The sequence below is a fragment of the Haliotis rubra genome, unplaced genomic scaffold, assembly GCF_003918875.1.
Source record: "Haliotis rubra isolate DU_JTF1 unplaced genomic scaffold, ASM391887v1 Scf1048, whole genome shotgun sequence".
NCBI classification, from domain to species: Eukaryota; Metazoa; Mollusca; class Gastropoda; order Lepetellida; family Haliotidae; genus Haliotis; species Haliotis rubra.
Window position 1 is genome coordinate 84,521 of NW_025764946.1, and position 129,547 is coordinate 214,067.

The 129,547-nt window shown below is 40.7% G+C and overlaps 5 protein-coding genes across 8 annotated transcripts; 3 read left to right on the forward strand and 2 right to left on the reverse strand.

Annotated features, from left to right (window-relative positions):
* The first annotated feature begins 8,165 nt into the window (after window positions 1-8,165).
* Window positions 8,166-38,108, forward strand: LOC124275424 (WD repeat and FYVE domain-containing protein 2-like). The gene is made up of 12 exons (XM_046710994.1): window positions 8,166-8,328; window positions 13,837-13,904; window positions 14,805-14,878; window positions 16,332-16,386; window positions 18,933-19,083; window positions 20,600-20,712; window positions 29,312-29,438; window positions 30,114-30,219; window positions 30,683-30,784; window positions 32,774-32,904; window positions 33,610-33,718; window positions 35,495-38,108. The coding sequence occupies exons 1-12, from the start codon at window positions 8,177-8,179 to the stop codon at window positions 35,519-35,521; spliced, it is 1,215 nt and encodes a 404-aa protein (XP_046566950.1). The 5' UTR covers window positions 8,166-8,176; the 3' UTR covers window positions 35,522-38,108.
* Window positions 38,109-44,594: 6,486 nt separating this feature from the next.
* Window positions 44,595-66,086, reverse strand: LOC124275432 (dehydrogenase/reductase SDR family member 12-like). The gene is given in 11 exon segments (XM_046711004.1): window positions 44,595-45,474; window positions 45,845-45,905; window positions 45,908-45,984; window positions 46,989-47,187; window positions 59,144-59,205; window positions 60,633-60,714; window positions 60,998-61,093; window positions 62,836-62,918; window positions 63,954-64,087; window positions 65,351-65,453; window positions 66,051-66,086. Coding segments are annotated over 10 exon segments (969 nt in total). The 5' UTR covers window positions 65,407-65,453; window positions 66,051-66,086; the 3' UTR covers window positions 44,595-45,355.
* Window positions 66,087-66,302: 216 nt separating this feature from the next.
* On the forward strand, window positions 66,303-86,248 carry LOC124275444 (AP-1 complex subunit sigma-2). 3 transcript variants are annotated; one of them, XM_046711026.1, is made up of 6 exons: window positions 66,303-66,416; window positions 68,184-68,362; window positions 69,901-70,009; window positions 70,458-70,595; window positions 72,257-72,313; window positions 83,512-86,248. In XM_046711026.1, the coding sequence occupies exons 1-5, from the start codon at window positions 66,414-66,416 to the stop codon at window positions 72,299-72,301; spliced, it is 474 nt and encodes a 157-aa protein (XP_046566982.1). In that variant the 5' UTR covers window positions 66,303-66,413; the 3' UTR covers window positions 72,302-72,313; window positions 83,512-86,248. The 3 variants fall into 3 exon arrangements, with proteins under 3 accessions (XP_046566982.1, XP_046566968.1, XP_046566976.1); XM_046711012.1 differs by lacking the exon at window positions 72,257-72,313; XM_046711020.1 differs by lacking the exons at window positions 72,257-72,313; window positions 83,512-86,248 and adding an exon at window positions 78,595-79,506.
* A 769-nt stretch (window positions 86,249-87,017) lies between these two features.
* Window positions 87,018-100,829, reverse strand: LOC124275463 (U2 small nuclear ribonucleoprotein auxiliary factor 35 kDa subunit-related protein 1-like). The gene is given in 11 exon segments (XM_046711040.1): window positions 87,018-89,058; window positions 89,810-89,919; window positions 90,728-90,890; window positions 91,459-91,565; window positions 92,115-92,212; window positions 93,452-93,490; window positions 95,586-95,681; window positions 96,305-96,337; window positions 96,339-96,472; window positions 98,953-99,038; window positions 100,725-100,829. Coding segments are annotated over 11 exon segments (1,833 nt in total). The 5' UTR covers window positions 100,784-100,829; the 3' UTR covers window positions 87,018-88,150.
* A 32-nt stretch (window positions 100,830-100,861) lies between these two features.
* LOC124275472 (motile sperm domain-containing protein 1-like) lies at window positions 100,862-118,588 on the forward strand. 2 transcript variants are annotated; one of them, XM_046711049.1, is made up of 7 exons: window positions 100,862-100,973; window positions 104,781-104,972; window positions 106,313-106,388; window positions 108,280-108,374; window positions 110,105-110,242; window positions 110,473-110,631; window positions 118,352-118,588. In XM_046711049.1, exons 2-7 carry the CDS (start codon window positions 104,825-104,827, stop codon window positions 118,381-118,383), a joined length of 648 nt encoding a protein of 215 aa, XP_046567005.1. In that variant the 5' UTR covers window positions 100,862-100,973; window positions 104,781-104,824; the 3' UTR covers window positions 118,384-118,588. The 2 variants fall into 2 exon arrangements, with proteins under 2 accessions (XP_046567005.1, XP_046567012.1); XM_046711056.1 differs by having other exon boundaries at window positions 100,969-101,068.
* The last annotated feature ends 10,959 nt before the right edge of the window (window positions 118,589-129,547 follow it).

Below are 129,547 nucleotides of genomic sequence, written 5' to 3' on the forward strand. Positions count from 1 at the left end.
CAGGTTCTGAATCTCTGGGGTCATTTATAGGGCTCCTTTTCAATTTAAACGGGCTTGTTGGTTACTATCAAAATTATATATATATTCAGAGACTAAGCATTAGTCTAAGCTGTGTGAACACTCGAGTCGGCAAACTCATACCACTCATAAGATAATTGAATAATAATCACAGACCACTAAGGTGAACCTGAAGGTGACACACACACCTGGGCCGGACTCCCCAAGGAGGGTGGGGTTCAACAATCGATTAGGTCACACAAAGGTCACACCTATGTTACGTCATAAAAAGAAAGTGGCGGATATTCTGTTCAACACACACACCCCCCCCCCTTACAACAGCTTTAAATATTTTATTCAAAATGAAAAAAATAGAGCTATTATATTTTCGTCATATACCTCTGATTTTCCGACACAGTATGTTTATCTTCTAATTGGAAGTGTGTGCATTGTGCACGCAAGGGTCGCTTCCAATGAATGAAAGCAGTCAGAAAGAATAAAGATGCCTTATATATCTACAAACACTAAAAGTTGTATGCTTCTCTCGAGGGTAATACGGTCTGATGTACGCCTCTTTTTAAGCAGTGTCACCCAAGCCCGTAGGCGAGGGATGACACTGCTACAAAAAGGCGTACATCAGACCGTATTATCCGAGGGAGAAGCATACAACGTATTTATCTTACCGCCATGGTAAATGTAAAAAACATCATATTATTTTATGTTAAGATCGCGACCGACTATATGACGTGTAAACAAAATGGCGTCTGTCTCTCGACTGGATTTTTAAACTCAGTGAAACATATTCTGACAAGCTTGAAACTGCTATAAAAATGGTTAATTATGTTTAAGTTGAGTGTGCAAACCACTCAATGTATAAAATAGCTTAAATAAAGCAGTGAAAGTCGGTAAAATAAATCTGTACAAAGTGAACACAAAAACAGCTGATCGAACGGTTTTCGAACTCCGGGCGCGGCATGCGTCATATTATGACGTCATACGATTGTTAGTGCTTCAGCTTCTCGGCGGCGAGCTTGACGGTTACCGTGGCAGCGGGTAATATATTTTCCTCTTCTCTGAGAGGCATTTTAGAAGTTGTATAGATGAAGGAAAACCAAGTTCTATGGACATTCAACTTCTTTATTGCAATGAGTGTTCACTGCAATAAAGACGTTGAATATCCATAGAACTTGGTCATATTTTTTCCAGTTGTCACCCTCCTGGGAGGCGTGACACAGAAACTTGTTAAAGCGTCATTGACCAATGAAATGAAAGTATTTTACATGAAGGTAAGATATTTCTTGTCATTTTTCCCGTATTGCCTACTGTTGACTTTTGGTCAGGTTCACTTTAGTAAAGGTAGAATAGGTCAGCACATTAACCTTACTTCCTGATCACTGGACCGTATTATGTCGTTTTAACGTGTAGGCAGAATGGGACTGTATAGGCAGAATGGGAAGATGGTGTGGGTGTGTTTGATCATTGAGACTCGTGAAAATGAAGTGTGCACCCCCCTTTTTCGTGTGTGCCCACCCCCACCACCACACACACACACACACACACACACACACACACACACACACACACACACACACACACACACGCACACCTTCTCAAAAAGCCCCTGCCTTGATGGCAGTTTTTAGCGTTACAAGCCCATGTGGTGCGTGATATGTTTAGAATTTTATTGGACTTCAAATTAAGGGTTGAAGAGGAAGGACATATATGTCCCTCTCGCATCCAGGGGATTAAAATCGAGACCAGCATGTACAATATAGGAAATGATTCACGAAATGGGCTTCACGAATTGTACCCATGTGGGGATTCGAACCCAGGCCTTGCAGTGACAAGATGAATGCTTTAACCACGAGGCTACCTCATCGCCTGCTGTAACCATAGGACATTATGTTCGAGTTTTGGAAACAGTTGCCATAACGTACATTACAACACCGCTGGCATTACATTTGTATTGGTTTAGGTTTGAAACTTAAAATAACGAAAACAGTTTTCCCTTCTGTCGAAAAAAGAATAGAAATATGCAACTTTGCAGGTAAACACGTTTAACAGACACGACAATTTAAGTTTAACACTGCACACGAAGGCAAGGGCGAATACAGCATTTTCAGAGAGGGGGGGTCTGGATCCGCCTATGGAAGGAACAATATAAGAATATGAAATTGATACTATTTTCCTTGATACATCTAGAAGGTTCAGGCTCATAACGCCGACCTTTCGACCAAACTGCACGGTTGAGTGGAAACAAAATATCGGCGTCCTGAGACTAGTTTCATTTTGCCAATTAATAAAGGATTACGATGACAATGAAGGATCAACGAGTTGGCAGAAGAGATTAATCCGGATTATGCGGATGAGAGCACACCTAATGAGAAGACGACAACAGTTTATATTTTTATCAGTTTATTTCCATACTTGAAGCACTCATCAACAGACGCACTTGACAGATTTTAACGGTTTTTTTTTTACAATGATTCACACAAGTAAATACGTGATATTTTTAACAAATACATCGCATATCCGATGCGTATTCATGATACATATAGCACACATTTTGTTCACAGAGATTGATCCACAGATTTTAACCCAAATGCAACAGGTGGAGTGCTGAATCAGCAAACTGTCTCACGGACAGTGTCCCTTGTCTGAGCTGGTGACGGATGTCATCCAGTCGTGGCTCCAAGTCCCTGTATTTCTTCTTCTTGGACGGACGCTTCTGGCCAGCAGCGTACTGGACCAGCTTGTTGTTGTTGGTTCTTGGCCCATCTGAGTTGTGGTGGTTCCACTGCGTTCCACTGAGATATGTTCACCTAGTGCGACGAGTTCACCGTATTATAACATCTAGAGTAGATTATCGGCAACCCTAATTACGCCTAATCAGAACCTAACCTTCAAAGGAAACCGCAGGTCGGCGTCCTGAGACTAATGGAAAATCGAAAGGTCGGCGTCCTGAGACGACACCATCTAGAAGTGTTTTTCATAAAACAGTGCGTAAACAAAAGGCTATAAAAACATCTGACTGTGATGGCCTAACTATATATACTTCTTCAGTCAGATGGATAAACAATGTCTTATAGTAATTGGTTTTATTCTTCAATAAAGAAGTACACGATAATGATGCATTGTGGAACTATGTTGAAAGTATTGAGACGTTGTTGTCATCTAACAGAAAAGTCTAAAAGAAAGTCTTGAAGGTGGTTTAAGCAATTACTGATGTCTTCAGTGATAACAACATGTGAAGATAAAATCTCACAAGCACAATTTAAGGCGAGCTATAAGTAAAATGCATTCAATAACAGAAAGGCAGTTACTGCTGGTTAATGGTTCCAGCCACCAGCTGAGAATGTGGGATACTGCCTAAACAGCTTTACCGCAGGATATGGTTACAGGACTTAAAGGAAACAGTGGTTGGCGGCTGTGATGATATGGGTGATCTTGAGATCAGGGGTCATTGCTTTTAGTTGGCTTCCACATTGATACAATTGTTGGGGCAAAGATAATGCTCCCCGAGTTAGTGGAAACTGCGACACAGGGAAATCGTAGCCGCAAACTATGCCACAATCCCCTGTTTAAAGATAACCGGATTCTTGACTCGGGGACAGACATATTCTCAATATATTCTTAACTGCCATACACTGTGTTTCTAATTTAACTGGTTCTCGCTCTCATGTTTACAGAGCCCCGAGTGTTTTACATTTACGCCAGAACAAGCTAAAGTTTATTTTCGCCATACCTATTTAATTAGGCTGATTATATTTATGGTTGTATAGTAACATGAATGCACCAGCATACTCTGTCACCTTGTCACAAAACAGTAAACAATAATTGATTATTTATTTTTTTATAACTGTCCAAACATTTGAGTGCTGTTTCTCGAAATGTGCCTGTGTGGTTATAAGTGGTTCTGGCTCTAACCCCTCGACTTGTCTCCCTTCATAACGGAAGCTGACCACTTGTCAGCATACATTCAACATCACATTGAAAATTATCCATGCCATGTACTCATGATTCGTTCTGACCTTTAAACAGCGGAAAGCTGACCGTATGTGACACTACACCACGCTGAAAATTATCACCAACCATGTACACATGAATACAGTCTGACCAAAAAATTACAATAAAACAATTTCTGGTCAGCTTGAACCGGCTAACCGAGCACAGGAAGTCACACACAGGAAGCTAAACACATCAACCCTCCCAGGTCCGCACCATCTGTCACCTACTGGAACATATTTGTACACGCATAAGCATAATTGATACAAATGACAGCATTAAATACTTAAAAATGGTGGTCAGTTTTAATGACTGGATGGAGGTGCTTTTAACAAACATAACACCTTACACTATTTCATCCAGTCACGGCTGTCAAATGTCTCTTCAATTACGGCTCAGCGAGCAAGCGATTGTGCTATGCAGAATAGCATAGTGTTATGTATTAGTGCCTATAGACAGCACCCAATTCACGCATATACGGCCCACATGAATTTTAACAGCTACAACCGTTTATTGTTGACAGAAATGTAAAATACTTGTTCCTTGTGTGACAGCGTATATTAAACTTTGATTTAACAAAATGCGCTCTGATATTTTGACCTAAGAAATCGCAGCTAATTCCCCCTCATAGTGTGATATTAATTCTACGTTGAACACGTATGCTTAGTCTGTCTCACAGTCCCTGAACCACATTATTTTCCCTACTGCCACATGCCCTCTCTGCAGTGCTAAAGCCCTAAATAAAGCAAGTCTAGATTTCCTCAGGTTCTGAATCTCTGGGGTCGTTAGGGCTCCTTTTCAATTTAAACGGGCTTGTTGGTTACTATCAAAATGATATATATATTCAGAGACTAAGCATTAGTCTAAGCTGTGTGAACACTCGAGTCGGCAAACTCATACCACTCATAAGATAATTGAATAATAATCACAGACCACTAAGGTGAACCTGAAGGTGACACACACACCTGGGCCGGACTCCCCAAGGAGGGTGGGGTTCAACAATCGATTAGGTCACACAAAGGTCACACCTATGGTACGTCATAAAAAGAAAATGGCGGATATTCTGTTCAACCCCCCCCCTTACAACAGCTTTAAATATTTTATTCAAAATGAAAAAAATAGAGCTATTATATTTTCGTCATATACCTCTGATTTTCCAACACAGTATGTTTATCTTCTAATTGGAAGTGTGTGCATTGTGCACGCAAGGGTCGCTTCCAATGAATGAAATGCAGTCAGAAAGAATAAAGATGCCTTATATCTACAAACACTAAAAGTTGTATGCTTCTCTCGAGGGTAATACGGTCTGATGTACGCCTCTTTTTAAGCAGTGTCACCCAAGCCCGTAGGCGAGGGATGACACTGCTACAAAAAGGCGTACATCAGACCGTATTATCCGAGGGAGAAGCATACAACGTATTTATCTTACCGCCATGGTAAATGTAAAAAACATCATATTATTTTATGTTAAGATCGCGACCGACTATATGACGTGTAAACAAAATGGCGTCTGTCTCTCGACTGGATTTTTAAACTCAGTGAAACATATTCTGACAAGCTTGAAACTGCTATAAAAATGGTTAATTATGTTTAAGTTGAGTGTGCAAACCACTCAATGTATAAAATAGCTTAAATAAAGCAGTGAAAGTCGGTAAAGTAAATCTGTACAAAGTGAACACAAAAAACAGCTGATCGAACGGTTTTCGAACTCCGGGCGCGGCATGCGTCATATTATGACGTCATACGATTGTTAGCGCTTCAGCTTCTCGGCGGAGAGCTTGACGGTTACCGTGGCAGCGGGTAATATATTTTCCACTTCTCTGAGAGGCATTTTAGAAGTTGTATAGATGAAGGAAAACCAAGTTCTATGGACATTCAACTTCTTTATTGCAATGAGTGTTCACTGCAATAAAGACGTTGAACATCCATAGAACTTGGTCATATTTTTTCCAGTTGTCACCCTCCTGGGAGGCGTGACACAGAAACTTGTTAAAGCGTCATTGACCAATGAAATGAAAGTATTTTACATGAAGGTAAGATATTTCTTGTCATTTTTCCCGTATTGCCTACTGTTGACTTTTGGTCAGGTTCACTTTAGTAAAGGTAGAATAGGTCAGCACATTAACCTTACTTCCTGATCACTGGACCGTATTATGTCGTTTTAACGTGTAGGCAGAATGGGACTGTATAGGCAGAATGGGAAGATGGTGTGGGTGTGTTTGATCATTGAGACTCGTGAAAATGAAGTGTGCACCCCCATTTTTCGTGTGTGCGCATCACCCCATCCCACCCCCAAACACACACACACACACACACGCACACGCACACCTTCTCAAAAAGCCCCTGCCTTGATGGCAGTTTTTAGCGTTACAAGCCCATGTGGTGCGTGATATGTTTAGAATTTTATTGGACTTCAAATTAAGGGTTGAAGAGGAAGGACATATATGTCCCTCTCGCATCCAGGGGATTAAAATCGAGACCAGCATGTACAATATAGGAAATGATTCACGAAATGGGCTTCACGAATTGTACCCATGTGGGGATTCGAACCCAGGCCTTGCAGTGACAAGATGAATGCTTTAACCACGAGGCTACCTCATCGCCTGCTGTAACCATAGGACATTATGTTCGAGTTTTGGAAACAGTTGCCATAACGTACATTACAACACCGCTGGCATTACATTTGTATTGGTTTAGCTTTGAAACTTAAAATAACGAAAACAGTTTTCTCTTCTGTCGAAAAAAGAATAGAAATATGCAACTTTGGAGGTAAACACGTTTAACAGACACGACAATTTAAGTTTAACACTGCACACGAAGGCAAGGGCGAATACAGCATTTTCAGAGAGGGGGTCTGGATCCGCCTATGGAAGGAACAATATAAGAATATGAAATTGATACTATTTTCCTTGATACATCTAGAAGGTTCAGGCTCATAACGCCGACCTTTCGACCAAACTGCACGGTTGAGTGGAAACAAAATATCGGCGTCCTGAGACTAGTTTCATTTTGCCAGTTAATAAAGGATTACGATGACAATGAAGGATCAACGAGTTGGCAGAAGAGATTAAATAAATATGCGGATGAGAGCACACCTAATGAGAAGACGACAACAGTTTATATTTTTATCAGTTTATTTCCATACTTGAAGCACTCATCAACAGACGCACTTGACAGATTTTAACGGGTTTTTTTACAATGATTCACACAAGTAAATACGAGATATTTTTAACAAATACATCGCATATCCGATGCGTATTCATGATACATATGGCACACATTTTGTTCACAGAGATTGATCCACAGATTTTAACCCAAATGCAACAGGTGGAGTGCTGAATCAGCAAACTGTCTCACGGACAGTGTCCCTTGTCTGAGCTGGTGACGGATGTCATCCAGTCGTGGCTCCAAGTCCCTGTATTTCTTCTTCTGGGACGGACGCTTCTGGCCAGCAGCGTACTGGACCAGCTTGTTGTTGCTGGTTCTTGGCCAATCTGAGTTGTGGTGGTTCCACTGCGTTCCACTGAGATATGTTCACCTAGTGCGACGAGTTCACCGTATTATAACATCTAGAGTAGATTATCCGCAACCCTAATTACGCCTAATCAGAACCTAACCTTCAAAGGAAACCGCAGGTCGGCGTCCTAAGACTAGTGGAAAATCGAAAGGTCGGCGTCCTGAGACGACACCATCTAGAAGTGTTTTTCATAAAACTGACTGACTGACTGACTGAGTTTAGTTTGACGCCGCTTTTAGCAATATTCCAGCAATATCACGGCGGGGGACACCAGAAATGGGCTTCACACATTGTGCCCATGTGGGGAACCGAACCCGGGTCTTCGGCGTGACGAGCCAACGCTTTAACCACTAGGCTACCCCACCGCCCCTTTTCATAAAACAGTGCGTAAACAAAAGGCTATAAAAACATCTGACTGTGATGGCCTAACTATATATACTTCTTCAGTCAGATGGATAAACGATAAATATAACATCAGGAGAAAAGGCAATAGACGAATTACTTTTGTGCTATCCATTTATCGATATCCATATAATAACGTATTTTTTTTCTTTTGTTTCAAAATTAAATGCCTCTTTTGATTTTAGCGCGAGTTCGTACCCAGCGTTCTCGCACGCGACTGCAGTCCTGCAAACAAGATCACGTGACAAAAACAAAATGGCGGCTGAAATCAAGCCAGCCGCTGGAAAACCAGTTGGAAATGTCAGAAAACCAATGCTTATAAACAAACTGGAAGGATGCAGCGACAGTGTCAACATGGCAGTGCTTATCCCTCGGGAAGATGGTGTCATAAGTGTCAGTGACGACAAGTGAGTATGGTCAAATGACTGCCAAATCATCACCCCGTATGATATCAGAAACGCCTCCTTCCTGGCAGAATGCATTGTTTACGTTCTCTGTGTGATAAATTAAGAATATACCGAGAGAGATTTGTAAATCCAACACAGTAGAAAGGGGTATGAGCAAGTTAGGGGGTGTTTGATGTTGAAAATAAGAATAACTCCTCAAGATAATCGTATGAAATGGGTCATGTTATAAAATACGATGTGACGATGACATCGTCATGAGAGTGGTGTGTCATGATCATCTGACGTTCACGGTCTTTATGTATACAAAGGCTTGACGGCTGAGTAGCTGATGTCATACACTAGACGGGCTACACGTACATCTTACACCATGTCACTAATGTTTACATTTATTTTCATCACACCACTAAACAAAAGCATATGTGTATGATTGGATGAGTGAGGAACTTTGCCTCAACTTTAGTTCATTTTCTTTTCATTATCAGCCTACCATGCCTGTGGACATGGTAACCTTCTTGGTGTATGGTGTATGATTGTGGAGGGCAATCCCAATAAACATCCCTGTGCAGTGTACAGTACAGTACAATAAACTTTGTCTGGTATTACTGAACAGCTAATTACTATATCATGCCAGGAAGCATGTTCACATGTAAGCATGTATTTATGCCATCTGGAACATTTGTTAACAATGAATATTATATGGTGACAACTTGCGCATTTGTTGTCTAGGTCCAACTACTTTGTTTGGCAGTTCCAAATTCTCTTGACAGACGTATGCCTCCAGACAGTATGAAATATTCTTTGCAATTACAACATTAACTCAATTTTTCATGACATTTGTAAAATTATGGCTCATCCAATAATGGTCATTATTGTGATTGTCATGGACAGTCAGTATCAGGAACTTAAATCAACGGTTACAATTATCAACACAATCAAGTCCCTTTTCTCAAACTGAATTTGTCAAAGGAATATTTATGAGCCGGTATTGAAATGTATTAAGGAATGCCAATATGATGAAAATCTTTTTTTTTGTTCTAAAAAACATGTTTGTTCAGGTTTGAAATATTTGGAGTAAGGCTAAGATAACCATGATAATTATTACCATGGCAACAGAAACAGACTAAAGTGGTTTATGAAGACTGGGATCTGTGTCAATATGTCATTATACAATATAGTAGCCACTAACCCAAAGTGTAAGTCTAGTCAAAGTCTGTCCTGGGTAGCTGAGCTAATAATAGCAAATGTTAACTCTATAATCTACTGATCTTAAGAGCCTTGTTTGTGTCCGTAGACTTATCAGGTTTTGGTACAGACTTTGTAGTACTAGATCTATGTACTACAAACATATATGTATGAGCGAAAGGTTACGAATATTTTTGATTTGCAGAGCTAGATAACATTTTGGGTCATTGAGTTATGTACTCGCTTGTGGTCATCTCAATTGAGTATCCTAATTTTCCTTTGAGTAACCAAATAAATTGTACCCACCTCACTCAAACCCAATGGGGTATTTTGTCATTTTCCTTTACTTGCAAAAAATAATAATGTTTAAATGTTAGTGTTTGTTATTTATAGTTAAACTGTAATATGAGAAACGATGAGAGGTGAGGTGAAGTTGGGTTTATCGTCGTGCTTGAGAATATTTTGCTCATATGAAGATGTGCATGCGTGTGTATATGTATGTGCGGCTGCTTGTACTAGCCCAGACTGAAGCTGGTTTTATAGTGCTAGCCAACTGAGATACCATGCCGCAGTGAAGCATGAATACCCCACTCAGACACAGTATACTGACTCCGAGCCGACCAGTCCTTGTTGTACCCATTAATGCCGAGCGCCAGACAGGGACCAACAAGTACCATATTTTAACGTCTTTTGGTATGATGCGGTCAGGGATCGAACCCGCGACTTTCCGCTCTCCCGGATGGACGCTCTAACCACTACACCACGGAAAGACTGCAAGATCATGTCCTGAAACAGAACCTCTCAGTATACCTCAGTTATATCTATCCAAGCTAAGATTGTAAGATGTTACATTTTTGAGTGTAGGCATGTAAGATCACATTTATTGAGTTTTTACAGAAATTCAAGTGTACTTGTACGCAATAGACTCAATAGGAATTGAGTTTTCACATAAATATTTGTGTAATTTATGCAGATACGCAGCTTATCTGTACCTCTGGATTTGTTCAAGATAATCTGTTACTATTTGAGAATACTCTAAGAATTGTTACAGTAGCATTAACAGTACTTTTCCAATCTTTGTATCCTATTTACATCTGTGTAGCTTCATGGCGTACTTTAATACCTATTGTTTATGTAGCTGTCTTGGTTACATCCGGTACCCCTTTATCCACATGCAGGGACATAGCTACCATTATGAAAAAAAGCCCGGGCTTACACACGAGTTTTGCTAAAAGGTTGGGCAAGCCCTCAATACTATTTAAATATATAGTTTTCAAACCTATTGGGCTAACATGACAAAAATGGCTTGCTACGCGCCTGACATGTGCATTACAGAGCTGACAAGGTCCTAAGCAGAGAATGTTTGTCATTAGAGGCAATTTGTATGGGTACAGGGTGGTTGCAGAGTATGACCTGTGTTCCGATCCACAAAGTGACTGCTACCTCAATCTTACGTAACACTAGTTAGAATTGATCTTGAGCAACCCATGCTTGTGGTCAGGCTCACTGACTTGGTTGACATGTATGTCAGCGTAGGTCAATGCACATGCTGTTGATCACTGGATTGTTTGGTCCTGACTCGATTATTTACAGACCTTCGCCATATAGCTGGAATACTGCTGAGTGCGGCATTAAACTATACTCACTCTATAGTCCATGACAGACTTACGAATGGCCTTGTGCTACGAATGCTTTGTGGATTGGAACGCTGGTCATCTTACTCCCAGGATCGTTGTTTCATGCTATCAATCACTTGTTTGCCTAGCATACGCTCAGTTATACCCTGACTACCTTGAAATGAACACGAAGTGTAAACTGTAAAGCATCTTTCACTCAACCCACTGATGAACAGAATGTGAAAAATAAAAAGTAATATCTTTTCGCAAACTGAAATCCACAACTCCCCAAGTATTTTGCATGTTAAACATATGGTATCTGGTTCAAAATTTGTCATCTATTAACATTGCATAAATACTCACAAAGCCTTCACACAGGATTGTTTCCAAATGGCTCGAGAAGAGCTTTCTTTTTCCTTTTTTGAAATGTTTATTTTTGTCAGAATTGTTTTGCATATTAATCATCAGTGTTGATGATTTAAATGGCTCCTTCCTATGAGATGGCTGGTGGGATTGTCATGTGTTAGCTTCTAACAGGATGTTCAACAGCTGTTACTGATCATGTGACTCTGCAGTGCTGTAAATGGAATGTTTTGCAAAGACTGCAGTATTGCGATATTGGAACATTTAAAAACATGTAAAATGTCAGTTGTAAACATTTCACATTTAAATCTATGGCCCATACCATGCATACTCTTGAGTTTAAAGACAGATCATTTTCCTGCTTTGCCGATTTGTTGTAAGTTTGTTCGTAAGACTGCCAGTGCCAGGCAGATAGAATATTTAAGAAAACTTATGCTGAATAACCATTTGTTAAGCATACAGGACATCTGTACTACACTCTGTCAATGAATTCTTGTAATTCTTGTACACAAAGTAAGTGGTAAATTTCCATTTTCTGTGGTGGCTGAGTGGGTTAGATCACTGACTTTGAGTGCCACTGATTAGGAGCCTGATAAGTGTGAGTTTATATGCCAGATGGGACTCAACCAAAAAAGTACATGAGCTTTAATCAGAAAGAGTAATCCCTAATCATTCTGGGGTGGTGGGTTAGCCTAGTGGTTAAAGCGTTCGCTTGTGACGCAGAGGACCCGGGTTCAATTCCCCACAGGTGTGAAGCCAATTTCTGGGGTTCCCCTGCCGTGATATTGCTGGACAATTGCTAAAAGAGGCGTAAAACCAAATTCACTCACTCAGTCGCTCACCCTAATCATTCTAATAAAACATACAAATCATACAACCAGCACACACCCATCACTTGACAGTGACATGTCAATTAGCACACACCCATCACTTGACAGTGGCATTTCAACTAGGTCACACACATCACTTGACAGTGACATTTCAACTAGCTCACACCCATCACTTGACAGTGACATGTTAACCAGCACACACCCATCACTTGACAGTGACGTGTCAATTAGCACACACCCATCACTTGACAGTGACATTTCAACTAGGTCACACCCATCACTTGACACTGACATGTCAATTAGCACACACCCATCACTTGACACTAACATTTCAACTAGGTCACACCCATCACTTGACAGTGACATGTCAATTAGCACACACCCATCACTTGACACTGACATTTCAATTAGCACACACCCATCACTTGACACTGACATGTCAATTAACACACACCCATCACTTGACACTGACATGTCGATTAGCACATACCCATCACTTGACAGAGAAGTGTCATCCAGCACATACCCATCACTTGACAGTGACATGTCAATTAGCACACACCCATCACTTGACAGTGACGTGTTAATTAGCATACACCCATCACTTGACAGTGATGTGTCAATTAGCAAACACCCATCACTTGACAGTGATGTGTCAATTAGCAAACACCCATCACTTGACAGTGACATGTCAACTAACACACACCCATCTCTTGATAGTGACATGTCAATTAGCACACACCCATCACTTGACAGTGACATGTCGATTAGCACACACCCATCACTTGGCAGTGACATGTCAACTAGCACACACCCATCAATGACATGTCAACTAGCACACACCCATCACTTGACAGTGACATCCTCAGTAGATTTTACTCTTAAATATGGGCTTTTAATCAGTAGCTAAGATTGCCGAAACAAATTATATTTGGGTCTTTGAATGGCATTTGGAAGTGATACACATGATAAAGACGAGAATTTTATGGATGTCAACTTCTTTGTTATGAGGAACAGGTTTCAGAGTACATACATGTACTTACTCCTTCATCAGATGTCAACTTCGATATTATGAGGGGCGGTGGGGTAGCCTAGTGGTTAAAGCTTTCGCTCGTCATGCCAAAGAACCAGGTTCGATTCCCCACATGTGTACAATGTGTGAACCCCATTTCTTGTGTCCCCCACCGTGATATTGCTGGAATATTGCTAAAATCGGTGTAAAACTAAAGTTACTCTATATATGAAGAACACACTGGTTTGGAGTATATACTTATTCCTTCAGCAGGTGAATGAAGGAGTAAGCATATAATCCAAAACATTGTGTTCCTCATGATAAAGAAGCTAACATCCATAAAATTCTCTTCCCAAATTATTTTTGTTCCAAACATGTGGCAGATGTCACAGACTGCAATTATGAAATTCCCACTCCCCTTTTTTGCAGTATATGTCATGTTGTATTTTGAATATTACATATTTCAATATGTCTGTCCTGTCATTGTGTGATAATGTTGTTTCAGGACGCTGAGGGTATGGCTCCGTCGAGACACAGGACAGTACTGGCCCAGCATCTGTCATTCCATGCCATGTAAGTAATAATCCATGCCACTTATATTTTACACACAGTGTTGCTTCATATTTAATACTTTATTGAATTAACTATTGGGGATCTGGGTTAGAATTGCAGGGAAAGTGACCTTTCACCAGTGAGTGGACAATAATTAGTGGTCCTGTCTGTACTTCACTGGCCCAAAATAACATTCATAGATTTACTTAACTGTCAATACAAAATTCACTGGCCACCAGGACCACTGCAAAATTATCATTTAGTGGTCCTGATGAATTTTTACTAGCCAGGGACCACAGGACCAGCATAAATTTCGCACACTGAATTGGTCTCCTGCACCCTATGCTGGGCATAAGAGACGGCAGGGATAGAAATGCATGGTGCCATCGGGCACCGGACTGATCATTTTGGTGTGTCTGTGTGAAAATAAGCATGCCCATACCTTTGGATGATCCTTTTTAAACATTGCAACAATTATGTCACTTCTATTTATTGTTAATAAATCAGTAGAGATTTATTAACACTCGACAGCTGGATTTCCTAAACATTATGATGACTGCAAGAATAGATCAGCTTCATTTGTTCCCGGACCCATAAACTAACGGTGAAACTATGTTATTCAAAATAGGATTTCCTGTCTTGCGCACTGACAAATGAATTATTTGAATTGGTCAATATATCACATTTTCCTTTATATGAATCAAGGTGAAGTATTATTTGTATCATGTTATTTGAGCAATGCACTGGGAAAATATTTCATCTGTGTCATATCAATGTTTTCAATGCCATGGCACGCAGATAGACACTATTTCCATCACAGGTGTACCATGTATGGTGTATATTCTGATTGTTTCAAGGGAATATATTGTGACTGCTACTTGTTGTCTATGCATGTTGTCTGACACTGTATATTTCCTTTAGCTGAGGCGGCCTCCTTGGACTACAATGCTGAAACCAAGAAGATCTTCATAGGCCTTGATAATGGAACTATATCTGTAAGTAGTGATAGCCTATCTGTGTTCTGTCGGAGCAGCAGCAATGCTGAGACAAATTCTCGCAATAACCTTTTGATTGACACTGCTAAGATGCCTAGCGGTTAGAACAATCGAAAAAAACATACATTGTCGGACAATAAAGGTAAAGTTTTTTGATGACGTAACAATTAAATGACGTTATCCTGTCACTGCGCCATTCTAGTGTGCCCCCTCGTAATCGAACCATTTTACACTACGTCACAATGTAAGCGACGTCACGATGCATGTCAGTTGTCATCGTCTCGTACGGCCTCCTACAGTAAACTTCTCCATTGCATCCCTTTTCTTGGTTTGCAGTTGCTTCACGCAGCTAACATCACTGGTGGAAACATTACGTTTATGTTTTACGACGGTTAAAATGTGTCAATTCGACTCACCAGTTTTCAGCAACACGGTAACGTTTGCAATGTTTACATTCCCACAATGCAATCCTGGAATGTCGCTTGACTACTCAGCTTCATCTGGATGTACTGATCTAAACTTACGTTGGTAGTAGAAATGCGACGTTCATATTGCCCCATATGGTTTACGTTAATGACAGATGTAATTAAAACAATTCAGAGAAGATAATTATTCCGAACGTAAACCGTCATCAAACTGATATCATTTGTTTTTTTCTGGTAACGTTCGTCTTAACGTAGGGGGGCAGACACATCAGTAGAACAGCGCGCCAGTTAGCCCTGTGCGAGGATTCTTAATTTAGGTCACTGACACCGTTGTTTGTTTTCTGCCTTAAATTAATCGTAATTATCCTTAGAAAGTATTAAATTTGGCATCTTAGAAAAGAAAGCGTCCTCGTACATTAACTTTAATAGTTCAGGGCGAAAGTGTGTTTTATTACACTATATATGGTGGTAGAGCGAACTGTATTTCTTAATTAATATTCACTCTCAGGAATATAGGCACTTCATGCTGATGGATTTGTCTCGTGTATATATGGGATTTAGTGACTGTCTCAAGATATTAATATCATTCATGTGGCTGTTTCAATTACTGAACGTAAATATCATGACTTTCTCCGACTAATTTGTAGGAAGATGTAATTTTCATTGGCCAAAAGTGACAAATGTTCCAATCACATTTGAGATGTCACAGTTTTTTAAAGATTCTTTCAAATCTCCTTAAAATGACTCATATCATAGAATTGCCATGTGCAAGATATCTTAGCGAAAGTGATGGTTATCAAACTGAATCAAGTTTTTATGCAATCATGTATTACAATAAGCACCACAATTTATTGCGTGCATATCTTTCATCTGTGATTGGTTTTGAATCTGATCGAAGATGTAATTTACGGGTAATGCACATCAAGTAAGCAATATAGACAATTTCTCGCACATATAATTTAAGTTTAGATACAGATTATGGCTTGATTATCTGCTGAAAAACATTGTTCAGTTTGTTTATTTTGCAGGAATTTTCTATAACAGAAGACTTCAACAGATTGGCACACATTAGAGACTATATAGGTAACTCATCTTCTTGTTCTTGTAGCCCATGCTTGTCGTAAGAGGCGACTAACGGGATCGGGTGGTCAGGCTCACTGACACATGTTATCGTATCCCAATTGTGTAGATCAATGCTCATGTTGTTGATCATTGGATTGTCTGGTCCAGACTCGATTATTTACAGACCGCCACCATATAGCTGGAGCATTGCTGAATGCGGCATTAAACAACAAATAAACATATTTTAGAAGTCGGGAATCAAAATTATGACTATCGTGGACATGGCAGTACCTTTCATTAGGTCTTTGGTATGTCGATAACAGACAATCAGTGCATACGACCTCGCTGTCTGGTGTTTCAATCATCCATTTTATTGTAATTTATATGCAAACATGTGAAAAAACGTTGTGTTGGATCAGCAATTGTATTTTATAGACAGTGATAGGCTTTAATATTTTTTCAAAACATATTGCATTTTTCCTCACATTCAATGATGGAAATAAATTGATCAACTGTGACAGATATCATATTTCACATCCATTGAGCTACATTCACAATACCAGCTTGTATCTCACCATTGATTCATTTCATACCAACATGAACCTGTCTGATGTGAACTACAAATGATAATAATAGTATAATCATTTTTGTTGTGAAAATTGAGATAATGGCTGGTTGATGGTTGTGGGTGTGCTGTAGGGGGGAGGTGAGATAGGTATGTCACACACAAGGAACCATTGTTGAGGTAGGGGGGGCGGTGGGGTAGCCTAGTGGTTAAAGCGTTGGCTCGTCACGCCGAAGACCCGGGTTCGATTCCCCACATGGGCACAATGTGTTAAGCCCATTTCTGGTGTCCCCCGCCTTGATATTGCTGGAATATTGCTAAAAGCGGCGTAAAACTAAACTCAGTCAGTCAGTCAGTTGAGGTAGGGTGTACCCATGCAGCATGACAGTATGGTATGTGGTATGTGACAGTATGGCAGGGTTGGTATGTGGGTAGTGAAGCCCATTTCTGGTGTTCCCCCGCCTTGATATTGCTGGAATATTGCTAAAAATCGCGTAAAACCATAGTCAGTCAGTCAGTATTGGCATATTGTAATGTGATACGTCACAATATTTAACATGTGTTCTCATATCTGTAGACCCGTGAAAGCCCGGGGGTTAAAATTGGTCTTCAGCAACCCATGCTTGTCGTAAAAGGCGACTAACGGGATCGGGTGGTCAGGCTCGCTGACTTGGTTGACACATGTCATTGTATCCCAGTTGCGTAGATTGATGCTCATGCTGTTGGTCACTGGATTGTCTGGTCCAAACATTATTATTAAAATATTATTATTTAACGGCCACTGTGACACAGCTGGAATATTGCGTGGCGCCAAACAACCAACCAACCAACTAAATTTCTTATCTGTAGTTTGTCATGATCTTGAATAACAGTGGATCCTTGCTTTAGATTTTCCCCTTACGTTTTTAGTCAAATTCAAAATCATCCACCATTTTTTTTTTCATGTTTATGTTATCATGACACAGATATTGTAAGATATAGGGAGCATTGGGGTAGCCTAGTGGTTAAAGTGTTCACTTGTCACACTGAAGACCTGGGTTCGATTCCCCACATTGGTAGAATGTATGAAGCCCATTTCTGGTTTCCCCTGCTGGATGTTGGTAAAAGAGGCGTTAACCTCACTCATACTGGACATGAAAACTGTGACATTTTCACTCATGGCTATACCACCCTGAAAATATCACGTTTTTCACATTACTTGAAGTTGAACAAATACATCTCCTCATGCTTGTATATATGCTTCTCTATCCTCATTCTGTTTATCACTTGCTTGATAACAGTGTTAGAACGGTGTGATGAGTAAACACTTTAACCACGGTGGGCGAGCTGGCTAAGGCGCCAGGCTAGTGATCCAGTGAGCATGAGGTGCCGGGATCGAGCCCACCTGTGCCCGGGTGTAAAAACCTTGGAGTCAACTTTGTGTGCAGATTCTTTCAGTGTTGTCACAACCCCTAGTGTACAGTACACAACCCTGTGCACTTAAAAGAACCCACGAATCCATTGGTATATGACCAGATGGTGGCCACATGAATACGTGCAAACACCTAGTTGCGGGCACAGCAACGTGCAGTGAACTTGGACAAAGTACTGTGACTATGTGTCGCAGTCCACCCAGCTGTGAATCGGTACCTCGTTAGGATGAGAAAGCCACAATAACTCGGTGCGCCTAGTGGCTGCAAGAATTGCGTACTGCCCAGGGAGTTGAGACTTATAATACATTGTGCCTTTGATATTGACATCCAATGATCGAGGGAAAACAATACCAGCGCCTTGAGCATGCACTAGTTGCCTGGATATGTGCGCTATATAAATATCCTACAATAACAATAACAATAACCACTAGGCTACCCCACCGCCCCTATTCTGGTGATATATTCTGATATTAAATAGAAAGAAATGATGTTTAGGTTGGTCTCTAATGTCAGGGATGTCGCGGACATTGTATCTACGTGTCTATGACATCACACGCAAGCTGACAAGCTTGATATCCTCCATGTTTCAGCTCACCAGGGCCGCGTCACAAGTGTCAAGTTCTCCCTGGGCTGTGAGTGGGTGTTGAGCTGTGGGAAGGACAAGTACTTCATGTGGCACTGCAGCGAGACCGGCCGCAGACTTGGCGGGTACCAGGCCGGGGCGTGGTGTCTATGTCTAGAGTATCCTTCACGAGAACTGTGAAGATCGCGGTTAGAATTGATCTTCAGCAACCCATGCTTGTTGTAAAATACAATGCATAGCTGAAATATAGCGGTTAAACAACAAGACAGGTGTGATACTTTATGGATAGCCAAATTCTTTATTATATTATGATGCGACGTTTTGGTACAGCACAGAACCGACTTATATACATGTAACGGTATAAGAATCTATACCGAAACATCACATCATAATATAATAAACAAGTTGTGAACCATAAAGTAACGAATCTATCTTATTATGCATCAACTTCTAAAATGCCAGTAAAACATATCGGATGTTAAACAACAAACAAATATCACATGTGGTACAAACAGAGGCTGAGGAAGCTTGCCTTGATATATCAATAGTTATACTCTAACTGAAACATTCACGAGTCCAGGGACTGTTTCACATTCACAAGAACATTTCTATTGACTTAATGATGGTATGGCTTATGCTTGACTTTACCTAAACATGGCCTGTGATCCAATTTTTTTGTTAAACAGGGGATGGAAGGGTAGCCTAGTGGTTAAAGTAGTCACCTGCTGAAGATTTGGGCTTGAAACTCTCATGGTTACAATGTGTGAGGCATGTTTCTGTGGTACCTCTCTATTGTTCTACATATTGCAATATGTTGGAGATAGTATTTGACTCTAATTGCACAATCAGATCCTATTTTGATTCATAATTAAGTAACAGTTATGCAGGGTGGTTAGTTTCTGCCATTTTGTTACCATGGATACAGGGGAGATATCAGCATGCATTTTCAAATGTTTGTCAATGGATTTCTGTGCAGACTTTAGGCTAAACAATGCAAATAACTATAAAACATGATATTTTAAACCTAATAAAATGGAACACAGAAAAAATAATGTAATACAGTGAAACCTGTCTAAACCGGCACCCCACGGGACCGAAATAAAAAGCCGGTTTAGACAGGGTGCCGGACTAGACAGTGTCAATCATTTTCCAACATGGCTGCCATTTACACTTGTCACTCTCTCAATCTAGCGTCCTGAGAGGAGAGCGAGGAGTGTAATGGATTAAGGGACCTTGATTGGACTGCTCATACCCATGCCAGCTTTAAGCGTTTGATTCACCGCACAATCACTACTTCCTGATTATCTAGCGTGCCAAGATTATTAATTAGTGTATTTGACTATGGGTCCGTGGTTGGACTGCTCATACCCATGCCAGGTTAGACAGTGTTAATTACACTTAAAATTACTTTTTTGGGACCGGAAAGTCGTGCTGGAATACGGAATAGACAGGTGCCGGATTAGACAATGTTTTAATGATCATAATATCTTGTAAAATGGCGGGACTAAAATATTATGCCGGTTTTCACAGTGTGCCGGATTAGACAGGTGCCGGTGTTGGCAGGTTTCACTGTATGTGTTGTTATGAAAAACGTTATTGCAGCCTGCCTACTCTTAATCAGCTAACAACTCGAAGTAGACTTTATTACATAGAAGTACCTTAACTCTGGGCTAGATTTGACGAACAGTCCAAATATGCTTTTGTGGGCGACTACTCAGGTCAGATCTCAGTGCTGAAGATAGGACAGAGCAGCTTCCAGCTCATTGTCACACTCAAGGGACACTCAGGTCAGTATGGGTTGATGTAATTGTACTCAATGTAATTATCATCCATGTTGGATTACCATACAAATAACATATTATCTCCGTGGTTGTCCGATTGAGACTTTGAGGTCAGTGTCGATGCATGATAATATATACCTGCCACCATATAGCTGGAATATTTGCTGAGTGTGGCGTAAAACTAAACTAAACTCACTCACTCACTGATAATATATACTGAACTCCAATAGAAATGTGAATATTACAAATGTTTGCAATTAGCTGAAACAAGACATAAATCAGGGCTACGTGGTGTGTTCAATACTCAGATGGTCATTCTTGTCAGTTGTGTGTTCCGATGATTCCATGTTGGTTGCTGATGGAGCCCTACTCAATACTGGAATGTCATTTCCCATGATTATTAAGTGACATTTCCAAATGGTGCAATCTAATGATGTCTGATTGACATTATCAGGGCTCCAGATAACTTTTGGGGGTGTGAGTGTACTTACACATCATATTGCAAGCGGAGGTGTACTGAGAATTTTGAAGGAGTACTGACATGTTTTTGTGTGAGCGAGTTGGTGATGTGGTTTGTCTGGACGATTCATCGATCACTATTTCCAACCATGTATCTGTATTTGAAGTCACGTGAGAAATAACTGACCGACCGTGTGATGCGCGAAAAGTCAGGTCCGACTGGATATAAATAGGAACAGTGTAGTTTTTAGCCAATCGAAAAATAGTGACGCATATCGTTGCATGGCAACGCAAGTGATTCCTACTGTCGGGGTTTCCTCATGTGTCAAATCGTGTTTTGCAAAAGAAACTTGACAAGTATTTATCTGAAATAGATTTCCATTTGCACGATACGCACGGAAATTAAATGTTAGACGTACAAAGGTATTTATGAGCGTACACGATACGCTTGAAATCTTATATTATGTCGTACTTAATTGATTTTGAGGCGTACATTACGCCTGTACGCCCCTGTATCACAAAACACCTCTGGTTATGAATAAAGACCATTTGTGTGTTCACTTTAAGGACTCACATTGTTTGTTTGAATGTTTTCATCAGCAAACATCAATCTCTTTATTCACCACTGTATCGCAGTTTTACGTGATTCACGTTTCTTTTGGAACTGAGTATAGAAACTATGGTGAAACCGATATGGGGGGGGATTAGTATTGAATAAAATATTAGTTATGATTGTTACTGATCATATTGAATCGTTTTTGGAACTGGTCCCTAAATCACTTTGATGGCGGAGTGTGTTGGAGTCTTTTCCTGACATGCAGTTTGACGTCACTTTATCAGTTTTACGTGATTCCCTTTTCTCTTGTACTTCCTCCATGGTGTAGTGGTTAGAGCGTCCGCCCGGGAGAGCGGAAGGTCGCGGGTTCGATCCCCGACCGCGTCATACCAAAAGACGTTAAAATATGCTACTTGTTGGTCCCTGCCTGGCCCTCAGCATTAATGGGTACAACAAGTACTGGTCGGCTCGGAGTCAGTATAATGTGTCTGAGTGGGGTGTTCATGCTTCACTGCGGCATGGTATCTCAGTGGGCTTGCACTATAAAACCAGCTTAAGTCTGGGCTAGTACAAGCAGCCGCACATACACATACACACGCATGCACGTCGTCATATGAGCGAAATATTCTCAAGCACGACGTTAAACCCAATTTCACCTCGCCTCACCTTTTCTCTTGTAACTGAGTATAGAAACCATGGTCAAACCATTATGAGGTGATCAGTATTAAAAATAATATGAGTTTGAGGGTTGACTGATAATATTGACTCCTGTTTGCTGCTGACAAATTGGGACGTTGGGGTAGCCTGGTGGGTAAAGCTTTAACTTGTCACACCAAAGACCCGGGGTTCTATCGCTGAAAACGGTGTAAAACCATACTCACTCATTCCTGACAGGGTAAGGGACCAGTTCAAAATTCTTTTTCAGAAGAAGTCCTCCTTGGGGTACATATAAGCATTAAAATGTCCATTTTATATCCTACGACAGTTGTAACTAAATTTTTAATATAATATTTACAAAATAAAAAACACGTTTTGTCTTGTGAGACCACCCCTACAGGGCCCCACCGGACCAACACAGCCAAGAGCAGGTAACTCTCGCCGTCTACCTCGTACCTCACTTTTCATGCTGTCGTTCTGTTGAATAGACGTGCGTGGTGTTCGTTTCGAGTTTGCTCTCCTACCGATACGATGAGTGTAAAAGAGTCTCAATCTGTATGTATGGTTCCTTTCTCTACGCACGGGCGTTAGATGGACGTCATATGTGGATATTTTCATTCATCTTTTGTTGTAACTTTGCCGTGGGTTCTCTGTTTTCCAGCCATGTGGCAGGCAAAATGGCGGACCGTGCGATCGTGGTTTCCTTGCTATATGTTCTTGGTAACTTGTAGTAGGGAGTTCATATGTTATGTTTGCATATTATATGGTAGGCTTGCCTAAATTCTCTTTCTTTTCAGCGAATTTGTGGTAAGTCGTTGTTGGGTAGTTTTGATAGTGTTCGTTTCGTATCACTCAACTTTACTCTATGTAAACGCAGGGGTGGCTAGCCTTTTTCTGCTTTGCATTGTATGTTGTAGCATTTATATATCGCCCGTGCGGGTTATTCTTGCTATTACTTGTGTTTATGTGTTTGCTGCTTCACAGTTCCTGCTAGTAACACTGGCGTGGTTCTGTTTGTTGCAGTTTAAGCCCTGTGCGTTGTGCCGTGCACACTACCGCCACAGGATGGTTATAAAGTGTGCCTCCGGTGTTTAGCCGAGGACGCTCACGACGATCAAGGATGCTAATAATAAACGCCCTTGTGTCAATATTCCTGTTACATTATGTTGTATTATGATAATATTTCATACGTTTACACACAACCACGGCTCATAGGCCGAGGTTGTGGTTATTTGTCTGAGTTTCTATGCCTCACGCGCATTCTTTCCGACACGCAGATTTTATGTTTTTTCACTAATCTGCTTCAGGCGGGGGATGATATATTAGGTTTCTAAGGAAATCCCTTTATCGTTCCCGCGCAAACAATGTTGCTAAATTAAATATGACTCAATTTGCTTCACTATTGCAGCAACATATTCTTCAACATAATGTCAAGTCGATGATTGATAGCGCGATGTCCGGGCTCGTCAGGAGCTCGGCTCGCAAAGTGTTGATCTCGAAGGTAAGTTAACCAGGTGTCGTCTGTGGTGAAATCCCCGATTGACACGGTGCTGTCTGGGTTCCGCAAGGAGCTCAGCACGCCTGTCATCGGGGGTGGATCGGACGCATCTGGGGGGGGTTGGCTGCGGCCTGTGCTGTGGCTCGGAGAACGCGCCTCCTCCCAGGCAGCTTGATCCTGGCTTCGGCTCAGGTGAGTGTGCCATCGGCACCTTGTGGCGACCTAGCTTCGGGCTCAGGTTCGTCACGGGCGCCTGGCGCCGGCGATGCAGGTTTCACCCTGTCTTCGCCTGGTGCCCTGACCAGCTCGGGGACACCTCGGCACCTTGTGGCGACCTGGCTTCGGGCTCAGGTTCGTCACGGGCGCCTGGCGCCGGCGATGCAGGTTTCACCCTGTCTTCGCCTGGTGCCCTGACTGGCGGTCGCCTAGGCGCCGACCAGCTCGGGGACACCTCGGCGCCAAGTGGTCAGTTGGGGTTGCCCGGGAAACCTGTATATCGGCAGGTTCCTCTCGGCGCCCCGGTCTGGGTTCCACTGAGCTGCCGATCACCTCGGCGCTCCTAGGTCTACCTGTGTCCACCAGGGGAAACCTGCATTGCCAGGCTACTCCCTTGTGTCTCGGGACTGCAGATCGGACTAGCACCGACCTGGGCTTCAGCCCCGGTACGGAGCAGATGCCCGGCGCTGTTAGCTCAGGTCTCGGCCTGATGTCTATCGATGCCCTGGCCAAGAGGCCGTTGAGTGTGATGAGCTGCCGATCACCTCGACGCGCCGAGGTCTACCCATGTACACCAGGGGAGCCCTGCATTGTCAGGCTACTCCCATGTCTTTTGGGATCGGGGTTCGAACTCGAACCGCCGACCCGAGCACTTACGTATATATATATACACACATACATGTGTATGTATATACATACATGTGTATGTATGGGTATTTATATAGCGCTATAGGCTATGTTTGACTTTATGCTTAGTGCGCTTTTGGAGAGTACTTTGGGAAACCTGATTTATCAGGCTACTCCTACGTATCTCGGGATCGGGGTTCGGTCTAGAACAGCTGAGCTTCGGCTCTGCGGATTCTCTGAACCCCGTGGGTAGCGCCGACCCAGGCTTCGGCACTGGTAGGGCGCAGATTCCCGGCTCCGGTAGTTCAGGTATCGGCTCCGGTAGTTCAGGTCTCGGCCTGATGTCTATCGACGTATTGACCTAGATGCCATCGAGTGTGCCGGGTGTGACGGTCACCTCGCCGCTCAGAGGTCTGTCTGAGTGCTTGTGAAACCTTGATTGTCAGGCTTCTCACATGTGCCTCGGAATCGGGGTTCAGGCTCGTACAGTGGACAAATCGATTTGAGCTTCGGCTCATTTCGCTACTTTGAACTTACCACTAAGTAGGTTCGTCCCTGAGGGCAAGTGCGAGATAGAATCGCGCCTATGTTGCCTCAGGTGTTGTCCATGTCGAATACCCGAACCGTTGGAGTTTGCCTCCCGGAGGAAAGCCTGCTTCCAGCACGGCATCCGGGACAAGGCCTCACACTCTCCCTTAAGTCTGCCGTTCTTTCCCCTTCACAGCTCAACGCTGTATGCTCCACTCGGCGCATCTCTCAGCCCTGCTGAGGGAGCTGGTGGAAAGGGGAGAGAGCGCCGGTGGAATTTTTTCGTCGGCGACTCTGGGCGGCATCTGACGGGGGCAACTCTCATCTGGCTAGGGACTGCATGGTAGCTGTGCCAGCCAAATGATGAGTGCGGTTATGGGCCTATACGCCCGGGACCGTTTCGAGGAATACGGAAGTCTGTTGAGCTTCTCGTGAATTCCTCAGGTGCCCAGGCATCGGCAAACGTTAAGTTGCCGACTGCTGGGGTTACTATATTCTGCCGCAAACACCGGTCGGAGCGACACACTCCAGTGTCGGCTTCCCGGGAGACGGCGACAATACTCCGTGCCGAGATCCAGTCTTTGCTGGGCTAGGCAACCAGTGTGGTGGTTTCCAATGGTCAGGAATATGTGGGGTTTGACTCCATTTATTTCATCGTTGCCATTACTTAACGGAATGTTCAGACCCATTCTCATCTGAGAGCTGAACAAGTTTATAGAGGTACTGTCCTTCAAGATGGAGACACCGCTCGGTGATCTCATCTGCCGAGACAGGGGATTGGCGCGACGTCAATCGACCTTGAGGTCATTACCTCCTTGTTCCATTGCACCCTGATTTCAAGATTTACCTTCGGTTTCTTGTTTGACGGGGCGTGCTACCAGTTTCGTGTGCTCTCCTTAGGCTACATTACGGTGCCAAGGGTGTTCACCAAATTGAGGTTTATTACAGCTCAGATAGCCAGATCGCAGTGCGGTGTTGTCACCCGTTACATAGGCGACTGACTCATCGTGGTTTCAGATAACTGTTGAGTCTGGGGACCTCACGATCAGTGTTGGTCACTCTTACGAAACTGGGCGGAATTGTCAACCTCACGCAGTCAGATGGACAGACGTCAGGCGTCTCTCCGAGGGTCCCCACCCCTGGAGACACCGTCGCTCTCAGTCCAGCCAGATACATCCCTACCGGGTTAGGGGCGATGTTCTGGGTGACCTGCAGCCTTGAGAGGCGAAGTCACAACCTGCACATCAATGTGCTGGAATTGACAGCAGTCAGGTTGGTGTTCGATCCCGCGCCGGGATTGAATTACCTCTTCGGCCAGACATTCTCCCTCTGCACGGGGCGCCACACCCGAATCCTCGGATTCACTGGGTGGCTTGGCCTCTGTCGGGTATAACCCACGGAATTCCTGCAACCGTTGCAGACACAATTCTGGCTGGGATTCGACACCCATTCAGTGTGTTGAAAGGTGGGGCGCGCTGGTGTGCAGATAGTTGGATTTCATAATCCCTATTCTGCGGATTTAGTCCGGATATTGGAGTTACTATAACCTCGTTTTGGTTGAGAGCCTTATGACCTCCACCATTGCCGGGTACTCCATGGCTATTTCCACGTTTCACACCTCGTTCGATGGTGCTCTGCCTAGGCAGCATCCTCTAGTACATCGCGTCGTAGCTGGCATGAACAGGGTTCGACCACCTCGTCGGCGACCCAGCCCACCTTAAAATTACCACTTATTCACAATTGGCTGTCTGGCCCTAATTTTTCAAGTATATCGTCTCTCTCACTTCACTTGTTGACGTTGAAGACGACTTTACTTGTTGTGGTGAACTCTGGTAGAAGGGTCGGGTACATCCATGCGATTCCCACTGACCCAACACTGACAGTATTTTATACTGATCATGTCCGTATTCCACTCCCGGATACCTACCACTCTCAGTGCGATATTGCTTTCCACGTGACTGCTCATATCGCACTTCTACCCCTTACCCAGCCTTCCGCACCGGGGACCAATCTTTCGATTGCTCACCCGTGCCTGTCACGAACTAACGAACAACAGGGATCCGTACGGGTACCCATGTGTGCTGTTTGGTGGCGGGAAGACTGGGGAGTCTGCTAGCAAGCGCACTTTATCTCGTAGGCTTGTTTCCGTAATTGTATGGTTACAATGATACGGTTTACCTCCCCCCCGAGGGGTTGAAGGCAGACTGGGTAGGGCAGATGCCGCTTTGTTGGCAATACACAGCGGCACTGCTCAAGCAAGAGATCGGTTCTGTCGCTCTTTGGAGCCAGCAGAACGCCTTCAGTCGCCATTACCAACTTGACACGCATTCTAAGGATCGTGCTCGGTTCGGTCTTTCGGTTCTCTCCAGTGGAGAGTGACCTGCCACTCTGACCAAGTTAGTAACTGGTCATTGGTATCGGTTCTGTGTTCAATGTCGATATATTTCGTATCACTACATCGTATTAGCCTTACCATCCTTTGTTTGGGTCGGGTTTGGGTGTACATACGTCCCTTACGTCCCCTTCAAGAGGGCGGGGTCCGTTTTGAACGCTTTAACCAGTCATATGCTATTAACCCGTCTTGCGACGGAATTGGGTACGAACCCCCCACGGGGCACTGTTTGGTATGCCTCTCTTCGAGCCGCATGTCATGTGACCAGGTTAGTGTAATGGTGAGCCAACACATGGTCGGCTACGCTTTTCGCTATTCAGGTGATTTTTTGTACCCTTACAGTTTTTCCCTCTTCCCGAGCATTCGGTATTTGGGAGTCTGTGTTAATCGGCTTTGTGGGATGGTGGCCTACACTTACCCTCCTCGCCGAGAGTGTTTGGTGGGGTGTTTTCACTGCATACAATGCATGGTGTTTGTACTCGTTCGATTTCCTCAGAAAGTTTTAGCGAGGCTAATAATTTCTCTGGGTTTTATCGAGGTCCCGGCAAGCCCTCTTCCAAACAAAGGTGCATTCGAGCATTAGTTTGCAGTACTTATTAGCTCGACTCCTGGGTTATTGGCTTTGTAGCGTTTAAATTTTTTAAGCTTTCCCTACCCTTATACCTCTTGCCACGCTTGTCTGGCCGGGGCTATATTAGGGTTGGGAGTTGTTTCGGCATGTCCCCATACATTCCTTGCATTGTAATGGTTGGGGGCGGGGTTTTATGTCATTGATATTGAGCCAATTGACATATAAGCTTGGGCTCTCTAGTTCCGCCCGTCTGATTGACATCAGCGGTCAGGTGGCTCGGTGTTTTCTATTTCGTGATCGGGTTGTAGATTTCACTCCACCACGGGTTTAGTTGTTGCCAGACAGAATGCCACTCCGCCTCAAATATCTTTGGGAGTCTGTCATATGCTTATATGTACCCCAAGGAGGACTTCTTCTGAAAAGAATTATACAAACCTGTAGAGGTTATGAATTCTTTGAAGAAAGTCCTCCTTGGGTACGGCCACCCGCCTCCCCTCATTCTGTCTGACACGTTCAGCATGAAAAGTGAGGTACGAGGTAGACGGCGAGAGTTACCTGCTCTTGGCTGTGTTGGTCCGGTGGGGCCCTGTAGGGGTGGTCTCACAAGACAAAACGAGTTTTTTGTTTTGTAAATATTTTATTAAAAATATAGTTACAACTGTCGTAGGATTTAAAATAGACATTTTAATGCTTATATGTACCCCAAGGAGGACTTTCTTCAAAGAATTCATAACCTCTACAGGTTTGTATAAGTTTTAATGTCATATAAAAACCTTGATTCCCTTAGGTTAGGATGGTCAGATTTAGTGACTTGGTTGATATTGTGGGAGTATACAATGTTGGCTTGGTTTGTTGCCAATAACTGGTGTATCTGGGCCAGACTTACTGTCATACAGCTGGAATATTGCTGACTGCAGTGTTAAACAACAAACAGAAAGTTGAGAATAAGAATGAGATACTTTCCATGAGGTCTTAGAAAGATTAACTGATTACATGGTTGTGAAAACTCAGTCCAGGATGACAGTAATGTCAATGAATTGTCTAGGTTCAACCTAAAATATATGACTTGAAGGTAAATTTACTCAGAGAGTTTGTTTATAGGAAGTATACGCTCTATGGCCTGGGACGTCCAGCGCAGTCTGCTGTTTACCGGGAGCTTCGACCAGTCCATCATCGTGTGGGACATCGGGGGGAAGAAAGGCACAGCATTTGAACTGCAAGGACATCAGTGAGTATATCTCAGTTTGTGGAGAATGCTTGTGTGAGGTGGGCTTAATGTATGCAGTCATGTAGCAATGTGGTGAGGGTGCCCCACTCCGGATCCTGAAACCAAGGTCGTCTTAGCAACACATTAACACTTCAACCTCTGGTAGACACATTGAGCAACATTGGTCATAACCTTTTCCTCTCTGTTAGCAATATTCCAGCCATTTCATAGCAGGGACACCTGAAATGGGCTTCACATATTGTACTTATGTGGGGAATCAAACTCATATTTTAGTCAAAATGAGTGCAGGCTTTAACCACTTGGTTTTGGTCCTACCCCACATTTAATCACAGTTTCCACTATAAACGTGGCATAGAATCCTCAAATAGCTCGACTCAAAGCAATATTCCAGCTATATGGCGGCGGTCTGTAAATAATCGAGTCTGGACCAGACAATCCAGTGATCAACAGCATGAGCATCGATCTGCGCAATGGGGAACCGATGACATGTGTCAACCAAGTCAGCGAGCCTGACCACCAGGGATCTGGTCCAGACTCGATTATTTACAGACCGCCGCCATATAGCTGGAATATTGCTGAGTGCGGCGTAAAACTAAACTCACTCACTCACTCGACTCAAAGCATTTCCTCATGTGACATATTGTTTTCATGGACTTATGTGCTGTATAATTCCAGCGACAAGGTACAAGGCTTGTCTTATGCTATGGGGTCAAAGCAGTTGGTATCAGGATCAGACGACGGTCTGCTTGGGATATGGCAGATGGATGTAGAGAGACTGGAGGTAAACCATTGCTTGTTCTTCACAGGTATCAGAACTACATAAGTATCAGATCTACAGGTTAGCATTACAGGGTTGATCCTTAGGCAATAGCTGTGTTTCTCCAGACAATACAAATCATCCCATCTTGCTTTGTAAACTTTCATAACAGTAGCAGTCCTTCATCCACTGTCTGTGTAATCATCAGTCACTACACATTGTACACAAGGCAGTTCTATATCATTCTGTGTTCCAGCTGAAGTCTCTGGTCTTTGAGCAGCAAAATATTAACATGCAAGCTGGTTTAAATATGAAATTGCATTTGGCAGTTTTAGGTTGCATCAGGGCAACTTCTAAATGCTTAATTAGAGCCCTGCATTTCTTTTTAAGATGGATTAGTTTCTGTAAAAGGATCAGTTGCTTTCAAAAATAATCCATGTACATGTGGTCACCGTATATTAAGATATATATCTTATACACTTCACAGACTCCAGAATGGAAGGAGAGTGATGTGTGTCAGAAATGTGGTGCTCCATTCTTCTGGAATGTCCGCAAGATGTGGGAAGAGAAGATGATAGGAAACAGACAGGTCAGTGTTATTCATTTATAGAAATATGAAAGAGGTTGCATTATCAGTGATTATAACATAGGAAACAGACAGGTCAGTGTTATTCATAAATAATGTGAAATAGAAAAGAGTTGCATTATCAGTGATTATAACATAGGAAACAGACAGGTCAGTGTTATCAGTTAAAGTGAAATAGGAAAGAGGCTGCATTATCAGTGATTATAACATACGAAACAGACAGGTCAGTGTTATCAGTTAATAGGAAATAGGAAAGAGGCTGCATTATCAGTGATTATAACATAGGAAACAGACAGGTCAAAGTTATCATATAGTGAAATAGAAAGAGGTTGCATTATCAGTGATTATAACATAGAAAGAGACAGGTCAGTGTTATCAGTTAATAGGAAATATGAAAGAGGTTGCATTATCAGTGATTATAACATAGGAAACAGACAGGTCAGTGTTATCATATAGTGAAATAGGAAAGACGTTGCATTATCAGTGATTATAACATAGAAACAGGCAGGTCAGTGTTATCAGTTAATAGGAAAGAGGTTGCATTATCTTCAAGGGCCCTTTATTTGACCACTGCATGGTTAGGCAAGGATCCTAACAATATTTCAGAGAATTAGCTGAAAATGCCTTCTAACTTAACCGATGTTGATGTATAGTATGACCAGAAATTATTGAGAATTTTAGGAATATGTTTAATTGGATTTCTAGTATAAACAACCTTGACCAGCTATTAAGTGCTTGGTTTCATTCAAGAGAGACAACTCCGTTAATCCTTTTTCATTAGTTTGTGAAGAGTTATCCCCCCTTTGTTTACTTGCTAGCAGACAACATTTTCAGTGACCCTCAGTATGGATGATTTAGAGAAGAGGAAGTTGATTTTAGAGTATTATAACAAGGACATCAGCTCAGCTAAAGTGATTTCAAGTAGAACAGGCATCCCTTTGTCCACTGTTTATCGTGTTTTGAAAAATATTGCAAATGGATATGGCATTGAGCACCAGGCAGGCGCAGGTAGGCCCAGAAAATTGACTGTCGGTGACAAGAGGCGGCTTGGTATTCTTGTTTCTAAAAAACAAACGAAGGAGTTTAGAAAACTTAAGGCTGGATATGATTGATAGAGGAACTGTGGCTGTCTGTAAGGAGACAATTAGAACTGAGCTGCATGCAATGGGTTGGCAGAAAAGTCGAGGAATTCCATCACCGATCATGAAACCTGAACAAAAAGGAGCGAAGGTTGAACTGGTGCTTACAGCATAGAAATTTTAACTGGGACAATGTGATTTTCTCAGATGAAAGTTCTGTGTGGCTGTTTCCTAATACACTGAAATTCTGGACCAAACAAACTGAAAAAAACTTTGTATCAGCGCCCAAAGTACAGTCCGAAATTTAACGTGTGGGGTGGCATATCTGTGTTAGGGGCAACACCCCTCTGTGTATTTGAAGGGAATGTGAACAGTGAGCGGTACACAGATATTCTCGAGGGACATTTACTTCCATCTGCTCACATGTTCTATGGAAAGTTTTGGATTTTCCAGCAGGACAACGACCCAAAACATCGTTCAAAGCATTCACAGGCCTTGTTTCGGACCCAAAATATGACATTATTAGATTTGCCAAACTATAGCCCTGACCTAAATCCAATAGAAAATGTTTGGGGACTTATGAAGGAAAGTGTCAATAAGACAAATCTGACAAATATTGCTGAAATGAAAGAAGAGGGGATCTGATATTGGGACAGCATGGACCACAACTTTCTAACTTCTTTGATCAGTAGTATGCCCACGCCGCATTGAAGCCTGCATTGCTGCCCATGGTGACTTGACAAAATACTAACTGTTCACCTGTCTTTGAATCTGGAGTTATGTTCTGCTAATATTCACATTTAATACGTAAGTAATGAGTGAAAAAAAATTAAAAATTACAATCTTAATTTCTCAATAATTTCTGGTTGTACTGTATTTCCTAACTGGTATATGTTTGTGTCACTTGTTTCAGCATCACTGTAGGAAGTGTGGCAAGGCAATGTGTGCCAAGTGCAGCAACTCTAAGTCTACTATCCCTCCCATGGGATACGAGTATGAAGTCAGGGTTTGTGACGAGTGTCTACCAACCATTACAGATGAAGAGTGAGTTATCACTTTGTTTGCCTCCGAGAAATAAGCATCTATACGTTATAATCTGGATTTACTTCTTGAAACTTTCTCCAAGGCCTGAAGAAACTGTAAATATACCTGGGGCGGTGGAGTAGCCTAGTGGTTAAAGCGTTGGCTCGTCACGCCGAAGACCCGGGTTCGAATCCCCAGATGGGTACAATGTGTGAAGCCCATTTCTGGTGTCCCCTGCCATGATGTTGCTAGAATATTGCTAAAAGCGGCGTAAAACCAAACTCAGTCAGTCAGTAAATGTACCTTTTAAGCTGTTAATTCTGTTTTCAAGGTCCATGTCTTAAGACACTGTGTGTCGGTTTTATCCTTGAATGGAACTATATTTTTTATAGTAATCCTTTTTATTTCACAGCATGTAGGATAAGTACAGTGGAAATGGCAAGTTTATCGGTAGAAATGAGCAGTCTATCTAGTATCACATATGGTTCACTGTGAATTACAGACATGAGAAGTTTCCATGGATTTCCGGGATTTTTTTTTCATTTTGAAGTTTTTGAGATAGATGTAAATCTGCAATAAAAGACCTCCAAGATACCTGGCTAAATTTTCAGTGTGTTTTGTGCGTTGCCGTTCTCATGTCTGATATTATTGTATTTTTCCAACTTGACTGTTTAACTGCTGTATTGCTGTAGCCATAATTGTACTGACTGCCTTTTTGGCCCCTAGTCGAGCGCCTCTGGCAACATTCCATGACACCAAGCACAGCATCATGTACATGCACCTAGACGAGACGAGGAAACGGCTACTGACTGTAGGTAAAGACAGGGTCATGAAGGTGTGTGGATTACAGCAGAGCTGTCAAATTGTTATTTATGTTGTTGAGATGATGATCCGTTACATTGCATGATTTTGCATGAATCATCAAGGGCTAAATACCTGCCACCGTGACAGTTTAGGGACCGTTCATAATTTATGTCTAGGGGGTGATGATGATTTTTTAGGTTTTTTTTTTGGGGGTGGGTGGGCAGAGGGGGTCACCCGTTTGTTCTGGGGAGGTAGGGGTTATCAATTTTGTACACATGTACTTGTACATAATAATATTTAAATATTCTGCTTAATAATTATGGGAGTGGGCGGTCATTGTTTTTGTACATGACTTGGGGGGGGGGGCGAATTCACATTGTACATGCTTCTCTATAAATATCATCATCTCCCCCTCTAGCCTATTCTCTTTCCATAGAGGTTACTTGTCATATCTTCCTACGAACCTCTGTTCTAATACGGCCATATTTCCTGGTTCTCGTATAATCCCCTAGAGGCAAAAAATCGCAACACGAATTATCTCCCTTCTTTCTATCCAATCAGAACACGTGTTACATCGACTTAGATCCAACTTGACTAACATAAGCAAATATGGGACCACAAATATCCCTCCTCTGCCGGGGACTTTGGTTGATGTGACACACAAGACATTTAATGGCTAGCTTGCCCGTTGTCAACGAGGGCGATGGAGATGCCATTGATGAGCCATAACATGACCGAGTTCTGTCTAGAAGAAACGTTTGTGCATCTCACAGGGGAATAGGTTCTAGTTTTCCCGAAGCATACGGAAATTATCGAGGCCTTTCGAATGATCACTTTTGAAACAACGTCGCTGATTGCACAACTAAATCTGATTGCAACCAATCACGAATCCTGAACACTCGCACCATGAAAGGGCCGTATTAGAACAGAGGTTCGTGGGAAGGTATGACAAGTAACCTCTGTGGGAAGAGAATGCCTCTAGCCATAAATTATGAACGGTCCCTTACATTTGGCGGGGATTTTAAACTTGAATGTGTTGACACACCACACAGTATACTGCCTAGCCAATCAAATTGTAGCACTATAAGAGAGGTAACTCTATCAACTGCATTGATGATATTGATTATGCAATAGTATCACTTCTGGTGCAATGGATGAAAATATTTACATTTTAATTGTAATTTGTGTTTGTTTTGATGGAAGTTATTAAAGAAAACATAGGTAAAAGTAGATTATTGTCACTCAACGAGAAACTGTGATAGATGTTTGTATCAGGGTGTAAACAGTTGTGATGCATTGTTGTTTTGTCCCACTATGGGAACAAGTTCCAGAAGGAATTGTTTGGAAGGAGGGGTATCCAAACTAACAGGGTTTCTCTGTATTCCATCATTTGGGTCAGCACTATGTGCTCTACTGTATTGGCCAGCTGTGATCAGGGGTGGAAATAACCCATTGCCCGATGTCCGAGTCCAGTGTTTTTTTTCTGTCGGGCAAGCAAATTTGTATATCACACTGTACTGGTGTCCAGTTGACTTTCCAATGTTAATTATGTTGTTTATTTTTAAAAAACAGACGGTATAGTGGAAAAATTATCAGGGCTAGTGATTTTACATGTGCCACTGTACCGGAGTACACTAACAATTTTAAAGTTGTTTCCACCCCTGGTGATATTGCTGGAATATTGCTACAAGCGGCATAACACCCCACTCACTCACGCACTCTTGTATTATGCTTCAAACTAGGCTACCCCACTGCCCCGTTCAGTTTCTGAAGACACTTTTAAAATCTAACGACATTTTATTTCCAGGTGTGGGATCTAAGCAGTGTTCTCTAGCAGTGTTCTCCAGCCCTGGATGCACAGAAGTCCTAGAAGTCATCAAGTAATGTATTCATCCTGACAGTCTGTCTGTCCATCATAGCTGCTGCTTCAGCCTTGTCTGCTCAGTAGCAGGTGCTTGTTTCATGGCCTGGGCACCTCCAGCGCTATTGTAGTTTACCTTGTGGTCACAGGACGCCTGGATCTGTTTATATTGTACAGCTAAACACAATGTTTTTCCAGTAAATGGACCTTGATCTTGCCCTTTCTAAATGGAACAAAAATATTGACTCTTTTCTTTTTAAACATGTAAACAGGAAAATGATTCCATTTATTCTATGCGCCCTCCCCTCTCCAGATTGTATTTACTATTTATATGTACATGATATAGTGTGTCATATCTTGAGTGACTGTGTAGAGAATCCTCCTGTATAATGTATGGCAGTCTGTGACCCTGGCTACAGCTGATGCTTGTGGTCTGAGTAGTGATTCAGATGAAGTCATGTCTTTAAGTTTGAGATTTTCGAGATGACAATTTTTGGCCTGCTGTGTTGAGTGTAAATATGCACCCCTGTCTCAATGCAGTTTTAGTATGTCTATTTGGGGTGTTCGGTCTCGGGATGCTGATCCAATGTCTATGACAGTATTCTGGATGTTGTCATGTTCAGTGAATCTGTTTGTGAAGTTGTCCGATGGTTCATTCCCATAATGAATTTCTTGTCTCAACTTCATACAACCTTACTGGCTATAATTGTGCAATGATCAAAAGTTCCATTAGGAAATGACAGTGTTGAATCAAAGCTGTTCATTTTTCCTTCACCAGTTACGAAACAACACCCCAAAATGTAGAAACACATGTGACCTCTTCAATTGAATTGTGGGACAGATATCGCTCTTGAAAGCGTAATCTTGCAGTTCAATGTAAACTTCCTTGATAAATGAAACCAGATGGTAAACAGAATATGGAGAGAAAGATCAACTTAACAGGAAGTTCATGTGATAAATATTGATCAAATATAAGATATAATTCATGTGATGTGCAGTTTGCCAGTCTGAATGACATGTTTTGTAATTTAACAGTAGTGATTTCTTTTTCTGTAAAATTTGTTCATTTCAGAGACAAGATGTTAGTCTAATTGAAATTGTAAGAGTTGATCAGTCAAGATTGTATATTTATCAAGAGGGGTTGACTCTGGTAGTCAGATCGTCTCAAGATGAAACATGCTGCACATAAGGGATGCAAGAAAGTTTTTATATGACGTAGTTGATGTGATATGAGACTATTTCCCTGAAACACATTCGAGACATGATAATGACATTTCGTCTCATTATAGAAATACTCAAAATACTTAGTGATACTGTATTTTGTGTGTTCTGATAGTCCCAGTCTGATCAGTTATCATATTAATGTTGCCTATACTTCCTTATTTAGAATTACAAAGGGAGATAACTAGTGACACTGGATGTTATTGAATAGCTTGTTGGGTGATCATGAAATGACGTTCACCTTATTTTATTGCAATTATTAGATATGTATGGGGATGTATAGAGCTGTTTTCAGAAAGGCTCAGATAGTTTCAAAGAATTTTCCTCTAGGCATACGATCAACTTGTGTTTTTTGTTTGTTGAGGCTTAAAAAACACACTCAAGTCACAGTACGTTACACATCGTGATAAAATCTTACTTGTGTGATGAAATACTCAATACAAAACACAATTCTGAGTACAATTGTATAAATATCATATGTAAAGTGTTAACAAAGGGTGTATTTTTTCATCATTTCAAATGTTTGATGTGTTTTAAAGCCACAAGAAAGATTGAATAAAGGTATACAAACACAGCTAAAATATTCATCACCAGCTGTTTGTAAAACTATTTGACGCATTGGTTCAGAGATGATTTGAGTCATGTAATGCGTTGGATCAGTGCATTGTTTCAGCCAAACATGTCATTACAGTGTTCGTAGTTTGAAAACAGCATTGCATGGTTCCAGATACTATATTTAGCTGTTGAGTATATACTCACTTGTTTTCATTCACTTAAGGATTGAGAGTTTTCTTAGGGTATTCTATATATTTCTACACCCTTGGATTATATCCAGTGAGTGAACATAATTCTACACAAAACTGTATTTCAATAACTTCTAGTCTACATCTGTCCAGTACACATAGTTCTTCATTATTCAGGGGCGGTGGGGTAGCCTAGTGGTTAAAACATTGGCTCGTCACGCCGAAGACCCGGGTTTGAATCCCCACATGGGTACAATGTGTGAAGCCCATTTCTGGTGTTCCCCGCCGTGATGTTGCTGGAATATTGCTAAAAGCGGCGTAAAACCAAACTCAGTCAGTCTGTCTTCATTATTCACAGCATTAGAGATTATGTATATACATGTGGTTAGTCTGTATATTATTACAAAGCTTTGCGATTTTATACTTCAATAAATGTGCGAAAAAACATTAACAATCCGTAAATGTAGATATGTAATGATATACAGTGCTGAAATCTAGAAAGAAAGGCTGTGTTGGGTAAATGCACAGTCTTGTTTCACCATTGGTATTTTATTGCCTTGTGTATTTGTATGAAAGCTACTAAAATTATTGGTTTATGGTGGTCTATTGTGATTATTTTGCACAAATACAGAGCTTATCTGGAGTTCTGACAATGTGTGCATATGTGGGAGAATTACTGAATTACTGACGCTGTGTGACAATAATGTAATGACAGCAGTTTTCTGGTGATACAGGTAGCGAGTGTCTACTGAGGTGCCTTGTACATATCTGCAACCTATAGTGAGGGAGAGCGAGCGAACAATATGTGTCATGGAAATATGGATGGTGTGTCACATTGAACGACAATGGAATGGAGCTGGAATATTGTACAAATGTTTTACTCCTTCAGAGGCAATGTAAAACACTTCTGCAAACAATGCGTCATTGAAATATAATGGATGGCAAGTCACATGGAATGACAGTGCAATGTTGGTGCTGTAAGACATGTAGCAACTTTAACTCTATGTTAAACACTTCCGTGTACAGTGTACACGTGTACCCAAACTGTCTTGTACTGAAGGACCCTGTTGATCAGGACAGACACTAGCTGTTTTACTATCTAATATAGTCTTTGTAGGAGCTTCTGAGGTATCTCAAAGGAGGTTGTTTAGACTCAAGTCAATCACAGATGTCCAAACTGTATGATACATTTCCCAGTTCAGGTTATTAGTATCATTTTAATATTTATACTTTGAAAGCGACATGTATTTTATAAGATAAAATACGTCAATAATGTGTTTAATATTTTTGCAGATTGAATGCAAGGTTATATTAATTAGAATGTTGCCTTTTGAAAACTATGTAATCTTGGACCCTGTGAGGTTTTTTTTAAATTAGGCTGCCAACAGCAACTCGAAATAAAACCCTCCTAGAATTGATGTACTTTGGTCAGTTGCTAAATGGGCGACACATAGTAAGATCTAGTTCACCTTCTAAATAACTGAAGCAATTATTCCTAAAACTCTCAAATGATAATTTGAAATCTGTCTCACATACCACAATGAAATTGTGAATGGTCGTCTGGATAACATCTGACCTGGAAGTATCATGAAGGTGGATTACAGTTGGGAATTATTAATTAGATGATGTTTTAATGCTGAATTTGTTTTGCATTGCTAAATAGTCTTAGAATTATCATGAAAAAAGCGATGTACAATATTCCCTGTCATTAAATGAATGAAGATGTATCTGCATGTATATGCTTAGTGATACTAACACTATTTTAATCTTAGTTTTCCTTTTCCCAAAGCATTATTTTTTGTGTGACAAGAAATATTATTTGATTCAATATATATTTTTGACTTCTTTGAGAGGCATGTAGAAGTTGGAGCAGTAAGGAGGATAACTATCAATGAATGACCATCTCTGTAATAAAGAAGTTGTTCATCCATAGATTGTTAACTTCCCTTATATATTTTTTAAATGACATTTTTAATTTGTCTCCTGGCTTTTAGTTACAAAATTTGTTAAAACAGATGATATGATGAAGATATATTTCACGATGCATCAAAGACATTTCTGTAATTTGTAGACCTGCCAGTGTGCGGCTGGGGCCATAGGAAATGTGTTTGTGTTATATTAACTTTCACCCCTTGCTATAATATTTGATGTTAGCCTGTGGAGAACCCTTATGCAAACCCCGAGATATTATGTCTGTTGTTAATGTCCTGCATTCTGTCAGTGAAGCTTGTAATGCTCTGGTTGTTTCGACATCTGAAAACTCAAAATGTATAAATTACATTCGTGGATGAACCATCCCTCAGCTGAATCTCCATTGCTGGATCATTAAGCCATTGCTGGATCATTAAGTAACATCTTGTCTTGGTAGAACCATCTTCCTGCTTCCATGGAAACAGGATTGTATGTGCTCTGCCAGTCGTACTATTTTGAAACGTTTAGGAAATTAGTTATACATTTATTCTTGTCCACATGTTAAAACTGAATGTCTTCGTTGATAGGTTGGAAGCAAGATGTCTCAAGATTTGCTACTAAATGCAAGATTGTTTGTTTGGTTATATATAAAGACTGAACTTGAAGTTTATTGGTTGAAAGTCTGAACCCTATTGTCAAGTGTTGTCAAAGGTTATCAATGTAAAATCAAAATCAATTTCTTTCTTTGATGTAAATGTATGTACTGTTGTATATGAATGTAAGAGTGTTTCAACTATCCTGTATCCTTCACTATGCAGTAGTGAGTGCTCTAATGTCGAATATGATGAAGTGACAGTAAGTAGTGAATCTATATAAGTGATGTGGAACCCAATCAGGTCTGAATAAGACCCCAATAACTCATGCTTGCAAGAGCCTACTTGGAGTCAGTCAGTCTGGCAGGGTAGCCTTGTGGCAAAAGCATTCACACGTCATGCCAAAGACCCGGGTTCGATTCAGTACACTTTTACAATAAGTGAAGCCTATTTCTCATGTCTTCCACTGTGATATTGCGGGAATATTTGCCAAAAGTGGCAGAAACCTTACTCACTCACTCGCTGTCAGTCAGACATTGTCACTTGGTTAATAGCATGTTGTTAGTGGGGTATAGACAGTGGGGTCCCTGAGTGGTTAAAGAAATTCACTTGTCATAAGACTCGGGTTCGATTCCCCATGAGGGTACAATGTGTGAAGCCAACTTCTGGTGTTCCCCACCGTGATATTGATGGAATAATGCTAAAATCGGCATGAAACTAAACTCACTCATTCAAGGTAACCTGGCACATGATATTGCAAACTTGAGTAAAAGATCATATTTCAGACATTGATGAGGCATGCAGGGGGGTGGGGTTGGACTCAATTACTAAAAGGTCATCCTCCTATAGCGGGAGCATTGAATATTGGCGACAGTCACATTCCCTCACTAAGTTTTTATAAATCATGCAAGCTGTCGGACATGTTAACACCCCTGATAGCTTTAGAACTTTTACTGTTTTCCCCACCTTGGCAATGTAGAGGACTTAAAGCAACATCCCCTTATCCTTTCACAGTGAAGCCTACTAGTTGGGTAAGACACATTGTTGAGATGAGTACATCTTTTAAATGTATGTATATTAATTGTGCTTTGTTGACAACATATTGTTTTTCTAGGCTTGTAAATAGATTCCACTTGTGGCTGCCTATATTATGGCCTTAGATGTATAAAGTATCAGTGCTAATGTATGTGTGAATGCTACTAGCGTATTTGAGCACTTTACAGCTAAAATATTAAGATTCCTTTTCAAAGAAGGTTTACATGCTTACTCTTTATGACGGGTTTCATATTCGTATTCAAACAGCATAAAATTTGCATGAAAGCAAATAAAAGATTTTCAGGGATTAAAAAGATATTTTATGGAAACAGTTTCTTATGAATATTCACTTATGTGTATACAGCTGTGTATCTTCTGAGTACAGGGATGTCAGGTAGCCTTGTGGTTGAAGTGTTCGCTCGTCATGCTGAAGACCCAGGTTCTATTCCCCATATGGGTACAATGTGTAAAGCCCATTTCTGGTGTCACCTGCTGGAATATTGCTAAAAGCAGCGTAAAATCAAACTCACTCACTCTTCTGAGAATAGAATATCATATGCCAAGAGTTTGAGTTTCTTAACAGTTTAATGTGCGGTTAGGTTTAATGTCTTTGGTTTTTTTATTCATTTTCACCATTTACGCTGTTCTGATCATGTATATGTATTTCAGGTCATGTGCAGGTTGATATGGCAAGGGAGAGTTGCATCAATTCTCTTCTATATTTCACTCTTCTGGAAATGTTTATCTTCTAAAGTTTTTGTACTTTTTCTCTTTATGTTCAGAATGTGTTTCATTAAACTGTGTGTATATACATGTATGGTATGACTAGTGTACATTTAAATGGATTTCCATGAAGAGAATGCAGTTTGATAATATATTGTGGTAATATTTAATGCTGAATGAACAAGAGAGCTAGGTTTATAGAAATATGTGATACACCTCACTCTGTCAACATCCAATTGAGTCTTTTTTGTTTGTAGTGTACTGTCACATTTAGCAATTTTCCAGCTACATTTCGGTCTGCAAATAATCCAGTCTGGACCAGACAATCCAGTGACTAACATCATGAGCATCGAGTTATGCAATTGGGATACGATTACACATCAACCAATATAGCGAGCCTGACCACCCGATCCTGTTAGTCACTTCTTATGACAAGCATGGGTTGCTGAATATTAGTTCTAACCCTGATGTACGTACACAGGTCTCCAGATGTTTGTATTCTGTGGGGGCGGTGGGGTAGCCTAGTGGTTAAAGCGTTGGCTCGTCACGCCGAAGACCCAGGTTCGAATCCCCACATGGGAACAATTTGTGAAGCCAATTTCTGGTGTCCCCTGCCATGATGTTGCTGGAATATTGCTTAAAGCGGCGTAAAACCAAATTCAGTCAGTCAGTCAGTCAGTGTATTCTGTTTTATTACCAGTAAGCCTGTATGGCTCTGTCACCATTTATCCCCATGAAGATTCAACAACACATGGTTGTCGCAAGAGGTGATCTGGCAGACGAGCTTGCTAATTTGGTGGATGTCATTGTAATAACAATTTTGTGGTTTGATGCTCATTATGTTGATCATTGGATGGGGTTGTCGAAACCTGAACATTAACAGGCAGCAGCTTATAGCTGAAATATTGCTGAGAGTAGAATTAAACAATAAACAGAAATATCACCAGTTGGCTTAGAGTGAGTGAGTGTGTTGAATACATAGTGTAGTTAAACCTAGACTTTCTTTTACATGGGATAAGCAAGATCAGAATTTCTGTATATAAACAAAATACATATATGGTCCTTTAGGTAAAGGTGCAAAAATCTTTGGGCAACAGTTGGCTACTCTACCAATATAGACTGCTGTGATATTGTTGGAATGTTGTTAAAAGTAGTATAAAACTCAACTCACTCACCCATTCACTGACAAAGGTGAGGTGAAATTGGGTTTATCGTCGTGCTTGAGAATATTTCGCTCATATGACGACGTGCATGCGTGTGTATGTGTATGTGCGGCTGCTTGTACTAGCCCAGACTGAAGCTGGTTTTATAGTGCTAGCCCACTGAGATACCATGCCGCAGTGAAGCATCAATACCCCATGCTGACACATTATACTGACTCCAAGCCAACCAGTCCTTGTTGTACCCATTAATGCCGAGCGCCAGGCAGGGACCAACAAGTACCATATTTTAACGTCTTTGGTATGACGCGGTCGGGGATCGAAACCGCGACCTTCCGCTCTCCTGGCGGACGCTCTAACCACTACACCACGGAGGCGGTTTCACTGACAAAGAAGGCAGCTGGTAACTGTGTTCCGAGTCAAGAAACCTGGGGGTTGATGATATGAGCAACTACTGAGGTCACACATTGTAACCATTGGATGTGCATTCTAGTCAGAGAATCTTTCTGTGCTGTCTTCTACCCTTAATTTCAACAACCAATCGTAGCGCTATCACTCCACAGCCATCATTGAGACCACCTGAGCCCCATCACCTTATATGCAGTGACGTGTTCAAACTGCAATGTTAACTTCCTCCCCAAGTACTGCTCAATGATAAATTGCCACAATATGTTATCATATGTTTTGTGATATTTCTAGTAAAGTTTGATGACAGGACCAAAGACGTGAGAAATTCCTATTGATGTTGGAAAGTACTGAATGTGTGTTTTCAGTGCTCAATGTTGACTTTTACATACTGATGCTGATTAAAACTGATGTCATTCAAAATATGTCTGCTGTTGTTTGTCAGTCTCGGAGATAGTGTAGGTGTGGGTGGCAGTATGTTATAATGAGATATTATTCTCAGACAGAGATTAGCTGAGACATGTCCTAAAAAGGTACATAGTTAAACCAAGGAATTCTGTCCATCCACCATCCATCCAAAAACATTTTTGTTCAATCAATACCCCCCCGAACTGTTAAATGCTCTGTGCAGACACAATCAGTGTATTTGGCATCAAAGAAATAATGGGGCGGTGGGGTAGCCTGAGGGTTAAAGCGTTCGCTCGTCACACCGAAGACCCAAGTTCAATTCCCCACATGGGTACAATGTGTGAAGCCTATTTGTGGTGTCCCCCGACGTGATATTGCTGGATTATTGCTAAAAGCATTATAAAACTAAACTCACTCAAAGAAGTAATGAAACCCATAAATTAGGAAATTCTCCCCACATACTCATGCTGGAAAACACCTACCTCTATAAAGAGAGACATATTTTCTATGAGTTATTATCGCTTCCACTTTCACAAGGATATGCAAAACCCCAAAAGGCATATTTTGAACAAGCTCACTTGCCTGAGGTGACAAGAAACGTTCAACATGTACCTTATGCTTGGCAGGACCAAAACCCAAGAAATTCCTCAATGGCCAAGCTGCTGAACATGACCCATTCAAATACTCTCCAATCACGGCATTGCTTGACTTCTCTTGCCTTGTGAGCTGTACACAGGATCTAGCACCACTTGGTGAAAACCAAGATGCCATGTTAATGATATACAGGCACTACCAGCATGGAGGCCATCCAGCTTTTTCCACACAGACGTGAGACTGACACATGAAATGAGGACTTGTTAGTAAAGTTTTTATTCTATAAATATCAATTTTATCTGAGTGTATAACAATATATACAAAAACCAATACAAACATGAGCAACAAGGATAAATCAGGCATGTCTATGCATAAGATTACATATAACATGGGAGGTATACATACAGTGATAATGCCCTGTAAACACCACTGAGGTAATAAATGTCATAAACATCCAGAACACCAATAGTTCCCAGAGTTCTGTGTACTATTCACATGATTTCAACTACAGTTGATTCTTGTTATCTCAACTAATACATACAATACAGATGAACAGCCTACAATGTGCACAGATAAGTATATGTCATATCTATCGTGAAACTACTGAAAGAAAATATTTCAGCAAACTGACAGAACACATTAGTACATGGTAGTAAGGCCTGAAGGCACGCAACAACTGCAATATTGTTGTCTGAGTTTGAAGAAAACTTGCTGGCTTGCAGACTCTGTTGATGCATGTTGTATCCCTGAGTCGCTGTGAGGCTGACCAATATGGCCTGTGTCCTGTTTCAAAAAGTGATCAGAGCGCAAAGATCGTAACTCCCATATGTTAACATAGGCTAATGACATCAAAGGACTAAGATGTTCGTAACTCCCATACGTTAACATAGGATTACGACATCGTAGCACTGAGGTCGCTCATTGGCTTTGGACAATGACTGGATGACAAAACAGTTAACCTCTCCCACTTGATCACAAGCCTGAGTTTCAGTATATCAGTATGGGTATATGAGGTTATAATGGGGACTTGAACTGTGAGTTGAATGCTGCCAGTTTCGTCATGAGTTCCTCTTCCTCCTGGCTTGTGGACTTTGTCCAGGCTAGAGGCAGGTGCTTGGATACTACGACCCGATCTGCAGAACAGTAGAAAATACGACCATCAGCGTAGAACTAGCGTACATGCTGTCAATAAAGACCAAGTGCAAACTTTCAAATTCGATGCTTATCTATATAAATCTATAAAGCAATCCTGAATGAAGCACGCCACCAGCACATACAGGAGATCTCTATTCGCTATATAAATGTGTTGGTCTTGCTTTGTTATAGCACATTGCTTGGTCTTGTAGAACAAATAAACATGGCACCAACACTGGTGACAGAAAAAAGATTTATTTTAAGTACTGAAGTAAGTTAGACAAAGAGATTCTATTTCCTGTAATTAAAAAACACCAATTATCCAAGTTTTAGTTTTAGCTTTGTGTGTGTTCATTCAATGTGTCTCACCCTGAAAGAACTGCCCGCTGGGTTGTTTAATCGCTGCCGGTGCCAAAGCGAGCCAGATGAGAGAGTGTCCGCCCCCTCCTCTGCTGTCCTCAGTCGGTCCTTCATCTTGTTGTAGAAGTCAGGCATGGCTGATCTCACCGCTGTGGGCAACACAAAAAGTCTTACATTCACATAATCACAAAAACATGAAGGAAGGAATGAGCGACATTCCAGCAGTATCACGGTGGGGGACACCACAGAAGGGTTTCACACACTGCACCCATGTGGGGAATCAAACTCTGGCCTTTGGCATGATGAGCGAACGCTTTAACCACCAGGCCACCATATCACCCCAGCTTTAACCACATTCCTTTGGCATGATGAGCAAACGCTTTCACCATTAGGCCACCATACCGCCCCTGGCGTAAATGAATGATCTACCCACACATGTATATACACAGTACACCTATTCTTCATTTTCATATATCATGTAAATATCATAGAGTTAAATGTATAAATTCTTAATAACAACCATCTTTCTATCATTGATCTAATTTGGATGAATATCTGTGGCACCACCTGTATTACAGTATAGGACTGGGACGGGTAGGAAAACCTGGAATCGAGTACCCGCATACACCTACCCGAATCGGAATCGAGTACCTGGAAATGTTAGGAATACATAACTTCTGTCAACTTTCTGAATATTCAATCACGATTTGACAGAGATTATTATAGAAAACCTGAAATGAACTAACTTGATAAGCAATGAACACAGTTACACAATGTAAAGAACACGTCTAGTTCAAGATGTGTATGCACTCAATTTGTAGTGCTTCCGCAGTAGATTGCCATGGTACCACAGAGTCGGCATTTGGTTCTCTTGCTATCTGCATCCAGTTCAAAATGAGCCAAAACACTCAACTTAGCATGTGTCGTCCATATTGTTAGCGTTACCTACCCCTGTCATAACAGAGTTCTCTCCCTTTCCAGGTACTCGATTCCTTGAAATAGGACTCGATTCCAGCTGTACCTGACCCGAATTCAAGTACCCGAGTATCCCTCCAAACCCTATTACAGTATGTTTCTCCAGATGGTCGCAAATACTGAGGCATTTCAAATAGATTGGATGACTGATGACCTAATAAAAGTACAAGCCCCTGACCTGGTGTGTCAGCCCAGCCTGGATGCATGCAGGAGAAGTGGACGTGTGGGTGACTTTTGGCAAACTGCTCGGTCATCACAACCTGCTGTCTCTTGTTCTGGGCGTACACCATCGTGCCGTCAAACTTGGACATCTTCTCCGACTGCAGGTCCTTCTCATTCAGCTTCTGTACCAGCATGCCTCCGGATGTCACAATTATCTATGATCAAAACATACCATTTCATTATCATACAACCTTTTATTGATTGAATCCATCATGATATTAAGGTAGGGAACTCTTGTGAAGACCCATGCTGGTGTTTGGTAGCCCAACTTGTTGCCTTGGTTGAATCAGATTATTGTATCTCCCTTGTGTAGATTGATGCTCATAATGTCGGTTACTGGATTGTCTGGTCCAGACTTTCACGTGGTGGTGGTAATGGAATTGGGTTTAACATCATGCTTGAGAATATTTTGCTCATATGACGACGTGCATGCGTGTGTATGTGTATGTGCGGCTGCTTGTACTGTGGCGGCCGGGACTCACACTTCAATTAAACCTTGTCAGTCTTGTTTTCAGGAAGAGTCAAACACTTCTTTTCGATGAATAAATAGCTTTTTATTCATGGGTATAAATGTACTTCAGCACAATGCTATTTCTAATAAGTACATCCCTCTCAAGCTTAAGGTTTATGTGCATGGACCAGTGTTAGGGCAATATAAGTATGACCTTTGACTTTACTGTTATATAGATATAGTGATGGCTTAATTATCTGGGTAATCTGAATAACTTGATAGTTACTAAGATATTAATTTGCGTCTGTGTTCGAAAAGTGCAGTCTATCTATAGCATCAGCTATTATAAATTATGTAAGGACAAGGGGAACTTTTGGGCTGAATTATCTGCCCTTGGTTTGAAACTGACCTGTAGACTGCCAAAGTCAGAATGACCCAACATGGGTCTCACCGTATTATAGGGTGTGAGAAAATGGTCACATGTCAGTTCTAGACCAATCAAATTACGAGATATTACGTCCCGTTACGTCCTTATTCTTTTGAGGGATCTACTTTCACAACATGAAACCACTGAAATAAAGAGGAAGGCGAATTATCTCAGGAGGTAATCAGGTAGGAAAATGACTATTTTACCAACCAATTAATTATGTGTAATTAATTCATTAATTGCCTTCCAATATCATAAGATCAACAATTATAGTCTCTCTCTCGTCTTGCTTCGTCCTTGCTGCCTGCTGAGGGGCGTAATATCAACAAGTAGCATCGGCTGGGAATTATGATGGACAATTCAAAGAGGAAGATTACAGATGTCAGGAGGCAATTGGAGTTTATCTGACACATAAGATGTTTAAAAACATGACTCAGCCCCTTATGCAATTAGACAGTGGCACTGGAAGTCATATTTATGAAAAACACGTTCATAAATAATGATGCTGAACATCGCGTATGAATACAACAGTGAGAATCACATAGTTCCCGTTGTCAGAATTAACATCGGCTTTGAAACATGACCTGATACATCATCAGAAAAGTACAATTCTGGGTTCCTCACGTAATTCACAAGATTACATAAACTTTACAATGCAAAACACTAAGCTGAGTCAAAAGTAGCGGTAACCCGTTTGCGAAATAGACTGGCTGTCACAAAGTTAAAATGGCGGCGCCACCAAAACATGTAGCTCGGCCCTGATCACAAATTCACCAAAGAATGGATAATTAACGAGTGTCAAGGGATTATGATCAGTTTGTCGAAGGACAAGGTAAGATTAATCCATATCGGATAGTTAGTTTTCAGTAACTAGGCGGCTTAGAGCGAGGAAATGTCAAAAGTTACGGTCAATTCAAAACTCTTGAAAAGGTAAACAAGATCGTTCTGACAGGAGGCGTTGTTGACATTGACTCTTACAAAGTACAACTGTGTTCTAAACAAATAGCGTAATGTGATGGCACTAGCTTATGATGTTTTACGAATGCAATACATGTTATAATGCTCAAAAGAACATGCTACGATCTTTTGCTAGATTTCTTACCAAAACAGATTTCAAAACACTGAATTACGTGGAAAAGCGAGGTTGCCAATAATACTGTGTATATAGCTGCAAAACTAATTACGATAATTATAATAACAATTTCTGCACTGCCATAAACTATCAAAAATACAGATGGGAAATACCTAACAGATATGTCATGATGCCTAATCATTTACAAGCTTTTATAACTTATGAATTTTGCAATTAAAATGCAGGAGTATTATTTAAATCTTAAGTGATGGCCATCACAACATCCCCCTCTTCAAAGGTCAGGTCCCCTGACCTATAAATCTGCCTCAGGCGAAGACCGATCCTCTCTGCCTCAATGCAGTGAACAACTCTGTCGGTGTCGGTGGTCCTGTGGCTGGGCAGCTTGGTACATCAGGATCGTGGCTCTGGCAGTCTGACCACAGATCCTTCCTTGTGAGATGTCTTGCAAGGTGCGATAATTGTACAGCAGCTTGACTTTCTGGAGGGTGAATGGTCTTCAGCGTTTAGAGCTGTGCCAGGAAAGCGAGCATATTCCACTTGTCATGGAGGAGACTTCTGTCCATCCTTGGGATCCGTCCTTGTAGGCCTTCCTCGAGAGTCATTGCCGCTGAATTCCCACTGGAGGAGTCTCTGGTCAGGGCTGAGGGTCTCCCAGCTCCTAGGAGGCCAAGCGATGTTTCTGTTGCCGGGTGGGAGACGGATGATGTGATTCGTCCAGTCTCGTCTAGCTGGTGGCAAGAGTGGCTTGCAGCCGACAGACAGAATCTTTCTAGCTTCTCTCGCCCGTGTCTTCGTCTCTGGACCTCCTGGGAGAGCTGGGTGGTTGGTGGCCTGTACCCTCAACTCTTCTAGGAAACTTGGAAGAAACCTTCAGCGGGGGACTTGCTGGCATTCCTAGATCTTTTCTGCTGTCTCTCTGGGGGTTCGTCTCCGAGACTTTGGTGGCGTTCTCGATGCGAATGGAGAGGTCCAGTGCGTGACATTGTTGATTAGGCTTTTCTTTATACCAAGAAGCGATGCCAAAGTGGCTCTTCTTGTCTCCAACTGGCCTCCCTCCAATTGCTTGCCCTTTCCACTGGGCGAGGAGCGGGTTCAGCCCTTCCAAGAGTCCTCATCCGTCTAGTGAGATTATCGAGCGACTTAGCATCCATGATAAGCCTCTTCAGAGATGCAGGCCTCATAAACAAATCCACCTCCAGGCGCGAAGAACATGGCCGTGGCATTGCTACTCTGGAGGGTGATGTTCTTCAGCTCGAGCTGGGTTGGACGCATCACACTGGCTGCTAAGGGGATTGTATTCCATGGTTGGTGTTTCCTCCTCCTGTCCGATGCTAATGTAAGCCCTCTGTGATGATGGACAAGACATCGTCTAGAGCTTCAGATGACTCAGCAGGTACAGCCTTGATGGTGTTAGTCTTCAGGTTTTCCCAACCCTCTTCCCATTCCTCCTCAGTCTTCAGTGCACCTCCTTGGGTGGATGCCCAAAGGAGGACCATTTCCAGTGGAACATGACAGAGGTGTATTCCAAGCTGGAGCAGGCACCACCCTCTTGTAAACTGTCGGGTTAAGTGAGAACCAAGCAGCATTGCTCTCCGATGAGAAGTCGGGATCCAAGTCCAGCAGTTGAACTTTATGCTTGGCTTCACAATGTCGCTTCCACTCCGATACCCTTGCAAAGGTCTGGAAAACTGGGCATAGGATGCAGGCAACCTTTAGCTTATGATGAGGTGCAGCGGCAAAATGGTTCTTCAGTTCCTTCTTCGTTGGGAATGACTTGTCACATGCTCCAATTCCACATGCATACTTGCTTGCCATACTTGCTTGAATTAGGTAGTGTATTCTGTAACACAAATGTTTTCTTTTAGGATGTCCCATACACCCAATAAAGCAACAGCATACAATTCTGTCTTAAATGCCATCACATTCAATTACACTAAAGTTTATGTTGTAAGGTCAACTTTACAACCCTGACTCTGGTTTGCATGGATCCCTAATAAATGTTAAGCATCACAGGACACATCACAGCTTCAATCTCTCGTGGGTCACCTACATCCGTTCTGTGTACTCCATTCTCATCACGATGCCCAGATCAATTTCCACAGAAAGAACAGTAAACAACATCAAGTCAGCAGGTTCCAGGGTGATCAGGCCTAGGCTTACTGCGTACGTGATGGATCCATCGTCGTCGCTGCAGCACTTTCATCAACATGTTCTTCCTGCTTGCAGATATCTGGCTGTATGATGACACAAGTTAAGGTTCCACCCTTAGAAGATTTAAGTCCTAGTACAGCTCCTACGACTTATTAGAGCAATCCATGCAAGAAATGACTTCATCACATCAGTTCAAGATTCTTCTTCAGGACACAACTTGTTCCATCCAACTATATATTTACATGTTAATAAAACACCAACATTGTTAACAATAAAGATAAACTTCTGAACTTTTCCAAAAAAGTGTTGAGACAGATTCTCAAGGGCCAATCTACTGGTTTCTTGAAATTGACTGCTGACATCTTTTGATCCAAGAGGGAAGGTTCCTCCCTCTGTAGAGTAGCAGCCGGTCCACATGGAACACCTTGGAAGGTTGCTTGAGGGACCTTCTCACAAGGTAGGTGACATCGTCTATCCTTTTCTCTATGAGATAGGGTCCTTTCCAACTTGAAGTGAGCTTCTGGCAGACGCCACGTTTCCGGACAGGGTTGTGGAGCCATGCAGCTTGTCCCTCTTTAAGACTTCGTCCCTTGGTCTTGAGATCATAGTTCTTTTTCCTATATTCTGCTGTTTGTTTCAGGGATCTTCTGCCAGCTTCATGAGCTTGTTTCAGTTTATCTTCCAATGTTAAGAGATAACTTTCAACATCAGACTGATCGCGAAGTTCTTCTGGCCTCCCAATGACTGCTTGCATGGGTAGGACTATCTCCCTCCCAAAGACCATTTTGTTGGGTGAGCGCCCTGTGCTGGAATGCACCGAAGCTCTGTAAGCCATCATAACTTGAGGCAAGTACTCGTCCCAACGCTTTTGATCCTTCTCACAATACATTGTCAGCATCTGTGCAAGAGTTTTATTGAACCTTTCCACAGCTCCATTTGATTGTGGCCTGTAGCTAGTGGTCCTGGTCTTTTGGATCTGCAAAAAGTCGCAGATGTCTTTGAAAAGCTTAGACTCAAATGTGGAGCCTTGATCAGTGTGTATTTGCATTGGCACACCAAATCTACTAATGAAAACATCTACAAGCGCTTTAGCAACTGTGACAGCTTCTTGGTTTGGAATGGCAACAGCTTCAGCCCACTTAGTGAAACAATCACTTATGACAAGGATGAAGCGGTGTCTTGATTTTGTCAAGGGAGAGGTCCTAGGATGTCCATAGCAACTTCGCTCCATGGGCTCACCCACTATGTATTCTCCTAAAGGGCCTTAAGAGGTCCCTTGAGCTGTTCTTTGCTGTGCAACGATCACATGTCTGACAGTAATTCCCTACTTCAGCCTTGAGTCCTGGCCAGTAGAAAGAGAACTTGACTTTCTCTAGAGTTTTCTCTCTGCCTAGGTGTGCACCAGATGGAATGTCGTGATAGTACTTCAAGACATCATCTTTCAAGCTTTGGGGACAATCAACTGCAACCTGGATTCGTCATCCTCAAACCATAATGCGATATAGCACTCCAGAGTGAACATTTAGCCGATCCCAATGTCTCCAAAGAGTCTTGACTATGGATGACTTATGTGAGATTTCCTTCCACTCTGGCTTTGCTCCTGCTTCTTTGGCAGCAAGGAGAATGCCAATGTTTTCATCAGCTAACTGCTTCTGCCTGATTTCTGGGGGCGTCCATCCTTCGGAAAGTGAAATTGACGGCTCAGAAGGTCGATTCATCTGACTCCTTGTGACCGCTCGGTTGACTGCAGTAAAACTACTCACTTGCAGTCTACTGTCATCTGTGACCATTTGTCTTCCCTCTTCATCCGAAGAGTCTTCCTGTTCTTGTTCCTGTCTGAGGCAGGCTTTACAGGGGTTCCTTGACAGAGCATCAGCATTTAGATGCTTCCTACCTTGCCTGTGGATAACTGCAAGGTTGTAGCTCCCTAGTTCTTCAAGCCACCTTGCCACTTGTCCTGTTGGCTTCTTCAGGTTGCGCATCCAGCTGACAGCTGCATTATCCGTTCTGATTAAGACCTCCTGCCCATATAAGTACGAATGGAAGTGCTTAAGAGCATTCACCCGGCAAAGGAGTTCTTTCGCGAGTGACACAGTACTTTCTTTCATGACAGTTCAAGGACTTGCTCATGTAGGCAATGACCCTCTCTGCTCCATCCTGCTCTTGTGAGAGTACAGCTCCTGTTGCTTTGTCGCTTGCATCCGTGTCTAAAATGAATTTGGTTCCAGGAATGGGGTGCGACAAAATCGGGTGCTGAAGTCAGTGCTTCCTTCAAGTGTTGGAAAGCTTTCGAACACTCTTCTGTCCAGGTAAATGTTACCTTCTTTTCTACTAGTTGGTACAACGGCTTGGCTATTTGGGCAAATTTCTCCACAAATTTCCTGTAATAGGAACATAGGCCAAGGAAACTTCTTATCTGCTTGGTTGTATTTGGCACTGGCCAGTTCTGTACAGCAGCTATTTTTTTTCAGGATCTGTTTCTATGCCCTTCTCAGACACTATGTGACCTAGGAATCTCACTCGTTTCTGGAAGAAGATGCACTTTGATGGTTTCAGCTTCAAAACCGGCCTGCTGTAGTCGTTCAAAGACACGTTCCAACCTCTGCAAAGCTTGTGGCACACTCATGGCACCAACAATAATGTCGTCTATGAAGAGTAGACACTCTTCCCATTGCAGACCTCGAAGCACTTGTTCCATGAGTCTCTCAAAAAGTCGATGGTGCATTTGCCAGTCCAAATGGCATCACCGTGAAAGTGATAGAGTCCAAGTCCGGTCGTGAATGCAGTTTTCTCCTTGTCTTCATCTGCCATACCAATCTGCCAGAATCCTGAGTTTAAGTCCATCGTGCTGAACCATTTTGAATTTGCTAAGGCATCAAGGCAATCATCAGTCCTTGGTAGAGGGTATGCGTCCTTAACAGTGACATCATTCAAAGCGGCGATAATCTATACAAAGCATAGTTCCGTCTTTTTGCTCACAAGGACCACAGGAGATGCCCAGGCACTAGTTGAAGGTTCAATTACTCCCCGTTCCAGCATCTTCTGGATCTCTTCTTTTTCGATTTCCCGTTTTCCTAAGGGTTGCCTGCGTGGAGGTTGCCTAATAGGACAGGCTGTCCCAGTGTTGATGCGGTGTTCCACTTGTGAGGTTCTACCAAGGTCAGCTGATGAAGTTGCAAAGACTTGTTGGTATTTCGCAAGAAGAATTGCCAAATCTGCACTCTCATCAATGGAGAGATGCTTGGAGCTTCTTTGCCAAAGGTCCTTGAGGTGCTCAGGCAGGTGTGTAGACTGTGAATTTGAAGCATCCGCATTGGCATCGCAGTAGACCGAAGCACATCTGTCATGTACACCCTCATGAATATACAGCGACTCGGCTAATCCCAAAACCATGTTACAATGGAGCTTTACTTCATCAGGACTGAAGTTGAGGACATTTATTTTCTGGACCTCTTCAGATGTATTTATTATGCAATCAGGTATATGTAATCCTGGTGGAAGATCCCTTTTCTCCGCTATCATACCAACTGGGGCAAGTTTATTTGCTCTGGGTATCTTCATGATGATCCAGGCTCCAGAATGAGGTGGAATAACTGTGGTCTCACTCACTTCAACACGGCAGCTCATTTCAGCTTCAGATGCAATCCAACAGCTTAAGGAAGAATTCCTTGAATTTAGTTTCAGACGTTTGTAGTCGATGGCACTCACATGTTTCAAAGGAAATCTTGACCCAGTATTGCATCTGGAAAAACTTCACACACAAAGATAGGATGTGTGTATTTGTGTCCATCAAGAATAATGTCCATGACAGCATGCCCTTCAACCTTTAAACCTGCTCCATTGACTCCTGTAACTTTGATGGCCCCTTGCTGCAGAAATGGAGCGTCATCCAACTTGATCTTGTCAAAGATCCTCTTTGATAAAATTGTCATGGTTGACCCACTGTCAATAAGGACATTTGCTTCTACACCATACAGAACACCTTGAATATAGAATCCATTATCCCACCCCCCTTGAGAGTTTCCAGTCAATCCAACTCGGATACCAGTATCTTCAGGCCTTGGATTTCCTGTCTCCCCATGGCCTACTGAGTCGACAGGAAGGCATTTCCCTGCATCCTACCAGTCCCAGAATTAAATGTGGACATCTCTTCTTGGCATCTTTTGTATATCGGGCAGTCTTTCATAAAGTGTTCCCTTGATTTACAGATGAAACAAGTCCGTTGACTTTGAGGTCGATCATTTCTCTTTTCATATCTGAAGTTGTTACCCTTTTCCAACTTCTCTAACCTCGCCATGATCTTGTTCAGTACACAATCACCCTGAAGATCTTCTCTTGGCTTTGGTGTGCTTCCATGTTGCATAGCAGCAAGCTCTCCTTGATTTCTATCCCCTACTGCCCTGACTTGTCTCTTCTTTTCTCGGTGGTCACCAACTAATGCTTCAAACCTTTCAATGACTTCCACGGCTTCTGAAAGTGTCCTGCATCCTCTATCAATGCAATGAAACTTGAGCTCTGGTGAAACTGTTTTATACAGCTGATTAAGGGCAATAGCTTCCTGTGCTCTGCTATCCAAGTTTACATATGCCCTTTGGGTCATCTGTCTCAGGTCATCGGCCAGAGCTGCAACTGATTCTGCAGTCTGCCTCTGTCTGACTTCTAGTCTTGAAAGCCATAAGCTCTGTTGTCTCTCACTCCCAAACCCGGTGATTGAGATTCCTAACAAGCATATGCAGTGACCTCTTCTGATGTGGTGCCAGTCCCATGTAGAGCGTCCTGGCAACCCCTTCAGGCTGGCAGCAAGCACTAAGAGTTGCTGGTCCATGGGCCAGTCACCTAGTTCTGCACAATTCCTGAAATGGGACAGGTACTCTTCCCAGTCTGTTGTCCCATCATAGAAATCTGGTCTAATTGTGAAGGGTGCCTTCTTCTTGGTATGGCCATTGGCCTTCTTGGTGTTATATCACTTCTGTGGCGTACCCTTATGTCTCCACTGGAATTGCTTGGCTCTTCATCAATTGATTCAGCCTCTTCAATGACTTCATCAAGTATCTCCTCCTCAAAAGAGATGTCCCCTTGTCCCTCTTGTGTTGCAGTTTGCTGACATTTGTCAAAAGAAACTTCAGCGTCTGGAGATACTGTAGCCATCTTGTCACTGGTCCTTACTGTGAGTCCTTTGGTTCGTATCAAGGATGTTTAAATATATAAACATCCCACTTCTGACACCAGTTTGTGGCGGCCGGGACTCACACTTCAATTAAACCTTGTCAGTCTTGTTTTCAGGAAGAGTCAAACACTTCTTTTCATGGGTATAAATGTACTTCAGCACAATGCTATTTCTAATAAGTAGATCCCTCTCAAGCTTAAGGTTTATGTGCATGGACCAGTGTTAGGGCAATATAAGTATGACCTTTGACTTTACTGTTATATAGATATAGTGATGGCTTAATTATCTGGGTAATCTGAATAACTTGATAGTTACTAAGATATTAATTTGCGTCTGTGTTCGAAAAGTGCAGTCTATCTATAGCATCAGCTATTATAAATTATGTAAGGACAAGGGGAACTTTTGGGCTGAATTATCTGCCCTTGGTTTGAAACTGACCTGTAGACTGCCAAAGTCAGAATGACCCAACATGGGTCTCACCGTATTTATAGGTGTGAGAAAATGGTCACATGTCAGTTCTAGACCAATCAAATTACGAGATATTACGTCCCGTTACGTCCTTATTCTTTTGAGGGATCTACTTTCACAACATGAAACCACTGAAATAAAGAGGAAGGCGAATTATCTCAGGAGGTAATCAGGTAGGAAAATGACTATTTTTACCAACCAATTAATTATGTGTAATTAATTCATTAATTGCCTTCCAATATCATAAGATCAACAATTGCGATCTCTCTACGTCTTGCTACGTCCTTGCTGCCTGCTGAGGGGCGTAATATCAACAAGTAGCATCGGCTGGGAATTATGATGGACAATTCAAAGAGGAAGATTACAGATGTCAGGAGGCAATTGGAGTTTATCTGACACATAAGATGTTTAAAAACATGACTCAGCCCCTTATGCAATTAGACAGTGGCACTGGAAGTCATATTTATGAAAAACACGTTCATAAATAATGATGCTGAACATCGGCGATATGAATACAACAGTGAGAATCACATAGTTCCGTTGTCAGAATTAACATCGGCTTTGAAACATGACCTGATACATCATCAAGTACAATTCTGGGTTCCTCTCGTAATTCACAAGATTACATAAACTTTACAATGCAAAACACTAAGCTGAGTCAAAAGTAGCGGTAACCCGTTGGCGAAATAGACTGGCTGTCACAAAGTTAAAATGGCGGCGCCACCAAAACATGTAGCTCGGCCCTGATCACAAATTCACCAAAGAATGGATAATTAACGAGTGTCAAGGGATTATGATCAGTTTGTCGAAGGACAAGGTAAGATTAATCCATATCGGATAGTTAGTTTTAAGTAACTAGGCGGCTTAGAGCGAGGAAATGTCAAAAGTTACGGTCAATTCAAAACTCTTGAAAAGGTAAACAAGATCGTTCTGACAGGAGGCGTTGTTGACATTGACTCTTACAAAGTACAACTGTGTTCTAAACAAATAGCGTAATGTGATGGCACTAGCTTATGATGTTTTACTTAATGCAATACATGTTATAATGCTCAAAACATGCTACGATCTTTTTGCTAGATTTCTTACCAAAACAGATTTCAAAACACTGAATTACGTGAAAACGAGGTTGCCAATAATACTCGTATATAGCTGCAAAACTAATTACACGATAATTATAATAACAATTTCTGCACTGCCATAAACTATCAAAAATACAGATGGGAAATACCTAACAGATATGTCATGATGCCTAATCATTTACAAGCTTTTATAACTTATGAATTTTGCAATTAAAATGCAGGAGTATTATTTAAATCTTCGTGATGGCCATCACAGTACTAGCCCAGACTGAAGCTGGTTTTATAGTGCTAGCCCACTGAGATACCATGCCGCAGTGAAGCATTAATACCCCACTCAGACACATTATACTGACTCCAAGCCGACCAGTCCTTGTTGTACCCATTAATGCCGAGAGCCAGGCAGGGACCAACAAGTACCATATTTTAACGTCTTTTGGTATGACGCGGTCGGGGATCGAACCGGCGACATTCCGCACTCCGGGCGGACGCTCTAACCACTACACCTCGGAGGCGGTCCCAGACTTTCATGTATGCTAATAGTGAGTGAGATAGTTTTATGCTTTTAGCAATATTCCAGCAATATCATGGCGGGGGAGGCCAGAAATGGGCTTCATATACTGTACTCTTGGGGAATCAAACCCAGATCTGTGGGAATTCTGTGCTGAAAACAAGTAGCATGTGCTTGTGATCCTACCCCTATTGCATAAATCACTGCTCCTAATATCAATCACCAGATTGTCTGGTCCACAGGCTGTAAATAGCTGGAATAATGCCTGTAAGTCTCTCGAGGTGCAACTTGCAGTACTAAGCTTGTTCCCGGCTCCCTTTGCACGCACCATCTTATGATATGCGAGACGGGACCCAGTTTACTTCTGGTACCAGATTTCCAGCCACAGTATATTCAAGAACCAGTTCTGGTTCCAAACTGCGTGAGCGCCAAATATGACCAGACCAAGTGTACAACCATGCTTGACCGTCAAAGCTGTTGACAGTCGTAAAAGTTGGCTAATTTGGGGATGGTTAGATCAGAAATTTGTTATTCCTGCAAGGATTATCGGTTCCTTACTGTCAACTGACAACCATGAGACCATTCAAAAAGATATGAAACGGGTTTTTTTCACCGGAGCTACTAAGGTCGCAGGAAGTGCTGTGGCCTACTTCCGAACCCTAAAGTGCTGAATGAGGTGCTGAACAACAAACAACACAATATATCACAAACAAGAGTTTTCGTCTGGCTGTAGAACGACTCTAGAGATAACTGATTGATATACATACCACTCTTGGGTCTTCACTCTGTGACAGCAGAGGAATGAGAGATGCAGTAAGCAGATACGTCCCTGAAATGTACATGCCATGAATCAATAATGATAAGGCTGAGAATGGCAAAACAATGATGATGGTATAAATTATGGACGGTCCCTTAGAACAAAGTCGTATTTTCGATGTCTTTCGATAATTTTTCAATATAGACACAGTAGGACAGGGGTGGAAATAACCCATTGCCCGACGCCCGAGTCCAGTGTTTTTTTCTTTCCGGCAAGCAAATTTGTATATCACACTGTACCGGTGTCCAGTTGACTTTCCAATATTAATTATGTTGTTTATGTAAAAAATCAACAAGAAAACGGCCGGTATAGTGGAAAAATTATCAGGGCAAGTGATTTTACATGTGCCACTGTACCGGAGTACACTAGCAATTTTAAAGTTATTTCCACCCCTCAGAGCTACAGATAACTTTTTTGAGTCATTGAGTTATGTACTCGCTTGTGCTCATCCCAATTGGGTATCCTAATTTTTCTTTGAGTAACTAAATAAATTGTACTCACTTCACTCAAACTCAATTGGGTATTTTGCTATTTCCATTAACTTTAAAAATACAATAAAGTTTAAATGTTAGTGTTTGTTATTTATATTTGATCTGTAATATGAGAAACGATAAGAAAGACTACAAGTTGCCAAGTTCATGTTCTGAAATAGAATGTCTCAATATACCCCAGTTATTTTATTTATCCACCGGTACCCAAGCTAAGATTTGACATTTTTGTGTGTACGCATGTAAGATCACATTTATTGAGTATTTACTAAAACTCAGCGTACTTGTACACAAGAGTCTTAATAGGAATTGAGTTTTCACATAAATATTTGCGTAATTTACGCAGATACGCAGCTTATCTGTACCTCTGACCCCTGTAGGAGTACATCATCATGAGTGGTGTGTCATACACACGAGTGCTCAGATCTAAATCGGTGTGGTACGACAATAGCAAATGACACAAAACAAACTTGAGTTCTTCTTCAGATCTATTTCATTTTGAAACTGTTATACATATATGTAGAATGACATCTTTCATCATTAATTTGAGACACTAAATTGAGGCTAGAATGCAACAATTATGAGTCCAGCTGTAAGTCAGTTTGAGCATATCTTACATGTTAGAATAGAACAGATGCGGTCTCAGCCAATCAGAATTCGACATTCATGGGGAGGTAGGATAATTAAGAATGTTCACTGGTAATATCAATAGTGTTCAAGGGCATCAGTATTAGCTACTAATATTTAGTTTGTCATTAATGTCTTGCAACAGACCATGTACAATCGTCATGTCATGTATGTGAAGGAAACTCTTTAGTAGTCTTCATATATAAACATCAAAGCTTGCTTAAGGATAGAAAACAGCATTTATGCAACTATTTTTGTCGCACGTTTTCCTAAGGCTCCACAGACCAGTTTGCATCAAACATTTAATTTGTGATGACCACATACCAAGTGAATTTGTGGCAAAATTCTTCTCCAGTCCATCTTCTGAAACTTCTCTTGTGTTCACCATACATCCAGCATTGTTTATCTGTGACAGGAAACCAACTTTAGAATCGGCTTGCATGATAACCAAGTCAGCATGGCTAGTACACGATTGAGTCCAATATAACAACGTTCACAGAAACAGCATGTTTTCATGTTCCTTTGAAACATACATGCTTTTTATTCCTCCAAAAATATCTCCAAAAAGACAGGCAGCACATTTCAATTAGACTCAAGCACTTGTCGGACTTTAATTATCAACAAGACTATTGTCATAATGACTTAAAACATGTACAATATATGAACAAGGTAGTGTACATGATGCTCACCAAAACATTCAACTTTCCTGTATTTTTTTCAAAATCGGAGGCAAATTTTATCACTTCTCTTGGCTGTGACATGTCCAGTAAATGTAGATGAACATTCTGGAAAAAAGAAATGGTTCAAAGTTTATTGTAATTCACACAAGAGCAATCATTGGCTTGGAGTCTGAACTGACTTATTCTCTGTGATTAACACTGTAGCTTATCAATCTCATCACACCATTTACATCAGTATCCGTATGCATATCTCACTTGGGCGCAGTTCAAGCCTTCAAAATCAGTGTTATAAAAGAAAATATTGGTCTATGTTCATTGTATTTTTAACTCTTACAGTACACTATTCTGTTGACATGGTAGAACCTAACATAGCCAGACATAAAATGGATTGACATAGTGACAATGGTTTGGACTTGTAGTGTGACACTGGGAGTCTTTCCTTCACTCAAATCATCAATTAAATCCAAATTAGCCACAATAAGCAGCCTGCTCTAAATATGCATCCTCTGACCAAGTTCTCCCTACTGAGACAATCAGGTACATCATAGTCTATATTTACTTGTGTATATTATAGATTTCTTTTATATAAAGCTGCTGTCATAAAGATGAGAGAAAATTAGTCCATTCTATGAGTGAGTGAGTGAGTTTAGTTTTACGCCACACTCAGCAATATTCCAGCTATATGGCATCGATCTGTAAATAATCAAGTCTGGACCAGACAATCCAGTGATCAACATCACAAGCATCGATCAACGCAATTGGGAACTGATGACATGTCTCAACCAAGTCAGCGAGCCTGACCACCCGTTTCCTTTAGTCGCCTCTTACGTCAAGCATTGGTTACTGAAGATTAATTCTAACCCGGATCTTCACGGGTAGTTCACTCTATGTTTAAACTAACTTGTTGTTTGCGCTCAATCTCCTTCAAAATAACTCATAGTTTATGGCTTTAACAATCACTCCCCATCACCATCCACTCTGTTAATTTTGTAAGTGTGTCAGAGTGCTTATTACAGCATAGAGAGTATTGACACATGACCTCAATCTACCCAATTTTGTCAATACAGACAAATGTATATTCCAATCCAAGCTTGTCTACCCTGTGTGAATACACAACATTGATATCAGATTACAGATTACCCCAAAAATGTTACAATATGATGATTTTGTACGATAGAAATGGAAAACGTAATTGGGTCACAGATGTCAAAAATTTACTATTTTCTACTGGTTTCGGGTAATATATGGCTAGAACAGTGCATAGACTCGCATCCAAATTTTCTCATCTCCATTAAACAAAGGTTACAAGATATAGTATCTCCAGACTTGGCTTGACCAATTATCTGTATCAAATAAATGTTTCTATTACAGAATGTTTAAACAATCTATATACAATGAAACCTATCTATCATATTTTAATGTAAGGAAATATAGAATCACGCTTACAAAATTTTGTTGCTCCTCCCATGATTTGTTAATAGAAACAGGTAGATATATTGGAATAAAAAAAGATGATAGAATATGTAAAATGTGTGACTTGAATCTAATTGAAGATAAATATCATTTTCTTTGTGTTTGCCCAGCCTACCACAATTTAAGAAATAAGTATATTAAGAAATATTACTTTGAACATCACAATATTTATAGATTTATATCTCTGTTAACCTACTCTAGCAAGGAACACCTGGAAAAGTTGTCAATGTTCCTGTACCATGCCTTTCTACACAGGAGAAATGTAGTCTCTACTGCCTAATAACAATATAGTCAGTATACATGTACTATAGGCCTGTGGCCTCTTAAGTGCAAATAAAGACTATGAACTTGATTTCCTCGTTGTCAGGGTTTACCTGGTTTCCAGTCACTTCAGTTATCTCTGCCTTGGCCTCCTCCCCTCGCTTGCTGTCCCTACACACCATGTGAACAGTCCCACCTAGCACACACAGAAGGAGTGGAGATTCAGTAACAGTTCATGGAATACCTCGGTAGTAAGCAACATTACAGGGATACTCAGAGGCTTCTACTGGTCAAACATGATAGCAGAATATGAGCTGCAGGGTGTTTGGGAATTTACAACCTGTACTGTATAGTACAGGATGAAAATAGCTTCAACATTAACTGATTTATGGTGATTATCTTTGCTTATTTATCACTAAAATCTTTGAAGGGGGGGTTGGGGAATTTACAGATATCAACTGCTGTATCATGATATAGAACAAACTTTATGGATAACAACTTCTTTTTATTAGTGAGTGCGATGTTTCGATACAGATTTCGATACAGATACTCTCCGGCTTCATCAGCTTTCTGCCTAGCCAATTATGTTAATTATGTTGTTTTCTTTGTTACAATGTTACATCCAGTATATATACACTTCCCCCTTCTTCATGTTCCATTATGCTTGACAACGGTACAAGAATCTGTATCGAAACGTCGCACTCACGAATAAAAAGAAGTTGTTATCCATAAAGTTTGTTCTATATTGTACTTCCCAACTTCTAAAATGCCACTTAAAGAAGTGTATCATGATGTCTTGGAGTATGTCCCTATTCCTCCATCAAGTGAATGAAAACTATGACGTAGAATGCCTATATATGTACATGTGAGAACATCAAAAGTGATGAGATAAACAAAGGCGGAAACTAGCAAGGGAAGCTGGTAGATAATTGGTGCTGAAATGTAATAACAATGGACAATTGGAAACAAAGAGTAAATACAGGAATAAATCATGCTAATAGGTAATAATTATATAATAACTGATTGGACATGAGGGCAAGGTGGGCAACCAACATTGATTGGTGATAAACATGGACACCAGCTGGAACTATATATATGGTGACTATTTTTGCTTAGTTTATCCCTATAAGGGATGATGGAATTCACTGTACATCACTATATTTAATCAATTTGACTGGTAACCAACCATAATCCCTTGTTCTTTAATCTTAACTGTATGATAAGCAAATACCTTTCTTTGCAATAGCAATAGCTGCACATTTTCCAATTCCACTGTTTGCACCCGTGATCATGAAACTTCTCCCTGTCACATCAACCTCCATGTCACCAGCATTGAACGCCTTACAGGCTGAGGCATACCCGGATCTGAAATACATAAATATGAATTTGTGAAAACATTCACGAATAAGTTCTGAGGAAATACATTTCACATCACTTTAAAGATTACTGCACTCATATTGCTGCTTGTATTACTCAAAGAACATGTTAGTGTTATAGTGAGATAACAGGGAACAGTTTAACATGCCTTACCCTTTCACAGAGATGCCAACCCTATTTTGGGCCTAAGTGTAATACTGGAGGTCAAAAAGTGTAATTTGGACCTAAAAAGTATAATACTTAAAACACTTACATAGTGAAAACGTGATAACTTTATAAAAATTACTTTTAAAAGTAAGGCCATTTCTGAACCCCTGCACTAGTGCGTTACGAAAAATATTCCCTGTGAAATTTTATCCACTTTATTGATTTTCGCAAAACGGGTAGAAAAGCGTAATTTTCACAGATTAAGTGTAATGGCGTAATTTAATGGTCAAAATCGTAATAATTACGCCCAAAGCGTATGGGTTGGCATCTCTGCTTTCACCACCAGATGTTTTAATGTACCAGAAATATTCATGCTGACAGCAGACAGACACAAAGGAAATAGACTCAGCTAGCTTTACTATGAATGCTGTACAAAGCACACCATTAGTTGTATGTAGTTGGTGTAGGAAGTTAACTTCATGGGTAACAGCACACATGCACCAATCTTCATTAACAAATCAGACCACCTCCGTGGTGTAGTGGTTAGAGCATCCATCTAGAGAGTGGAAGGTCGCGGGTTTGATCCCCGGCCGCGCCATACCAAAAGACGTTAAAATATGGTACTTGTTGGTCCCTGCCTGGCTCTCGGCATTTATGGGTACAACAAGGACTGGTCGGCTCGGAGTCAGTATACTGTGTCTGAGTGGGGTATTCATGCTTAACTGCGGCATGGTATCTCAGTGAGCTAGCACTATTTAACCAGCTTAAGTCTGGGCTAGTACAAACAGCCGCACATACACATGTGAGCACGTTGTCATATGAGCGAAATATTCTCAAGTACGACGTTAAACCCAATTTCACCTCACCTCATTAATAAATCAATGCGATATTTCATATTACATTTTAGTGGCAAGTAAAAGAGTAATCTATTATCACCAGGTTTTAGCTTCATGCATGCTTTCAACTGAGTGAACTCACTCTTGCTCCATTTTTGACATTGTTGAGTATAGTTTTGAACTACAAGCCCCTTTTCTCACTGAGATCATAATAATTATGGTCAATATGGTATATGTGATACATATTGTTTATGTGCAAATCTCTTACTTTGTATATTCTTTCAATCCTTTCATAAACCAGATTGCATTTCTGAAGAATGACATCTTAAGGTGCTTATCGTTAGTTCGGTCACTCTTCAACTTCAACAAACCTACAAACATAAAATACAAACTGCATGAACAAGATTTGTCAAGATGTGAGTTATCACTTAGCACAAAAGTAGCTTTATGACATAGATGTAACAAGAATTATATTTCTACTGCTGTGTATACATGTATAGACCATATCTTTGTATACTTCAGTAGGTATATGTTGGAGCTATACGTTCACAACCATGATAACATCTGATTCTTGCGACAATTACTGACAGGTACACTTAGGCTAGGCACGCCCATGATGAAGATCGAATATAAATTTGCAAGAATAAACTGTCGTTTTCAGTTTCTGTACGACTTAATTTCGTTTTGACACATATACAATTTAGAAAGAATTGCCAATTACAGAAATGGCTGTATTGTAAATTAAGAACTAAAATGTGTGTTCTCCGTAAGATGCGAGTTAAAATCACTCGGTTACGTAACGACCACCCAGTTATCATTTTCTGTCAATAGAAACGTTTGACATGTCCAATCAATGGTGCAGTCTGATACATTTGCTATTTCTTGTAAATAAAACCAACAATTTAACAAAAACTGATAGAAAATTATGGTCAAAAAGTGCATATACAAAATGCAAATGTGCCATTTACCAACCGTGCCTGCGATCTGATGTGAAGTACGTTGTGCACAGTGCTTGGTTTTATACAAAATCAGAAGCACCTTATCATGCGAATCGCGAATAGCAAAGCATTACTTTGGAAAGTTCTTATTGATTACCAACAACAGACTGACTAGATGTCTTAGCAGGCATGATTTTCCGTTCACAATAACAGACAAAAAGGAATAAGTGACAGGTTCTAATTATATATCTCATTTTGTTCGTTTCGTATTTTCAATTTTCACACAAATGATGACGTACAGCACATCCCGTATAATGAGCTGGAAGCTGTACAAAATGTGATATTTGTCTTTGTATTTTACCACGTATTTTAGCCCAGAACATAGTCTTGAAAATGGTAAGTAGTTTGATCAATAGTTAGATACCCGTATCATCTAATATTTAGCTAATTTAGGACAAATAATAAGTTAAATTAATCATGTTCTAACTTGTGTTGCTAGTTCATGTTCAAGCCTAAGCATATTAATCTACATATTGCCACGCCCATGTACCAGTAATTACAGTTAAAGTTAAAGGAATTTCCGCTGAGGTTTTGTGTAAAGTCTACATTGCACATACGTTGATCAGTTGTAAGTTCGAATGCCCCTGTTTTACAGTTTCATGAAACATGATAATGGTGTTCATGCAATAATCCGGGGCAGTTGGGTAGCCTAGTGGTTAAAGCGTTGGCTCGTCACGCCAAAGACCCGGGTTCGAATCCCCACATGGGTACAATGTGTGAAGCCCATTTCTGGTGTCCCCCGCCGTGATGTTGCAGGAATATTGCTAAAAGCGGCGTAAAACCAAACTCAGTCAGTCAGTCATGCAATAAACCAAATCCTAGTATCATGGAACCATCAATTATCGAGGTGGTTAATGTTATGGTCGTTAGGATTATGAATGCCAACTGACATTGGGCATCACACACATATTTCAGTTGACTGATGTTAAACATTTATTCTTTTGTCGTAAGAAACGAGGCATATAGTTAAAATTGTTCAATACAAGCATGGAAACCCTTAAAATTGTTCAATACAATCATGGAAACCCTTAAAATTGTTCAATACAAACATGGAAACCCTGTGTTGCCCTTGTGACCCTAAATGCATTGAGGTGACTCTCTATGATTGTGGTATTGCTATTTTTAGACTATGGCACACCTTACAAGCATGTAACACTGTCCAACATTTACTTACCTTTTACTTACCACAAGTAACGAATCTTAATAGTTATAAATATATAAAAATATTTAGGAATTTAATTAAGATCAGTAAGGTAAGTATTGTTTGAACTTAGTCACAACACGTATCAGAGATTAAGCAGCACATGCACACCACTCAACCCCCAGCATAGTACTCAGAATGGTGTCATACTGGGAAACCATGCAGATACAGATAGAGATACAGAACAAAAGGTTTGGATGTTCTATTAATTTGGATACAAAGTTACAATAATATAGCAAAGTAATTTTTAGCCTGAAAACGTGCTATGAACTTAGTTGCTGTGTGCAGTGTGAAGTGGCACAGTATGCCACTTCTGGTTGTATTTTGGGGACAGTAAATGTACAAGACCACCTTACAGCTGTCGATGGATTATTCTCTTAGTAGAACCCGTGAAGGTCCGGGTTAGAATGAACCTTCAGTAACCCATGCTTGTCGTTACCCGTGAAGGTCCGGGTTAGAATGAACCTTCAGTAACCCCTGCTTGTCGTTACCCGTGAAGGTCCGGGTTAGAATGAACCTTCAGTAACCCATGCTTGTCGTTACCCGTGAAGGTCTGGGTTAGAATGAACCTTCAGTAACCAAACCTGGAAATAATAGGTCTTCCAGTCTCTATGAATTCGTCAACATAGTTATGGTATAGCAGTTTTGATGTTTTATCTTCACCATGTGAGCTATTTGTCCATTTTATCTCTCTTTGGAAGTTATATATCTATAAATACAATACAAGCACGGGTTGTTGTCCATAAGCATGTTAAGAGTGATATGTTGTGTTTACTTGGTCATCAGTCAGCTTAAAAGAGATGCCTATGCAGCAATTAGTAAATGCAATTATGAGCAGTACTTCATCATTCAACTTACAAACACTATAATGTTCATCTACATTGTGTTATATTTAATTTCAGATGCAGTTTATGCTTCTGTTCAGCCGACAAGGCAAACTTCGGCTACAGAAGTGGTATGTTGCCAACACAGACAAGACCAAGAAGAAGATCACACGAGAACTAGTCACGATGGTCTTAGCCAGGAAACCAAAGATGTGCAGCTTTCTTGAATGGAAAGATCTTAAAATTGTTTATAAAAGGTGAAGCCTTATTTTCTATTGATCTCATCTATTTATAACTTGACAAAAAGGATACACATTGTCCCTCTCATGTTTGTGCCTGTATTCTATCATGTCTACATACAGTGAAACCTGCCAACACCAGCACCTGTCTATTCCAGCACACTGTCAAAACCGGCCTAAATTTTGCCCCTGCCATTTTGCAACGATATTATGGTCATTAAAACATTGCCTATTCCTTCACCTGTCTATTCCGTATTCTGGCATGACTTTCCGGTCCCAACAAGCAATTTTAACTATAATTTACACTGTCTAAACCAGCATGGGTATAAGCAGTCCAATCAAGGACCCATAATCCAATACACTAATTAATCCTCTTGGCACGCTAGACTATTAGGAAGTAGTGATTGCACGGTGAATCAAACGCTCTAAGATGGCATGGGTATGAGCAGTCCAATCAAGGTCCCTTAATCCAATACACTCGTCTCAGGAAGTACTAATTGCGTGGTGAATCAAATGTTCGTAGGATTACCACGGTTTTGCTTTATAAACACTGGGGGATTGTATTAACTATTTTCAAGTGAGTGGTGTGTGAGAGAGTAAATAAATAGATATTGGTTTTATTGACTCGTCAGTCACTTTGAGCGTAAATGGCAGCCATGTTGGAAAATGATCGTCACTGTCTAATCCGCTACCCTGTCTAAACCGGCATTTTATTTCGTTCCCGTTGGGTGCCGTTTTAGACAGGTTTCATTGTATTTATCAAACACAACACAGGTCCCCACTAACACAGGTTCCTTATTTGATTAACCTGACAGTGATAGGGACCGTGGCGAAGGTTAAAGTGTTCACTCGTCATGCTGAAGACCTGGGTTCAATTCCCCACATGGGTACAATGTATGAAGCCCCTTCCTGGTGTCCCCTGATGTGATATTGCTGGAATATTGCACATAAAACCATACTCACTCGCTCACTCTCAGTGTTCAAAGTGAAGAGGGTGGTTTAGTGGTCCTCGTGAATTTCTTGATTTTGCTGCAACATTAACTCTATCTAGGGACCTGTTAACTCTCTAGCCTAATACATTAGAATATAAACATGAACCCTTTTCACTAATGGTCATGTCAGATTTTGAACACTACCCTAACATAATAAATGTCAGTTGTCAAGATATTCTGACTGTGCTTACTGCATGCAGTTTTCATCTCTTAAAATATTGAGGGCGGTGGGGTAGCCTAGTGGTTAAAGCGTTGGCTCGTCACGCTGAAGACCCGGGTTCGAATCCCCACATGGGTACAATGTGTGAAGCCCATTTCTGGTGTCCCCGCCGTGATGTTGCTGGAATATTGCTAAAAGCTGCGTAAAACCAAACTCAGTCAGTCAGTCTTAAAATATTGCCAAATGATTTATGATACCACCATGGCCATTGACCTGATTAATGATGTGATTCTGATGAGACAAAATGTCAGATCATGGAAGTGTAAATGTACACCATATATCAGGTAAATCAGCTTGACATGTACTTATAAATACTTATGTTATTTATATTATCTCGTCTGCAGATATGCCAGTTTGTACTTCTGCTGCGCTATAGAACCTGAAGACAATGAGCTGCTTACATTGGAAATCATCCACAGATATGTCGAACTACTGGATAAATACTTCGGAAGTGTAAGTTTTTCCCTGAAGTCTTTTTATGCTAATTTTTAAGCTCTATAATAGCTAGAAAAACTTATTGTTTTATTGTTTTAATGTGAGTGCCACCCCCTAAAATTTATGTACAAAGTAAGTGACCCCCCTGCATGTCATGTACAAAATCAATCCCCCCCCCATCCCCTTCCCATATATTTTAAGCATAATTTTTAATAATGTTGTGTACAAAATTGATGACACCCACAGTACAAGTGTACAAAATTGATGACCCCCTACCTCACCAGAACAAAATGGGTGCCCCTTAAAATCATCATCATCCCCCTTCTCCTCTCTTCCCCTCTCCTCTCTCTCTCTCTCTCTCTCTCTCTCTCTCTCTCTCTCTCTCTTCATCTTTTTATGTCATGAAAAGAAAACAATAGTCTTGTCTAAAGTGGATCAGTATATAATGCCCATGATTGCTTTTCAGGTGTGCGAGCTAGACATAATCTTCAACTTCGAGAAGGCTTACTTTATGTTGGACGAGTTCCTACTGGGCGGGGAAGTACAAGAAACGAGCAAGAAGAATGTGCTAAAGGCTATAGCTGCACAAGATCTATTACAAGAGGTAAGACTATCTTCGAGGTTACACGTTTCCAGTCATAGAGTACCATTGTCTGTACGAGGACGGAGACACTGTTGAAGCTATTTATGAGTCAAGGGGGATAGCTGATATGTTCTTTGAGAACTCTCATATAATAACAAAGGGCTTTAAGAACTTTTTTAAAGTGTTTGAGGAAAAGAAAATGCAAGTCGTTTATTGTACCATGGTTCAGTTGTTCTTGGGATTCAACTGACATTTTTTACCTGGACACAAAAAAATGATGGTTATGAAGATTGTATCTAGCGTCCGTGTCAGTGCTGATAGTTAGTTTCCTGCCTCTTGTAGACATTGGTGTGTTGTATGTTAACACTAAAACATGCTCGTTCTTGCTTTATCTCGGTGCATTAACGCATGTCCACGATTCAAGACTCTATTCACCTTTTCTCATTTCTGATTGAACAGTTTTTTCTCATAATAAAAATCGAAAAACATGAAATAAATATTGAAATGCTGTGAAACAAAATAGGCTGAATGATTAGAATCTTTTTGATCGTATTTCTTCCTGTGAAGATAATGAAGAAAATCATTATGTTGAAACAAAACTATGATTCTCATTGGCCAGAACTTTTGTGTGAATGAAAGCAAGATGCAGCATATGTTTGGTAGCGTGGCAAGGGTTCATTGTTATTAACCTCGGTAATGACGCGTCGTGTCTGCTAACTGAATTTTGATGATTACTAACCAACACATTCCAGCTGCATGTATTTCCTGTTTCTGAACTGTCTTTCCAAAAAGTTCCAAGCCGCATCATGGCACAGCTATAAATAGAGTACCCACAATGCACTGGTAGGTTTGTTGCCATAGTTACGTAAGAAATACAAGCTGTTAGTTTCACCAACATGCATCCAGGACCCAGAGCATGCTGGGATTATCTAAGGAGTGTATGTTCAAGCACGTTTGGCATGTTGACAGCAGTTTCAGCTTTTCAGATTGGAGTTATCCTGAACCAAGATGGCGTCCATTTCATCCTATTTCTTCCCTGCTTTGATTATTCTGATAACTGACTTCTTTTCTCTTCTTCATCACATTTGCCTAAGATAAATGTAATTTGCACAGTTTCATCTCTTGAGGAATAGTTACTTTACAAATGTAAAGAGTTAACAATAAATGTAGTAAATCGTGGTTGATAGACAATGCAGACCAGTTACCATGGTTAAGTGGGTTAAGTGTTCAGAGTAGTATCAGTTTATAGTTCAGAATCACTGGATTTGATATCAGTGTCTATATTATGAACTTGATTGAATTAATCGTGCACTTTTGGTTCTTTTCGTAGCATGCCACAAGTGTGATAACAGATAAACTAACTTTGATTTTATATTTTTCATGCATTCTTTGGTCATAGATATGCAGCTACAGATATGTGGCCTTCCGATTAAATGTTCGATGCATGAAATATCTGTTAATGTCTTTTCATAGAAGAACATTTGTTTTGTAAGGATTTGGACAATCTATAACCCTGTAAGTCTTGGTCTATAATCCTGTAAGTTTTGGTTCCTGTGTTCTACTTGTTTTACAGTATCGGGGCACCTTAGTGCTACCAATGAGGATTATTTACTCTTTTCCTAAATGTCTATCCCTGCTCACGTATTTATCCATTGAATGTTAATGGTTGTTTTGATTTGAAGGATGAAGCGATAGAAACTGCGCTTAAAGAATATGGATTAACATAATCCACTTGACAGGTTAGCCCTTAATACTCATCGCAGCGCTGCTCAGTTGAGAGGCTTTGGAGATTCATGTCGTAGTTGTCTCCCTTGTCGTGGCAGGCTCTGATTTCACATGTCAATGTCACTAACTGACAGTAGTGAGGATAGACCTACAGCCATTAGCAGAGGGCTCTTCAAAAAGAGCTGACGCTTCTTGAATTACCCTGTTTGTGAAGTAGCTTGTGTATTAAATTGTTTGACTCATCCATTATTGCTGTGTAAAGGTATGGTAAGTGATATCTTTTAATATTATTATTAAGTTTTCATGTTCAGGTATGATGTTTTGTAAGTTATGACAGAAAAAAACAACCAAATCAGTATTTGCTACCATGTGTTACCATGGTTACACTTGTAATGTAAACTTGACAAATTCTTAGAATGTTTGAAGGTCAACGAAACAAAATTGATGGGAGAGGTAGATACACTGGAAAAATTTGACCATCATTTTATATTAAATCATTTGTTTGACATCTGCAATTTTCAAATTTGTCACCTTAGCATCACAGAGTGGGTCATAAAACAATAATGAAATGTTTAAAGAATCAGCAAGAATTACCAATTCTGGTGAGGCCAGATAAAAAAATTGTTGTGGTTCTAGTACAAACTAATAACACATTTATCAATGTATAATTGTATATTCAATCAAGGTTTCGGCCATCATGTTGACTTTCTCTATCAGAATGTCTGATGTCCTTCGGTGCCAGGAAAAAACAATGGTATCTGAATGCTTATTTCATTTAAACCGCTTAAAAAACATTAGGGTCCGCACCAGAATTCAAGGTTCGGTCGGGTAATCGGAACCACAGCATTTGTTTTTTTAGGCCTGACTGAATTATATCATTTCAGACCTTGTAAATAAGAATATTCATCACAGCTTATTGTCAATGACCCGGACAGACTCGTGTGTATGATGTCATTTCAAACGATGTGAAATTCTTGTAGACTTAAAAAAATTGCAGTTTCCCAGCATGTCCTGGAGTAAGTCCTTGTAATCGATGAATGTAGATAAGTATATGCTTCACTCATAATGAGACTTGTGTGTAGCTCCTCAACCTTTTTATCATACCTTTACCTGTTAAGACAATTCATGGCAATTGAAGAAAGTCTATAAATTCCCAATTTAGTCCATAATGTTTCCTGGCCATCTTGCCACAGATACTAAACCACTACCCAATTAATCACCTACTATACATGGAACTGTTATCATTTCATGTGTACTTTACATATTGAGAAAATTCCTGGTAAATGAGATAAATTTTTCAATCCAAATTTGGTCGAGGATGATTCATGGTCATCTTGCCGCAGCTATTAAATAATTCCTGAATCCCATACATGAAACTGTAATGTTTGTGACATTGACGAGTGAAATGAACAGCTTGCCATGAAGGACAACAGTTGTTGACCGATGTGTGATCTCTTGCTTTGAGAATGTTGGAATGACGACTACTTCTACGTTATTAGCCAGTCTAGTGCATACTATCCCTCAGTCACCGACTGGGCCATCAGTTTGCGGTCTGTGTGGATGTGTTTGGAAGTGTTATGTTGTGTTTGTCACAGATTTCCATATCAGTCGTGCATCTTCTCATGTGAATGCTGTCTCTCATTGTCTATCATGGCTACATAAATTCAAACATAAACTCAAGCACCTGCTCCTGTCTAAATATGGCTAGTGGGGGAGGAGAGGGGATGAAATTCACATGGATTAGTTAGATCGTGTCAGTTAAAGAAATTTTTCACTTCATTCTAGCCACATTAGTTTTATACAGGTGGTATATTATGATCAAAATTTTAGATCAGATTTTCAATTTTACTTTAAACTTTCTGAAAATATAAATTTGAAAAATACTTTTGTTCCAGAAGTAAGGTTAGGTAATGATTCGTATGGGGTAGTGCAGAAACATCTTTATCTGTGAAAAGAAGAATTTCAAATTAGAAAGTTAAACTGTGCGGTTTTTTCTTTAAGCCATCTTTTTGTTCATAGGCTGACATTATTTATCACGATGCACAGGTCTTTTCAAACTCGCATCCTTAATTATTTCACAGCATAATTTGCCTTCTTACTTTTTATTTTATGCACCCTATTTCACTTGGTAGATTTACCATGATAGCATCCACTGTCTGCTGCTAGTGCTGTATTCCAATATTTTTGGGTTTGAATAAATAATCGTCCAGTTATACATCTTGGTCATGCAAGACCACACCTGTGCCCCCAGGTCTGTTTGGTCTTTCACCCCATAGTAGCTTGCATGGTGTGATGTACTAAAATACTTTGAAAGTTGCAGTAAGCTGTACCAAGTCACTAACACTAGTAACAGGTTTTCGTTCAGTTCATTGTAATTCTTGTCAACTTTCTCCTGAATGTCTTGATAGACTCATGTACTGAATATCCGTAATACAAGGGTACCAATCGAACAACATTCATAAGCCTATGATAAACTATAGAGCTATGACTGGTAGGAACATAGGACACTCAGAAAATTGACAAAGTGGAGCTGTCATTAAAACCATAATCGTGTAAAATGGGTTAAAGAGATTGAGCAAAAGAGAAATGGTTTAATGGAGATTGAGTGGTAGTGTAGAAATGGTTTAGTGGAGATTGAGCAGAAGTGTACAACTGGTTTAGTGGAGATTGAGAAGTAGTGTACAAATGGTTTAGTGGAGATTGAGAAGTAGTGTACAAATGGTTTAGTGGAGATTGAGAAGTAGTGTACAAATGGTTTAATGGAGATTGAGCAGTAGTGTACACAAATGGTTAAATTGAGATTGAGCGGTAGTGTACAAATGGTTTAATGAAGATTGAGCAGTAGTGTACAAATGGTTTAATGGAGATTGAGTAGTGTACAAATGGTTTAATGGAGATTGAGCAGTAGTGTACAAATGGTTTAATGGAGATTGAGCAGTAGTGTATAAATGGTTAATGGAGATTGAGCAGTGTACAAATGGTTTAATGGAGATTGAGTAGTGTACAAATGGTTTAATGGAGATTGAGCAGTAGTGTACAAATGGTTTAATGGAGATTGAGCGAGTAGTGTACAAATGGTTTAATGGAGATTGAGCAGTAGTGTACAAATGGTTTAATGGAGATTGAGTAGTGTACAAATGGTTTAATGGAGATTGAGTAGTGTACAAATGGTTTAATGGAGATTGAGCAGTAGTGTACAAATGGTTTAATGGAGATTGAGTAGTGTACAAATGGTTTAATGGAGATTGAGTAGTGTACAAATGGTTTAATGGAGATTGAGCGGTAGTGTACCAATGGTTTAATGGAGATTGAGCAGTAGTGTACAAATGGCTTAATGGAGATTGAGCGGTAGTGTATAAATGGTTTAATGGAGATTGAGCGGTTGTGTACAAATGGTTTAATGGAGATTGAGCGGTAGTGTACCAATGGTTTAATGGAGATCGAGGAGTAGTGTACAAATGGTTTAATGGAGATTGAGCAGTAGTGTACAAATGGTTTAATGGAGATTGAGAGTAGTGTACAAATGGTTTAATGGAGATTGAGCAGTAGTGTACAAATGGTTTAATGGAGATTGAGGAGTAGTGTACAAATGGTTTAATGGAGATTGAATGGTAGTGTACCAATGGTTTAATGGTTTAATGGAGATTTCGAGCGGTAGTGTACAAATGGTTTAATGGAGATTGAGAGTAGTGTACCAATGGTTTAATGGAGATCGTGGAGTAGTGTACAAATGGTTTAATGGAGATTGAGCAGTAGTGTACAAATGGTTTAATGGAGATTGAGCAGTAGTGTACAAATGGTTTAATGGAGATTGAGCAGTAGTGTACAAATGGTTTAATGGAGATTGAGCAGTAGTGTACAAATGGTTTAATGGAGATTGAGAAGTAGTGTACAAATGATTTAATGGAGATTGAGCGGTAGTGTACAAATGGTTTAAGCATGATGGAACTGAAACTTTTGTGCTCCACTTCTGTTTACTTTAAAAAGAATCTGTGGACCATCAAGTAAATTCTGGTCTTAGTTGATCTGGACGATGGATGGCAGCAATTATGAGATACTAACAGCATGTTCAGATTGGTCTAGAAGATGGGTGTGGGGTGGTTTTGAATAAATTACTTACTTATTGGTTTAGAAATTGTTTGTGGGCCAACTATGATTGTATAATAATAGGTGTAGAATGTTGTTAAGGGGCAAATTTGAAGAGATTACAGACAGATAGATCTGGGAGTTGATGGGTTGCAGTTCTGAAGAGATTACTTACAGATTGGTCTAAGAGTTCTTCAGATACGATTAGGAAGAGATTTCTACAGATTGGTGTTGGAGCTGGTCTTTGGGTAATTGGGAAGAGATGATGTACAGTTTAGTCTGAAAATTTAGGTGATTTATGAAGAGATTACTCTCAGATTGATAAAGAAGTTGGTTAATAGAATGCTTTAGACTGGTCCATAAGTTGGTCGTGGGACACTTATGAAGAGATACTTATTTCTTGGTCTAAGAGTTGATCTGGGAATGCTTATAAGAGCAGGGTGCTTAATCCTATGAGATCTGTAGTTTGTAAAACTGGCTAAGAGGTAAGGCAATCTGTGATGCAAGAAATCTAAAATTGCAGAAGAAAGTAGAAAGGATATAAACAATTAAGCTGTCATTTTGTTTTTATTCCATGGTTTGCTATGTACCGTAAGAACTAATATGCATAACCATATTTATGACATGATATAAAAGTGATATAAACTAACTGATATATATACACAGTAATAAACCTAACAGAGATGAATTATATCAATCAGCCCATCACCAGACCTAATATGTAGAATTAATGTACCTGATATCATATCAACATCTGAAGTACACATTAATTGTAATATCCAGCATATCATTACACAAGGGGTTCTGCAGTCCCTTCTCTGACAATCACTCAATTAAATAACCACTGCCACTCTTTTCAAAATTTGAATTAAATTTACATATGGCAGAAGAAGTGGTATTTTCTAAATTAAGAAATTGTTTTATTTGTAAGATGTTTGTTGTGGAATATGAACTTTGCAGATTGTTTTATTGACGTAGCTATGGTAACAAAGACAAGTAACAAGTAACAATGCAAGAACAAAAAACTAAATCAGCGTAGGACTAGTCTTCTTGTATGACAAGCCTGCTAATAACGACCGTGTACACTTACTTAACATTTGTACACCTCCGTAAATCTTGTACCATCTATGTAAGAGGGATACTCACTTGTCAGATGGGTACAAAGTTTGTGATCTAGACTACCAGTTGTCAGTCTTCCATTTTTCTTGAAGCCACAGTGGCTGACTTTGGGTGCTGGTGATTAAGTGCCTTCTTATGAGAGTATGGGTTCAAATCCCAGATGGGACGCAAAACCAAAAGTACTAGAGTCTGTACTTTACTGAGAAAGTGTAATCCCAAATGTAGCATACGTTGCATCTACCTAAAGGCCAACTAGGCAATATTGTTGAACGTATATGCGTGAAAGACATAAAGGTTTGCCACCATTGTGTCAGTTCCATCAGAGCTGATCATAGGATCGTATGTTGTGATGTACTGCGGGGTTAACCAATTAGTCTGACTGTTTACTCTCTGTGTTGTGTGTATGGTCAATGCTCTTTGACCTTGTCCTCTGGTAGTCATGGTGATGGTGACCCCAAGTAGGCTGGTTAGAGCAGCGCCACCTGGTTTTGTTTCAGGTCCTATCTGTCATTGTTAGAACTTTCAAAATGTCCTCCAAGAGGTGGAGATGAAAAAACAATAAGAAAATAACAATCAGTGAGGCCTTGACCTTCCTGCAGTTGGGGCTAGGATGATTCTAGAAGTTGACTTTGTGATACAAGCATGGTATAGCGTGAGGTTCTCCATCAATCCAAGATATGTGGCGACATGTAAACATGGAATCCAATGGTTTGGTCTTACCATGATATGATTGTTTACAGCTTTTGAAAATGATGAGGGGTGATGTTTCATGTATTGCATCTTGGATTGTGAGCATACTTTCTAATTCTGTAATATATCGTGAAAATATCCATCATAACAGCCCAGGCTGCAGCTATAATGACAACTTCTTGAAAAATGGTCTCCATGAAACTTTTCTAAAATTGCAGATATTATAATTTCTTTTGCTGACCTTTCGTATCAGTTTTTTGTCTGGTGTTGGAGTGACAATAAATTTCTAACAATGGCAGGCAAGTCATCTTCACTCACATTCCTCAAGACAGGGCTAAGTTTAGTTAGATTGATATTTCTGTTGCTATAAATACCTAACAACTCCCAACTCCTTTCCCAGGAGGAGACCCCACAAGGATTCTTCGAAGATCATGGATTAGGATGATTGCTCACAGAATTGCTTCCTAGTCATGTGACCATCAGATGTGATCACATGACCCAATCACATGACACTCATGACCACTATATTGTGTATTGGACGCCATCGACGTCAGTTTACAGTCTAAAGGCTGATTTGTATTCAACAGATATATTGTTATTTAACAGATGCACTGAATACCATGACGAAATGATGTTCATTTCTAACACAAACATTGACATTTTTTTGCACGTTGGCAAGTTGTTGTTTTTGAGTATTGACAGTATCCATTTCTAAGCTTAGGTTGTGAATCCGGTAAATGTTTTGTTGGATTTTGTTCGATGTGTTGCACTTTACAGTGGGGTGTGGCGATCACATCAATGGCAATAGATTTTATCACATATCTTGTTATGAAGAATGTTGTAACGATATAAGCAGATGGTTCAAATCGCAAGCTTCCAAAATAGCTTAAGAACCCGGTATCTTTGTTTGTCTTTGTTTGCCCATGTATACATATTATTGTGATCTCAATTTAGGTTGTGCAAGTTTTGTATAAAATAATAATTCTATAAAAATTTAGTTCTTTTTCTGTCATATCATTAGCTTAAATAGCTGATAAAAGAGATTGGGAAATGTATGAGTTTCACGGAAATATTAAAATTAACATTCAGCAGTATATTTTCTTTCTTTAGGTGCCAGAAAGCCTCTTCAGATTATGTTCATAAGATTCAAATATATTTTGCCAGGTGGCTTGTATTTTTTCCAAAAGTAAATAATGATAAGATCAAAGTCAATGCATAAACAGTTTGCCTCTCGCGTAACAATTTGGTGTCTGTGTGAATACTGCATGTAAAATCTGTATGGACAATTTGGCATAATAAAGTTCTCTGTGTATCAGAGTGTTATGTGTTTCTTTATAATATAAGGACTCTCGGGCAAGGATGAATAGTCTCCAAGAAGGACGTAGGATGATGTTTGTGGGGTCAGATTTACATTTGTTTTTGTGGGAAATCATTCAAAATTATTATTTTATTTCGCTGTTGTAAGTGATGGAAGTGAGGATGGTTTACAAGCTACTGTGTGTCTCATTCAAAAGTTGGGTGTGACCAGGTCTCATATGATACTGATAAATGTATAGAGAAGAACTTCTTATATTTTGTGAGTGTGACGTTTTGGTACAGATTCTTGTCACACTCACAAAATATAAGAGGTTGTTATCCATAAATTTGTCAGTATTGTACTTCCCAACATCCAAGCTGCCACTCAGAGAACTAAAATATGATGTCAAGACCTCAGATAATGAAATAGTGAGTGAGTAATGTTTTACGCCACGTTTACCAATATTCCACCAATATTCACGGCAAGAGGAGAGCAGACATGGGCTTCACACGTTCCTGTATGGGGAATCGAACCCGGGTCTTTGGCATGATGAGCGAACGCTTTAAACACCCGACCACCCATGGGGAAAGTGAACAAAACTGGTCCTGACAAAATTCAAACTTTGGCATGAAGTGACTCAACTTGACTCTGCCTGAAACCAGTCTTTGCTGGTCAGATCTGGTCGGTGGAGAAGCATGATGTTTGAAGTCTGGGGAAAAAAGGGACAGAAGATATTTCTCTGTTAGAAGGAAAACAGTAAGCTCACGGAAACAAATGTAAATCTGATATTGTAATTTTTTATTGTTAGAAATTATTTCACCTTGACATGTTGGTTTTTGAGATGTTGGCATCAAATGAACTGACCACGGCTTCAGTGACTAGAATCATTTTGGATCTACCTCGACTGTTTATTGAATACTGTCTTCATTTTGTTATGAAAAATAGACATTTATCACCCTAGCTTTTGGAAGTGATGTACAAAATGTAATTTCAAGGAACAGCTATATTTTTTGTTGTGTCATTTGAAATGTGCAGAAAACACGACTGAAATAATGAGTAGTGAAGTTAGATATATGTTAAAGGCACAATGTCACACTTTTTCAACAATATTTTGGCCTATGTTTTATATATTGGGGGCATATGCCCTCACATAAGCTTCCTATTGCTGCAATAAAAGACTTATTATCCCTTATGACTTGCCTGAAATCGGTAATTGAAACTTCGAGGCGAACAGCTTCCAAACAGAGAACACTTCCGTACATGGCATGTAAACAATTGCTCTGTACATCGAAAACTATTGCTCACGGTGTTGTTGGTGTTTGACGAACTGGTTTCAATCATAAGTTGTGCATAGGATATTTGTAAAGAGCGCTCCAAGGGGCATAACTCTATGGGGTTCCCTTGAAATAATGTTAGGTAGGGGGCACAAGAGTTGATTAAAGCAACGTTGCATTAATTCATTTGAACTTTTTGATTTAATATTGTAATCTAAATAATTAATTTTTTTACAGTAAATCATATGGTAGCTTCCCTGAGGGCTGATAGTTAGTATTATTGAGAGAAATGCATTATGTATTTTTTTAGAAATGTGGTGTGACATTGTGCCTTTAAGGTAGCTTGGTGGGTCTGGAGATACAACATGGACAGTTGAGGATGGTTCTGAATGACTATTGTTAGGATGATGGACATTGCTGCGGCATCAGAAGAATGGAGGACACCCATGTGCCACTGATCCTTCTTGAGTGCCACGTTGCCCCTGACAACAGATGATGTGGGAGATGATGACACAGTGCTGTCAACAGTTGATGTGCACCACTACCACGTCCTTCAAAACTCTGTATGATTCATTCCCATGAAATTTATCACAATTTTGCCTTTTACAGGTAATCCAGACTGTCTTAGATGTTTTAAGATGTACTGAAGCTGGTTTCGTTAACAAGCTTTTCAGTAATTCTGTAGACTGCTGAAGCTTAAGGTTTTTGCTACCAAGGGAACAAGGGAGATAGTCATGGAACTACAGTTTCAAGGATTGAAGTTTGGCAAAAACAGTCCAATGAGCCTGATGTCTTTACTTTCTGACAGCTGATTGCTCTCAAAATTATGTTTGTACATTAGAAAACCATCAATGCATGATTCATGTATTTGCTGATGGATATGTGCTGAGTGACTGTTGACGTGTCATGTCTGAAAAAGAATATTTGAAGGTTGAAGGTCACTCTTAGCATGCATATCAGAAGGGAGATAATCTTCAAGGTCTGGTCAATCTGTTGTTTGCATTTCAGAATTGACTCAACTTAATAAAGGTTTAGGTAATCCTATGTTTGGATGTGTGCAAGTTTATGTCCCTAAGTCATTGTGGAGCCCCAAATATTGTCTGTTAGTCTGGAACAGTTTTCTGTGGGGCATATGTTTTTATCCTTTGTTCCCATGCATTGCGAACCTCGTACACAGATGTCGACCACCTTCCACATGTATGCCAGCTGGGTCATTAGTGACAGATACAGCTGCTGTGACATTCGGCTGGACACATGAGGCTTGATGATGTGACATTAGGCTTGACAATGTGACATGAGTCTTGACAATGTGACATGAAGTTTGACAAGGTGACATGGGGTTTGATGATGTGACGTGGGGCTTGATGATGTGACAGGCTTGATGATGTGGCATCAGGCTTGACAATGTGACATGAAGTTTGACATGTGACATGAAGCTTGACAATGTGACATGACACTAGACACATGTGACATGAAGCTTGACATGAGATATGAGGTTCAACGTGTGACGTGAGGCTTGACATGTGACTTGAAGCTTGATGTGTGACATAAAACTTGATGTGTGACATGAGGCTTGACAATATGACATGAGGCTTGACATTGTGATATAAAGCTTGACAACGTGACATGAAGCTTGACAATGTGACATGAGGCTTGACAATATGACATGAGGCTTGACATTGTGATATAAAGCTTGATGTGTGACATGAAGCTTGACAATATGACATGAGGCTTGACATTGTGATATAGAGCTTGACAACGTGACATGAAGCTTGACAATGTGATTTAAAGCTTGACAATGTGACATGAGGCTTGACATGTGACATGGATACATGACATGAGGCTTGACAATGTGACATAGGGCTTGGCAATGTGACATGGAACTTGACAATGTGACATGAAACTTGACACATGTGACATGAGGCTTGACATATGGCCTGAAGCTTGACACATGGGCATGTTTGACATGCTTGACACATGTAACATGAGGCTCGACACACGTGACATAAATCCTGACACATGGGACACGAAGCTTGATACATGTGACAAAAAGGCTTGGAATATATGACAAAACAGTTGACACATGTGATGTATGTATTGAATACAAATGGAATACATGTGACCGAAAGCAGGATATATCTGACTTATAACGTCCCCATATCCCCAGATTGTTCATACCACACACATTCACCACCGGAGCATGCCAGTTACTCCAGTGTACTAACAACTGCATGGGTAACTAACCTGGTAGGCGGAGCATGTCAATATCATATATATAGATCACATTACAATCATGTTTCCCTGTCTGAGGAATGGAGAGACCTGAAATGAGCAATGCTTTGCCCCTGTCTGTAGCCCTGTTGTGCTTTCTGCTGGAGTGCATGAAATCTGCATGTATGTCTGTCCGTCAAATTGTCATGACTGTGAGAAATCATGGTGTCTACACAATAATTTACTGAACAGTTCAGCTAGATTTAGCTGTTTTATTTTTGTTATAATCTATACTTTATATATATAATTTTCAGTTATTGAAATATTATCATAAGGCTTAACTTTTTAGTATTTCAGAAATCATCAGCATGAGTGTTCTAGTAGTAGTACTTGACAAAGTTGAAATTCAAATGCTATCATCCATTGCTTTGACTTAATGCTTTCTCATTTCTAGGGAACTAGTTTCATGTGCTTTGTGCTTTTATTTTGATTTGGCGTGTTTTGTTGCTCATTTCTGTCTCTCCGTTCCCGACAGGAAACAGAAGAACCGAAGAGTATTCTCGAGGAGATGGGATTTACTGTTCCAAGTTAGTGTGCATCCTTTGTATTGCTGTCGTCATGGTGATACCTCCTTGTTGCGACGGTGATCACACCTGCCTAATGTGCCTACTTTCATGAGATATCTCCAAGGCTTCATGTTAAAATATTGTCAGTTTCACTTTTTATCAACAAATCAGTGTAAATAAAGTGATCATTTTAGTGATACAATGCTACAAGAATAGAATCAAAATGATTAGATAGACATATTAGTGGGTCTTTTTCTTTTCAAATGAACCATTGAGTAGTTTGATGGTATGATTGCTCTTACATCGTCTCAGCGATGCGGACATATTATAAAAATGTAGTTGGTGAAAGAAATTTTTTAAGGGTGAAAGTGAAGAGTGATTAGCTGTTGATTAGTAACTTGATCGTAGTTTATGAGTAAGTCATCCTAATTCTCTTCATCCATGTTGCCATGGTTACATTTGGTTGTTTTTTTGTTAATACATGTGCTTATGCATTTATAGAGTTGAAGATCTTCGAAAAGAAGGTGTTAATGTCATTGTAATCTTTGCCTTCTGTAATCTCAGCTTCTCATGATCCTTGTATGTGGAGAACATAAGGAAAAACATTCCAACCTGTTTCAACGCTTTAATTAAGAGGTAAAGATTTGTCTTTTCATTCCAATGTGAAATTTCTTGGATATATATGTGATTGCTATTCATTCAGTGTCATCCAAATTTGGACGTGTAATTTGCTATGTTGTTTGATGTAATGATTTCATGAAACATAGGGTAGTTTGCTGCTGGGCAGATTCTTGCCATCCATCCCCCCATTGTCAAGAGTATCTCCATTCTGGCTTGATCAGTTGATCCCAAACACAACCACAGATTTTAAAATCCAGCTTGAAGGAGGTGGTGCTGCTGCATGAAGTCCAATCACACTGCCGAGCGTTATTGGATTTAACGAAGCAGTACTCGCCTCACCTGTTATCTACCATCACAACTTGTATCTTCCTGAGGTACAAGGGGTGGTGGGGTAGCATAGTGGTTAAAGCGCGCTTCCTTTCACGCCAGTAGACCCAGATTCGATTCCCCACATGGGAACAATGTGGGAAGCCCATTTCTGGTGTCCTATGCCGTGATATTGCTGGAATATTGCTAAAAGTAGCGTAAAACTCACTCCCAATAATTCAAGGATATACTTGTATTTGTCTTAATGTCTGTTCCAGTTCACTTAAGTTGACTGAAATGTTTTGAGGTAGATCTATGCCTACTTTCATTCAGAAGGGTGCAATAATCAACGCCCAGGACTTTTAAGTATGTATTGACAAAAAAGGGCACCTGTTAAAATCTTGTCACGGCACATGCAGTAGTAAATAAACTCTGTTCAAGCATCACTGAAACTAAAACATTATTTGATAATTGACTGGTAACTTATATACACCTTTGTCACTGCTACTTTGTGAAAATGAACCCATAATATGTCCAGAAGAAAGTATGGACTGTATTGCAAGTTTTGTTTTATACTGGACACTTATAAAAATTTGTGACAGATGGTCAACTAGAGCAAGGTGGAAGTTAGTTCATTTCCAGGTCATGAGTGAGATATTTTTAGTGACAGGGTGGTGGGGAATCCGAGTGGTTCAAGCGCGCTTATCACACCGAAGAACTGGGTTAGATCCCCTACATGGGTACAATGTGTGAAGTCCGCTGTTGTGATATTGCTTCAATCATGCTTAAAAACGGCGTAAAACAATACTCGCTCTTAAATAGTCAGTGAAGGAGATAGACATGAGGTGCCACACTTCAAACAAAGTTGTGGGACCAGGTCAATCATCATAACAGAATGGAAATACAGCTATCTGATGATGGGGGAGGGTTTGTCTTCGCTGTGTGAGGTGTGTGATCATACCCAGGGAGGGTCCGAGTACAAGTGCACTTAGCATTCAGCTGGTCTCATCAAGGTCATGTTGGGCATCATACTCCTCCGTCATGCCGCGAACATTAGGTCTGTTTGTAGACAATTCAACACCAGTCTGTCCAATATAATACAACTTACAAACAAGTTATTTTTGTGTCAGAAAAAAGGGATATTTTTGATCGGATACATTTCTTGAGAAGTTTCATTGTAATCTTGCCATGAGAAAGCCATGATGTATGGAAGAATAAATGTTTCCCTCTTCATGTAAAACTTCATTTCTGCAAAATGTCGTTATAATCACATGTTGAATAATGATCACAAGATTCATCTATTTTGATACTTAGATAGTTTGAAGTATATAGATTAGCTATGCATTACAACACCAAAGTACCTATCAAGAAACCAGAGCTCACTGTCATGCTTACAATCAGGGTATGAGCGTCGCACTTTATATCATGATATATAGTATTTTATGGTACATTTTTTGTACATTTAAGTAACAATTTACAGAGGTATGCATATTTCACACACAAAGTGAGAAATCACACAGCTATTATATATTTATTGCTTCACAAAGAAGGTTAACAATTAGAAAGACTTAAAATGTAATGTATATGGTCTGATTATGTAACAAATATCCAAGTGTTTTCTATGGGATTTTGCTTAGATTCTTCTGTGAAAACCATTATGATCTATTTTTAATGTTGGATGTTGAATATTACAAGAATCATACTGTGATGTGGAATGGGGTCTCTTGTGTTAAATTGTTGGTTGTATATTTCCATGAGAGTACCATTAAACAGTTACACATACACACCTGTTGTTTTCTGTTCAAAGAAACAGTTCACGTCATCTCGGGAGTGCGGATGTACAAAGCAATGCCGGCCCTAAGATTATTGTATATTAGGTTATATGAGTTTCAGTTACCTTAGTGCCAAGATTGCTTTGTACAACAGTACCCTGAAAGTACCTTGGAAGTTGACGATACTGAAGAACAGCTCAGCTTAAACCTACAGGCAAAAAAAAGTCACTCATCACTCACTGGCAGTAGCTCTGTTGTGTAATGCTGCCTTCAGCAATTTTCCAGCTTTCTGATGGCAGTCTGTATAAAATGGATTCTGGACCACACAATCCAGTGATTGACATGAGAACCAATTGGGATAGGATGGCATGTATCAACCAAGACAGCAGACCTGACCACCTGATCCCGTTAGTCACCTCTTACAACAAGCATCAGTTGTTGAAGATCAATTCTAACCCGGATCTGCTACTGGCAGGAGTAATACACTGAAAGGTCTCAATCCCTTGTGTTACATGTTACCCATATGCGTAACGTATGTGTGTGTGAGTGCAAGTGGCACTCAAAGATATTCCAGCTGTTTGACAGTGACCTGTAAATGATGGAGATCCAGACCACACAATCTACTGTTTAATTTGCATCAAACGATCCTCACTGTCAAGGTACAATACATTGCAATTTGTTATGCTGGACCACACAGCTTGAGTGACACATCAATCTTACAAAATATAGACGACAAAGATCCTCTGTTTGTTCAAACCATCACAAGAAATCAACAATTTCATTGTAACAAATGGTTTATTTTCAAGTCAACAGTGAAACACAGATATCGGAAAACTCTTTGGAAGGTAACACATAGACTATGCTGTAAGAGATACCAGCCTGTATGAAAGGAACTGTTCAACAACCACTTTATGCAGGTGATCTGTTTCCTGGTTGGCAATAAACAGCAGAATCTGCACAGTGACCCAAAGCTTGTTTGTTTCTTCCCTACAATACCCAATATTTGCTAACTGAATTGTGAAAACAAATGACTCAGGGTTGTGATTCAATTGCAAAGAGGGAGAGAATATGAACTTATGAAATGAAAGGAGTATCAGGATACGAAATGTATCACACCGATACTATCAGGATATATAACATATTACACCAATATTATAGGCATACGAATCATTTCACACCTATATTATTGGGATACATATCGTATGACACCCATATTATCAGGATACGAAACGATAATACCCATATTATTGGCCTACAAATCATATCACACCTATGTCATTGCAATATGTATCGTATCTAACCCATATTATTGCGATATCAATCGTATCACACCCATATTATCGGGATATGTATTGTATCACAGCTTCATTGTCATTAAAGGAGTATCATTACGGCTTTAAGGACATTGTCTCAAATTTCATGAAATAAGTTCACAGCAATGCAAGATGGTATATTATGTTGTACTTATATGACCAGAATGAAGCTTTGTGAAGTTTTTGTTTAACCAGCCAGTCAGCACTGACAACTGCTAAACTGCATATGCAGCAATGAGGGAAAGTCATTTCACTTCAACTACCACTATGGGCAAGATTATATAAAGTATCCAATATGGAAGTGTCAGTAGAAATCTGAAATCTAAAAGAAGACAAGGAGAGGTTGAGCAATACATAAAATGAGCAATCGTTTAAAAGACCCTGCATAGAAACACATCGTTTGCCATGTGCATAAATCTGATTGTTTAAGGATATGTTTCATATGTATGAAAGAAGACTGTAGCAAATGTGTAATGATATCCACGTACTACATGACTGCCACTAGAGGTGGGTTTATCCTGAGCTCAACTGGGTTTACTATTGTCTATTCAGAGCTTGTGACACTGAAAAGACTAGATCAGCTATATGAGGTCGCCTTACACATACACATCTTCAAATATGACATCACCGAGGTCCTCCTCGCCACTGTCCTGTGGGATCTCGATTATGTTGAGTTTGCCATTACGATCCTCTGGAGATTCTGGATCACTGATGGATTGAACTTTTGCCTTAGTTTTATCTTTTTCTGAAGTTTTCTTCTTGTGACTTTTATGTTTATGTTTTTTATGCTTTTTGGACCTTTTGTGTTTTGTTTTAGAGACACTACGACTGGACCTACTATTTTCTGAATCGCTGTCAGTGGAGCTTTCTGTCTTTTTAGCTTTATGAGTTCCATTTGACTGACCATTACTGGAAGTTTGGACATTTTCCATGGAATGTGATGGAGACCTTGACCTTCGACCTTTTGATCGTGACCTTCTTTTACTCGATCTTGATGGAGATCTAGACTCTGATTTGTTACGTCTTGTAGTTCTTGACTCCGGAGAGACTGGTGATCTTGACTTACGATATTTTAACCGTCTCGATTTTGGCGACCTTGAACCAGATCTGTGTCTGACTGATCGAGACGGAGACCTAGATTTGCGACTTCTTGACCTTGATCTCTTTCGACGTGACCTTGATGGAGACCTTGATCTTGATCTGTTTCCTCCCTTCCATTTTGGTGACCTTGACCGTGACCTTGACCTGTCATGCCTCCTACTTTTGTATCTACTGTCATAACTATGATCACGTCCATTGTAATCAAACCTGTCTCTATGTGAATAACGATCTCTTCTGTCAGACCCATACCGATGATGGTTATCCCTTTGGTCTGAACTTCGATGGTCTCTCTCAGACATTTCGTAATCTTTATCTGCTAGCCAGAATTCATTTCCAGGGTTCCTGAATACATGGAGAAAGTTGCAAGATTTCCCCTTCGGACACCTCTTGACAAAAGACTGACCTGATAATGAAAAAAGTCCAATATATATGTTTGTATCAAATTAATGTAAATAAATGTGGTAAATGTAAACTTGATGTATTTTGTTTGCTTTATTTGTCTGCAGTCTGCAATATACAAACTATATCAAAGGTGTGTGTGTGTGTGTGTGCGCGCAATCATTTCTCTACTGCTTTCTATGTGGTACTCTAGTTTTTCACCCTAAAAAGTCACACAACTCACCTAAACCTTCCAAGTGCTCGACATCAAGTTGATATAATGACTGGTAGACGGTCACTACATTGTCTGAGAGTGGGTATCCATGTTAGATTGTTGCATGGGATGTCAGTGAGCTTGTACAAGGGCATACTCAGCATACTGAGTTTTGTAACTCTACAGGGGTAAAAATACAGCAGTACAAACCAGTTGGGGCTTTATACTTTTGTTAACATTGATATGTTATATCTGTTCATTATAACCAAGATCTACGGTAATGTTGGTTCGTTGTTTAAGCCCGCACTCAGCAATATTCCAGCTACATCGCCCCTGTCTGTAAATAATCGAGTCTGGACCAGACAATCCAGTGATCAACAGCATGAGCATCAATCTACACAATTGGGATATGATGACATGTGTCAACCAAGTCATCGAGTCTGACCACCCAATCCCTGTAGTTGCCTCTTACAACACATGGATTACTGAAGACCAATCTAACCCGGACCTTCACGGGTCTAATAACCATCTCGTACTGATTCCATTACACGTGCTGACATACCACATATTGCTGACTTCCACCTGGCAATGTTGATGAAGACACAAGAGATCTGCCGGCCTCCGTACCACCGGCCATTGAACTTGACAAACGCCTTCTGAGCATCATCCTCACTGTGGATGAGAGAGAGAGAGTGAGTTTAGTTTTACGCCGCTTTTAGCAATATTCCAGCATTATCACAGCGAGGAACACCAGAAATGGGCTTCACACATTATACCCATGTGTGGGGAATCGAACCCGGGTCTTCAGCATGACGAGCGAACGCTTTAACCACTAGGCTACCCCACTGCCCTCTCACTGTGAATGAAACAACAAACAACAATAATGACGTGATATAACAAAGTATGATATGGATTTCAACTTCTTTATTATAACAACACCTGATGAAGGGCAAGAAGAGGCCCAGAAACACTGACTGACATCACGGCGGGGGACACCAGAAATGGGCTTCACACAAGGCCCAGAAACAACGTGTTCTAAATAATAAAGATGTTATAATCCATATCATACATTGTTATATTACCTGCCAACTTCTAAATGGCCCAACAAGCATCTAACGACCAAGTGGTACAGTCCTACACTTCTATCGGAGGCAGTGGTCATCAAACATAATGTAAAAAAACATAGCGGTAGACATGGCAAACAAACACATCAATCATTTATCAATCATTTCTCAACCACTTTCCTTGCTGAACAGATTAACTGTGAGTATGGTTTATGCCGCTTTTGGCAAAACTGCAACAATATCACAGCAAAGGACACCAGAAATGTAAACTGTAAACAAACTGTACCATGTAAGGAATCAAACCTGGGTCTATGGTGGAACAAGTCGCCATGTTAACTATCCTCGCTTACTGTAGTATATGCTTGAGGTAACTGTATGTCGAAGGAGCTGGAGTGTGACAAGCTGCGGACACCTACCGTCGGTATTGGACGTAGACATTTCCCCGCAAATGTGGCTCACAGTTGCAGCTGACCTTGAACTGGATGACCCGACCCATGCCGCGGAACTCTGGCAGCACGTCGTTGTAGAAGTCCGTAAAGTTCTCGTACAGCTCCTTGTCGTCATACTCTAGTGCCAGATCTGTGGAGAAAATCAACTTTTGTTTGTTTGGGTCATTTGTCAGTGTGAGTGTGAGAGTGCTGATATAAGCAATATCTTCCTGTAAAACTGGCTACAGAACATATCACTTGAGTGTGATCAACAACACAATGACATCACAGGACAATGCTTTCAGATCATTGTGAACATATTTCCATGACATCACATTCACAATCAACTGACTAAGCTCACTAGCTACTGTAGCTAGTTGGCTGTAGCTTTCACTCTTAACAAATCAGTTATTGCAGTTTACAAACTGAAAAACTGGGAAAACGATTTTGAATGATGCACGACCACCCGGGTGTGTTTTGATATCAAATATGTCAATGTTTGCTGATAAACCTTGTCAATAACCTCACACAGGAAGTTTCCAACTTCTACAGAACCCAACACAGACAAAGAAAACATAATTACTGCAAATCTGGTTTTGCAAATTAAGAGCTCTGACTAACCCAGGCCCCCCAAGAGCGCTGTGATGGTCCTCTATCTAAGACTCTCCACATCAACCATCTACATTATATCTGGGCACAGAGCACGCAACAGCCCTTACCTGTGTCATTCTCATCCACTAAACTCTGCTCCAGGCGGAAGTTGGCGAACATCCCGGGCAGCATGATGGTGCAGCTCGACTCCGGGTACGTGTGTGAACGTGAGCACCTGAGACAACAACACACACACATGAGACGTAACACGCATACGAGACACAGTTGAACTCGGGGATTGGGCACTTAGATTTATTTTTGTGACAACGTATTTATTCTTGTGGCGTGGTGGGTGGTGATTCCAAACTCCAGCAAGGTATATCAGTGGGCAAGCATTATAAAACTGATGCAAGTCTGGACTGGTACAAACATTTCACATGCATACACATCATAAAAAAATCTTGAACACGATGTCAAACCACATTCCAATTAATCTATTCTGTATAAAACACAAAAGATAAAACATGGTCTTGTAATCTTGTTTATCAGGTAGTACTCTCAATGAATAGCAACTGTTTACTTCAACACTGAGTTCACTCTATTAACCAGTCTGCATCCACTTAAATCTAAAGTAATCAGTCCATAAGGCAGGCAATAAATCAACATAAGTCTACTTAACCTACAGCAATCACTCTATAAGCCAATCTGCAAGTCAACACGTATCTACACCAATAAGTAACATGTAATGAAATCCCAACAAAGTTTTCTCTGCAGCAAGTTGTACCGTTCAGCAAATCTGCAGGCTCCTGTTTTCATGAAGAAGGGACACTGGTCCCGCTCCTTGCCATACACCATGGGGGCGATCGGGTTGTGCCAAGCATCCTGAAACATAATACAGCAGACTCTAAGGAGACTAATCTCTTTAGTACAAGCACTCTGTGAGTGAGCTGAGTGGGTTTAACACATTTTGAATAGGATTCCTAGCTGACACCCAGGACCATGGGTATGTTCTTGACAAACCTAGAAACATTGGTGCCATCTTGGATTCAAACATACGATAAAGATTTTGCATACCCACAGCCTGACTCTGCTCAGGGGAATTGTGGCATGACAACCAGTGCCTCTGTATCAACAATGTACCAATTGAAATCATTTTCTGTTTAATTATACGTTAATAAACCTGTTGCAAATATTCCTCAAGTCTGACAAGCCTAATATCATCTTTATCTACATGGCAGAGATTCCAGACTGATTAACATAACATGGGCCTAACAGAGTATCACAGTTGGACAGATGGTCGGACAGACCGACAGACAGACAGACAGACAGATAGAGTATGCGAAGCAACTGAGTGAGTAAGTTTAGTTTTACACCGCTTTTAGCAATATTCCAGCAATATCACCACATCCCCTACTCAAAAGAAGGTCAGTTCCTATCTTATCTGTCACAGCTGGTGGGTACTGCAACACACAGCTGTGTGGGTGGTCCTTAACTTCCTGTGGGTAACATACATATGCATACATACAAGTGTAGACAATGTGGCTGTTAATGGTGTCCAACAGTTGGCAGGCTGAGTATGGTTTTACGCCGTTTTTAGCAATATTCCAGCAATATCACGGCGGGTGACACCAGAAATTGGCTTCACAAGTTGTACCCATGTGGGGAATCGAACCCGGGCCTTCGGCATGACGAGCGAACGCTTTAACCAATAGGCTACCCCACCGCCCCGTTGTCCAACAGGCTTGAATTGCTTGTATATAAATCATCTATAGTAGCAAGCTGTGTGAGGACAATAACAAGTTCTTAAACACCAAATGTAATTGCAAGTAACATAAGAAAGCAACATCTGACCCAAACTTTGTCATGCAGTTTGTCAAGTCTTGGCCTCAATCATTTGTTCATATCAATCAATAGTCCAGTCTGGACCAGTCAATCCAGTGATCAACATCATGAGCATTGATCTACGCATGACATACGTCAACCAAGTCAGCGAGCCTGACCACTTGATCCCGTTAGTCGCCTCTTATGACAAGCATGGGTTGCTGAAGATCAATTCTAACTCAGATCTTCGCAGGTCAAGATTCAGCTGGGGTTGAATGTGTAGAATATGATTAGGGTTACCTGGTTGTCATTGGCTGTAGCTTGTTGAAGTAGTTGAGCCTGTGGTCACCATGGACAGTGAAACAGAGAGCATGTCTACATGATACTGATGTTAAGTCAACTCAAACACAAATGGCAGGTATCACTGGCCTACATCATGGCTGTGACATAAAGATATCAGATTGAGTGAGTGAGTGAGTGAGTGAGTTTAGTGTTATGCCACACTCAGCAATATTCCAACTATATGGTGACGGTCTGTAAATAATCGAGTCTGGACCAAACAATTTCAGTGATCAACAGCATGAGCATCGATCTGCGTAATTGGGAACCAATGACAAGTCAGCGAGCCTGACCACCCGACCCGTTAGTCGCCTCTTAACACAATCATGGGTTACTGAAGATCAATTCTAACCCAGACCTTCACGGGTCAGATATGAGATTGAATGATAGCTGATCACCTAAATATGTCAATATGATGACCAACAATAACTATTAACTTTCATACATATCGGGCCCCTTTTTCTAAAGTGATCGTAAACACTAGGCCTGACACAACTCATACAGTTTCTAGTGCTACGATCGCTTTGTGAAACAGGACACTGATTGATGTACTGTTGGTGGCTTGGAAAAGTTACTGACATAGCATGATACGGACAATTTTACATTTTACCAAAAATTTCATCATTCAAACATTGAACTTAATGAAAGACGATTGTTGAAAGGAGTTCCGCAGCTACCAGCCAGGCAGCAACATTGGAGATACGTAATGGCGGCATGAACAATCATTACTAAATGACTTATTCAAACAATCCCTGGTTGAAAGTGCCAGAAAAACACCATCCACTACATAACTGAACCACCCACGATCAGCCATTTTGCAGCCAGGTCATTTGGTGGTCAGCTATCCTCGTACTGAAGACATCAACACTGACCACAAGTATGGATGCTTTGCTTTAATTGTTGTTTAACGCCACACTCAGCAATATTCCAGCTATATCACGGCAGTCTGTAAATAGTCTGGACCAGACAATCTAGTGATCAAAAGCATTGATCTATGCAATTGGAATACGATGACATGTATCAGCCAAGTCAGCGACCCCCACCTCCCGATCCTTTTAACCGCCTCTTACGACAAGCATGGGTTACTGAAGACCAATCCTACCCCTGTACATTCACGGGTCTAAGGTAATGAACATCATGAGATGCCCCTACGTCAACACATGAGAAAAGATACAACATTCTTGAGAGGAACTTGAGTGGGTTCAGTCCCTGTATGAATGTACTGACGTTAAGGAAATGATGGAAGCATCTGGCACACAACAAAGTCAATATCACGTATTCATCCTTGCATGGAGCTTGCATCTCTTTGATACCTCAACAGCTGTGTAAGGATACATAGGTAACAAATTTGGGATTCTGGGATTCACAACATCTGCATCCTCGATAATCTCCAGGGTATACGTTCCGATAAATCTCCACTAATACAATTATAGGGCCGAGTCGTAGATGCATACAGGGTACTAGTTCATATTTATCGGAACATATACCCTGGAGGTTATCGAGGATGCAACATCTGATGTTCAAGAATATTTACACAACACTGAACAACGATGTATCACATACTACACGGAAAGTTACTCGTCAATTTCATAAGAAAAATACTTTATGTCTATCGATAAAATCATCCTGCAAAACCTTTTTTTATAAGAATAGTTTTGAATATGTCAAAGTTTCACATTTAGAAAAACTGAATTGTTCTGGAACTTATTTAAAGGTTTGTGTACATAAGAACATGTATTTCTTCTTTTCAACATATTAAAATGGTGGATTTGTGAAGACATAGGTTCTGATAATTTTAACATCTGAAATAGATTTTAGTATATCGTTTATCATCGTTACATATTTCCACAAAAAATTGCTCATTTTTCTAAAAATTTACAAAACATTCAATTACAAGGTTGTCCATCCCTTTTAGAGTGGGTCAAGATGTTATTTCTCATTCTTCCATTCAAATTTCGACAATGACCTTAGTGGAATCAGGTGTGCCTAACACATGCTGCCATTACGCTACGAGAGGACAAAGCCTCCCCATCAGTGTGGGTAGTGCACTGTGTGTAGGATATAGAAAGTCCACCAGGCTCTCGCTCCATGTCACCTGTTTCTCTTTCTTCTCTCTCTCTATCTTCTCCCTCTCCTCTTCTTCCGCCTCCTCCTTCTTCTGCCGTTCTTCCCACTCCTCCCGAATCTTTCGCTGTTGGAAATATTACAGGAAAAGAAAATATAGTTAACCAAAAGATAATTACTTTCAAATACTAAAAAATACAACAATAATGAAGGTTATTTTCTATTCTGTTTTCTATTACAGACCAATATTAAGGCCTGTTAAACAAAGTAATCTTACCACTGCTAAGATGACTGCAACTCTCACAGTTTAACACTAACTTACAGGGCTCGATTTAAGATATGTTAACCTACTTGCACCAGGTGCAACCTGAGATAAAAACCTGGTTGCACCAGCCAAATTCCAGCTGCACTGCTCTTATTGCAATGTGTAATGAAAGAAATAGGTTACTGAAGTATTCAAAGTTTAGAAGAAAAATGAGCTGACATAATTATGCTTAAATGTTATATTTTTTGTTGATAAAATTCTAAACAATTGACTTGCACCTGGTGCAAGTTAGACAAATTACTGGGTTGCACTTTGTTACATTGGGTTGCACCAGTGCAAGTAACAAACCACTAAATCGAGCCCTGACTTAGCAGTAGGTCTTTGTGCAAAGACTGTTTACCTCCCACATTAAACATGTCAAGACATCAGATCAACAACAGGTGAATGACTGAGATAAAAAACCATCAATATCCCATGAATTATACCTCCGCTTCGAGTCTCCGCTCTTTTTCCTTCTTTCTCTCTCTCCTGTTTGGCCAGCCATTCTTCTTCTGCTTTCTTCTCTCGTTCCAGCCACAGTTCATGCTGCCGCTGCCTCTCTTCCTCCTGTGCCTGTAGTGCCGCTTCATCCTCAGACTCGCTCACAGACCCAGCTGTAATGTATGGCCCCAGCATTAGAATAACCAACGCTTGAAAATTACCCAGGCTCAAAAAACTTACCAGTGTGTCGTTACAAATTATGTAAAACCATCCCACCAGCAAGATCCCCCCAATCTTTGGCAGTATAGTGAGTGAGTGAGTTTAGGTTTACGCCGCTTTAGCAGTATTCCAGCAATATTATGGCAGGGGACACCAGAAATGGGCTTCACACATTGTACCCATGTGGAGAATCGAGCCCTGGTATTTGGCGTGACGAGCGAATGCTTTAACCACTGGGCTAACCCACCGCCCCTTTGACAGTACAGCAAGAGTTGAGCACTGCAATACTGGGTGGTTCTCCCTTTGACAGTACAGCAAGAGTTGAGCACTGCAATACTGGGTGGTTCTCAGGTAAGGATAGGTCCTCAGCCACCTGTGCAGGTCATAACGAGAGACCACTGCAATACTGGGTGGTTTCCAGGTAAGGATAGGTCCTCAGCCACCTGTGCAGGTCATAACGAGAGACCACTGCAATACTGGGTGGTTTCCAGGTAAGGATAGGTCCTCAGCCACCTGTGCAGGTCATAACGAGAGACCACTGCAATACTGGGTGGTTCTCAGGTAAGGATAGGTCCTCAGCCACCTGTGCAGGTCATAACGAGAGACCACTGCAATACTGGGTGGTTTCCAGGTAAGGATAGGTCCTCAGCCACCTGTGCAGGTCATAACGAGAGACCACTGCAATACTGGGTGGTTCTCAGGTAAGGATAGGTCCTCAGCCACCTGTGCAGGTCATAACGAGAGACCACTGCAATACTGGTGGTTCCTCAGCCAGGTAAGGATAGGTCCTCAGCCACCTGTGCAGGTCATAACGAGAGACCACTGCAATACTGGGTGGTTTCCAGGTAAGGATAGGTCCTCAGCCACCTGTGCAGGTCATAACGAGAGACCACTGCAATACTGGGTGGTTCTCAGGTAAGGATAGGTCCTCAGCCACCTGTGCAGGTCATAACGAGAGACCAAATGGATCAGGTGGTCAAGATGTGTCTATGCATTGATTGTAGCCTGACTCAATGTTGCCAAGTTGACAATATCTATCACTGGATTGTCAGGTCCAGGTTAGATTGTTTACACTCTACAAGCAGCTGTCACATAGCTAGAATATTGCTGACAGCATCATTCAACATTAATACTAAACAAAACAAGAGACATAAGAAGATGGCAATACCCCCGGCTCCCATAAATTTGAAAGAACAAATCATCTGACAGTTACTTAAAGTCCAACTTGATTTTTTTGGACTAAGTCCAAATCGTTCCCATGGAAATCATGAAAAATGAAAATGCCAAAAATCTGCAAATAGCAAAAGGCAATACTTCAAGATCTGTTTGATATATCTGTCTAGTCTTGTAGAAGAATATCCGAACGGTTTTCTAAGTCCAAACAGTTGTGATCTGCGAAACAAAGCTCACCCCTCTCTGAAAGATTTGAGACTGGAAAGTCTGAATCGTTTCCATGGAAACCAAGAAAATAATAAATCACAAAAGTCTGTAAATAGCAACAGGCACCACTTAAGGTTCTGTTTGATATATCTACAAAGTTTTGGAGAAAACTATTGAACGTCTTTTGAGTTATGCTCCGGAAACGAAGCCCACCCCTCCCTTTCAGACTAAGTCCAAAACGTCGAGGGGATAAAAAGCCTTCATTTAAGTTGCTTGATTGTTTGTTATGTAACACCACACTTGACAATATTCCAGCTATCTCCATAATCTGGCGTTTGCACATAATCAAGTCTGGGCCAGACCATCCCAGGGATCGGGATAGAGAACTTTGACAATGGGCCATTTTCAGGATAATAAGCCATTTTCTGAATTTAGAAAACTGCCCTTGTATCAATAGTAAACTTCAAAATTTTAATGGGCCATTTTTTATTATATATAACTTTATTCAGTAGAAAGGCTGCAGGCCCATGTACAATATATATTACAATACAAAAGGTATGATGTGCACAATAACTAGAACATATTTTTATATATTCACAATAATAATTCTAATGAGCAAAATGGCCCATGGCCCCTGCCTTTCCCAGTCCCTGCCATCAAGTGATCAAAAGCATAAGCATCAATCTACACATTTGTGACAAGAGTCAGCGAGCCTGACCACACAATCCCATTAGAGGTCTCTCGGGTTGCTGAGGACCAAATGTAACCTGTATCTTCACTGGTACATTTTAGTTGCACTAGAATTTGTTACAAAATATAATACACTGAGACCTTATTAACTCAATTTACTTGATCTGGGCAAAAGATTACGTTGTCTTAAGACACCAGGGTGTTGTACAAAGCAAATTTAGTGTGAAGCTGATCATATCTCCGATAATTTAGGATAGGTTTACGTTCATCGTAGCTCTAAGGTTCGTTTGTACAACAGAATACTGAGTAAACAAGGTTCTGACTTTATGTCAATAAAAATCAGAGAGAGACAGAGAGAGTATACCTTTGTCGGGTGGTTTCTGCTGATCCTCCAACTGTCGCTTTGCTCGTCTTTTCTGTTTGCGCATCATGGCTTTCCATTTTCTGTGACTAAATGCAAGAGAAGTGTAAAACACATAAAACAAACCTACCTAAATCTTGCTACTGCATTCGATTTTTTAAAGTCTGCTTATATTCATTAGACTCAAGAGAGTACACCTGACAGCAATGCTTTTTCATAATAGATAATTTTTTTCGGACATCATACATTTTTGAACGGCAGTGTTTACTCTAGCCCAAACGAGGCGGGTTGTGTCACACAGACATTGCAGATACTCAGATGGTCTGTGGTCTTTAAGATGAAGCTGTCTTTAATAAGTTAGTGAACGTTTTACAACTGATCATACAATCGGGAAAACAATGGATGTTCTTATTATATCCTAAGCACTAAAAAAACATAATGGAAGATATCAAACATGCTAACAGGACCGAATTAACAATAACTGAAAAACCTTTTGATAGTTCTATATGGGTGCCAGTCAAATCGCCCCAGATACAAAATGCCGCAGCAAATTTTGTCAAAATGCCCCGGATTTCTGGTCAAATTGCCCCAGCGGGGTAGTCAAAATGCCCCAATTTATTTAAAATGATTAAATATATGCCATAAATGCATAGTTTTTCTCAACTTCGATATCATATTCTTCATATATCAGTATCCCGGTGTCTGGGGTTTTCGATGATGTATGACAAAAAGGTAATTTTTATCTGTAATATCATCTGAAGTTTTTATTTTACTAACCTTGAGTGATAAAGGATATATTCAACTATTTCATACACAAATATGAAGTGTTTCCTACAAAAATAATGTTGATGATATCGTATCGGCGAAACTTTTGCTGCTTGCCACGTCCGGTGATTTTGTATGGGTTTTCGACGATGAGCCATACTTTTTGCTCCGCACTGTGAGGGAGTGTTGTGATCACGTGGCTTCCTGTTTATATTGCCTGTCACTAGCAGACGACTGATCTTACTGAATTTTCGCTTGCTATTTTTGGTTATAAAGGCAATTGATTTTGCATCTATTGGTACTAACGATCTTGGGTAAATAATATTGATGTTTGTTTGCTTTTTATACAACTCAACTTCCGGATTTCAATTGTCAATAAAACTTCTCACGACAGTGACCGGGCATCCACCCTGCCGATGAAACTGCTTGTACACTCCGATCGCGTGCGTACTCCCCCAATATAACGCTAGCAATGCAATCGTCGAAATCACCAGAACGTCAAATTCAGCTCGCTTTGGGATATTGTAGTATAGATAGTATAATACAGTAATATTTCTGATATATGTTCCATTAGTAAACAGATGAGAGCAAAAGTAATATTCCTGTATTCTATGCATTTATGTCATATATTTAATCATTTTAAATAAATTGGGGCATTTTGACTATACACCAACCCCCACCCACCCACCCTCACCCGGGGGCAATTTGACCAAAAATGGGGGGCATTTTGACCAAATGTGTTAGGACATTTTGTTGCTGGGGCGATTTGACTGGCACCCGTTCTATTTATTGTAGGATTTCCAGGTTATCCCATCTCAGACAGAAGAACTATGTCAATTATCTGCCACTACTCAAAATCAAGACTTTCGTCAATGTGTATAAGTGTATGGTGTAAACAAAATGAATTTGACATCTAACAAATGACTGCATCTTTTTTTCTAATGTCTTTGTCAGTGTATAACACTGATCGTTAACAGACACAAGAGCATGAAAATAAATGTCAAACATACCTCATCTTCTGGGTTGGACACATTTCTGTCGTCACGTCGTTTGTTTTCACTGATTCCATGCTGAAAATTTGTTGCCTAACTGTAGTACTTCCGGTGAGGAAGTATAGTAACACACGCGAGTACACAAAAACTGATGACGTTCATAGCACAAGATTAGGTCGAGTGACGTTTCTGACATTCACAACCAAAACAAAGTCGACAGCTGATAGATAGTACTATAATTAGCACTGTACGCAGAGCCTGGAGACGGTAAGAAATGCGTAGATAATATACTGGATACTGTGTTTACATATGCAACTGTAATACCAACCAAATCCTACTGTTTAAGGACGTAAGGGCACCAGGTAAATTACAAGCTTATTGGTGGTATTGTCTCAAATATTCCTATGGTCACAGGTCGCTGACCCTATTATTCACACAGACGCTCCGAACAAAATTTGAAATGTATTCGGTCATTTATGTCAAGATCGATGACACGAATAGCAAAATGTTATTTGCTGTTATGTCTCGCTGAAATCATATATTGAGATTTTGAATTTGAATAATGTAACATCATAAGTCTTTGTTACAGAAACAAAGGAATAGATATCTTATAACTCCGTTTTAGTTGCTGAGAACTTTTATTTCGAATTTGGAACAGTTCGGCTCTCCTGTCTTATGTTTGTTGATTGATGGTGTTGTTTCTGATGTACCATAATTAATAACGTTTGAATAAGGTTTTTTGTTTTATATAACCATCCGCCCACGGCTGTGAAAAGCTTACCTAAAAGCCATTGCCCTAGTTAACTGTCAATAGTTATGTGGACCAGACTTAAACCATAAAGGTTATACAGGAGCAATTTAACAACCATCAATGGTTAACTGATAATGTAAGCTTTGATTGGACAATATAAGGATTATTCTTTTGCTATACCTTGAAATTAATTATAATATGTGTAATCCTGAGTATATCAAAGGTATGTATTGATTTGGAACAGTGTAAAATGGTGCATTGTGATTACCTGTTTATGAGTGCAACATGGTGATGTCATTTCTCTTATGTATGGAAATATTCATGTTTTACCCTGTTCCCATGAAAGTTAAACAGTCATACATGCATGACTTAACTTTCCTAAACTTGTTAAGGAGAGGCATATTTCAGGTTAAAATATAGGTCTCCAGCAACCTGTGTTTGTCATAAGATTTGACAGAATGACTTATGTTGTCACCCTGGTGACTGTCTGGATTGCATAGCATTGTATCCTGACTGTCACTGTCAGTGTTCATGATATCAATCACTTTATAGTTTGGTCCAAACTTAAGTATTTACAGACATGCAAATGCAAATAAAATAATATTTCGATCCCTGAGCTTGTAACTTTTTCTTATGTCAGCTGATTGAATGGGTGTGCCCATGTCTAAATTAGGAAAGGATATACACTCCACATGTTTTTCAGTAAAACATCAAAGTGAAAAGTAGCCTGGTGATTCGTGTCAGTGGGGCCTGTTTGGGATTTTAAAGAATCAGTTGAGAGGGATGGGTCAAACCCACTCTCGCTCCCCCAACTCTCCCTCTCTCCCCCTCCTCCTCTCCCTCCCCCCAGTCTACATACCTTCCCCCTTTTATGCATCCACCATCCATTTTGGCTTGTATTCTGTCTGCCTCACCAACCTTTGCCGTCATGGTCTCTGACCATATCATGCATAAACATGCATAAATTGATCTTGTTAATAGCGGTCATGGTGATACAGAACATAGTTAATTAAATTGAAATGATATGGCCATGTTGACAGGTGAATATCATCAGTCAGTGCCAACTGTGTTGTTTTGTTTTTTTTCCACATTTTTTATTCACATCAGTAGGTACAGTCATTTAATACAAAAGTCGTACACAGCGACAGGTGACAGTTCTAGTTACAATCATTTTATACAAAAATCATACAATCAAGGCTGTATAATTGCGGATCGTCTAAGCTTGAGCAATTAGGTAAGTCGGTGCTATGGGTAATATTACTTGTTTGCTCCTGGGTTCATTTGGTTTGTTTTCATAATAGCACTGTATCCTTCTGGGTAACCAAGAGGTAGAAACATTCATACATTATACAGAGTGCCAACTATGTTAGTTTTGTAGTCCATAATGCTGGTGACGCATCAGATTTCTATTAAATTAATATTTCTGTGCACTAACAAAATAAGACTACATAAAGAGTATAAGCATAACAGATATATGGCAGTACTGTGAATACACCTGGTACTAGAACTTCACACAGTGTGTATTTTGAATGACAGTTTATGTTTACCATGTCACTGAGGTGATGAGGGGCAGTGAGGTAGCCTAGTGGTTAAGCGTTTGCTCATCACGCCAAAGACCCGAGTTCGATTACCCACAGTGTACAAGACCGCTTCCGTGGTATAGTGGTTAGAGCATCCGCCCGGGAGAGAGTTGTAGGTCGCGGGTTCGATCCCCGACCACGTCATACCAAAAGACGTTAACATTTGGTAGTTGTTGGTCCCTGCCTGGCGCTCGGCATTAATGGGTACAACAAGGACTGGTCGGCTCGAAGTCAGTATAATGTGTCTGAGTGGGGTATTCATGCTTCACTGCGGCATGGTAAATCAGTGGGCTAGCACTATAAAACCAGCTTAAGTCTGGGCTAGTACAAGCAGCCGCACATACACATACACACGCATGCACGTCGTCATATGAGCGAAATATTCTCAAGCACGACGTCAAACCCAATTTCACCTCACTCACAGTGTACAATGTGTGAAGCCCATTTCTGGTGTTCCCCTCAGTGATATTGCTGGAACATTGCTAAGAGCGGCGTAAAACCATACTCACTCACTCATCAGAACTCCCATACTTCAACATAGACTTACGACTGTCATAGTGCTTGGATTGGTTTTTTAGAATACAGCCCAAGGACCTCATTTTCATTTGGACAAGCTATCATTATTCCTTAGCAATCCTGAAGCCTAAATAACCTGTGAAGGTCTGGGTTAGAATATTGATCTTCAGCAACCAATGCTTGTCGTAAGAGGCAACTAACGGGATCAGGTGGTCAGGCTCGCTGATTTGGTTGACACATGCCATCGGTTCCCAATTGCGCAGATCGATGCTGATGCTGTTGATCACTGGATTGTCTGGTCAAGACCCGATTATTGACAGACCGCCGCCGTATAGCTTGAATATTGCTGAGTACAGCGTAAAACTAAACTCACACACTCACTCAAGTCTAAATAGATAGACACTGTTAAGACTGAGCATGGATGGTTTCTAATTGTGCCAGTCAGGAATCAGGAACTAACTTAACCAGCAATGTGCTTTAATTATATGACTTACACTCTAAAACAAGAAAAACAAATTTTCTGTGCCGTATTGCCATAGAGTGCCTTAATTTGTTTCCTAAGTCTGTATACATGTTAAGATAGCACTGGTCTTCAGCGACCCATTCTTGCTGTAAGAGGTGACTCAGGCGTACTGATGGCTTGATGTCATCGTGTCCTAGTTGCGGAGACAGATGTTGATAACATCAATCCCTTGGTCATCTGGTCCAGACTTAATTATTTAGACTTCAGTGATATAGCCAGTGTTCACAAATAATGTCTGACCCTCTGACAAATCCGGCACATTCGCGAACGGTCCGATAGAAGTTTGCAACCCTCCGGCTCAAGTATCTGACTGTATATTTCACAATGACTTTGACTGAAGTTGTTGTATGTAACATGTGACACTTCATTGCTGTTTATAAATCTTATGTTTGTTAATAATTCCAATGTCAATTATAAGAAATGTTAAATCTGAAATGTGTGTTTAATTTTATTCTATGGGTCCTGTGAATTTTCAATGGGTCAGACAGACATCTGAAACTTACAGGACCCAGCGTCCTGTTACTTTGAAACACCATTCGTGAACACTGTATAGCTGGGAAGATCAGAACCACATCATTATTTTTTTTATTGGCCTTAACTAATTCCTGGACATTGGCAGAGAATTACAAGTTATTGAAGTCATGCAAGGGATTTGTTTCAGCAAATCAATCAATGTGTGAAGAAAGATAAATTCATTTCTTTAGATCACTTCGTCTGGTCTCTGTCTGATGACGTCGAACAACTCGGCATGCAAAGTCCAGCCTCCCAGCTAGGCGACGGGAAACTGCCGGTCTTTGTCTTCCCGTCAAGCCTTGCTTTCTACTCGGACGACCAAGCTACACACAAACAGGTGCTCACCCTCTACAACCCGTACGATGCTGCTCTCAAGTTCAAAGGTAAGGGATGATAACACAAGATGCTTTGTATGTGGGATTAGGCTGACTATCATAACACTGCTTGGTGGCACGTACTTTCAGTAGGCAGTGCAAGAGGTTGACGGTTTCAATATAGATAGGGGCGTTGGGGTAGCCTAGTGGTTAAAGCGTTCGCTCGTCACACCGGAGACCCGGGTTTGATTCCCATGTGGGTACAATGTGTGAAACCCATTTCTGGTGTCCCCCACCGTAATATTGCTGGAATGTTGCTATAAGCGGCATAAAACCATACTCACTCACTCATTTTTGACAGAGACACTGTGCATGTGATTGTCGATACAGAAGTACGTAGAATGGAATATGGCGAAAAGTAGACCAAAGTAGACACAGTTTATAATGGGTCATGTTATGCAAACAATGTTGAAAACCTGAAGGACCCAGGAACCTCTTTCAGTTTGAACTTTGAACAGAAAGCAAAACACACACACGCACGCACACACACACACACACACACACTTTTGTCCTGAAAGTTGACAATTCTGTTTATTCTGGCAAGGTCAGCAAATAATACTCCACAAAGAGACATTAGATTCAACGGAAAATGTTGCCAAACACCAAAGTCGGGATGCAATGATGGATTAAGCAGTGTTTTGTCAGCATGTGTCCATCAAATTCATTGTTCTTTCATCAAAAGACATTATTTTTCAGTGTTAATTGATCCCTGCTGACAAGGATGTAGTAGATTTGACCTACTTGTGTGATTATCTGTGACATTGTCATGGGAGATGAGACATGTTCTACATCTTTTGCTTTGATAACAGAGATGTCAGTTACTCCGATTCTGGCAGATTTACTACGATTTTCAAATACAAAATATGCTCTCCAATTTGTTTTTAAAAAACTCAAATTTTTCAGAATTTTTTTTTATGGTATACGATTTCGTAAGTCACTGGTTATTTATTTGAGTCAACACTGGTAAAAGCATTCAGAAGCTTAGCGAGTGATCTTTTTGTCTCGATTGTGTATATTTCATATTATTGACGGCAAAGTTTCACGAAGTTTTTCCGAATGCATGTAAGTGAAACAAAATGGTGGAGCCGTCATGTCATCATATCCCAACTGCTGAGATTGCTGCTCATGTTGTTGATCTCTGGATTGTCAGGTCTGGACAGATTGCTGCCATATTATATGTTGCTGGACTGTTGACAGATGTCTGAATGGTTGAATGAGCTCTGATTGCTCAAAAATTGAAATTTACACTTTTTACTCAAAACAAAGTTTACACTGATTACACAAAATGAAATTTGCACTGATTACTCATGAAGAAATTTGTACTGATTACAGTTAGTTCCTCCTTTCAGTCTTGTCGACAGCACCAAGGAAGTACACAGTGGTTGACTCTGAGGGAACCATCCGTCCACGGTGCTGTGTTGATATGTAAGGACATGTACAATCTACTATAGCTTTGTGTTCATGCAGGAAGTATACAGCATTCTAACAATGTACTCTATGAAATAGCTTTGTCTGCAAATCAGTCATTACATTTGTGGCATGTTCCGCTACACTGCATCTTCTGAGATAAACAATACATGTATGATGTGACAACACTGAACATATACATTGGTAGAAAATAATAACATGTTCAATAGAGGGACGTTATATTGATTGGAAAATTTAGTTTCAATATTTTGACTCTGGGGAGCGTGGTAACCTAGTCGTAAAAGTGTTCGCTCATCACACCGAAGATCCGAGTTCAATTCCAAATATGGGTACAATGTATGAAGCCCATTTCTGGTTTCCCCTTTCCTATCTAGAACTGCTTGTAAACAATGTAATGCTAAAATGAAATAGCTTACATTAATTGTCTAAACCTGAATTTCTTGCCTTCTGATCAATCGTGTTAATATTATTAACAAAAGGTCAGTGTTTCTGGGGCAACAGAATTAAGTATTGATATACATAAATCAATATAAGTACATTGTATCATTACAGTATCAACATTAAAGATTTATCAATATTGCTATATAAGATGTCATCTCTAGTTCAGCACCTATTGTGTTGTAAGCTAGTGATGAGCTCCTCTACTGTTGCCCGTAGCAACACTGGTCTGTATAAATGTTCCCCGTGTGTATCCATCAGGTGGACTATACGGAGTGCGTATGTCAAACAGGGGACTCGGACAGTTGATCAACATGTTCTGTCGTAACAGCTTGTGTCTCAGGGCAATGGGCATTCATGCATGCTATAATCATATTGTTATTGATAATATTAATGATTATGTTAATCATAATAGGCATTGTGAACTGAAGGGTTTCAGCTGCAATCTTATTGGTTAAAAAAATGGATTCGATGCTAGAAGGCCTTCTGGACTAGGCACAAATGATAAACATATTATTTTTTCATTCCCCCAAAATATACTTGCCATTTGGGGACAAAGTTATCAGGATAGTTTCTTTTTGATGGGGTCTTTAAGTTTACATTCTGCCAATATGGACTAAATTTTCTCATCATAATATTTTAGTCTGTGTTGAATAATTATGTATTTATTTAATCTTGCACTATTAAAATTTGGGGCTATATTTCAGTGATTATTTGCTCCAGTTACCATGGTTACACAACCTAACTTCCTTTGCCCCAAGCACAATTACTGAATGATCTGTTAGATGATGTAGTTCCCTGGCTGTGCTGGTGTAGACTCAGACCTCTAACTGCATGTGAGACGATGTTTCTTGACATAACTGGAAAGACTTGAATCCTGATTTGGGTGTGAGAACTTTGTTAGATAGAATAATCTTGTTGTTGCTAGAACAGGTTGGTCAATCACAGATCCTAATACTGTGTACAGCATATGTAGGCATATAAGACCAGAGTGTTCTTGGGATGGGATGGCTTATTTGGGTGCCAAGTTTGTAAGCCTAAGTTCCAAACTTTTTCAGAGATGGCTCCTGTTACAGTATAGGAGGACCTGGGTACAAGAAACGACAACCAGGACCTGTGCTTCGTCATGTGAAATATTGTTTCATGACAACAATAAAAGTCACACTACAAGTCACTTATGTTCATATTACTTTTTGACAAAGCACTTTTTCCATTATGTTTGACTAAAGATAGAGTTTTGGCAACTTAAATGTATCAGTTTGATAGGTTTATACTTGAATATCTAATCAGTTGTTGCCAGGGTAAAACAATGCCCAATTTGACATTTGTTACCAACCCTTGAAACCTTCAACTGGTACTGGACTAGGGTTGCACACATCCAATCCTAAGAATAGTATTTTTGTATTCTCTCCACAGCTCCTCTGTAACAGTTGTCTCCCTTTCATTGCAGAGTCATCCGCCACATCGATATTTGCATAAACAATGAGGGAGTCAAGGATAAGTTCCGTATTCAAGTTTCAGAATACGGCCAAAAGAAAATGCTAGGTGAGGTTAACTGATTTGCGTTCAATGAGCATGGGGAAATGTCAGTGTCCTCGTGGTGAAGTGACCCGTGAAGATCTGGACTAGAATTGATCTTCAACAACCCATGCTTGTTGTAAGAGGCAACTAACAGGATCGGGTGGTCAGGCTCGCTGACTTTGTTGACACAATGTCATCATATACCAATTGTGTAAATATTTGCTAATGTTATTGATCACTGGATTGTCTGGACCAGATTCAATTATATATAAACCACTGCCATAAAGCTGGAATATTTCTGAGTGTGGCGTTAAACATCAAACAGACAAGCAACTTAGTGAAGTGTCCTGTTGACTTTTCAGTATAGCCACTCTTCCTCATGCTTGTTTTTAAAGATCAGGTGCTTCAGATGATTTACTTCACTTTTAGCAACCTTCCTGCTGAAATTGTAAATAATTTGAGTTCATGCAAGGCTGACCTCTGGTTGAAAGCAGTTACCAGCACACAGGTCTCACATATTTTATCAAACTGATCCTCCTGTTCTTATAACAAACACTGGATAGTGGTTGGGTTTCACGGTTGGCCCACTCATCTAAGGTTCTGCAGATCGCTGTACAGAGTTGCTTCCCTTGAGCTTTGGTTTCCAATCCTGGTTTGCTTCGAACAGCAGATTTGTTAGCTCTCTTCCCTGCTCATGACAGCATTTGATGTATATTACCAGTAGCTCAATACTAGTACTTGCTGACAATAACTGACAATTACCACCAACAGATTTTACAACTGCCACTTAACACGGTGAATGTGATTGACAGTTAGTAACAGTCGGTTTGATTTCATTTGAGACCGATGAATTGCTAGCTAACACAAAATCTAATAATTGCAACAAAACCAAATTTTACACTGTCAGTGTCACATGAAATCGACGGACCAACTCTGATGATTTGTCTCATGATTTTGGACACCCGAATAAAAAAGTTGTTTAACAAACAATCATTATTTTGTTGTCACTAATACACAAAATAATTATCGTTTGTTAAACAACTTCACAAACAAATCATCAGAGTTGGTCTGTCGATTTCAAGTGGAATTTTCATGTTTCATGTTGCAATTACTAGATTTTGTGTTAGTGAGCAACTCATCGGTCTCAAATGAAATCAAACGGACTGTAATGTGATACTGACAGTGAACCTGATACTGACAGTGAACCTGATACTGACAATGAACCTGATACTGACAGTGAACCTGATACTGACAGTCTGGCAGTGAACCTGATACTGACAGTGAACCTGATTCTGACAGTGAACCTGATACTGACAGTCTGGCAGTGAACCTGATACTGACAATGAACCTGATACTGACAGTGAACCTGATACTGACAGTGAACCTGATACTGACAGTCTGGCAGTAAACCTGATACTGACAGTGAACCTGATACTGACAGTCTGGCAGTGAACCTGATACTGACAATGAACCTGATACTGACAGTGAACCTGATACTGACAGTGAACCTGATACTGACAGTCTGGCAGTGAACCTGATACTGACAGTCTGGCAGTGAACCTGATACTGACAGTGAACCTGATACTGACAGTGAACCTGATACTGACAGTCTGGCAGTGAACCTGATACTGACAGTGAACCTGATACTGACAGTCTGGCAGTGAACCTGATACTGACAGTGAACCTGATACTGACAGTGAACCTGATACTGACAGTGAATCTGATACTGACAGTCCCTGTTGTGTGTTGTGCAGGGAGGAAGGATGTCTCCTCAGTGTTACTGCCGAGGAAGGACAGCGTTGTGCCCCCAGATGATGACTTCCAGTCACTCCCCTCTCACACAACAGAGGGTGCTGACAGTCAACAGTCCCTCGCATCACGACATGGACACGGTCAGTATACACCACGGATAAATATACATTGGAGGATGACAGACTTTATGAATTCTTAATTTGAAATAATGATGTAATAAAAAACAGAATTTACATCTTAGAAAATGAGGTAAAGCTAATTTTGATAAACAGTAGGTGAGTGTCTTGCTTGTTACTCTGATGTTTATGCAATGTCAGCAGTATTAGCACTGACTGTGCTGCATATTAAGTCATATGACTGATTCCTTCAGGGAGACCAGTGGGCTCGGGGCCTGGTTTCATTGTGATCTGTGCCGCCATTGCCTGCATCGTGGCTCTAGCCATGCCCTCCCAGGGAGAGAAAGAATCACGCCTGCCTGAATACCTTCATGTGTCGCAGCAACAAAAGCTGATAGCTGCATATATACTAGGTGAGTAGTTACGTATATACTCACGTAGATATTAGTTAGGTATGTATGATTTGAGTAGTTACATATATACTAGGTGAGTAGTTACGTATATACTAGGTGAAGTATATACTTACGTAGATATTAGTTAGGTATGTATGATTTAAGTAGTTACATATATACTAGGTGAGTAGTTACGTATATACTTACGTAGATATTAGTTAGGTATGTATGATTTGAGTAGTTACATATATACTAGGTGAGTAGTTACAGTATATACTTACGTAGATATTAGTTACGTATGTATGATTTGAGTAGTTACATATATACTAGGTGAGTAGTTACGTATATACTAGGTGAATAGTTACGTATATACTTACGTAGATATTAGTTACGTATGTATGATTTGAGTAGTTACATATATACTAGGTGAGTAGTTACGTATATACTTACGTAGATATTAGTTAGGTATGTATGATTTGAGTAGTATCATATATACTAGGTGAGTAGTTACGTATATACTTACGTAGATATTAATTAGGTATGTATGATTTGAGTAGTTACATATATACTAGGTAAGTAGTTAAAGCATACGACTTTTATAGATAACAATCTACTTGTTTGTTGTATAGAGTGACGTTTCGGTGTAGATTCTTACACCATACTTTCAAGCTGAAGTGTTCACCGAAACGTTGCTCTATGCAATAAACAAGAAGTTATTCCATTAAGTTGTATACTTTATTATTGACTCACCAACTTCTAGAATGCTGATCAACCAATGATTAAGTAATTACATATATACTAGTCAAGTAGTTGCAGATAAGTTGTGAATATGCATCCATTTTAGAAAGTGGTCAAATGTAACGTATGTCCTACTTGGGATTACCCCTGTCTCAATAAAGTACATATTTTTCCTTATCCTGACTCATGCTCTTTTGCTTGTCTTCTTCTTCTTGCGAACATAGTGGAACACTTGTATCTCCTTAATTGAAGCTCCCTTCAATGTAAAATCACTAATATGTACTCACCAAGAGTTGCCTCCCTTTGCCCCTGCGCGTGAAAGGCGGCGCCACCTTCTGGCCTCATGCTTCACTCTCTCCTTATTCACCCAGTGAGCAGGATGTGAGAGCGCCTGTGTCTCCTTACACACTATATCCTTTGGTTATTCTTAGTTAGTTACCTCCTATAGGTTACTATAGAGGTATAGCTAGTATCCTTCATTAATATGTATTGATAATTACTCGTATTTCTACTGTTTATTTACGGGAGTTCGTGATTGTTCAGCTAGTTTTATGTTGATGAAAATCTGTACTATTTGTAGATTACGTTTTTCTGCTGCTGACCCGCATGTAATATGCCCTAGTTGTTCTACGCCTTGTGCATTTGATTCACGTTGCAGTTACTGCATTAATCTATCTAATTCTGCTTTTAATAAATATCATCTTTGCGTCTTGAGACGTGCAGCAGATAGGTCACGCAAACAAGGGTTAGACATGGCCGATACATCGGAACCCCTAGCCAGTCAGCTGCTGTTGGTCTCCACCCTCCCGCCTGGTGTTCGCTAGAGTTTCCCTCGAGGAGGGCGTGGGATGCAGTCCCGCCTCCAAGAAGCGCCCTGCTTCCCCAGACATCCCATCATCGCGAGCTAAAGTCTAAGAGGGCCTCGACGTCTACTCAACGCAGACTCCGTACCCCCAGGGCAGCGTCTACCTCCAAGGGAAAGTCTACCAAGTCGTCAAGAACCTTCTCAGCCGAGATCGTTCCAGCCGCCGAACTGGGCCTCTACGATGATCAGCCGATCATCATCCCCGACCTATGCCACAAGAAACGACCGGTGACAGCTACAGTGACATCAGCAGAGATCGCCATGCAGCCTAATGTGTCTACACCGATGTCAGACGATCTCCCTGAGGGCCCCGCCTCTAACATCGCAGAGATGGCACCGACTACATCGTCGCAGACCGTCCCAGATGAACTGATGCGGCAAATCATGATCATGATGGAGGACCACTACAGACTGGAGAAACAACCAGCCCAGGGCCTGAGCCTTCGCGAAGGCTCCAACGCAGACGACACCCCAGAGGGACCCCCTGTCAACGTAGCGGCCACGACGAAGCCACCTTCGCGAAGGAAGTCACAGACCACCTCGACGAAGGACCCAGATGTACAGCCTTCGCAAAGGCGGGATAGATCATCACCTACCTCGGCTTCATCCTTAGATGCGGACTCAGACCACCAGACTTCACGAAAGCCTTCGCGAAGGTCAAGTCGCCGTTCCCCAGGACCAGACGCAGAGGAAGCTTCGCGAAGGGCACCTTTATCAGGCTCCAAATCATCTTCGCCCCAGAAGGACATCGAGGGATTCCACAAGAGCTTCGGTGAAGCTATCAACATTCACCTCACAGATCTCGCTGGAAGGTCAACCCATAGGCGAGATCGCCAGGGACGTTCACCAAGACGATCCCCTCGCCATTCTCCATGCCGATCACCTCGCCGTTCACCGCGCCGATCTCCTCGTACATCACCACGTCGATCTCCTCGCAGGTCACCACACAAGTCTTCACAGAAGTCCACAGTCAGGTCTCCCTTAACGTCACCCGGTACAGTGGTAGAAGCACACAGTCCACCATCTGAAGAGCATCAACCTCTCATCAGCAATCCTGGGGTAGAAGATGATGGAGGCATCATTTTCTCAGACGCTGAGATACGATATTGGATGGTAAACAACCTAGACCTTTCTTCACCTTCCAAGAGTGGTAACTCGGCGCATACTTACCTGATGAAGGAGGACGATGCAAACGCCGTCACCTTACCTCCGATCGACCCGATTGCTGCGGTGCCACAGAATCTGGACACAGCCTTCCATAAAGCCACGAAAGTTCAGATGCCACACCTACCGAACTTTCACGCTAAGAAGTTTTCAACTCATAACATGGACCCCTTCCTCAAGGCACAAGATATCGATGACAATTACAAGATGATCAGCGATGTCAAGAATAAGAACTACAAGATTGACGATCGCAAGCTGGTGCACATAGAAACCATGACGAGACGCATGTTCTTTGGCCTTAATAGATCTAGAACGATCAATGAGACTCTTCTGAAATGACACGACTTCTGAAGATGATAGGATGATCTACTCGGCCCTACTGATGCAAAAGAAGGACCAGCAGTTCCTAACGGATCATCTCACATCAGAAAGTCTCCAAGGAAGTCACTAAGGATTCTAGAGAAGTCCTTATGATTAAGTCGATGGACACGCTAGCCAGCGTCATCAGGCAGACTTCACAAAGATATTCAGGGAAATCTAAATTCACTGGATTACAGAGAGCACGGGATAGGAAGATGGCCAGCTCCAGGGGAAAAGATTCTTTTCGTCGCCCATATGGCAACTACAGAGGAGGATCAGGAAGAGGCAGGGCACCCAGAGGTTCCCGCAACTATAAACGTTGAAAGACAGGTTCGGAACGACTGGAGTCTTCCACCCCCAGCCGTTCCAGTACAACCGTCACAAGTGGGTGGACGCCTTCAACTACACTGGGAGAACTGGGGAATGTTACAAGACCCTTATGTCTCCAACATTCTTCAACACGGATATCGTATCCCACTACAGGCCACGCCTCCGCTGACAGTCAACTCTCACAAGTTCGACTTCCAGGCACAACAACTACCAAAGTTAAGAGAGGCTGTTACATCGCTTTTAACCAAGCAGGCCATAGAAGTACTAGATCAAGTAAACGTCGAACCAGGCTTCTACTCCCCAGTTTTCCTAGTACCTAAGAAAAACTCCAAGGAAAAATACAGACTCATTTACAACATGAGCATATTCAACAGAGATTATCTACGCAAACCGCCAACGTTTCGCATGATACATCTACCTCAGTTACGGCAGTTGATTCGTCCCATGGATTACATGGCCAGTATAGATCTGCAAGACGCATATCTACACATCCCGATACATCCCGAATCCAGGAAATACCTACGATTTACACTAGACGGGCTGCATTACCAATGGAAAGTACTCCCATTCGGAATATCATCAGCCCCCTGGCTATTCACGAGGATAACGAAACCTATCGTCACCTATCTACATCGTCTAGGGCTACGCAGTGCGTTCTACCTCGACGACGGGATACAAGTAGATCAAGATCCACAGCGTCTCAAACTACAGTTAACTACATCATAAAGCTACTAACACAGCTAGGATGGTTAGTAAACTTACTCAAGTCGGACCTAGTACCATCGCAAGATCTGCAATTTCTAGGCATTCGATTTATCACGACTCTCAACCGTATCGTCGTACCAGAAGACCGATGGCTCAAGATCCAACAGACCATTCCTCTAGCCCTACTCTCTCCGTTACCACTACGACATTGGCAGAGCCTGTTGGGTCTCCTCACGTCAGCCCAAGACATGACAGTCAGAGGCAGAATACAGTTACGTCCGTTGCAGGTCTTCATTAATGCACATCTCGACGACCTACAACCATTCAGTCTACCAAAACACCTCAGACCTCATCTACTATGGTGGACCAGGAGGTCGAATGTCTGCGAAGGTATTTGTTTAGCAGAGACGGAATTCAAAACCCATCTATATGTAGACGCGTCACTCCAGGGTTGGGGAGCTCATCTCGCCAACCGGACGGCTTCAGGGTTATGGAATCAGCAAGAAAGCAAGCTCCATATAAACATGTTAGAGATGAAAGCGGTAATCAACGCCATACTTCATTGGAGCACCATTCTACAAAATGCGCATCTGATGATTCATACCGACAACTCGACAGTGGCGTTTTATGTGAACAAACAAGGCTCAACGAGATCACTGAACCTATTGACTTTAAGCTTTCAACTGTTCGATCTAATCGACGATCTCAACTTACATGTCAGAGCATGTCACATTCCCGGAGCCAAGAATGTACTAGCAGACGCACTCTCTCGGCCACATCTACCGTCACCGACAGAATGGATGCTCAATACAGAAATTTTTGCACAGATTATCAAGCAAATAGGAGCTCCGCTAGTAGATCTATTCGCCACTCGCTTCAACAATCAGCTACCGACATTCGTATCACCAGTCCCGGACCCACAAGCATGGGCAACGGACGCTCTAAGCATATCCTGGGAAGGCCTCACGCGTGACGCGTTTCCGCTTCCGCCAGCGATAATCCCTCAAGTGTTACAGAAAATCAGACAAACACAGAGCCTCCAACTCACTTTGGTCTCGCCCTACTGGCCAGCCAGAACGTGGTTTCCCATTCTAATTCAAGAAATCGGACAACCAACACTAGAGCAACCAAAGCGCTCGAATCTATTAGTACATCCACACACCAAACAGGTACATGGAAGCCCAGAAGTATTCCAACTTCACGTATGGACTGTATTAAAATGTGTTTAAACAAGAGAGGGTATTCAACCAGAGCGGCAAAAGCAGTCACGCTTGCCTTACGGCTATTCTACCGTTGCAATACGACGATAAGTGGCACAGTTTCGAAAATTACGCAGCAAATAAGGGATTTACAGCGAGAGATGCTACACATCCACAAGTGGCAGATTATTTGTGTTACCTACGCCAAAACAAACATTAAAAGGCTCGACATTGTCAACATATCTTGCCGCGCTTAGTTCTGTGATAACTATGAGAACGGGTGTCAAGCTAACCAAGACGCCAGAGTTACTGGCCTTACTACGTGCTTTCCGATTGGAGGATCAGAAGCGGAAGTTCCACTTCCAGCTTTGGGATCTGAATATAGTGCTCAACACCTCACAAGTGAGGCTTATGAACCGTTGGAATCGACAACCTTTGAATTTCTCTCACAGAAAACGCTTTTCCTGTTATCTCTAGCCACGGCAGCCAGGATGTCAGAAATTCACGCTCTAGATTATGAGAGGATACAGTTTGATGACAATCAAAACACAGCGCACCTGGGATTAAGATGGGATTTCATCGCCAAAAATCAATTGCCAGGTCAACCAGACAGATTATTCCATATTCCTGCACTCTCCTCGATTCTCGGATCTCAAGATACACTGGACTTATCTCTATGCCCAGTCAGAGCTCTCAAAATCTATTTACGACGTTCCAAAGCAAGGCGACGATTTCTCAAACGATTATTCATCCCCTTATCGGCAACAACTCAGACAGAAGTCTCTCGTACCACCATATCTATATGGATAAGAACTGTTATACTTCGCGCCTACAAGGCGGCAGGACTCGACCCTCCAACAGCATCAAATCCCCATGAGATCAGGGCATTGGCTTCCACACTCGCTCTACACGGTAACTGTTCATTAAATACAATCATGGAAGGATGCTTTGGGAAATCTAACATGGTGTTTGCTAATCACTATCTGAGAGATATCACCACCGAGGACGTCTCAGGTATTCACCATTTCGGTCCCTTGGTCCTCGCACAGCAGTTGACTGTCCCTCGTAGACGTCTACTCAGCTTTAAGCTTATACTGATGATTATGTTCAGTTGTATAGCTTCTCCTTGTCGGAGTCGCTTTTATATCTTTATTGCTATTATCATAGTATATTATTATTGTAATACCCCATCTATGGCAGTGTATAAACTTATGGTTTATAGTAGAGGAATTATCCTACGTCAGTGCCATTATGAAGTTCCCGTTAGGGGGTTATTACAGTTATATATATATAAATCACTAATTAATTTTATAAATCCAAAGTATTCTGTTCTTTCCCACCTCCGTTTCCGTAGGATTCTACAAGCAAAAGAGCATGAGTCAGGATAAGGAAAAGTATGTAATTTTTAGAGTAAAATTGATATTTTATACTTATCCTGACTCATGAGGTAAGCCCTCCCATCCTCCCCACATAACACTTTGGATTTCCCTGTAAATTCAAGTGTTGGGCTCGCTATATCAGGAGAGAGTGAAGCATGAGGCCAGAAGGTGGCGCCGCCTTTGTACATGCCTTTCCCGCGCAGGGGCAAAGGGAGGCAACTCTTGGTGAGTACTAATTAGTGATTTTACATTGAAGGGAGCTTCATATAGGAGATACAAGTGTTCCACTATGTTCGCAAGAAGAAGAAGAAGACAAGCAAAAGAGCATGAGTCAGGATAAGTATAAAATATCAATTTTACTCTAAAAATTACATATTCTAGTACTTTGGGCGTTGAGTACCATTTGGGATACGAACCTACAATCACAGAGTAAGGCTCACAAAACCATCACCATGGGAGTGCCAATGACACGTCAGGGGGTTCCACAAAGTGCTGATCTAGACTACCACTTCATTTTTGTGCAAGCAGTGGTGGCCAAGTTGGTTTAGATGGCTGACTTTGTGTGCTGGCAGTTAGGTACCTTACTCTGACAGCCTGGGTTCAAATCCCTAAGGGGCGGTTGGGTAGCCTAGTGGTTAAAGCGTTGGCTCGTAACGCCGAAGATCCGGGTTCGAATCCCCACATGGGTACAATGTGTGAAGCCCATTTTGGTGTCCCCTGCCGTGATGTTGCTGGAATATTGCTATAAGCGACGTAAAACCAAACTCAGTCAGTCAGTCAAATCCCTAATGTGACTTAACCACCCCCACCCCAAAAGTTCTAGAATCTATACTTTTCCGAGAAAGTGTAATCCAAAATCTGACATGTTACAATTACACTGGGTGAGTACCTGACACAGTAACATTATATTAACAAGAAACTCACAAAGATCCCTTGATTTGAGTTTTCCTGTAAATGCAACTGGTTTGTAAGTCATAGAAGTGTTTTTTGATTTCTTGCAGGTTTAGTTACCATGGTGATCCTGCGGGTATGACGCTGGCTGAAGTAGGAGCGGACGTCCTGCATATCTCACCCCCAACATCTCCACACTTCCCCGCCCCCTCACGTCTTTCAGTTCATTCTTTTAATTAGTTCACACAGATCAACTTGTACATTTTATGATTTGGTATATATGAATGCTTGTGTAAGTTGTGCTCTGAACTGTGTGCAATAAAGATCAATGTGACTTTTCATGCCAACAGTTTGTTTGAGTGATATTTATAGGAGGTCAACTATGAAAATTTGGATTTGCTACTACACCTGTTTTCAGAATGGACATAAGAGCTATATAAGTTTACTCAATGATATTAACTGTCTGTCCACAAATTACATCTACAGAAATCAGAGCTCCATAGCTAGGTATTCTTGTACAGTGTAGATTCAACTTTTGTGTAGCCCACTATACTCCATGAATATGGCAAAAGTAGTTTGAAAGCAAATTGACTTGTACAAGTACAAAGTGGACTGGGCGATGTGGTAGCCTGGTGGTTAAAGCGCTCGCTCCTCACACAGAAGACCCAGGTTCGATTTCACACATGGCTACAATATATGAAGACCATTTTTGGTGTCCCCTGCCGTGATATTGCTGCAATATTGCTAAAAGCAGTGTAAAACCATATTCACTCACAAAGTAGACAATTAAGAACTGGGGAAACTCAACAAGGGTTGAGGTAAAACTTTCCCAGTAAAGTACAGATTCTAGTACTTTAGGGTTGAGACCCATCCGGGATTCGAACCCACAGTTTCAGAATGAGGCACCAAATCGCCATCACACAAAGACAGTGATCAAACCATAGGCGCCCGACTCTGATATATTTATAAGCATGACCTATAGATCTATGTATAACATATAGGTCATACTTATAAATATATCAGAGTCGAGCGCCTATGGATCAAACCTACTTGTTCACCAACGAAATGATACCATCATGTATCCACACATCATTTTTAATAAACTCGGTTGGGTAGCCTAGTGGTTAAGCCCTCGTCACACCAAATAGCCGGTATCGATTCCCCACATAGGTACAATGTGTAAAGCCCATTTCTTGTGCTCCCATCCACTGATATTGCTGGAATATTGCTAAAAGTGACGAAAAACCAAACTCACTCATTTTTGAAAAAGACACCGCTCACGACGTTGGCGATACAGAAGCACATAAAATGTGTACGTTGTAGTCGTGTACAGTTGTCCCACGTGTGCCACGTGTTCCTTGAACCACACATGCCAGCAGTAAATCACACAACGGTGTGTAGGGACGGAAAGGTAGCCTCGTGGTTTGTGGTTAAAATAATTCAAAATCTCTACCGAGTTCAAATATATAACCCGTCACCTTGACCATGAACGTACCTATAACTCGAAAGAATTGCGACCGCCCCATCATCATGATCGTGTAGTTCATAATAATTGGACCGTTTGTGTCGAAATACATAGCACTTTCTAAAACCGTGTACTCCGTCCCAACTTTGATTTTACTTTCTAATTTCGTTCCATTACCTCGAAGCTCGCTCGTGCCATATTTACAGTTTGTAAAAGAGAAATGAACATTTTAAAATGTCATTGTCTGGCGGCGAGTTCTCCGTTATTCTCTTATTTATTTTTGCGGTGGCCGTTTTCTCCATTACCCCTGCTGAATGTCTATATCTACACGTGAGACCATGCGAATATATGCGACCTTTCGGTGTAGATGCTGACGTCGTTATTAAGCACCACACGCCAGCAGCCAGCTTAATCCTCAAAGAAGTATATTTTCTCCTTGTCCACGAGAGAATTCAGCACCTTCTAAGACCAAAGCTGTCGCCATGACCAGCATGGTAGAACAACAACAGCAGCAGCAGCAGAAGCAACTCCATCTGACATCCTCCACCCTGACAACTACTTAAACCTACGCAACCTCTAAACCGGAGATGACTAGAAGCAAGAGGCTAGAGAAAAGAAAACCTACATCACAAACTTCAACAAGCCCAACCCACAACCACATATCCGAACTTCCACATCCACAGACGAGTACCCCATAACTAAGTTGATAACTGTCCTAGCATCTACACCGAAACGTCCCAGCTATCGCAATAAAGAAGTTGTGTATAATATCCATAGAAAATTAATGTCTCCTTTGTTCATCTCAACGACTTCTAAATGCCACACAAAGAAATTGAGTATGTCCAGTTCCTGTACCGTTCTTCACACACTCACTTTTGGCCCGGTTGTTCAAACAATTCTGTTCTAAGTCTTGACTTGTCTTCAAACTGTACTTAATCAATCAATAGATTCATTTCGGCAGCGTCATACAGATTAAGACGTTAAAAATAGTACATGATGTTACCTTGCCCGGTGGCAAGGGGATAAAACAGTTGCGTATACACTGTCTACCCAGTACCCAGCCATGTTTAAGTGTTGCAGGATATCTGAGTAGACCAGCCAAAGCAAGGATAAGCAGCCACACACACGCACACGCACGCGCGCGCACGCACACACACGTGCACACCCGAGCATACCCGTGCTTAAGTGCAGTAATCTTGAAAGCAGCATTAAACACAATTTCACCTCACGAATATCGTCGATCTTTATAAATTTGTAACTTTAATGTAGATGGAATGTAACAGATATGACACCTTGTCTGTCACCATTACCGGGACATATGTGCATACCTTGAGGCCATGTGGCTTTGTCTATTGTTGTATACATCCTGTTCTCATTGCGCAACTTCATCACGATTCTGACTTCTAGAAGTTACATATATCACTTGCTGCAGGAATCGAAGGTAACGTAGCTTTGACTTGATCCAGTCATATCTTCTAGATGACTTAATAACGCTTGTTATCCCTGACGTTCCGGGTAAGAATGGTTTTCAGCAACCCATGTTTGTCGTAAGAGGCCACTAACGGGATCGGGTGGTCCGGCTCGCTGACTTGGTTGACGCATGTCATGGTATGCCAAGGTCGATGCTCATGCTGTTGATCACTTGATTGTCTGATCCAGACTCGATTATTTACAGACTGCCGTCATCTAGATGGAATGTTGCTGAGTGCGGCGTTAAACAACAAACCAAACCAAACCAAACGAAAATAACGCTTGTTACTCATATCAATGTAGCGTCGGTGCTATCGTCTTGTTACTCATATCAATGTAGCGTCGGTGCTATCGTCTTGTTACTCATATCAATGTAGCGTCGGTGCTATCGTCTTGTTACTCATATCAATGTAGCGTCGGTGCTATCGTCTTGTGTTTTTCATATGTTGGACTCATCTGCAGGGTACAGGCAACAGAGAGTTTGGGGCACATTCGTGTACAGCGTTTGTGCTCTGCATAGTATAAGGAAAGCCTTAACGCTTCTATTAATGCAGTATCTGTTTTGTTTGTACAATGCAGAACAATGGCCCTGTTATTGGTCTAGAAAGTGTAAAAATTCAGGGAACTGATGAAATGATAGTGAAGGTGTCATGACCATACTTTTGTAAAATACATTCCTGGGTCCCGATCCACAAAGTGTTCGTAACATTACGACCTGTCGTAACTCTATAGTTTTAAATAGACTTATGAATGTCGTAGCGCTATATACGCTTTGTGGATCGGGACCGAGGCCTGTTGATCAGTATACGTGTGCCAACCATGTTGGGCGATACATGCATGGCACCTTGATGACATAGAGTTGATTAACATATATGATTGAACTCTATATGGGACATGTTGGCGGACTTACTCGGCCAATCCAGAGTCGTATGTCTTTTCTTTAGATGTGGTATGATGTGGTCTAGCATTGTCATCTTGCAGTTCAATGTATTGCCGAATATTATAGCGAATGGCACAACGACTGGACGGGAATGTTCGTCAACATAGTTTGTCATATTAGTTGGCCTGTCATGTGTGATAGCGCCCCTACCAGCCCCCATTAGCTGCTTCAGGAAGTTTAACCCAGTTTGACGTCACCATCCCACATGTATTCTCTGAAACAACATTTAAACCAGTCTGATTTACACGTGGTCTCCGACAAGACGTTTAACACGGTTTTTACGTCACGATCTCACACGTGGTCTCCGACAAGACGTTTACCCCAGATTATACGTCACCATACCACACGTGGTCTCCGACAAGACGTTTACCCCAGTTTATACGTCACCATACCACACATGGTCTCCGACAAGACGTTTACCCCAGTTTATACGTCACCATACCACACGTGGTCTCCGACAAGACGTTTTACGTCCCCAGTTTATACGTCACTCCGACCACGTTTACCCAGAGGTCATCACGTGGTCTCCGACAACACGTTTACCCAGTTTATACGTCACCATACCACACGTGGTCTCCGACAAGACGTTTACCCCAGTTTATACGTCACCATACCACACGTGGTCTCCGACAAGACGTTTAACCACCAGCCTTCCCCACGGCCTCAAACATTAACGAAACATCACGTAACTAAAATTAACAACTAAATTATCACACCACAACACCTCTTTGCACAATTTTCATATTTTCTTTTATTATTCCAAAATGTCAGCACGTGCTTGTAGTGCTGCATATTATCTACAGCACAGAGTTGCATTCATTCCAAAGACTATACATCGGTTCTGATCTTATCGTATGCATGATTTTTTATGCTAATTTTCTTAGGTAAGATATATTATATCCTAAAATGAGCACTTAAAGTACACCGACGTGGTTTTATTCTCAAAGAATATAATCTAACTTAATCTAATCTAAAGGAAAAATTATTCACACAATGCACAACTGATGGATATCGAAGACATCGTTTAAATTTGATACGTTTGCTTTTGGAGCACAAATTCACATGTACATTGTCAGGTGATAAAACGGACACACTTTATCAACAGTTGTGTCAATTTTCAGTTATATAATAATCAAAATCTCTACGTTCATAGTTCTCTTTTTTATTCATAATCATCATAATGTTATTGCTGCATTAAAATGACAAGGCGCTTTACAACTTTCGCTAAGCTACCACTGGCTTCGTCGGTTGAGATTACTTATATAAACAAATGTCAAATCTAGTCAGAGGTGTTGTATATTTCATGCAGGTGTTCATCAGAATTGTCATTTGGTGTCATGGATACGGGTTTAACCAATCAGAACACACTTCCGCTGCATGAGTTTTACATGCGCGTAATCCAGACTCCATAGATGGAAGCAGACGTGACTAAATTTATCAAAAGCACCGTTGCATGTCAAACTAGTTCGAACAACGCATTAAGAATCCATTCAAAGTCGAGATTACAGTCAACTGAGACCGGTTGTCAATACCGTGAACGCTGCATTTTAATGTTTATGCTTTATGAAGAATATTGAGGAACAAATGTGTTTCAACGCGATTTCCTGCCCTGCAGTGTTTTGCTGTTCTTGGGAGGACGTTGAACAAAGCGACAAGGTAAGTGCAGAAATATATAATTAAACAATCCGTGGGGGAGCAGTTATTTTTAAAACTATATATTCATCACTTCTCCACCTACATTTAGTTGAAAGTGCGTGAATAAGTTGAGGGTTTAATTGAGCGTTAGTTGTGACAATTTACTGATGTCGATATTTATCTTTATGTTATAGTCGATACAAAACAGTTTATTTGCACGCCCCACTTGGGACAAAATGTTATTTGCATATTGCTGATTAGGAGTGAGCATTATTTTAAGCCGCTTTTAGCAATTTGTTTGCAATTCAAGGCGGGACAAACGTTACATACTGTATACATGTGAACCATCCAACCGTGTCTTCGTGCCCAGCGAAGGCTTTAAATATCGTAATAGTTGTGTTATAGGCGGATCCAGACATTTTCAGGGGTTCGAACCCGCTGAACCCTCCACCTGGTTCCGTCATTGCAAAACATTAACTTCAATGTGTGTGTGTGTGTGTGTGTTGGGGTTGGTGGGTGTGGGTGTGGGGTTGGGGAGAAAGACCCCCTGAAAACGTTGAAATACGTTTACAAGCGCCCTTTGCATCTGTTTCATCCTTGTCTTATTTGTATATTTGTTGTTCAACCTCTTCAGGCTTCATTTTGAAGTCGAATAAAATTCGGAATAGGTCACGCAAACAAACAGACTTCACTTGAATTCTGAAACTGCTTGTCACTTGTTATGACTCTATCATTTTAGGCAAAACAAAATTGCTGACCTCTGAGAACTAGGTACACTGCAAATCTCGCCATTTGTGACACATTACGGAATCTCCATTACTTTTGTATGTGCATATTTTGAAATGACACATGAAATGAAATGAAAATATTGGATAATGAATAGTGTTAAAAAAAGGTTTGCAAAATCACGCTTCACGTAGTCTGGTCAAGAGACGCCTATTACATCACGTATAGTCCATGGGCTGATATAGGTGACCCTCCCCCACTGGGGGAATTTTGAAGACTATGTGTTTTTGAAAGCTTATCATCTGTACATTCAAATTCCATTTATTTGCAGCCTGGGTGCTGGGGATCTTTCCCGCCGTGACTCCCCAAAGGGGGTCAGGGTGTGAAAAAATTGGGAAAATTAGCTTTTGCATTTTTCACAAAATACATTGTAATAATTGCTTTCTACCAGGAACTATAAAAAATGTTTAAGATTTATTGATTAGTTACAAATACAGGAAGACATTTACTTTGAAAAATGGTTTGTGTCTAAGGTAAAAATTTAAACTTTATAACTGTTTTTCTACACTTTCTAGTTGGCAATTGTTTTAAGAAGGTATTCTTGTTTCAACAGCTCTAAAATGATCAAAATTAATGTTACAGCTATACTTAAAGCATGAGAAGACTTTGAGATGGTTTATTGTAGTCTGGGTGCGGGGAATTTTTCATGCCGTGACCCCCCAAAAGGGGGACAGGGGGTAAAAATTTGGAAAAATGAGTTTTTTCTTTATTTCACAAAATACATTCTAATAAATGCCTTTTAGCAGGACCAATGAAAATATCTAACATTTATTACTTAGAGGCACAGGAAGACTTTAAATTTGAAAAATGCATTGTGTCTAAGGTTAAAATAAAACTTGAAAGCTGTTTTCCTACACTTTCTAGTTGGCAATTGTTTTAAGAAGGTATTCTTGTTTCAATAGCTCTAAAATGATCAAAATTAATGTTACAGGTATACTTAAAGCATGATGGTTTATTCTCACTTTGGCTTTCTATAACATCGAGTTACCATTACTTATATTAATGTACCTTTATGCCGAATCATCATAGATTGTTTCCAGAAGACTTTCAATCTCAACTTCGTCTGAATCCTCAATTCTACTCAAATCTAAGTTCTTGCTGGGTATTATGTCAGTCAACTCTTGTGGAAGGATGTTGCCTATCGTCCATTGACATTTCAGAGCATTTACTCCCCCTTTCAGCCACCCATTGCCCACACGGTGAGCAACACTGGGGTGATTCTTTTCGGCATCGACCCTGATCAAGTCTTGGTGATTCGCACGCTGTATGTGCATGTGTAGGGAGTCTCTGCAATGTGGAAGGAGTCTCATGTCTACACCATCATAGTTAGTCATAATCTGTCCTCCCTTTGGTTTTAACTTCTTCACGAAGATTTGGTAGCGAGCCTCATTTACATTGTGAGTGACTTGACCATACATATGACAGACAAAGGAGTCCAAAGACCTCAACAAGTCAGTCGCTATCTCATCAGAAAGTCCTATCTTGGAAAAGGCATTCACAAATTCAAGGTGAGATTCGAGAAGCTCAATGGGGAGAACTTTGCCGCGTCTGACAAAGGCACTAGTGGTATCACGTCCTGTAAATGCATGGAGAGCTGGCTGGACATTGCACAGAGTGGACCCTTTCAGATTGATGATACTTTGTACATCCAGATGTCTTCGTTTGTCACCAGTGCCTGTGTCAAATAGAACAGAAGTTTTCACCTTTTGAACAACCTTCAGAAGCAGAATCAACACATCTGTATCAGCTGATAATATCATAACTTGTGCAGCAGAAGGATGCTGAGCATCAACTTGCAAAACGTGTTAAAGACCGCTAATTAAAGTGACCGATTCACCGCGTATGAATACAATGAACTCGTTGACCCTTTTGTTTGTAAACAAACATGTCGGACATCGGCGATTTCTGCCTCGGCAGCATCTTTGATGTTTTTGAAGTAAAAAGCGAATGGTTTTAAGAAGAATTTTTTGTCAGTAATCCCAGTGAACAAACTACGAAGCTGGAAAATTCGTCAGCAGCGCAAAAGTGGCAGTATTCAAACCGGGTCTAGATCTAGCGGGCATGACGTCGACAAACACACGTCGGCCCACACGTCCTAACCTGACCGCTTCCGTCCCGGCCGTATTGCCCAGTCCTTCCACTTCCACTGTCCATGTGTCCCACATAAAACGTGGCATGTCAGGTCTTTTCCAAATTGGGAATAGTAGGGTGGTTATCAATAATTATTTTCGTGAAAAAAATTGGCGGCGACTAAACTTAGCGAGTTCACGGCTTGAATTGGGGCGAGTCGATTGTCATACGGTAGGGGAGATCAATAATTCGCTTGAGACAAAATCAAATAATTGTACTTGCTCCCAGTATAAACTGTATTTTTTTATTAATGTATGCTACTTGTTACAAATACAAGCATACTGGTTCCTGAAATAAAGCATTTATGTTGTTGAAAATGTCTTATTTTGTTCATTACACAACCTGTCCCTCAACGGGACGATTCCATGCGATTTCCAGGAAAGAGGCCTTAAAAATTTACGCCTTGTGTTCTTGCGCGCCGAACAGTTCGGTTTTAAAACGCGTATCAGTCGTGCCAGAATGAAGATAAAGCTACTCTGTTTTCAATGTTGCGGTCCTTTATCGTTGATTTAAGACCGCTAAATGTTTAATTTTGCGGTAGTTTATCGTTGATTTAAGACCGCTAAATGTTTAATTTTGCGGTAGTTTATCGTTGATTTAAGACCGCTAAATGTTTAATTTAGCGGTCTTATATCAAAGATAAAGGACCGCAAAATTGAAAACAGAGCAGCTTTATCTTCTAAATCATGTACAACAGTCAACACGTATTTGGTAATTTCTTAGCGGTAAAGGTTGTTTGTATAGGAGTACTCACGATTATATAGCTTTTGCATATCTTTTACACATATTTTCATGAAATTAATCTCATTATTTACTTTTACATAAACTAAATAATTAATTACATACACTGTATATATAAACTATGCCACGTACTCATTTGATCAAACCATACACCGTTATCCATGGGGCGGTGGGGTAACCAAGTGGTTAAAGCGTTCGCTCGTCACGCCAAAGACCCGAGTTCGATTCCCCGTCGATCGCTGGGAAGTTGAGCGAACCAATCACAACTCACACAATTTCGCTTCATAAATTATCTAACCGTTTAAACTTGGCAATACAATTGATGCAGAGGTACTCTGAAAGAGGTAGGAGGAGTTCTTTTATATATTGTTTGAAATTTTCAGATCTGTCAATTTGTCTGTATTATTTCCTCAAAAATCTGAGTGGCACTGCGAACAAACCTTCGCGACTGCGACCGCTATCTTTGTTGACACTGGCAAGTTCGGATGTAACGGCGGCTTAGCTGCATTGGCTACTGTGAGAATGCGGAGCCAGCAAAGTGAGGTAATGTAATTATCGTGCAAAGCCGTGGATGCATCCAGGGTATAGTGAAGAGTGATCGTAACGTATACCCTGGAGATTATCGAGGATGCACAAACAGGAGAATATGGGAATCTAAGAACTAGCTTATATATCGGATATGGCCACCCAAATCGCTATTACGTGCTTTCACATGTAATACGTTGTCATTTTCTTGTACATTGTGAAGCTACCAAACTGCATCCGCTCACATTGGGGAACTTTGAATTGGAATAGTTTGGTTCACCATGAACATAAAATAACGAAAATATAGCGTCCGTATCCACAACAAATTCTCTCCAAGTGATCTGAGTTACATTGACCTAGTTTTACGCATAACGGAGTTATGCCCCCTTTTCATTATACGCGTATGACCTCTCTGTCGTCGTTTGACGTCATAGTAGAAAATCCATTTTTGACATTTATTGCGAGTCATTTTTAATGTTGAGCGTATAACGTTATGCACAAGCACATAAACCCAATTCATATACACTTATGTCGTTCAGATATCAGGCTGTATTTTCTTCGCTCACGCTTTCCGTAAAGATGCCACATTAAAAAAATTCGTAGCACAGTGCTTCATATAGGGAAGGCTCATGCAATGAACGGCACATGTGCCACTCAGAAGAGCCAGTGACCTGACACACATCGCAGTGTTATTGTTTAGACACCACTTCAGAAACAGCTTTGTTGCGGCGAGACGGTCCGTTATCTTATATAGACTAGGGTCGAGAGACCTAGACTTGCACAGGTTCTTCCCAAAGTATAGAACTCCATGTTAATCTTATTATTATATTTATTCACATATATTATATCTGTTGATTTGATTTAAACATATTTTATTCACAAATGTGAAAGGGATTGGGGACAAGTAATCCAACTTAAAATACCCGCTCTCTAATATTTACATACATACATTTTCAATTCTATACATATTAGGAAAGAATAGAGAGAAGAGATAGGAAAGTTAAGTAAAGGAAGGGATACAACTCATGTGATCACACAAAATGTTTTGATTGATAAATAAAGGTTTGCACACCTTTAAAAACGTATTCATTCATTCTTCTAATAGGAAGTGATGTACATTTTCACAAGTATTGCCACAGTAACAAGAAGCAGAATCTGTCATGTTGAAAGGATACAGATCATAATTTAGCTGACTAGTCATATATCTCAACTTTGTGTGTATAATATTTAATTTTCTAACACCAAACGAGTAATATGATGGATCTACAGGTTGCTCGCACTTTAAGTACGACTTGAAACTTTGTAATAAAGGTCGAATTCTTTCGGTGGAAATATTATTCCACATTCTTACAGTTTATGGAAAAAAGGAATCATATGAAAGTCTTAACCTAGAATAATATTGTTAGCATTCCTAAGGTTATATTATGTTTTGTTTGTTCATAATATTTTTTGTTTGTTTATAAATATCTGTTCTCATGTTATATCTTTTTGTCACTATATCCGGGTACATCTCACCTGCTTATTCTTATATTTTGGTTCTAATGTAAATAATACCATCTCTCCAATTATATTTAAGTACAATTCCTTCACTTTACAGTTTGTCAGTATCATATG

Bases quoted from the DNA above. Each gene is read 5' to 3' on its own strand.
- LOC124275424 (XM_046710994.1), top strand. From the start codon at position 8,177: ATGGCGGCTGAAATCAAGCCAGCCGCTGGAAAACCAGTTGGAAATGTC. The intron at 14,879-16,331 runs GTAAGTAGTGAT...TTTATTTTGCAG, and splicing joins TTGATAATGGAACTATATCT to GAATTTTCTATAACAGAAGA. The intron at 33,719-35,494 runs GTGTGTGGATTA...TTTTATTTCCAG, and splicing joins GTAAAGACAGGGTCATGAAG to GTGTGGGATCTAAGCAGTGT.
- LOC124275444 (XM_046711012.1), top strand. The intron at 68,363-69,900 runs GTGAAGCCTTAT...TCTCGTCTGCAG, and splicing joins CTTAAAATTGTTTATAAAAG to ATATGCCAGTTTGTACTTCT. The intron at 70,596-83,511 runs GTAAGACTATCT...CGTTCCCGACAG, and splicing joins CACAAGATCTATTACAAGAG to GAAACAGAAGAACCGAAGAG.
- LOC124275472 (XM_046711049.1), top strand. From the start codon at position 104,825: ATGCAAAGTCCAGCCTCCCAGCTAGGCGACGGGAAACTGCCGGTCTTT. The intron at 104,973-106,312 runs GTAAGGGATGAT...TCCTCCTTTCAG, and splicing joins TGCTGCTCTCAAGTTCAAAG to TCTTGTCGACAGCACCAAGG. The intron at 108,375-110,104 runs GTGAGGTTAACT...TGTGTTGTGCAG, and splicing joins CGGCCAAAAGAAAATGCTAG to GGAGGAAGGATGTCTCCTCA.